Raw genomic sequence first — 117576 nt, forward strand, 5'->3', positions numbered from 1 at the left:
CCTGCCAGCACCCCGTCAAGCCCACCCTCTGGCGCGCGCGCGCACACGCACACACACACACACACACACACACACACACACACACACACGCGCGCCTTAAACTTACCTTATCCACTGACCCAAAATTACTTTTGTCCTAATTGGACACAGCCTTTGTTCCAAATTGACTGACAGACTTTTTTGTCCCTAAAAGGTGGCCTATGACCATAATACACATTCCACAGAACCTCTTTGCCCAACTTCTTCCTCCATCATATCTCCCTCCCTCACCTGCGGGAAAGTTCAACACGAATCGTAATGTCGGCAACCTGGTTGGTATCCATTTGCCCAGCGATGGTGTCATTCAAGGACCAACAGTCACATTGCATCAGTGTAGACATCCTGACCTATTCGAAACTTGATTTCATGCATGCATTACATTTAAGGTTATCGGCTCTCACTTATCTGATGTGACACACTCGTTGCTTAATGTAATGCTTTAATGCCTTTAAGTAATACGTCACGCTAATTGGAAATGACACAAGTTATCAGTCATTTTAATGGTTATCCTCCAAACAGCCGCTGCAATTTATGTGTTGCATATTACCAGTTTAGCCAGTAGAACGTAGGTGGCAATTGGAATGTCATGGATCACATGTTTATGTACTGATAAAATAATTTCATATTTGGTACATAATATTTTAGAAAAAAACAATATTTTACTATTATACATTCTTGGCAGATTTCTAGGTCCAGCAAATAAATAAATTGTGCAATGGAATAGCTACACAGCTTAAATTGTATACATTTCCTTCAAAGCTTCTATATACTATTCTATATTGACTCCAGGTCGTTCTGGTCATTTTAACACTGATGTCTTGACTTTGCGCGTCTCGTACAATCTCGTGTTGTGTAACAGGTTTAAACATGTGTCTCCTAATCTCTGGAGAATCAAACAAACACCATCTAAATTTCAGCCATGTATGGGTCCTAATAACTTGTGATCATTAATGTTGTTTACTGTTATTGTGAATTGAGTGCAGGTCAGAGGGGGGGTGAGGAGGAAGCAGACTCCAACAGAGACTCTGACACAGGACGACTGGACCTTTAATGAGCGTCTGCTCTGATCCTAAAGCAGCGGTGGTTAGAATGAATCAGTGGTGGAAACCCCCTAAAGCTATGAATGTAGCGGAAAACATGAATCCATGCAGAGTCGTCGTCCTCTCCTCTCTACGTGTGCGGCTGCTCCTCCGCTCTGTGCGAGTCAACCTAACCTGATGTGGCTTTCAGCTCGGTGCTATTCTCATTGACTGTTCGTGTGGTCTGTCAAAACGTGGAAGTTCGAACAAACATGTCTTAAATTCTTATCGGCGAAAAGTTATATCGTGATAATTATCGCTATGGTTTTATCCCCCAGCCCTAATTTTAAAAAACTGACATTGTGCACTGCTTAACATAGAAAAAACAAAACCTCTGTTATTAATATTGATAGATATCAATATAATGTAATAAACCATCTAGACCAGGGGTTTTCAAATTTGGTGAATGTGAGCCTCCCCTTAGAGTAGGTAAGGACAGCCGAGCCTCCCCTCAAAAAAAATGAATCCCGTCCGCCTGACCTAACCCACACACGCCTCTTCAGTAAATGCCATCTTTTGTGTGTTCCAGGCAATGATGATTTTCAATAACTAATCAAATGTAATGTTGAAGACATTTTATTTCCACAACTTTTTTAAAAGTGCATTCATAAACGATTCTTTGCAACAGCAAATCATTTCCAACTTCATGCAGGCCTAATTGAGGCTACTTTTAAAATTAGGCCTATCCACAAGTCAACAAAACATGCTTAACATGTGTAATCGGCGCCAAAGCTACAACCAACGACATCCGACGGCTGAAATCGGTGCTGTGTGACCGGGCTTTAAGCGCACATTTGAAGGAGATGCACATCGTCTCGAAAAGAATCTGCACAATGGACAACTCTCTGATCAATGAACGACAACGGCATATTATCAGATCGAACAGATTCACATATTTTCATGAAATTTGTTAACGATTTCAGCCACGTACAACCTCAAATTTAAACAACAAACAAAATGCGTCAAATTCACATCATTTGCGCTACGAGCGGCATCAACCCTATGGCCCACCCAATTCATGGATTCAAGACAACACAACATTGACTTTCAATTGAATCGTCCATATCAGTGGGAACAATGAGGCCTCGCTTTTGATGCATAGAGGTGTTCGATGCGGGGCTGCAGTGCAGAGAGAAATATACACAAGTCGTCCTCCACCTGCAGCCTTGATCTGTATTTGTTTTTAATCACGGTCAGTGTGGAAAACCCACACACACACAAGTACGTGGAGGTAAAGGGGATTAAGACTTCCATAGCCCTATTGGAGATCTGGGGGAACTCGCTCTCCACAGACAACCAGAAACGCATTCAAGATCATTTTTCCTACGTTTTTTGCTGGGTCCTGTCTCCTCCCTTAATGCTGACTCCTGTTGACTTGGGACAGGGAAACGATGCATTTTAAAACTAATACACGCACGCACAATTATCGATATCACTAGAGCTGCATACAGATGTGTATTTTGTTTTTGCGAGTGTCTCGTGTCGCGCCTCCCCTTTGGCTCTTTGGCGCCCCCCAGGGGAGGCGCGCCTCACCTATTGAAAACCACTGATCTAGACTGAAGAATTTGGACAGTTACACATTTTTCTTTAAAAGACTTATGGATACTAGACATGAGTCTACAAACCAAGTCACTTACCCGGTTACTTTCTGCTGCTTCAACAAACAATGTAAAATCAATGCACCTGAACACATCTCATTTAGAGACCGACAAGCCCATGGGCACTCTTGATTCGATGATTTAAATCCAGTGTTAAAAAGATCTACTACTGAATTCCGTCTATATCGATGATGAAAAAAAATTTAAGCTGATACTTGTCATTTTACTGTTGTATCAATTACTTTATATAATTCAAAAGGCTGAGGCTCAGACCCTGAAGAATGTGCAATTGTCCAAATACTTGAACAGTGGACCCCGTATGGCCAAATATTTTTTTTAGCAAAGTAAAAACAGATAAAAACTCTTCGGAATGTGATGTAACATCAAAACCTTCACACAACTGCACAGCATGGAAAAGACTCAAGTCAATGAGCTGAGTCTCTTCTCCACCCATCACAAGGATTTAATATTAAACACATCAGTGAATATGCAGTATTACCTGATCTTGGCATCAGGCTTGGTGCCTCAAACTACAATGACCGGGTGCTTCTCTATCTTTAAGAGCACACTTAGCTTATAACATTTCTTTACAGAAAATTACTTTAACCACACAGGCATGAAATTGAGAATGCTGTACTCTGAGCTTGGCAGCCTGTATATCCATATTTAGTAATAACGTTGATTAAAATCATCATTTGGCCATTCGTGGCCATTGACATGGACATTTCCTTCCTTTTGGAATAATGACTCAGGGCAGAAAATACCTAATGAACTTAATTTATTTCTGCAATAGAAATCAATGATCGGAATATGAGTAGATTAACCTAGTCTCAGTCCCTGCATGCTGCTCATGATCCCTCTTCCTCATGTGAACATGTTTCCCCGTCCACTGGGCTTCCAACACTCGAGTTTTTATGTCCGTTTCTCACTTGTTTGCAGGAGTGGTGGAGGGGAAGGCCTCAAGTAAGAGTTAAGCCAACTCTGAGCCCGACATTAATAATTGAGGAGGGCAGGAGGGGAGAGAATGGCTCCTGCAATATTCATATGTCATATTGACTTGACTGCCAGCCACTCGTCCATGCACCCAGTACTTATGAAGTCTCACAGATGACTGAGGATGCAATGCCTCGTCCCCCCCCAGCCTCGCTTACATCTCCCTTTCCCTCCCTCTGTACATTTTCTCATCTTCCATCCATATGCCACCCACCCCTCTTTCTTCACTTCCTCCCTGCTCTGCCATCTCTCCTCTTGTCCCCTCGCCAACACACTGCCACCTCTTTTCATCCTCCTCTCATACTGCCATTTCTCAGAAGAGTATGGCATACCCATGGGCCAAATTCCATTATAGACCAAATTAAAGAGTGCTTCTCAACTCCCTCAGCAGACAAAAGGAACACATGGGTGCACCAGACACTCCAACAACCCCCCCCACACACACACACACACACACAAGCCTTACCATTGCACCAACCACAGATTACATGCAAAAGGCAGAAATATATTCATATTATATTTTATAGGTAAACGGACAAACTGCAACTTCAGATTGGGTCCTTGAGTTCCGTCATCACTGTGGGAACCTTCCCACTGTTGCTCTCTAAACTCTGCATTTCCTGCCTCTCCATTTCTCTAGGCCCCAGATGAAGCCTTTAATTAGCCATGGTAATGTTAACATGGCTATGAATAAGAAGCCAGTTGCCTGACAGGTCCAAATCTGGGAGGCCAAATTAACGAATTAGACAGTAAAGCGGAGGGAACCATAGTTAGTACCAGCCGTCTGCATTTTAGCATCAGCCGTAAAATATCAAATCCTCAGAAATAGTTGGAGTGTTTCTGAGGTCAACCAATTATTGAGCGCTGCAGGCTACACTGGCTGCCTTTCAACGTGATTAGATCTGAACTCACCAGAGGACATCCGGTCTACTTGTTCTCTTGCACAGAGAGCTGAGATTAAAAAGCTGAAAAGGACATAGAAAAATATATATTTTTGTATGCTGTAAATTCAACATCTGCTGCCCTTAACAGGAGTAAAGGAAGAGCTGGACTAAAGGGAAATGGGATTTGATGCGAAGAGAGTCCCCTGCATCTTCCAAAACAGCCTCAAGCTGAAGGCAAGATCCTAGAGCAGGGAGATGTAAAACAATACGAATACAGCTGTTAAAACTATAATATACATTTTGGTGATTTACATTTGTCATGACCCCAGGGCCAATAAAAATCAAAAACAAAAGCCGTAAAAACATTTTTTAAATTCATGCCAAACTGAAAATGAGGCCGCTGTATAACATTCCTTAAAACCGGACTTTTTAATAATGCAACCATTAGAGAGAAGAAAGTAGAGTCAAAATGATGAACTCATTTGATTGCGTGTGAACGTGTTGTTCCCTGATCATGTGCAGGAGACGTATGATTTAAAGTCCAGGGGGACTACTCCATGACCCTGGTGTTAACACATATATATAGGGGATGGTGCATCAATAGTTGTGTGTTTTGGAGCTTGGCGGGGAGTAGTGGTGGATAGTGGGTGTTGCAGTATGTCACACCTCTGCTCTCCCTGGGGAAGAAGTAATAATAATTCTCCACAAAGCTGAAAAGACACAGCCTGAGGACTCAGACAATACATGAAAACAAACAAGCCACACACACACCAATTGGAAAGAGCCATAAACCACCAGCCGCCCACACAGTCCTCACTGAACCGGGCCTCTAACGTTACTCTGCACCAACACCCATTTAATCACAAGCACACACACCATCAATTTGTGGAGCAGAAGAACAGCACAGTAATAAATATGGAAATAACCCAACAGTTTGCACACGTGTGTGAGGGTGTGTGTGTCGGAGGAAACAAATGGCCCCCGCAAGGAAAGAGGTGTAAGCTTTTATGTCATCCTGTGTTAAGATGACACACCCAACAAAAGCACAAAAGTTCACACCACACACACACACTGACCTATCCATGACAGCAACTGTGTACAGATGGATCAACAAACACAAATGGATCAATTGGAAAGCAGCGCACCCCCCTTCCCCACACACTATCCATGACGGTGACAGTGGGAAGGGAGAGGGGGGTGTCTGTCATTGTCCTGTAAGGGGATATCTGAACTGATGTTGGCGACTTATCCGCACTCTTCATAATCCGGTGTGTGTGTGTGTGTGTGTGTGTGTGTGTGTGTGTGTTTGTGTGTGTGTGACAGAGTAGCCAACCAAGCCTGGTGTTGTTGATAAGAGCTGAAGGCTTAGTCCTCAGTCACAGGGACACACTCAGAGCATTAATGAGCCCACAGCACAGAGAAGGGCCTTTGCCAAAAAGGTCTTTATCAGCCACTAGGGGCCTCTGTGTGTGTGTGTGTGTGTGTGTGTGTGTGTGTGTGTGTGTGTGTGTGTGTGTGTGAGAGAGAGAGATAACAGTCAAAGGGGGAGGGTCCTTGTGTCTTCATTTTTGTTTGTTTGTTTAAATTGTAGAGTATTCATGATCAAACACACTCATCCTCCACACACACACACTCACACAATTGGCTCGTTAATGGGTATAGCCTCAAAATAATGCTAAATCTGGAGAGTAACATAACTATATCAAATTAAATATGGTTCATGCTGCCTTGTGGTCTACTGAACCTGGTTAGAAAGTAACCGCTGGTGAGGGACGCCAGAAGAAGTAGGGGTTTCAAACATTACTCGACCACTTGACAGAACTGGTGGTCGACACTGTGCATCATTGTAGATTTGTCGTTCATCTGCAGTTTAAGCATGGTGCAGTAATACATAAGAGGCAATGCCTTTACAGCAGATACGCAGTCAACCAGGAGAAAACAACTCAAATGCATCAGTCATGATGCCCTCGTAAGAAGAAAAGTGAAAGCATACGAGATGAAGTGGTGATGGTTTCATTGATCAACATCATACATGGAAAACTATTGGTTGGGGAATTCTAGGTTTCAATGCCAAAACGTCTGCAGCAAACTTAGTAACACAAGGAGAATTTCTATTGCCACACATCTTATATACACACATACACACACACACAGTACAAGAGCAAGTCACTTCAAAGGGAACACAAAGCAAGCTGAAAGAACAGACTTACCTGAACACAACACAAGAAGAAAACCGTTGTCAACTCCAACTTTTTGATGAATGGCTTTTCTCCCCACTCGCTCCGATTTGTCATGTTTCAGTCACCGGGAGATGTTGCTTTCATCTGTAAAAGGTACAAAGCAGATGGAGAAAGAACAGTAGCATCAGAAGGTGTGATATAAGTGTCTGTTGAGCGCCCAAAGTTTCTTATCATTTACGTTTGAATTAAATAGAATCCACAAATCAAACAAGCAGGCAGTCAGTCACTCATCCAAAAGGGGAGAGGGATAGATGAAAGGGGACAAGAGAGAGGGAAAGTAGACAGTGAATTTGAAGTATTTCAGGTTAAGGACTGTGCATTAAGAATTTATGGGATCCAAGTGATACTAGTTTGAGATTAGAGCAGGGGAAGGGTTCATTCAACTGTAGAGTGATACTTGTGGTTGGAGGGGGGGGGACTGCTGAGTTGTGTAACTTCTGACAGTGGGGAGTATTTCCCAGATACACACATGTGGAGGAAGCAGAACATTGGGGTAGACAAAATATTATTTAGAGGAATATCATACAAGAATCTCCAAAGTTGCTATTAGACAAACTGAACCCAGGACATTTTACTTTAATTATCAGGAAGGCTGCATGTGAGAACACAAACGTCTGCTCGGGACAATCTTTCTACCCTATAAGAGTCTGGAGAATATGAGCACATGTGAGTATACAGCAGGAAATGATCTGGAGAATTCACAGTGAGTGGGCGTGTTCATGACATTTCTGACAAGCAACCATATTTAATAAAGCATTTAAAGGGCTACATTGGCATATGTGGCTGAAATTTAGATTCAGCTAATTGTCCTTTAACACATGTTCCACCTTTGCAGTTGTGAACTTGCATGCAAACCCATGTGCACGTGAACACACAGCAGAGTAGTGATGTTTTTGTACATAATTCAGTGCTTTATCAACAAACAAAATGGCTGGATGAAATAGTTGAAATAATAAATTACTTTTGTATGAATACAAATCATAAATCTTCATAGGAATTGTGAATATTAATATACAGCTTATGAAATAAAAAAGGCCCTGCATATTTGATATACTTTAAGTCACAAGCAGCATGAGAAAGTGATGAAGGACACTTGTTCTTTAACTTCAAATCAATGGCTGATGATCTCTACGATACGATACATTTATTGATCCCAAACACATGCACAATCACACAACATGCAGAGTAGGGAAATTCGTCTTCTGCTTTTGTCCCATCTGGTGAACGTCACAGGACACACAGAGCAGTGGGCAGCCATGCACAGCGCCCGGGGAGCAGATGTTGAGGAAGTAAGGTGCCTTGCTCAGGGGTACTTAGACAGTGGGGGTAGGGAGAGTGCTCTTTGGACTTTGGAACAGATCCGGGTGTTGTCCTGCGAGGAATCGAACCAGCAACCTTCCAGTCCGATGTCCGTAACTTTCTGCCAATATTTCTCTGTGAACACACTCATGCGAGACACAGTTTACACAACAGATTGGGTGTCTGTATTAAGACATAACAAAAACACACATGCTCACATAACATGTCTGGCTCCTTTAATATATCCGTCTGCTTCCAAAGCCCTGGAGTAACACCAGGGTTGGAAATTAACTTTTTCGTCCACCTGCCACTGTGGAAGGTGGATTTCAAAATCCATCAGCCATTCAATTTTCATTTATTTTTTTTAATCAGCCGTATCTATATAATCTAATAAGGGCTCTACAATATTCAAGCATGATTATATAGGCAAATAAGCTATTTCTTCCAAGTAAATATTTAAACTTGCCAGAGCTGAACGGCAGGGATGTGGGTCATAATCGTCTACAGATGGAGTGGAGTGCTGGACGGTCTCCATCAGCAGGTCACATATGCTTCTTGATGTGAGACGAGACCTCCACTCACTCTCCACCAACTTCGTTTGATTGAAACCTCACAGGTTGCTGTAGAGGCCGGTACAGAGAGAGGATTCAATCAGGCGGAGGATGTCAAGGCTCTGCTGTCAATCTCTGTAAAGGTCGTCATGTAAACATTCACTTCTCAGACTGCCAGGTCTTGAAGATGGTCAACTGTGGCATTAATTTGTTTAACTAAGGCGATGACAAATATAGTTGTAAAACACTGTTTTCCACATCTAAGAGATGGCTCCAACATCATTAAAACGATAAATGCAACATATCAACGTATAATATTGTTGACAAAAAAATGTAGTTCTATAAACTTTAGTTGAAGAAAGCAGAACAGTTATTTTTCCCTAAAATGTGTAATTTTCTAAATGTCTCTTTTTGAATGACCTCACATTTCTCCTCCTACGCTCTCAGATCATCTCTCTGGACTCTGGTGAAAAGCAGCACAACAATAACGCACCAACAATAAAGTAAAAAAGTGGGCTTAAATAAAGTCGGTTGGTTAGTTCATAGATTGCTTTCTTTGCATAATGATGATTTATAACTGAACAATTACTGTATAACACGATGAAGAACAACACTACCATTAAGGTTTACAACATTACAGAGTAAAATCAACATCAGTTCTGAAAAGACTGAAACTACAGTTTGGGATTCATGGGCTGTTCTACAGGGTTCTTTTGGTCAAGAGTTTTTTCTAGTCATGTTCTGATCGACTCATGTTGCAAAATTGTTGCATCTCTCCAGACTGAACTTAAAATCAGTTGGATGAAATAATGAACGTGTTCTGACTAATTTAACACTGGTTCGAGATTTCATTCAATAGTGCCCCCCCCACCCGGATGTTTCAATGCTTTGAAAGTTCCTCCCTGTCATTCTTGAAAATCAGATTCACAGAATTCTTAAAAGATACTAAATGATTAAATGCTCAGCTAATAGCTTTCAGAAATGTATTAATTGGAAAATATTAATATATTCTATTAAATCCTCCAGGCTAGCCTGACGTGATTCGTTTGAACCGTAGTGTGTAGTTCACGTTCTATACTCAGGTTGACCTGGAAACTCCTTGTGTCTCATTGTTAGTGTCAGAGGGAGACAAGCAGAATTGAGATTCAATCTCAATTGAGAAATGTCACAAAATCCTGCTGAAACATCATGGTTTATTTCCATGAGATTCTTATTTTACCTGTCACCATGGCTGGTCAGTGAAGCAAATTCTCCAACTAGTACATAAAATCAACCACATTTGGCAGGTGCTAATTTGTAACCATGAGTAATAGCAGTCATTACGGCACTGGAGCACACACACACACATTCGCACACAGGTTGACCAGCAGGTTATTACAGCAGCAGTGTAGCTTATTACCCTGCCTCAGCACCACTCAATTATTCAGCCTGAGTCCACGGGGAAAGTAGACGCAGCTCAGTGTGCTACTTACAACAAGCCTAAGTAGGCCAAAGAGACTGAAACTAAAGTATGACACACAGATGCACCGCAGCGTCACCATGCACACCACGGAAACGGGGAAATCCAAGGACAGGTAACACAATTTAGGCAAAGCTTTATGTGGAAGGGTTGAGTCTTTTTTTGGTGAATTGATCGCAGAAGGCAAAACATTTTCAATAACAGACCCAGAATTTCAACATGGCCCAACAGCTATTTTCCGTATAAGTTCCTAGATCCAAACATATATCTTCACGATTGCCAATTTTGCCTTTTCTGTGAAAGTCAAGGTATTTCCTCTCAAAAACATTCCTCGAGAGCCTTCTTAATAGAAACGAAGCTTGTACATCCCCAGTCATATATACCTGAGGGCCTGTGTACACCAACCACGGAGGATGATAGAACCTTGCTTGATCCCCCAGAAGTTTATTAAGTACTTTTGCCATCTTGTGGATAAATACAGAGCGAAGGCAGAGGGGCTGAGCGTAAGAGAGGAAAGGGAGCAAATCTATTTTAGAGTGAGATTAAGCAGAGCTGTGTTGAAATAGAAGCCCTGACTGACCGAGCCATGATCTGGGGACTTATTAAAGAGTCTTATTAAAAGTTAAGGAAGGCCCTAAGAAGCGTACAATAAGAGTGGGGGATGGTGGGGATCACAGTGGAGGGGGTGATGTGTGTGGCGGAGAAAGGATGAGTTTAAGCTCCCTTTTCTTTTCCCTCCCTCACTGAATTCTCTCTTCCCTGTTCTGCTTACACACACACACACACACCCACACACACACACACACACACACACACACACTCCCCACTCTCCAAACAGGTCAGCTAAATAAAGTCCACATTTCCAGCCTGATTTCTGACAGCCTGAACACAAGCACAAGGCACGCACATGCATGCATACATACACAGGCACTATTGCATGCACTTACAGTCATCAAGTGCTTTTCAGAGCAAATCCCCTCTTTCCCTGTGCTGCTGGCCCGTGTGCAGCACAGTCACTGAGCGTAACAAAGGCTGGTGCAGGCTGATCTGGTTCGGTGCAGTCCTGCGTAGCTGCAGCCTGTCCCGTAGAGAGAGGGAGTGCTGTACCAGCTGCTTATCGATCAGTTAAAAGATAAGACTTGCTAGAGCTAAATATCTGACGCCAAGGGGGAGTACTGCCACAGAGCTGCTTTCCAACCTCACCAAGAACCCAGGGGATGTGAATCGAAGACCACAATTATGTGTGTGTGTGTGCCTGTGTGTTCATGTGTACGTGTGTGTGTGTGCGCGTGCAAGAGTGAGATGACAATAAACAAGCAGTGACAAAAAGTACAGAATATCCTTCACCATTTTGCCTCTTTGTTTCTCCCCCTTCTCTAGATACTCACCATCATCAGCTCTTTATCCTTCAAACCAGAGCAGGCAGGAAGCATAATTGAAACCATGGCGACGAGACAGCGAATAGACAGCACTGATTGAGCCGTGTGAGGATGGATGGATGGTATGGATGGATGGGATTTTCTGAGAGGACAAGTGAAGGGGAGCTGAGCTGAGAAGATATGTGGGAGAACAAAAATAAGATTCTCAACACTAGTTTTCAACACCCTCCCCTTTTACATGCATGTTTGAATTAGACAGTCACACACACACACACACACACCCACACACACACTCCAGCACAGTGGAACTTTTTTGGCAGATCTGTGGGACTTTGAGGGATAATGCGAGTCGGTGCTTTGGTTTAATAAGGGCTCTGTGGCTTTTTCTTTACAATTTCCAAGCTGCAGCTATCAAGGTTACTCACAGAATTCTGCTGGACTCAAACCAGCAGAAAGCATGCAGTTATTCCCAGTCACTAAGGTTCTGGCACTAATTCTATTTAGTGCACCTCAACTACCAGCATGTAGTGTCTGGCATTAAGGTTTCCTCAGATGTTATGCTGGTTTCCTCCTGGCAGTAAGCTGGAATTATAATGTCAACTTTAAAACAAACATCATAGAAACAAAACGTATGAGGATTAATTTGAAATTATTCTAATTTATTCCAGGCTTAATCCCTCATCCCTGGTAAGTAGCTGTAAGCAGGCAGACACACATACGCTCCGTCTTCTATACCCACACATACAGTAATGCCTACAGCAGCTCCCAACTACCTGAGTAACCAGTACCAGGAAGAAGACAAACCATTACTGCCTTGAGGTTGCATGTCTCCGCCAACCAGTCAAATAGCAGATGTCTGTCCCGACGTATGAAGTGAGGACTTTGGAGAGATTTACTAAAAGGCATATTCTCATAACTAGCATAAAAATGCTTGGGATATGTCCAGAAACAGATGTCACCGTGACCTTTGACAAACAAAATATAAATTCATCCTCAAGTCCAATTGAATATTTCAGCCAAAATTTCCCTCAAGGTGTTCCTGAGATATCCCTCGTGAAAATGAGTGATATCACAAACATAATGCCTCTGGCTGAGGCTGGCAAAGGAGACATAACACAGCAACCAAGTAACGTTGTGTGGACAATAAAGAAAGAAATGGATGATCATTTCTTAACAACAGCTTGTGTAATAGTTGGCTCAATGACTCACAGTATGTTAAAGGATAATAAAAAAAAACTTGTAAGCATGTATTATACCTTAAACAAGAACTGATAAACAATGACTTATTTTAGCTTGATAAGGTTAACTTTTTATTTATTAGGTAATAAACAGCAACATCAATTTGAACTTAAATCAGCCTCATGAAAGTAAACTTATAGCATGTTTTAGCTTAATACTATTACACTTATAACATGTATTATCTTAAATAACCACTTCTGCAATGTTTGACCTAGCAAACAATGACTTATAGCATGTTTGGGCTTAACAACATTAAAAGTTATAGCATTTATAAGCAGCCAAGTTTAACTTAACAGGGTGTTTTAGACCAATACATTTAAAATGAGAGCATGCACCATAATGAATAACTTACAGCATGTTTTGCCTAATATTATTTATAGCAGTTATTACCTTAAACAACAACGTAACCAATACAAGTTATAGTATTTATGAAGTTAATAAAGAGCAACTTTTAACTGAAGCTGTTGGAAGCTAATACATTTATACTTATAGAATGCATTATATATATTCTGTAAACGTGCTCCAAAATAAAGCAGAACTCTTACTTCTTTTTTTTATCCGTTTTCAAACGTCGTCTCTGCCTCCTGCTGGTCTCACTGTTGCTCCCATGTGTTCACAGTGTTTAAATGAAACACATCTGCGGTGTATACAGTCATATTCAGAGAGAACGGGGTCATGTTGTCCCACGTGTTGTCTTCGTGTTGTCCCACGTGTTCGTGTTGAAGACGTGACGCAGTCAGGTGAAGCCACACAGGTGTTTTCACTTCTTTACTGACGAGGCTTCTTCTCTGGACCACGTGGCCAGTCTCTCACACACACACACACACGCACACACACACGCACACACACAGTTGGTACTTCTATCTTAGTGAGGACACTCATTGACATAATACACATCCTAGCCCCTTACCCCAACCCTTAAAGGTATAGTTCATGAAAATTCCCCCCATTATCTACTCACCCCCCTCCGATGGAGGGCTGTGTGAAGTGTTTGAGTCCAGTAAACCCATTTGGAGTTTCAGGGGTAAACAGCGTTGCAGCCAAATCCAGTACAATTGAAGTAACTGGGAACCACTTCTTCAAACAGAAGAAAACAACAGAAAACATAAAATGCCTCCATCAAGAAATTCCGACTTGAAACAGCATCATTTGCACCGTGTTGCCTCGTGATGAATGCTGATCAGGATCATTTAGTTTACAGACCAAGAAGTAGGTAAATGAGAGGACTTAATCCATTACTTATTATTTTTTCTCTCAGTGCCAGTTGAAACTACAACAGCTCATAATTCCACCGAGGACCAGCAGTCGCCTGAAATTGAATCCGTCTGAAGCAAATTACACACACTAATAGATATCCATCCTTTAAATATGCCAGATTTGAATCTCTACAATATTTATTAAGAAATTCATAAAAACGCCCCCGTTAAAGACAGTGAAAAAAAAGATCTTGGATCGATCCCCTTCATCAAATCCAATTCACAAGTTAAGAGGTCCTCTTTGGACAATACCCTGCCCTTCCACTAAGTATAAGAAAAAAAAAGTTTTTGTGTAATCCTGCTAACCTGCTAACCCCCTTAGTGAAGGTAACAAGGGCGAGCTGACCTAAGCTCTTTGAACACAGCTATCCTAGGATGAGAAACATTTTTGGCTAGGTCAAGATATATAGCTACAGCAGAAAAGCTACCTGTTTACACAACACAGGCAAAAGCACAAACCATGGTATAACTCCTCAGCAACTGAGAGGCTCCAAAATCGGACTTATCAGGCCTCTCTGTGTCTGTGCTGCTTCCTTTTCACTGACAAGCCAATAATATTGTGTTCAAATCCAGTAAAACAAATTCTGATAGTGTAAAAATGATACTTTATAGAAAGTATCATGTAAATGACTGTCACAGAGAAGAAGTGGGGATAGCTGCAGGTGTTGCCTCTTGTGCAGTCCTGTAGGTGTAAATGGCCAATCAGGTCCGTCACAGTTTGATGAATTTGCCTGACAGTGACTGACAGCCTGAACTCCTCTCTCCCAGGTTGTGTTAATGGACTCACAGGGATCATAGAGCTGGTGAGAGAAGACTACAACGCACTGAGAGAAACAGAAATGAAGAAAATAAACTAAAGGTTTGTACTGATATTGGGGCCACCCAAACGCTCTGCAGGGGCTTTAAAGGGGACATATTATGCCCATTTTACCACAGCTGATATGGTTCCTTGTGGTCTTAATGAAATGTCTGTAACATATTTTGGGCAAAATACCACAAGGATCATTTAAAACAGCACCTTTTTACCCTGTCTAAAACAGCCCTCCTCAGATTGACCTGTTTTGAGTGCCCCGCCCTCCTCACCCCCGGTGAGCCTGGCTGCGAGAGCCCCAGCTCCCCAGCGCAGCCCCACAGTGGGAGCAGTGGGAGCTTGAGCTGGCACAGCAGCAGCATCCTTCCACACTGTTGAGTCAACGTTTAGAGGTGTCCCGGGGGCTCCTTGTTTATGTGGCCACTTAAATGTCTGACGGGTAGCAGCAGCGAGCTAACGCTAGCCGGGCTCCACCGGCCCGGTTAGCTCGCGAGCTAACTCCCTACATGGGCATGGTGTGACTATGACGTTTATTTTGGTCGTAATCCCATTTGACCCACTCTAGCGTATCGTTTCTGACATAGAGGAACCACAACAAATCTCGGGAGTTGTTTTTTTCCAGAGTTTTTGTAACGGTAGACAGCCAAATTAACGTGTAGAAGCACTACAAAAGTGGAATTTTCATAATATGTGTTTTTTAAATTAAATTTCTGTGTCAATTCAGATTTAATTTAGTCGTCATCAACAAGCTTTTAATGGCACTTTATTGCTACCTCACCTGCTAAACTGCTGCGAGGCTGTCCGCTCTTCTCCCACGCCCATAAAAAGAACTTGTTCGCCCTCTGAATACACTTACTCCGAGTTGTAACTTGATGTATGCACTCAAACACTGAGCGCTACCGGTGTCGCAGCACCTGAGGAGGACTGATTTAAACCATTTCATCTCATCTCATTTCCACATCCTCCAGTCCCCCTCTGCTTCAGCAATCTGCCTTCCCTCGCTCCCTTCATTAGATCGCACCTTCTCCTTGTTGAAAGAGCGGGAAGACGGCTGGTGATTCAGATTTAAATCAACACTGACAGTGGAGCAGATGTAAAGAGAGAGAGAGACAGAGAGAGAGAGGAGGGTAAAGAGAGCTACAAAGTCTGCATCTGACGTTGTTAGTATTAATGGGAAACCGACGCGAGGGCTGGGATTGATGCAGTCAGATGAGGGCCGTGTTCACATCCTAATCTCTAATAGCATCAGAGCAGCCAGACTATAAAGACCTCTACCAGTTCAACCGAGAACACACGCTCACGCACAAGCACAGATCAAGACGATAAGGCAAACAGAGAGGACACGAGGAGCCATTAGAGGGAGACCTGCTCTGTGTGTTGAGAGAGAATACCTAGATGGCCTCGATGACCCTGTGCCAGACGGTTCCTCGCTGTGGTTCACACCGCGGCAGCTCACAGGAAAACAGCATCACACAAGCAATGCAGTAAACAGAGCAAAGGACATAAATGATCATCACTTTTATTTACTTAGTATTAATTCATTTCTATGTTTTCCTCTGTACAAAATACACAAGAAAATACTTAAGTGAAAAATAATTAAACCATAAAAGAAAATATGCATATATAAATATATACATATGCATACATTCAACACGACCCACACAGGGTGGCTCAGAAGATAAAGCAGGTCAGCACTTGCTGAAGTGTCCATGGGCAAGGCACTGAACCCCTAATTGCCCCTGACCGCTGAGCCGGTGTGTGTAAGTGATGTGTGATAGAGAAAGTGCTGCATATAGATGCACTGTATGAATATGCAAAAGGTAGTGAGTGAATCATTTTTACCATGTCCAGGCACTGCTCTGACCTTATAGAGGATCACATTCCAACTAGCTTCTTGTGATGGCCTATTTATGAGTTTTATATATAATATGTAAAATATATATTTAAATATATAATATAATATTCATTTATATAAGTGTCAAAACGTTGAAGCGATGGACGTCCTTCGTATGAGGGTATGTTTGAGTTGATTCCTCTTTATGATAAAAACCTGAAGGTTGACAGAGTGCAGGTTCTTCTGGCACGGTACAGTATGTACAGAATGTTCTGTGTGACTGAGACATCAGCAACAACATTAGCTCACATTAAAGCTGCACTCCACTGGGTGTTTGTGTGGGTAAGAAGCCCTGTGTTATCAACCCAGTTAGATCACACACTAAACTGCACCAGACAAGAACAACCTGAGCAGCACAGCTTTGCCCTATTTGCTAAAAATAAACTCTGGTGCCAGCCAGGTATGTTGAGGGGGTGGGGTGGATGCACGACAAATTGGGACTGCAGAGTGAAATGCAAAAAACTGCTCCCAGACAGCTGTGGTCAAATCGACTCGGATGTAGGAGTAACTGCTGGATCGCCGGTAAAATGAGTTTTGTAACATCTAATAAGGGCCTCTGTGACTTGTGACACCAAACTGTCCATGCTGAGAAGATGTTAAAGGTGGTGAGGAAATGAATGGTTTATCAGATATTATGATGTTTTACACGTGTAGAGTCTGGATCCTGGTCTCAAAAGTATCTTCATCTATCCAACGACCAGGAGCTTTTCAAATGACTTTGGGGGCCCCAGGCAAAATTTACTTAAATCGAACCAAAGTGAACCTAATCAAAAAGAAACACATCACACCAGCCACATGATTCCAACCTTCACAAAAATTGTTTTAGTATTAAACGCCCCTGCAATTGACCCCCTGGACACCAAGCAGACTGTATTGATTTGTATTCATCGACAGCTAAAGATTGACCTTTAATATTGTAGCTAAACAAAATCTTTTTCCATTTTGCATTTCCATTCCATACAATAAGAATATTCTGTCTACAGCAGCATTTTGAAATAACTGACTCTCTGCCCAACACTCAGGCCAGATGACCTGAAGGAGCATTTCCATTGTCCCTGGCCTATTTAAAAAGCTTTCTGCTGATCAAAGTCAGATAAAAGCAACAAAAAAAAGAATGCATTTCTTGTTTCTTTTTCTATGGGCCCCTTTGCTTTAAAACATTTCAAATCTAATTGTGACTCATTGGGAAGCCTCTGGAGTACCTCTGTCTCATACTGCAGACACAACCTCTGAGACTCGCGTGTGTGCGTGTGTGAGACAGCATCTTTAATTACCCAGGTAACACAGCCAGATGCTCCATCACTCTGGCAATGGCAGTGATTAAAAGCAGTAAAATATTCATTTCAATCAGACACCCACATGCCACATGTATAATTAATGCACAGCGGAAGGACACAGGAACTTTTACCACAACCACACACATATACACACATTTCCATCAGCATATTCCCTCTGCACACTGCAGCCAGCTGCCGGGTGTGTATGTGTGGATCCAAGAAATCAAACTGTGGACGAGCCACTTCGAGCAACACTCCAGAGGGAGGGCAGAGGGCAGCCAGACTGCATTCTGGGACATCATTCAGACACCTACACAGCAGATGTGTTGGTTTGCTCCCTCTCTGCCCTGACTCTCTCTGGGAGTGTTTTTGTTGGAGAAACAGCATCGAGAGTTCCCCGTCTCCCTCGCACCGTCTCCTCGGCTGTCTCTGCTGTGGGTGTGCTGCGTTCGCTTGTCGATACCTTGAAATACCTGCAAGCAGTTTGTCGGAGGTCTCAGAAGCGGACTGATGTCTCTAGTGGGCGGAGGAATATACAAACACAAAACAATAAGAGACTTGAGGTGAAGTTACAGACATTAAGCAGACATCTGATTCCCGAACCCTCAGTGCGTGAGACAGATCCTATCTGCCCAAGGCTTCCTATGTGAACAGAGAAACCAAGCAGAATCGGTCTTTCCCCTTTCAGCATTTGAGCTCAAATGCTATTTTAAAAGAAAATATAATATTTTATTTGTATGTAAATCACACCAAAAGAATGCTCTTTCACCCACTTGAAATGAAATCTTCTTCTTTTCTCCTGTCGATCCCCGCGGTTCCACTTTGTCTATTTTCTATTTCTGTCCTTTCCATCCATCTGACTGCTGTCTCTTTGTTTTCCGTGATTAAGCCCTCTGTTGCAGTATTGTTTAGACTCCGGCAGTAGGCTACAATTACGCAGTGCAGTGTGTGTGTGTGTTGTATCACGCTCATTACAATTACCTCTGGGTGTGAGTGTGTCATCTGTTTCCTGCTCAAGTTCCAATTTCTCTGTGAGTGGTGAGGGAGCTGCATCCAGATGGTTCAGCGTTGCACATAACAATGTGGCCGAGAAATGGGAAGTCTCCAGTCGAGTGAATGGAGGTTGTGTGTCTAAGCTCTGAGCGAGGTCAGATCTGTGTCAGGAGGAAGAGGAGGAACACCTCAACACATCGCAGTTCTGGTTTGTCTTTCTTCTTCTGGGGCAGAAAGGGAGGAAGTCCCTGCACAAAATAGGCTCTAAAGCTTTTATAACCCAGAGATAACACAACATTGATCTCGTACTCAACAACTTAGAAGACATAACAGTTTGGGGACATTACAGAAGCACTTTGGTGAGGTCTCTTTGTAATTGTCGTAGCTTTTATTAGATCTCGAGTGGCTTGTTGTAATCGTGTCTGAGATTTGAAGACTTTACATCTGTCTGATCATCTGTCAGAGGCCAGCCAGGTATTTTTTTATTTTCTGCTAATCAATGAGTTTCTACAAACACACACACATGCAAAAAGGCACACTCGTCTTTCACCCAGTCTTAATTGGTTGGTGTGACGATTGAAGTGTTTTGATGTTGTTGTGCGATGTCACAGAAGCTTGATAGTTTCCTCACACACTCTCACACACACAGAAACACACATGCTACATAACACACTGTATTTCCATAATCCTGGTTTCTCTCGTTGATAGATGTGGATCTTTCCAGCATTTGAATTAAAAGTGGAATGTGCAACGGAAAATAGCCAAAATTATACTTTTGTCTCGCTTCACAAATTAATTTTATTCCCTGCCAATAGCAAATGGAGCACATTTCTGCTGAGATATTGATATGCAAAAACCGATATTGCCTCGGCTTTTCATTGCACTGTTTTGCACAAAACCAATCACTTGGCAACTTCCTCTAATGTAGACACGGACTCTAATATAGACCTTCCCTGTTTGCAGTCAAACAAAGCTTCCACAGCAGCTGTAAGACTTCAGGCTGGTGTTTTGCAAGCTGATACAGATCCAGCACCGAAATGAGACACAAATAAAATAATTTATCCCAAATGAAAACGCAGACATGCCCTATTGATTTCTCAATTGAACCAAGTGTGCGGTTTGTTTCAGCGCAGACACAAAGGACTACCAAGATTTGAACCGCAACTGCCCTCCCCTTCCTCATTGTGCGACTGCTCCTGCAGGCTGCTGCTGTTAATAAAGACAGTTTTCTCAGTCAACTTGCCTTGTTAAATAAGATTTTACAAAATCCCACGAAAGATTTCTCAAAGCTTAACGGCGGAAGTTGGGATTCCAGAGCGGAGGGCTATGTTCGAAAAACCTGCAAACAACCTGGCATAAATTGACTCCATCAAATCCCTCAGGATGGAGTATGCATAAATTGCTGTGTGTGTAGCATGAGAATGTAGCAGTCATAATGAGAATGTAGATGTCCTCCGCCTCCCATGGACACACCCTCCTACATGCACACGGAAAGTGCTTACCTTCGTCTGTTGCTGTGTGTCCATGAATAATGCACATATTAATGTATGGAAGCTGTACTAATTAATTCAGCATTTCCCTGTTCGAGGTTATCTAATTAATGTGGCTCCTTTGTCGTCACTCGCATGGATAACATTCCCTGAAAGTTCACTCAGCAGCGTGTTGCACTGGAGAGAAAAGATTAGAAGAGCCACTGATTTTTCAATCTTTTTATTTGTGGCAACGTTTTCCAAAGTTTTTCTCTTAAACTAGAAAGACCCCTGTCTACTTCTTTTCACATTATCAACCCCAGCTCTACCCTCTATTGCACTGGTACCCTGACCTACCAGTAGGAGTCTCACCAGAAACCCCTTAAATTGAAATTAAGGATATATCAATTAGCAGCAGCAAATAGTCCAGTCCAGTCAGTGAAAAACCAGAGTGAAGATTTAACTTCCCCGTCAGCTGATCTGCAACCCGTCCTGTGGTCTGTCCTGAGCAGGGACAGGGACTGCTAATATCTCTGAAGCTACAACTGGGACAGGACCTTTGCTCTGTTGATCCACACTTGGGGAAGGGAGAGGTGCAGTTTGGGGAAGCAGAGCAGAAGGCAGTGCAGGGGGGAGCGAGGCGTGGCTGTGAGGCAGGTGGGTCTTGCTTGCCCCCTCTGGTCCTCTTTCTCGATCCTTGGCGTTTTTCAGCAGCACCTGGACGCTCTGGGAGAAGACGACACGGGGATCCGATTCAGGAAGAGCGGGGCAGACGCAACTTTCCCTCAACTCCAGAGCCTGGACACAGACACAACGCAGAACAGTCAAAGAGGTGATTTCACAACATTAATGCAGCAACAAACTGTCCCGCCCTTGTTGAGGGTGAGGTAGCTTTACTTCCCCTACAGAGGTTACTTTAACTGAGTTGCCAACATCTGAATTTCTATTGGTTGGGGGAATTTTGACAGACTTTTTGCAAAAAATAAGCGCAAAAGAAAAGAGAGAGGACAAATCCGAGGGAAGATGTTTTATGATAGCAGTGTGTTTGTGGGCAGAGCTGAAGCAACAGAAAAAAATATAGGGTAACTAAAAAGTTTGAGCGAAGCAGAGCACGTCTGTTTTATTGCTGAAGTGTTCTTATTGATCTCTTATTTCATGTCTTTGATTTTATTGAAAGCACCTTCAGCTGCATTTTATGTCTGAAAGGTGCTATGTATAAATAAAATGAATTATTATTATCTACTTAAAAGTGGAACGATTTGAGCGCGAGCACAGAATCTTGAGTGAAAGAATTACAAAATCTGAAATCAATAAGTCCTACTCTCAAACCTAGAGCCTAAAATCTTGAATAAAGTAAGGAAAAAATTCCCATATTAAACTATACTTCAAATGAATTATAATAACTTTAAATCTGATCGAACAAATGAGTAAACAGCTCAAATAGTTACAGGTTAATATGCACTGACTTATAACTGCAAACAATATGTATTTAACCCTTTAGTTGTGGCTCATTTGTTGCTTTTGTTCACAGTGTAGTGGAATAAGAAATCATCAAAATGCAGCAGTGAACTGAAATGAATGTGATGACGGATAAAGAGGAGAATGTGAAGGACCAGAGACAAAGACGACAGAGATTGAAGTACAGAGATAAACAGATGCATGAGGCTGAAGACGCCATTAGTTTTTCTAGTTATTTGGTAAGATAATCTGAATATTGGTGAAATGTAAAAAGTCAGTTATAGAAATGAAATGACTTAGTCTTGACCGTGTTGGTGCAGCCAGTGAACACCAGACTGCTGGTTATGGATATCCATCCCTGAAGGGTTGGATAGGCTGAGCTGCCAAGAACAAACCACAAGCCCTTCCCCCACAATTAGGCACATCCTCTCTGTCTGTCTCTCACACACAACTCATTAATCTCACACTTAGTGTCACCTGCAAGACTCACGAGCGCACACACATGCACTTTGTTTCACCACTCAACAGGCTCCCCTCTCATGCTACCAGTGGACTTAATGCGCTTTGCTGAAGGATGATGAGTGCACTAGTGGAGGCAGAGTGCCCTCACAGGAGTCGGGTTAACTAGCCTGATGCTGTCACCCCTCGCAAGGTTAAAAACATCACATTATGCATCATTTTCACCCGGCTGAGCTCAGCTGTTAAGTGGCTCATATGTGCCGCTATGCTGGATTGAATGAATTGGTGAGGAGGAGGGTGCAGCGGATAGCGGCGCCAGAGAGTTCTCTCTGCACAAACACAATGCAGGCCAACAATTCCCCCAAACAGCGATTCTTCATCACTTCGCTGCCTGTGGCTACAGCCGGGCCTCTGCAACGACTGCTGCTAAAGGTCAGCTACCACACAGGGATATGAAATGATGCATGGTCACAAACATATAACACACATCAACACACACAAGCACGTGAAACATGCCCCCACTCAACGACACAGGCACCTGATGGACAATTAGTGGTTTACCCATCTGTCCGTCAGTAGTGGTTGGAGCATGTGACGGTGTACAAACAGTCCAACTCACAGTCAAGGTTAAATTCATCGCTGCCTGAAACACTGTTAATCTCTCTCTGCCTCAGACACAAACACAAACACACATACACACATGTGCAACATGAAGTTGCTTTTAGTGACTGCTTGTTTATTTCCCCTATAGCCCGGAGATACCATTGACCACCACAGTATGTGCACAGTGAGTGCGCATATGAGATTGAGCTGCTAATGTTCCCTTTAGAGCCTCCATGAAATGCAGTTAAGCAGATATTTGGGCCCCTGTGTTGAAAATGTTTTTTTCCACTGTTCTTTTTCTCTCTGGCCTCTCTCTCTCCACATGTCAGCACACGTCTCTCCTGATGCTTAATTAGCTAAATGAAGACTCCTTAACAGCTCCTACAGTTACACTCTGTCTCCTTCACAACAGACAGGGGTAGGGCTCTGTGTGTCCGTACCTCTGGTATGAGGCTGTCCATCAGAGTGAATCTGTTCCTGTGCGACGGGTGTGTGGACAGCCACTCCGGGAAGGTGGGCTCTCCTGTCAGCTGGTCTCTGATTTCCATTTGCTGCCAGAAAACAGGTCCTGCCCGCACATCTGCACATGCCTGGGAAGGACACACACAAAAGCACACCATGGAGTCAGAAACACACAATGTGGCGTCCCTCTGTCCTGTGCTGAGATGAAAATCCTTAGTGAACTAGCACACTAAGTTTAGTTTCATTTGACAACAGTGCCCCCTAGTGCTTTATAAATGTTCTACAGGAATTGAGAGTAAGGGACTGCATGAATCCATAAGAAAATACTGATTCAAGAGTAAAATTAATTAGCAGACAAACACATATATTATATCAATAAAACTTGATCATATGAAACACTTTCAAGAGATTTTGTCAGGGTTTTAAACTCGCTAAACGTTATAAGGTTTGGAAGCATAAAATCAATCTGTAAATGATTCCAAACATTAGGTGCCAAACGCCTTAAAGCTTTCTGTTCCCAGTAGGTATGGACTTTGGTAAGAATAAATCCTAAACTCCCATAGTTCCAGTTTAAAGGGGAATTTTGCCCAGAAAGGTTTTGTATATGAACACGTACAAGTGACACATAAGGGAGACAAATTTGCTTTTGGGTAAAGGACACAAGGGGGAGTAAGAGAATGATAATTTGTGAAGAGTCTCTGTGTCCCATGATAGACACTTTCCAAAATGTGAAGACAATGATCCGTGGAAATGATATCCAACACATCTCCATAGTCAAGAACAGGTAAAAGGGTAGATTCCAACAAGTTTTAGTTTCACTCAGAAAGAAAAGCAGGATTTGTTCCAGCTTTTTCAGGTGAAGGCTTATCTCTCAGTAAAAACTAGTGATTTCTCTCAGTTTAACTTGTTCAGTCAAGCTTTTGTTCAATGTCCCCGTTGAATAAAGAATAAATGTAAGATCCTCCAGAGCCACAGAAGAGATTATATAAATATCATAGATTTCATAGGCTGAGTAAAACTAAACTTAATGTATAAAAGCAGTGGAGAGCCCCTCACACTGGAGATGATGAGGATGAAGATGATGATACCTTAGCAGCCAACTGTAATCCCACTTTGTCGGCCTCGGCCTCCAGCTTGCGACTGTAGGGACGACTGAACATCAGCTGAGGGGAGAGACACATGATGTTTGCATCAGATTTGCACAAACCTTAAGTCAAACATGTTCCTCTTAGAAAGTGTTTGAGTGTTTTAAGTTTGAACAATTATAGAACAATGTATAAAATTACATAATAAAATTGTGCTGTTGCCTTGGCAGTACAAATAAATGCATGTGTGTAAAGCTAATTTTCTATTGAGTGGCAGGGAAAATAGTGATATACAGTTGAACATAGGTAACGTTGTGTAATGTGTCAAACCTGAGTAAGCTTGTCCTGCACCCACTGTCCCAGCAGTGCCAGGCTGTCTCGAGGACAAACAGCCCATATGGCTGTCAGCAGAATAAGAGACAGGAGGTCCACGACATGAGACAGACTGGCCTGTTCAGCCTGCGGAGGACAGCAAAGGGACGCGGGATGACAAGGAGAAGATGACAGAGGAGAAAAGGTACGAAGGAGAGAGGAGAGTAAAGGTTTGGTACACAGATTAAAAGATAAAAGGAAAAGGGAGAGAAAAATAGAGGGGAAAAGTTAGTGGGATGTGAAGGCAGCTGGAACATATTGATTGTTCCCATCTATTTTAGTGGAACTTAACTCTGTAACAGACTTAGAGGTTTTAACAGCCAATCCAATAGCGCACACCTACTGGGTAATACCAAGCCCATCAATGCTCATTCCTTTCATCTAATTAAAATCTCCTTCAAGCATTTCCTCCGAGGACGTTTAAAGTTTCGAAATACCCACTTCATTAGACACTTTTTTAGAACAAGAGAAATGGGCTTTTATTGCCGGAATAAAAAAGAGCCATCGGAGGAAAATTAATAAAGCATGACAGTGGCCTAGGTCGACAGGTCTGCGGTCGTCACAGCACACGCAGGATTAGTGAGTGTCTGGAGGTGATTGTCAGTGAGCCTTTATCCCCGGCTGATGCAATCGCAGCAACTGATGCCCCCTCAGCCAATGCTATACATTGAGACAGAGCGGGGGGGCTGATGATGAATAGTCAGGTCTCTCAGTGTATAATGCGCATAACTATAGGAGGTCTGCATACATATTTTATGACCTTATATGGGAGAGACCTGGCCGTCTTCCAGCTGTAACTTCTCTGTGTGCCAAGGGCTTCTACATGACTTCACTTTGTTCTTGAAATAATTTGCACTCTAAGTGTTTTCAATGAGTCATCCTTCTGCACCACGAGCAAGGTCTGCTATCAACGAAGCACCTCATGTGTTTACTATCAGGAAGTGAACGGTTACCTGTTAACCAGTAGTCACATTCCAGACGGTTAGTTGTACCATTTCAATTATGTATATTGTAATTACTCTGATGATTTGTGAGTATTTCTGGCACAATGAGTTCATAGTGTCGAGCATCAACCAAAGTTGGCCTGTCTGCAAAGTGCATTTACTGTGAGTTGTAGAAACATGGTAGAATGAGTGGCAGGCTGTGTCAGAGCGACAGATTTATTTAGTTGTCTAAGCTGCCAAAGTCACAGTGTGCTTTAGTGCTCTGGCCAAAGCTAGATGCTGTTAGCATCCACCACTGTCAACTTGCATGCCTTTGGTCCTGACTCAAGTGCAGACAGTGGTAGAGAAAACACTGCTGCTAAAACCAGTATATTTGCTTCCTCTGTTGGATTTGTCTGAAGTTGAGTAAATCGTTGAACTCACGAATTCTAGGGTCAGTTAGTCTAATTTGTCCACATTGGAAATCACTGCTTTTTAATAAGCTGACATCAGCATTATCATGATTTTGGGCAAACTAATGCCTTCCTTCCTCAATATTTGTGCTGATATGGTGTTACATGGCTCTATATTATATAAATAATAATAGTTTCAGACATTTTCAGCACATCCATGAACATTTTTGGTCATGAAAATTGTGATACAAAATATGCAAAGGGTTTATTATCTACATTACTAATCCCAAGTCTTTACACAGACTAAGATCGGTTCATTCTACACAGAGATTCTTCAGTGTTTCTACAAAAAAACTGTTGAAATTGCTCAGAGTGCTTAAAGGTCACTGAGTCATGACAGACTGCCAATATCAGGCCAAACACGACAGTAAATGTGATATGGTAACGTATAAACACAAAGCAACAATCACAAACATAGTGGGAAGAGGCTAACACACTTACGGAGTGTCCCAGCAATGCATGAGCCATCTCGTGTCCCAGGACAATGGTGAGCTGGTGAACATCCACCACAGTGTCCAGCATCCCCGTAAACATAAACACCTTCCCGTTCTACACACAAGGAGAATAAAATGCAAATTTGAGCCATATGGTGTAAATATAGTCTTTACAGGTGTATAAAAATGTTGGGGCAATTACCATCAACTTTAAAATAAGTCTCCCCAACATAAAATAGAAGTGATGTATCCCAGTACTATAAGTCCCATATACTAAGTAATCGGAAAAAATGTTAAGTAAATATGCAAAAAAATTTATTTTACTACATGTATTCCTCAGGTTATGTTTTCCTGAGTGTTTGCTCGTTAGATAGCAGGATTACGCAAAAGCTACAGAACCTATTTCCATGAAATTTTGCAGAGGGGTGTGTCATGACCCCAGGGTAAACCCATTCAATTTTGGATTGGATCTGGATAAACTGGTAGAATCCAGGAGTTATTATTCAGTTTCGAGATGGCGAGTTAGAACGTCAGCCTTGACAGAGGTTTGCAATATCTGTGCACTCATCTTCTTTACTGTCACTTGGTCTTTTTTACGTAGAAAGGATGTAAAAACCAGCAAAAAGTGGTGTGAAAACTAACTTGCTCTGTCACAAGGAAAATAATACATCCTCAAAAGGTGAGATTCAGAATGCACTGGTTCAAGGTATGATAATATGATTCAACATAAAAAGAATATATCTCTTTACTTACTGGAAGGACAAAGGCGTTGACATTTGGACTTTGCACTATGTGGACGGTCCAGGTGACATCAGACACTTCAGGGATGTCCTTGTTCCTTTGTGCCAGATGCTGCACCACCCGCTCCACCACCTTGTGACGGGGGTCAGTGACTGGAAGGAGCAACTCTGCAAACTCCTCCATGTACTGAAACACACACAAACACAGGGTGAATAAATACATTTTAAGGAAGATCTTTTTGGCTACACCACATTTCCCCCCCAACATGAACCTTACTACAGTATGTGTGGTCTAGACTCTCTTATTGGCATTACTGTTTTCATTACTGATTCAATAAATGATTTAAACATAATTTTCTATCTCTAGTCTTCCTGTAAAACACACACACATCCTGTTTGTCCCCTCTCCCTCTCTCACAGCCTCTGAAGTCAGGGCAGCCAGCTCCATGTAGTTCTCTCTGCTGAACACCAGGAGGCGGGTCCGTCCCGTCACAGGAGACTCATCCAGGTGAGTCAGTAGGAGTAGAGCCGCAATCACCATGGCAACACCCGCCCCTGCTGCCAGATGCCAGCGACGCCTCCGGACCCATTCGTGCACGAGCTGCCGACGGTTGGAGGGTAGAGAAACCCACCACTTCCTTAGGCTCCTGCACACAGAGAGAGGCCACACGCTCTGTGAGACCTGGTTGTGTAGCTCACACATCCTCATGGGGTCAATTCAAAAATCATTCTGGTAAAAAATGTAAATTAAAGAATAAGTCGAGCTCTTGTCATATCTATAAAATTTGCAGACTTTAGTAGGAAAGTTAGAATCCAGGCAGATGCATGGAGATCAATAATCTCTTTTTAAAAATAATACATGCACTAAATTATTTCTAAGACTATACCTGCTGATTGCACTTTAATAAAATCAACTGATGTAAGTTTTCAGAATAAATATATTGAATGTTATCAATTGGTTTCCAAAATAATACCAATGTCTTCTTTCAAAGTGTGTGTGCTCATTGAGTCAGTCCCAGCTGATATTGTGCAAGAGGCGTGGTACATCCTGGACAGATCCACAGTCGATCTCACAAACAAACAACCATGTAAGCTTACATTCATACCTACTGGTAATGAACCTAAGCTGCATGTCTTTGGACTTTTGGAAGAAGCCTACTGCACACAGAGGGAACCTGTACAGGCAGATTCAAACCCACAGCTTTGAGGTAACAGTGGCCACTGAAACACCCCTTCATCCCCTGCTCAATCATTATCCAATTGAATTGTTCTCATCACAATGGGGGAAAATGCAATTCTGTTCATATTTGTTTTTATAGAAAAACCAAATTTGTTTGGGGGGGATATGTAAGCACCAAACTGGTTGGAGCTTACATATAGAGAGTGTATAGAGAGATTATGACTCTTTACAACTGTGGTGGTGATCTTGAGGCCGATGGACTACAGCAGAAGAGCCCATGGGTTTCAATTTAATGGTCTATCACAGATTACATTGTGAGGGTTTATGATATCAAATGTGCAACATTATGAATGCAGGAAAAGATGTGATGGGTAATTACATAAATAGAATAAATAAATATGCTTAGTACTAAATTTAACTGCAAGCTATTTAACATTTGTGGTCCCCTGCAAAAGGGACCCGAAACAACAGAGCAAAACAAAAACTAGCTTCACTACAAAAAGACCAACAACCTACAATGTATATGTAAAGAATATCAGCCATTTTGATTGGTTTGATCAATGCGATGAAGAACTGATGAGGTTTTGAGAGCAAATTAACTACCCAGCATTAGTGTGGTGTTTCTAATACAGTCTGTATGCTCAGTGTTGAACTGCAGAGTCCCCTACCTGCCCAGTATTATAGCCAGGAGCTTCTGCAGAGGTTTGAGCACCAGCCACAGGAGAGGAGCAGGCAGGGCCCTGCGGGGAGATGAGGTGTGGAGCTGGAGTCCCCCCCGGCTGTGGACAGGACCCGGCTGCAGGAGGGAGGGGGTTCTGGGGCTAAACTGGAGACACAGGGTCGGTCCATTGCTGCGGAACCGCAGAGGTGATGGAGAGGGGGCAGGTCTGAGGTAGAGAGAGCTCCCTGCTCGGTGACAGCTGATCTGAGAGCAGCCGGAGCTCACAGGGCGTGAAGCCTGTTTACCTACCAAGCCGAGTCGACTCAGGTGAGCGGGGAGAGGGAGGAGGCGATGGCACCGTGACAGAAAAACAGCGAGAGAGCCCATGACGTCCTTCAGTCTCTCATAGAGCTCCTCATGGAACAGCTCGTGTTGGTGATGCGAGGCAGCCTCTCACCGGAGGGAGCGGAGACACTTCATCTCACTGTAGAAATGTCTCAGGTTTCCTTCAGGCTGTTATCGGACAAGAGTCAATGTCATCGCTCCGGAGGACGTTAGCTGCAGCTGTCCTCGTTGACCTCACACCGAGCCGCCGCCGTCATGTTGTGTTTCTGTTTTAAAATATTCTAACACGAACACTTTATCATTTAATTTCCGTGTGACGCCGAACACACGAACTGAACTGAACTGAACTTTGTTGTGGTAGTTTGACGTTCCTGCTTCAAAAATGTTTCCGTCTAGAAACATGACGCGCCCCAAAGGTTCCGGCTGGAACTACACTATATCACGGAAACTCATCCATACAATTGTTGATAAAAAAAACAGACAACTGACTTGTTTGCTTGTATTTGTAAATTTAAAATGAATAACCAAACATTTTAATTCACCAGATCCACATTCATAATTATCAGTCTCCTCGAAATGAATGATTTGTTTCTTTATCAAGATCAATGAACATTTTTCTAGAAATCGCTAAATAACTTTCACAAATTATAAAGTAATTGGTATGTGATATAATTTATCTCCATGTGATGTCTTGTGCAATGTGTGCGACGTATGTCTTCTTTATCTAAATCTATGCTGTGTTATGTGTGGGTCTGGACTGCTGAAAACTCACAAAGTTCCTTGCTTTGGCATAATTCTTTGCCTAATAAAGTTTGCAAATATATTTCATTTTTGTGTAAAAGAATCCAACACACACACACACACACACACACACACACACACACACACACACACACACACACACACACACACACACACACACACACACACACACACACACACACACACACACACACACACACACACACACACACACACACACACACACACACACACACAATCAAGGGTGAGTCACAGGGTTTTTGGTTAAATGAATTTAATATGAATTCTGTTCACACAATCTGATTCTAACAGAATAAGATGTTATTTAAAAAAATAAATCAGATAGTTTGTACTACTGATAACAAGTCATAGTATTTACATAAAACTTTATACTCGTTACATGTTACAGGACGAATGAGATATAACTGGTCCATCACAGTAAATAGTCATGTTCGCTGGATAACACTGAGCCCATGTGTAACACTACGTTGCTGTTTGTCTCTGAGGATGTTTCCGTGGTGATCTGTTCATTGCTGTCTGAAGCTTTGCCACAATCCGGATCCGAGTCTCCTTCCTGGAACCTGTTCTGGCTGAGCAGCTGATCAGCTGCCAAGTTGTCCACTGGTCTGGGTGAGGTATTTAAAGACCCTTCCCCTTCCCATGGCTGCTTAGTAATAAAGTCTGACTGGAGTAGGGCTTGGACCTGGGTGAGGAAGGACTCTCCCTCCTCATCTGGCAGGGGCTCTAGGTACCTGGCAAGAGACGACAGCATCTAAAGGGAGAAGGTTGAGTCAAATGAAAGAGAGACAATTAAATCATAAAAGATGAGGTCAATCTGTCAATCAAAACAGGTTATACATTAGGATTAACCAGAGACTATAAATACAGAATAAAGATTGGATGACATGACTGCTTCCCAAAAGTGAAGCAAAAGCATCTCGATTGCCACCTGGTGGCTGGCTGCAGTATAGCACATAGACCAGACTGCCTCCTCCATGTAAGTGGATGGGACATGGACCATACTGGAAAGTCACATAAAATCATTCTTTCTTAAAAATGGTTTCTGTCGAATGAGCTAGTTCTTATCATGCCAAAATGTTCAGTTTCTGCTAAGTTTGGTTTCAATTAGTTATTCATTGCTATAAATACTTGGTGAAACATCATGATTTGACAGCTGAGACAGTTTCCTGATTGGTCAAGTGTGTGTATTGACGGGACCTCGCTACTATGGCTCCTTTCCTCAATCACTTCTGTGCAGACTCTGGCTACAACTGTGCCAGATGGCAGCATTCATATCTGGGATATTTTTCGCTTAATTTCTAGATAATAGAAGGAAGTGGAGACACATCATCCATCTCAGTTTATGGAATGTACATGTAAGTGGTAATGACCGGTTAGACTGACCTTCTCCAAACACGTGAGACGAGAGTCTTTCCGGAAAAATCTATCCAACTTCACAGTCCTGACCAACCACAACAGGAAACAACTGTTACAACACTCAACAAAAACATGTTCAACATCACAAAAAGAAGGGATCAACATTTGATGACACGTGTCAGAATATCCACTACAGTCTTGTGTCTGACTCACCCGGGTGTTTGAGAGTATTTGTGGATGATCCACTGAGCTCTCTTCATTGTCTGCTCCCAGTTTGGGATGTCTTGGGATGAAAGGAAGTCAAATCTGTAGGGCAGCTCTGTGTAGTAACAGAGACACACTGAGCCGGAGGATAAACTGCACAAGTCTCTGACCTACATAGTCTGTTTGATTTCAACAACTTAACTTTCCTGATCTTAACTATAAAAGTACGTGCACCTGTGTGTGTGTGTGTGTGTGTGTGTTAGACATACTCTGGGGACCTGAGGGCTCCGGGCTCTCTTGCACCAGCAGACAGGTGGTTTGGGAGTGGGGGGATGGATTTGCTGGATCATACGGGCTCACAATCATACCAATGAAGGGGGCTCCGCCTCGTGAGAAATAACTCTAGAACAATCAGGACACAGGAGATCAGACCTACGGACGCACACAGACAAACGTGTACGTGGTCTCTCTCGGTGATTCATGTTACCTGGAACTGGTCCTGGGTGTTTATGTCCCGTACTGAAGGGTTGGGGTGGAAGGAGGGGTGTGAGTGGTACCAGCCCACAACACTGAAGCCCAGGGACGACAGCACCTCACAGGCCTGCGTCTGAGACACAGGGTCCATCTCACACTGCAAACCTGTGCTCACACTGTTGCATGGCTCTGCCACACATATCTAAATACAAGCACACGGAGCAGTTTGTCACTAAATACCAATTTAGAAATACATAGTCAATAAAGGATCTATTCAGAAAGTATAAAAAAAGCATGCACATCCAAACTTGATAAACACTAGGTGCTGGACAGAAGAGACAAAAATTGGCAAACAACAATGTGGTGAATCATAAGAATGGTGTGCAGACATTCTCGTCTTCTAATAAATTATCTATTCTCATCAACTCCTCCTCCTACCTTCAACACTTTGTCTTTCTCATTAAATGTCCCGCCGAGCAGACCGATGACTTCCCCGTGTGACACGTGCGCATGCTGAGGATCACAGCACATTTAATCAATTCAGGAACAAGTTAAAAGAGACAATTATTCTATAATTAAATATAACAAAGAGAACTGGTGGTTTTGTAGCAAAAAAAAGAAAAGTTAAGGTTGAGTTAGTTAGCTCATGGTGCAAACAGCACTCTGAAAAGACCATCTTCAAGCTTCTAAACAGTGAGACTATTCAAAATATTACATTGTTTTAGACACGATACAAGATAATTATAGAAAACCGTACAGAGAACGAAGGAAAATAAATTCCGGTGGAAGAAAGATTAAGTGAAACCTCTGAGATCATCTCTACATCTACCTTATGTATATAATAATCTGTTTTAAAATATGTTCAGATCTTCAATTAAATCACAAATTAACAAACATCATCTATTGCAACTAATAAATTACAAATTATTAGCACCATTCAAATACTCAGTGTAGTTGTAAACATTATGAGATTCCTTCAACCAATGACGCCCAAAGATAATTACTGGATTCAGGATTTAGTAAATCTCGGGATTTTAGTTCAGCTCAGCTGGACACTTTTTTTTTTTGGTAAAAAAAAAAGAGTCCCGTAAATGAAACCAGATGAGAGATGTAGTTTTAAGTTAGTTTGACTTGAAAAACACAAAGATATATTTTGAGTTTCTTGTTCACAAGAGGCCTAAGCTGATTTGGGGCTTGTCTCAGATCTCAGATCTAGAAAAATATTGATTTTTAATAAGCTGAAGAGGTTTAAAAATCATCTCATATACTATACATAATCATCAGTCAACAGTTTGACAAATTGTCTTTGTAGATGATTTTGTTCTGTGGCTGCTCTCCCCAGTAACAGATAACCAGCTGAAGGATTAAATGAATAATTGCAGCTGCTGAACATCTGTTCCTCATCCTCATCGGGGGGGAAATTAACTCCGCTGCCTGAGAAGCTTACTTGAGTTTAATGCTGCCAAAGGAGCGTTTGACCACTTATTTAATCCACAGAATCACTTACTTGTCCTCCCTGCAGATTGATCTTTCATGGATAAATTTAATAAATACATAAACACAATGATAAGAATATATTGTGATTTATTTGCTTTTCTATGTCATTATGTTCTAATACTGAAGCCGTTCTGTAAATCAAGCCATATTTTTCAAGATGATTCCACACAGAGCACCCTCAGCATGCGTGGTGGTGTGTGTAGCGTACCATGTCCATGATGAGAAGAGTCTCTGCACACACAATGACTTGGAATGGTTCCTGAGAGAACAGAAAAAAGCCTATGATTATACAGACTGGGGTGAGAACTGTTCATATATAACATGAGTCTATGCACGACACAAATACAAGAAGGATCAGTGAATGAAGATCTCATATAAAATAAGCCATTTTTAAAACTGGCTGTCTGATTTCAAAGACTGGTTTTGGGAGGAAATTGACTCTGCTCTTATTATAAACCTGTATGAAGTTTAGAGAGTCATAATGCTGGTTAAATGAAAGGTTAGATTTACATCCTGCATGATCGAATACATGACTGGTGAGTGAACGGTGGAAGAAATGGACACTGACCTGTACATCCTCCCCAAAAGCTCTGCAGGGAATCAGCTGGAAGGGATCGAAAGACCTAGCAGAGAGAGTGAGATCCTATGTATTATAAAAGAACATAAGGAAGAAAGGAATGCAGAATACAGGAAAACACCCTCACCCTCTGTATCTGGACATCTTGCAGGGCCTCGGTCTCCTCTTCATCTCCTCTCTCCGCAGAGCAAGTTCCTCAGCACTGAGATGCTGAAGGAAACCCCAACCACACAGGATCAGTGAATATACCAATGTGAATCTGTCAGTTATCAATACTGCTTTGTGTGTGTGTGTGTGTGTGTGTGTGTGTGTGTGTGTGTGTGTGTGTGTGTGTGTGGGAGACAGTGTCCAAACCTCATATGTCTGTCCCTCCAGGTTTTTAGCATCACACCAATTTCCCAATAGGTCCCTAACACGGCGCTTCCTGGTCCGCTGTAACCAAACAGAAGTGAGGTTAAGGTCCAGCAGTGTCATAAGCTGATTTCAGTTTGCCTTTCACATATGGACATTTACTGGGTCAGTTGTGTTCACAATAACAGGAAAACAAAACAGGAACCAGGTGGTGTCTGGGTAGAGGATGTAGGAGACAAGACATAACATTTTCATTTGGCTGGGGCACCAGTGTTAGATCTTATTACTAAAGGATCTCGAATGTCGTTGTCTTGAAGTCTTGTCCACTGTGAAGGCCCCACATCTTGCTGTAATCTCACAAGGGCTCACAGACAATATCCACAGTTTTTACTAGGGAGCTGGAAGGAGAAACTACAGAGAATGTGCACAGCCCCTGACTCTGAGATTTGCATTCTCACTTATAGCCCTTCAAGGGATTTCAGGAGAATATCTGGAGTTCAGTTCATGTCTGAAAGCAGCTTTAGTTTAGCTGCTTGACATTCTGTGTGTCAAGAGTACCTACCATGCTCTGGAGCCTCTGGGCGAGCTGATAGGCCTCGAGCGCGTCTTTGCCCACCTTGTGCTTGGAGCGGTCCACCACTTTAGGGCGATTGTACACGGCTTGTTCTGTGGGAGAAGAGACGGAGCTCTCAGTGAATATGGGGAAAAAAATAGAACACGAGTAAATGCTGCTTCAAACTCAGCAAAAGTTACCACAGTTGAAGTTGATGGCTCCTATAAGTTCCAGGTAGGTGTGTATTCTCCCGATGCAGTTGACGTCGCCGCAGTTCTTCAGGCCTGGGCGGACGGAGGTCTTGTTCAGGTACTTGGGCTTGCTCCTCAACCTGGAGAACAAAGACATTAAAACCCTGCACAGGTGTGGTGAGATTGAGGAACTGAATAACCACTGGGTCTCATACCACTGATCCAGGATGTAGTTTCTGATCTTCAGATATCGTTCAGGGGTCTTGGATGGCCGTCCCTCAAAGAATTCTGGAATAGCTTGTTTCTCATCCTCAGTGACGGAGTCCCTTTCCATCGTAATTTCCTCCTCAGGTACCTTGAGCTCCTCTTCATCCTCATCCTCCTCCTCCTCTAGGTCATCATCTGATCCCTGACTAAACATCCTTGAGTCTTGAAGGAAAAGCATTAGAACATTTTCAACAGTATTAAAAATACAGTAAATTCACAGGCACAGAAACATGGATGGGATCATAGACAGCATGGATTACCTGTCTCATCACCGAAGGCTTCCTCTAGTAGACCAGTATGTGCTGAGCTCTCAGACTGGGAACACTGGGCCTCATGCTCATCATTCATCTGCTTTGAGTCTGTCTGAGTTTCTGTCTGAGGGCTCTTCAGAGGAAGCGTCTCGTCTGGCTCGGTGACAACAGACTCCTCAGTGAAACGGAACGACGAGGAAGATTGAAGGCTTTGTGGAAAAGGAGAGATGTGGCTGTGCTGGTCCTTCATCTCCTGGGTGCTCTCCACCTCATCCTCATCTGTCTCCTCCTGCTCTCCTTCTGAACTGTCTATCTGGATCTCTGTCCCTGTTTGTTGCTCTGGCTCAGTTTCGATCCCAGTATGCGGTTTATCATCTTCATCATCACTCAGGTCATCTGTGATGTCTACATCCTCGTCCTCGCCGTCAGACAGCTTCTCTATGCGGACGGTGTTTACCAGCGAGGATGCATGACTGGATGTGGTCTGGGGAGGGTGCAGGTCTGGTCCAGCCGACTGAGCTGAAGATGTGGGCTCTGATTCAGCCTGAGAAAATAAAGGGATGATGAAAGAGTTTGTTTGTCTCTCATTATTTCTAAAGCTGTCACAAGGTGTCTCCTCTGGTTGTGAAAGAATTATTAGGAAATCACATTCAAATATTTGGATAGGCCTTTGAATCAAGTCACACTATGTGACTTTAACTGAACAACAGTGCCCTCTGCAGCCGAGCAAGTGATTTTCAACAAACGAAAGACACCCATCAATGTGTTGACCGGAGCTTTGACTGTGATGTCTCTGATCTGAAGCGCAACTCAACGGTGGACATTCCTCATGATTCCCAGCTTCCTGAATTAGAAGAGCTGCCTCTGTAACAAATTGACCAAACTCAACTTCTTCCTGTTTTAAAATAAATAATGATAATAAATGTAATTTCAAAATATAAACATGTTAATGAAAGAAAATTGATAAAATAAAGCAAAAACAAACATATATAATATAAAAACCATAAAGTGTAATGCAAGAAACAAGTAAAAACACTCAAAAGCCATTTTATAAAATTGACATTTTTAAAAGGTTTTAAAAGAAAATACTGAGGTAGCTTGGTTAAAAGTATATCCTCACTGAATATTGGAGATAAACGCTTGTTAATGTATTTTCCTCTGATCTACAGTTTGGCATTACTCTCTGCAACTATCAGACTATTACACACTTTTCCCAGGAGATGGTTCACCCTCCCCAATGTTACATAGAGCAACAACAGGCATTCACAGTGAGGAGACGAAAATTAAAGCTGCAGCATTCTCCCTATTCCAAGTCTGTGAAACATCAAACTCAATTTGGAGCTGCTGTTTTAAGGTTAAAATAAAGTTGGGTAGTTTTGCTTTAAGTAGCAGCGTCACTCGGGGATAATGTACAGCTTAATCTCACCTTGTGTTTAAAATACTGTCGGGCGTAGCTCTTGACCTGGAGGACAGAACGGCTCTCCACCAGTTTGGCAATCTTGGTCCATCTTCGACCAAACTGAGCCTGCAGAACAGCACACCCACGTTATAATTATTCATATTCACACAGAAATTACCACTTCCACACACAAAGACTCAAATTGAGCATTAAGACATGCTGAATATAATATGTAGGCAATGGATGTTGGAGAAGTAGGGGGAGCTCACCAGTCCTTCTTCAAACAGCTCTTTCTCCTGTTTGGACCAATGAGAAGAGGTTCCAGAGGCTGCGGGCGAGGGTTTGGCTGGAGAACTGACCACCAGACAGAAAGGAGCATGACATCACTGCCAACAACACCAGTAAGTGAGTGATGAAAGAAGAACAGACTTACGTCTTCACTTTGTGCTTGTTGTTCAGATCACTTTCCCAAATATGATCAGGAATCTCTTTACCTGTCAGGTAGTATCTGTGATTATAGTTCAGGACCAACTGATAGTGAATGGGATCCTAACTATGTTTCAGAATAATAAACTCTCCAACACAGTTCAACCAACAGAGACATGGAACTGATAAATACAATAAAAACAATAGAATGGCACCCAGTAGAATGGATACCTCCGCCAAAGGCCTCAATTCGCAATTATAACAAAAGTGATAATACAAATTCAAGAAGCTTAGATGGAAAACATTCTGTGGATTTTACTTGATAAATTGCTTAAATTAAATTTTTTTTTTTGGGAAGCTTTATGCCTTTATTTTCTAGTTATGCTAGACTTCAGCTCCACCAGCCATAATTGTCAAGACAATTGACATGCTGTCATCTCAGTTTCTCATAAGCCTCCTCACTCTGAAAAACTTTATGTACTGTATGTAAATTCAGTAGACGTTACAGAATCTGTCTGGTCGAGCCGAATTAAATAAAAATAATGACCTCTGCCTAGGGGGTTTTGTTTTATGACATGTCAGCAGATTTATACAAAAACTACTGAACTGCTTTCAACAGAATTATGTGGAACTATAGGGCAAGGCCCACAGACGGCTGCATTACATTTTGGGATCTTTTTTCGTTTGCTTTATCCTGGTGAAACAGAGCTTTCACTTTGGTATAAGTGTGAACTTATGTCCATCTCTTCCCTGGACTTGCCCTGTATATTTGTGCCTCATTCATAAGAAAGCAATCTGAGATTTGGAGCAAAAAGACAAAGGGTTTTGCGAGCACGTTAATCAATGGTTTAAGAGATGTTATGTTCCATGCGAACCAAAACAATTTCATTTGGGCAAACAAATATCCATTCTGTGCTCAATAAATACATTTGCATGTTTACTATTATCCATATTAATGTGAAATAATAACACAATTCCCTCTCCATTCCTTTCCACTCCCTGCATGTTCAACTTTGCCTTATGGCCACAGAATAAACCAAGGTTAATTTTGATTAGCTGTTTGGTCACTTCCACAAGAGGATGCATGATTTTCCTTCATCAAGATCCATGAATTATTCTTTGAGAAATCAGTGTAAATATCTGACGGTGACATGTTTGATCTGTTTCCGTCAGTGTGATGCGTTCAAGGTCAGTGAAAGGATACTGTTCCTCCAGCAGCATCCTCTGTATGACCTCTCTGTTCTCTGGGCTGATGGAGCTGTCCAGCTCCCAAGGCTGCACAACACAGACACAGAGAGGCGGTTAGACAGAGACAGACAGGGAGACAGTCACAGAGACACAAACAGAGTCGCTGGATGACTTTGCTTGATGAACTCATTCTTACCAGTGTCCCCGCGCTGCTGGTCCACGCAGACTGAATGAAGTGCTCCTGAACTAAACCGCCTGAGTCCAGCTCACTGTAACGGAGAGAGAGAGAGAGAGAGAGAGAGAGAAGCTGGTCGTGAACTCACATCTTTTGTTAGTTAGTCTGCAGTGAGGAGGTACACAAGACATGTTTACTGCTGAGTTAACCAGCAGTTAACACGTCTTACTAACAGGTCACATGTTTATTCACCACCACTGATCGGTGTTAACCAGCAGTAAAAACATCTTACTAACTGGTCACATGTTTATTCACCACAGCTCAGAGTTAACCTGCAGTAAACACGTCTTACCAACAGTTCACATGTTTATTCACCACAGCTCAGAGTTAACCTGCAGTAAACACATCTTACTAACAGGTCACATGTTTATTCACCACAGCTCAGTGTTAACCAGCAGTAAACACGTCTTACCAACAGTTCACATGTTTATTCACCACAGCTCAGAGTTAACCAGCAGTAAACACGTCTTACTAACAGGTCACATGTTTATTCACCACAGCTCAGTGTTAACCAGCAGTAAACACGTCTTACTAACAGGTCACATGTTTATTCACCACAGCTCAGTGTTAACCAGCAGTAAACACGTCTTACTAACTGGTCACATGTTTATTCACCACAGCTCAGAGTTATCCAGCAGTAAACACGTCTTACTAACAGGTCACATGTTAATTCACCACAGCTCAGAGTTATCCAGCAGTAAACACGTCTTACTAACAGGTCACATGTTAATTCACCACAGCTCAGAGTTAACCAGCAGTAAACACGTCTTACTAACAGTTCACATGTTTATTCACCAGCACAGATCCCAGTCTTACTTCAGTCTAATCTCGGTCTCATCTCCCTCGATGTCAACATCCACCTCGTCCTCCATGTTGCTGCATAAACGTAAACAAAGGAGTGCAGCGAGACGGAGGGAAACCACGGACTGGACGCTGTGCTCAGTTTTACCCACAGCGACACCTTGCGGTTGGCTGTATGCATTTTACTCACGATTCTGTTCTTTGACAGTTTTTTAAATAAAATTTTACAATCGAAAACCTAAAAAATAAAAAAGACAGGGAGCAAGGAAACAACAATGATCATTGTCCACAATGGTGGATATGACACTACAGTATATATACAGGAAATATTTATCGATTAAACTTGAACTTCTTGAAAAGTACTTCTACCAAAAAGCCTTTCCTGATTTGATCTTAGTTATTTAATAAAAATATTTTATTATTTCAATTACTAAATCTAAATTGGTATAAGTACATTAGACCATTTGTCTCTTAGAAAGCTTTCATGAGTGGTTTGAATATATATATTAATCATTTTTATTTACACAGACACTGAGAAAAGACCCTCAAAACAGACGGCTACCACAAAGTACTGACCGTTTTATGATTTTATTTTTGTACTTTTGTTAGTTTTGCTGTCTTGCTCCATGGATGATTAACTGCAGTTAACCTAGGGCTGGTGGTTCAATCCCCGGCTCCTCCAGGCCGCACTCTGAAGAGTCCTTGGGCAAGATAGTGCCAACATTGTGTGATAGAACAAGTGCTGTGTATAGAAGCACTGGATGAATGTGTGAATAGGTGAATGCAACTTGTACTGTCAAACTGTGAGTGGTCCAAAAGACTGGAAGAGCTCTGGAGAAATATAGTTCATTACCATTTAATGTTAAATATGCAGCCAAAGTTTGGTCATTCAAAAGTAGCTGTTTAGCAGCAATTTATTAATTTCTCAAACATACATCTAAGAAGCTAAAGCATCGTATATGAAATGTATAAATGCAAAGACTGTTATTTTTTTATATATATATATCTGAAAAACATATGAGGGCAGACACACAAACTGGCCTTGGACCTTTACTTCATACCTCTTTATTCTCTTGGTCTTTTATAAGGTCAGTTTATTGATAATTACAACATTCCCCCTTCTTACAGATTATACATCACCTCAGACAAGAAGCCATTCAGCTTTCATCACAGATATAAAAGGCTTACCAGGAAAAACGTCATCATATAGAAAAATAACTGCCTAGTCTGCATTTGAGAGGTGTACTAGATTATCAATTATTTAGCTCCTCTTTTTGTCTGGTTTGATCAGCTTTAGATCTACTACAAATAGAACCACCAGATGTACCGCCAGGGGGCGCTGCACAATCCCATTCAGGGAAACCGCAGGCATTTTGTCCACAATCTGTTATAGTTCCTCATTGTATCACTTGTTTAAATGTAGAGTTAAGAAGCAACAATATCACTTGTGATCGAAATCTGGAAATACCAGTGGCTGGAACTCTATATTTGTTTACGTGTATTTTAATAGGAGCTTTCTGCAGAAGGGATCAACACAGAGAGTCACAGGGATCTCAGAGTGAAGATGCAGGACAGCCACATGCAAGGATCTTATATAGGAAGACTAAGGGGCCAGTTCAGACTGGTTCTATAGGCGCAGGTTGAGAGAGGAATCTAAACACAAACAACTGATTTACATGTGTTTTCTAAGGAGATAAGAAGACACACAGTCCGTTCTTTGGAGGGTAAATAAGTGGCAAAAGGGTCTGATAGTATTCAGGTCATAAACAGTTCAGACCATAAAACAGCTCAGGTCATAAACCATTTGGACAGATTGTATATTTGTAGATACAGGTCATAAAATTCTTTAGGCAAAAACGTACTTTAACTACTAAATAGTTTTCAACCACACTTAGTTTATTTTTCCAATACAAACTCTGATAAGTTCACCAGGACTCTATTTAGCTGCTGTCTACTCAGTGGTATATGCTTTTCAGTTAATGCTCAAATTGTTTTATTATTGCACGATATATTTTATCACTGCAGGATGCCCATCAACATCTGGTAAAAAGACTGCGAATGAAAAATAGCAATTCAGCTAACTCATGTGCATTTACATTTGTGTCAATGTTTAATAATGCATTGTCCCTTTTCAAATAAAGAATACACTAATGAATGAATTTAATTTTGTGTCAGTTTCCTACTTGAGTTTATGCTTTCAACTTTTTTCTTGCTGGACTAATATTAAAAATGTCAAAGATACTTTTACATAATAAAAGTCAAGGCGAGGCGAAAGACGACGAAAGTTTTATTTAGAAATTCACAGTTTCTAATGGCACTACATTTTTTTTGCAGTAACTCACTTCTGCTCAAAAATACTGTGCAGCTCTTCAGAGTAATCACAAAGAGAGAGAGAGAGAGAGAGAGAGAGAGAGAGAGAAAAGAAAAGATAGAACTTTTACATGTCAGGTAGAAAAAGAAAAAGAGAAATAAAAGGCATGAGGAGTCATACAAAGTGCACACTGAGCTCCAAGAATCTCTCCCCCTGGGCTTTCTCCCAAGTCGCTGTGTTATGGGTTCAGGTAGATTCATTAAAGTAGTTTCTCATAACACAGACTTGCACACACATACATGAGATCAACACCAAAACAAGATTCTCACATGCATACAGGTTTACACACACAAACATAAGATCATACACATTCAAAGAGGGTAAAAAAAAAAACACACCTCATGTTTAGCTTGGCTTATGGAACAAATTAATAGTGTTCCTAATCATATACCGTGTTCCCTTTATTTAACAACAATGTCCTTATCTTCGCAGAGCACGTTATCATTCATGGTGGGGTGAACACAAAAAGCCAAAGGGCAGTGATGAGTGACTAAAAGACCGGTCGGGGCGGGTGCATGGTGAGGGCGGGGCTGCGGAGACGGATGAGCGAGTGAGAGAAGCAGGTGTTTCAGAGGGATGAAGCATTTCAAGTCCCTAGTGGGAAAATGTTAGAGTGGTTGATAAAAGCAAGCATTTTGGAAAAAAAAACAAAATTCTTCACAGTCACGGAAAACGTCGTGCAAAGGATTCAGAGGCGACCCCGGCAGAGGACGATATGTAAAGAGGAGCTGGTCGGGAGGTGTCATGAGAGTAAAGTGAGAAGAGAGTTCTCCATCGCTGTCAAAGCCTACACAAGTCCAACCGCACAGAGCCAATCAGAAACTGCATTCATACAGATAATGATTGCTTAAATTGTATTATTTAAAAACAAACAAAAAGTTAATCTCTTTTTTCAACATCGGCTCCCCCTGCATCGCGTTTAAATATTAAACTCAATGCTGAGGGCGAGTTATGAAATCACGAGTTAAAATCAGTTAGAGGATCCTAACGAAGACAGAGTAACAAGCACGCAGGAGACACACACTCAGTGGAGCTGGTTCCACTCCTTCCAACCTCCCAGCAGCTCTGAACCAATACAAGAGCAGCAGCGGGACTATCTCCAGGAACATGTAAATCAATACTCCCGTTATCTTGTTGGGAACATAGGGTGCTGTAGGTACATGTGACTGCTGATATACGTCGGACATATCAGGCAAACAGAGCTCGGGGCTGTTACGTCAGAGCCCAAGGTAAAAGAAAAAAAAAAATGTAAAAAAAAAGAAGAGAGAAGGTCCTCGTGGTTGAGCCGTTCACCGTGACCGTATGTCAGTACCGCTGAGTATATTCACCGCTATATTTTCTTTATAATATACTCACGTGGTAAACTACTGCGACACTGCAGGGAAGGGAAACTGTCGGACCAGTGCTTGCTTTAGAGAAATCTGAAGTCATTTAAATAAATAAATAGATAAATAAAACTGGTCTGTCAGTCTTGACTACAGGGTCCCAGCAGTGCGTGTGCGTGTGTGTGTGCGTGTGTGTGTGTGTCTGTGTGTGAGAGAGTGAGTCAATAGTGTAAACATTCAGCTCTGCTACCCAGTGTCCTCAGTGAGTACACTGCAGGAGGAAAAAAAAGAACTTTACATACTACATGGGACAATAATTCAAACAAAGCACATCTGTAACATGAGGAGCATGGCTCAGTTTTCGGAATATGAAAGAAAAAGAATAAAGTTCAGCTTCGCTCTAGCCTGTCGACACTCACTGTAAATATCCAGCATTCTCAGTCACAATGTCCACTGATAAAAAGCACAACTTCTCTCAACTTGCTGTGTGATCAAAGGTTTTCGGGCCCAGCCCAAACTAATCGAGGAGGACTCGTTAAGATCGACAAGCTGCTGCTGTTGTATTTGTAGGTTTGAGATTTAGTGGAACACATGAGTGAAAGGACTAACACATTCAAACACTTCACTCCATGCAAAGACATTTTCTTCATTCAGCTCTGACGGTTGTTTCGGGGCAGACCGACGGAGACAAACAGAGAGTGAGAAGTTTAACACTGGTCCCGTATGAACACCTGCAGTCATGTAAGGATGCAATGCCAAGACAGAATGGATAAGATCAAAAATGATAGAGAGAATGAAAGAAGGCTAAAAGAAGAGGTCTGTGGTACTCTACAGTTCTCTCATTATGACACATCCCATCCCAGAGGAGCAGCCTCATACTTCTTGGTGTGTGAAGAAACGTAGAGTTGAGGCCCATGTGCTTATCCATTCGAAAAAACAACAAATATCTTGAACGCACTTCAATGGATTTGACTTGTATCAATGAGTCACTCCCACCACAGTCTCCCTCTCTCTGCCACTCCAGCTATTCTTTACATTTCAGGTTTTCGTTTAGCAATAAAAAGGTCTGGAACAGATATAAAGGCACGTAACCGTAAACAGGTCTTTGACAGGAGTGGATAAGGACTGGATGATGTCGAACTACAGTCGCCAGAGCCATGTCAGTTCCACGGTGCGCCCGGGTGCACGCGGGAAAAGTGGTTCTTTGGGATGCAGTCAGACCTTCTCTCCTTGTAAGTCCGCTACCATATAGCCTTGCTGTGTTTGAGTAGAAAGTTGTGTAGAAGTGAAGTGTGAGTATTTCAGACATGTCCGGTGACGGCTGTCACTCCGATGGTCCCCACGCTGATCTCCTTGTTTCCCTTCATGAGCTGCTGCAGGCTGGGCAGAGAGGCGACGCCGTCCCCGGTCATAACGTGCGGGAACTGCAGTTCTGTCTGTCGCGACTTCCGCCGCTTCACAGAGCGTTTCTCCTGACGGGACTGGGTAGGGGGTGGCTGGAGGGGGATGCTTAGGCCGTGGCCGTTGCACAAGCGGTCGGAGGGGGGGGGTGGGGGAGGGAGGGGGGAGGCAGCTCGTGAAGGACTCCTCGGAGTGGGTGGACGAGCAGCAGCTGCTGGTCTCGGAGAGAAGCTCCTTGGAGGCGCACGTGGGCAACGACGACACGTTCTTCGTGAAGAGAGGGGGAGGAACTGGTGGTTGGGGGGGAGGAATAAGAGGAGGAAGCGGGGGAGGAGGGGGGAGGAGGGCCGGGATTGGCCCAGGGGGGCAGGGGTGGAAGCCGTTACTCATGATACCCCCGTTTGTGAGGGAGGCAGAGGAATTAGATTCAACCTTTTCCAACGACTTTGTCTTGCAACGCTTTTTCTACAGAAGAAAACATAACAGAGAGGAAGAAAATGACAAAAGAAGAACGTTAAACTTTTAAAGCAAGACAAGATTCATGTAATAATACAACGCCATGTTAATCACTTATGTGCTCGACACTGAGGTCACACCAACGGGTCAGAGAATGGTGGGAAGGTTTGAAAGGGAATGTTGGATTCTAGGATTTAAAATACAGAAAACTTCTACAAAGTATTTACAGCGGATCTCAGGGCTTGGCTGCGATATTAATCTGGATTTATTCAAACATGCCCACAGTGTCAGCAGAGAAGTGGTTAACAGACATATCAGCTTTGTGGAGGGGGGCTGAACATATGTTAAACACTGGACTGACACTAGAAAAACAACACAGCACTTAAAAAGTAAGGTGGCCATCACGGCCAACAGCAGCAGTCGGAAACAGACACTGTACCTTTTTCTCTGGAGAAAACCTTAGAGGTTCTACAATGTACAAGTCATCTGGACCTACTGGGGAGGGGAGAGAGGGGCCAGGTTAATGATGGAATGGCAAACAGGAATACATACATGTAACAAGCGTGACGTGACCTTGCAAGTAGTTTTAATAAATAAATTGTAGCACAAATCATTTTACTTCAAATATAGAATTAGGCCTAAATCACAGTAATCATCATGTTTTCACTTATTGTTAATTACTACTTGCAAACGTCTACAATGAGCCAGCGAAGCATCGTGCTCTTTGATCACACTCTTAGGCCTGCATGTGGAGACAAGCTGGCAATGACAGCCTCAAGGGCAAACACACACACACTCTCACACACACACATGCAGAGACACATGCACACACACACACACACACACACACACACACACTCAAGTCTCCATGACTTCAGAGAATTACTCTTACCTTAACTACAGTTACTACTTGCCTTACCTTAACCTAACCTAATGTAATGAATTAAGTTATGGATCTGTGTCAAATGACTTAGGTCCCCACAACATCAGAAATACCTGGACCTCACTAGCACACACTTACACACACTTGAGGGATAATGAACAGCAGAGGGAGTTTTAAGTTTCATGAGTCAAAGACTTGATTCTTGCATTGCCTGCACCAGCCTCTCCCTGAGGAGTTATCTTGCTCGAGGCAGCAGGAACAACCAGGGATATCAGCCACTGAGCATGGCAACATGAGTGAGAGGAGACAGTGGAGCGATAGAGACAGAGGGACAGCGGGGAAGAAAAAGAAAGAATGAAGAAAGAGTGGGCAGTGCTTGGATGTGGACAGTTATATAGTGAGATCCACAGTGAAAAAGGTCCACGGTAGCGACAATGCAATCTTTGCCATGATCTACGACTGAAATATCCAGTCTCAGTGCTGCTTACGTTCTAATGGCAAATACAGAGGGAGAATCACAGCTGCAAGGGCAGATTGAAGGAGAAATTGTTTTGCAGTATGTGTGTTTGTGTGTGTGTGTTTTGGGGAGGGGGTCTCTTACCTTCTGTAGAGGGCAGATGAAAGGACTTAGAACGAACCAGCGGACAGGTAACCCTGCGCCTTAGGCTCATGTCGTCGTAAGAGGAAAAGCATCTAACAAGGAAATATCAATATTATCAGGAATGACAACTTTAGGTTGAGAAGTCTGGTAGTGATCCAATAAGTTTTACTGTGTGGGGGAGCTCAGTGACAGATCTGACAATGGTGGAATCCCTTAAAAATGACTTGAATCAAAAGCCAAACACACTGAGTTAAAATGCCCGGTCTACACCAGAGGGAGTGTGTGTGAGTGGCAAACCTTTTAGGGCTGGGGTAGTGGTTGCTCTTGGGCAGCGCAACAGCAGTGGAGCTGGGACTGGGAGAGGAGCTGCGGCAGCACTGCAGACACAGCAGGAGGCCCAGAGACAGACACAGAACCAGAGAGACCACCAAGTAGCTCTGGCGATCAGATACCTGCGGAGGAAAACGTCAACAGGCTAAATCAAATGCTGAGAAAATCCCACATCTGAAATGTTAGCATTTCGTGAGCAATAGCTAGCATACAGTTTTAAAACCATCTCTTTTTTAAGATAAGGCACGACACGAGTGCCACATTAGTCAATAGCACGTTGTACATTATATGTGCTAATATGCACTTAGTGCAAAGTTCCCACCCCCAAATGGGCTAAAATTGTATCCTGGGAAACAAGTCAGTAAAAATGGCCGATTCTAAACCTGCATAATCTCAATAAACAGATTCTGCATGTGAATATGAAGAAATTTGATCGTGATTCTGCAGTGAAAAAAAAGCTTATTCTGGGAATAAATCACAAATATTTCCAATATACTGGAACTCATGTTTGCTTGGTCACTTTATTTCTTTCCTTGTAGTAAAATGAACCACAATGTTGTTGTATGTGAATGTCATCATGTACTTTCTATATGTACACAGCCTAGTGATTTCTCTCTCTCTCTCAGTAGTATCCCCAACCTCCACGATTGCTAATGATAAGAAAACATCGGATAAAGTCCGAACCCTATTCTCTGGACTTTATCTGCAGGTCATGTCTGAAAAGCTTAAGTGGAAGTTACCTCTCTCTGCAACAGGCTGACGGCAGCAGTGAGATTTAACATCAGTTTAGTGACATTCTCCAGCTGGTTCTGCAGGAGCTGGATGGAATCTGTCTGCTTCTGGTCCTGGAACAGAGGAGACAACAGATACTGGGCTGTAAGACAATCTCACCATTTACTCCCAGGTATTCACTGTGCATAGGTCAACTGTTATTGTTCTGACTTAGTTAATACAAACTGACCTGCTCCTCTGCGATGCGGGAGGTGTTCTGCAGTTTGATGATGGTTTTGTTGAACGCTCTCTGCATCTCTTCCATCTGTTTACGGTACCTGAACGAGACAAATCCAAAACCCACAACGTGTCAGCAATCTGCCCAAGGTAAACTAGGGCTGTAGTCGATTGCTTGGTCATTATGTCCTGGTCCGTGACGGCTCAGTCTCACTTATGATGTTCACTTATTTAACAATTATTGAACATTTACCCTGAGTCTGCTCCAAACTGACAGACACATACAAACAGTTTTAACTTGATAAAAGTAAATTATATACGTTTTCCAGCAATTTCAATCAAACAAGTTTTTCTTTGGTTGACTACCGCTCTAGTGTACCTCTGGCTCAGCTCCTCCAGGTATCTGCTAGACAGACTCATGTTCATCTCCAGAGCTTTGATCCTGTTGTTCAGCCTCATGAACACGCTCTCCTTCTGGCTGGAGCCATGCACCGCTCCCCCGTTCAACAACATGCCATTTCCGTTCACCCCCCCGCCATTGTAGTCTCCCCCATTCTGCAACTCTGCATAGAAGTCTGTGGCGGCCCGGTGGACATTGCTGTTCCCATTAGTGCTCAACAGGTCCTCGTCCACTGTTTCGTCCACCCGATAGGGTTCTCCGGTCTGAATGATGTAGTCCCCCTGCTCCCCGTGAGTCTGAGATGCCTGAACACTGCGTCTCTGTGAGTCCCCGCTGTTTGTGCCTGAATTTACTGCATCTGTGTGAGTATCAGTGAGTGGAACCGCTGGTGGCAGTTCAGTGGGAGGGGGGATCAGGTCTTCAGGCCTTGATGCAGTCGGGAGAGGCTGAGCGGGCTGCTCCTTGACAGGAGGAATCACAACACCAGGAGAGGCCGTCTCAGGGGACACATGCTGGGAGGGAGAGCTGACAGTGAGGGAGGGACTGGCACTACTGGCCTGCTGCGTCTCTGAGATAGAGGCAACATGGAGGGGTGGTGTAGGGACAGGGTTCAGGGCTGCGTCTTTGATGGGTGGTAGCAGCTTCTCCTCCTGCGTGGGGGTCGGTCGCGTCTGAGAACTGTGGACGTCTGAGAAACTGTGAGGGGGGATGGTGGAGGTTCTACTCGGCTCCAGGAGGATGCTGATCTCTGGAGTAAGTGCATCAGGCATGCGAGTGTGGGGATGTGTGTAGGTGTTGTGCACCTCACCAAGAGATTTGTCCTCATTTTGCCCCTTAGGCAGTTCAGTCTCTGGAGCTTTTTCTGTGAGAGGAAGGACGTCTTGTGGAGGTGTTGGGGAAGGGACAGGGATTACTGGTGGCGAGTGTGTGAGGATAGGGGTGTTTGCAGCAGCATGAATCTGGGTTTGAGCGCTCAGCTGCCTCCGCCGAAGGCTGCGGAGCCTCCCCTTCGCCAGCCTGGCCGAGCACCAGCGGTGAAGCAGCTCCGGCAGAGTGGCCATACAAGACAGAGACAGAGAGGAGAGCGACGCGAAAGGACAGTATTTCTGGCTCTCCCACATGTTCCTGTCGGCCTCCCTCCTCGTGTCCTCCTCCCTCTTCTCTTCTTCCTCCTCGCCCTCCTCTTCCATAAGGGTAACAGTTGACTGTCTGGGCTCTTCGTCCTCCTCCTCCTCTACCAGAGTGACAATCTGTCTGTCCTCGGGGGAGTCGGACGTGGAGGGAGAGGGTGTGCAGCTGTCCTTGGAGATGTTCGAGTCCTCCTGGGTTATAGGGTCTTCAGGTTCTGTAGGCTCCGGTCTGAAAGAAAGAATGGGAAACAACAAATAACTTTATTGTTTTGTGGGAATAAAATAGAGGAAATGTATGCATCTGCTCCACCTTGTCTGATCAATAAATCATTTGTCCTTACTCTGCAGGGTCGGGAAGTGTTTCAGCTGGTGAACTTTTGACTTCAGTAGCTCCCTTCTTTTCATTCTTCTCCGTTGTTGTGTTACCTGGTACTTTGACAAAAAAACAAAACATATAACAATTAACAAACTGGGAGGACGGATTAAACTTCACAGCTGCCTCAGACCCACAGCTCTTGGCATTGGCAAACTTCTCCCCAGGTCCTATGTGGCTGTAGTTGAGAACAGAGACCTCATTCCTGAGACTGTGTGGCTGGCAGGCTCATGTTTGGGTAAGTCAGAAATACAGGGAACCAGTCTAGTCCAGTTAGAATCATGCTCTCTCGTACACCCTCTCCTTTGCTCTTGTGGGTGTAAAGGGGAAGATAACTTTACCACAGAAAGGGAGCAGGAAGTTAGACATAGTTTCTCCTTTGAACACAACTGTACAGCATGTAAACTTCACATATGACAGTTCATGGTTTCAATTTTCATCTTTGAATCCGCGTTTTTTAAGTGTTTTTTAAGAGCTTTTACAAAGATTCTTACACTTGTTTTGAAGAGAAGCACAGCGCGTGTGAAAAAATAAATAAGATGTAGGTTAAATATGGCTGTCACTGAGGAAAAGCGGAGTGAGAGAGCGTAACAGGCCCAATTCATCCGAGCTCTTTTCCTAGAAGTAAAACACAGCAAGCCAAAGTTCTGCTGAAACGCTGCTGCAGACCTCCTGCCAACAGCCAAATAAACATCTGGCTCTCTCAGCACTTATACACATTCAGGCCATACATATGCTCATACCTTACAGAAGGAAGGTACAGTGACCCAGTTTTAGAAGCAGTTAATCTATACAATATGTGGGAGGGCCAGTGGTGGGAGACGAGGGGAGGAGGAAAAAAAGCAGTTGTAAAGTGAGTACAACCAGCGCACTGGAAGAAAGGAAAAGTGGAGTTCCTCCGTGAGTGTGGAATGATTCCTGAGGAATTAACAATAAGATCTGTGAAACTAGTGTTCTGTAAAATTTTTCAAGAAAAGACTTAATCCTTGTAATTAATCTGTTCTATTCATAAACACTGTGTGGAACGGTTGTCGGCCATGATTTTGCCTTTTCAGTTTTTGAGAGATATGGACACAACGTTCTCACTCCTCTCTTTCTGCTTGTTTTTATCAGAAGGATTTACACCAAAACTAGAGATTTCCATGAAATTTGGACCAACATGACCCAAGAAAGAATTCATCAAATGGTGTGGATCTGAACAAAGGTCCGGATCAAGGATATTTTTCATCACTTTCTTTAACAATGCATTTTAGGACATTTTCACAGATTTTCTCAGAGAATAATTCATAGATCTCGATGAAAAGATATCAGGTATATTTAGGGGACTGATATCAATGAGTGTTGATAATAATGTAAAAAAACACACATTTAAATGAGGATTAATAATGGGATAGGCTTCTTTAAACTCCTGTATGGTAACAAATAGGGAACTTATATCTCCAACTGATGTGTAGCTGAGATAATGTGGATTCAGTTGGGAATCAAGAGTTTATCTTAAATAGTTTTAGAACTATGTCCAAACAATCATGATGGATTTGGTTAAAAATGTAAGGGGACAGTTTGGCATTGGCTGAGATATGCGAGTGGCATTCTAGTTTGCGTTTTTTTTCTCATTTTCTCATTTTGTTCAACTGGTGAACCCTCCCTCCAGCAAAACACTGGTCCTATTGTTTCCATTCATGTTTTCATGCTCAAAAGTGAAATGTGTAAAAGTAGATTTATAGAAATATACAAAACCAGGACTGAACCAATCAAATGCTCTGCAGGAATGAGAACGTTATGGGGTCAAACTGGATTTGTGACTCATGATTAGAGAACTGAGAGTTACTTTGTGTGATGTCCTGACCTAGAAATTATTAATTGTAGCCTAAGGGTAAACCAGTTGTTCCTCATATTGCCCAGTGACCAGGGGGGGCTGCTTGAAAAGAAATATAAAATATCAGTATAAAACAGAGGCAAAACTCTTTCAAGAAACCACTTATGTTTGTGTCAGTGACATAAACCTAACAACTGAACAGAATTAGGAAATTCAATTTTAAATACTATACTGATAATTGTTTTAAATGCGGCCTCCAACAAAGATAACTTTAAATGCACACACAGTCAAAAGGTTTGTCAGACTTTAGACTTCTTAGGTCAGAATGATGAGACAAGATTCAGGTGAAAAACAGCAGTAAGGACATTTATAATATGGATGTAAAGGTGATTTAGGACAGAAAACAAGGAGTAGATGTTACCTCCTTTTACTGCACCCTCCAGCTCCGACTTTCCGCCCAGCACGTTAGCAGCAATGTTATTCACCATGTTTAGGATGGCGTCTAAGGGAAAAAGAAACGAGAAATATTTCAACTGAGCCACAAGCTTTAACATTTATTTTCCATTTTGCTTTTCACTGACATTGCATTTGTGAACAGCATTGTACCTCTCTATCTTTAAGTTTGAGATTCAGACCTATAGAGTGAGGACATCTTGGGACACTTCTAGGCACTTATCATTGAGGCAAAATGCCTAGAAATGTCTCACTCTTGTGGTTAGGGATGTACAATACGTGGCACACTTGTAGGCACTTTACATTAAAGCAAAATGCCTAGAAATGTGAGGACATTTTCAAGTAGAGTACAAGTTTGTGCAGGTGATGTTAATTATCAAGATAGATCTCAGTTTCGGCACAATTAAATCTTATATTCTCAGGATTTCAGCTGCATTGTTATGATACATTTTACACCATTTAGTCCTTATTAGTGTAGCTAGATATACATGTACATACTGGTCGCCGAGCCAAGCAGGTTTTTAGAGCCCTTGTCCTCTGACGGTTGGTAACCAGGAGGATAATCTGAAGACAAGGAAAAAAATAAAAACACAATAAATAAAACACAATTAAAGTACCTCAGCCTGAACATGATACGAGTTATACTTTCATAGATTTTTGCCATAAAATTATCAAACAATGTGCCCAGAAGTGAAAGACTGAAAATGGTTACTCCGCACTAAAAGACAGCTGATGTTAATGGTTAACTCTCGTTCAAGGTGTTTGGTGACTAAGTTACAGGACAACTCCTCTCAGGGTCCAAGGATTTTCAGCACATGTGTTTTTCCTGCCAAGTGATGCAGCTTAACTATACGTTTGTGCTTGTTCTTCTCCAATTTGTTGTAAAGTAAAGAGATGATATGCAACCAGTGTTGAAAAGGAAGTTGAGCAACTTGTCAGCAACTCACCATAGTCTTCATCCAAGTACTCCAGTCTCTCTGAAGGGTACTGGGAATCTGCTATCTCCTCATACTCCTCCACCATGCTGGTACCAAACACCCTACACAAAACACACAACCACACAATGTTACAAAAACAGATCAACCTACAGAAAAGGTTATGGGTCGTTGATACCACACAGTAAGAAGAGAAGTTGGTGTGTGTGTGTGTGTGTGTGTGTTTGTGTTCACGAGGGTGTATGTTCGGCAAAGAACAGAGACATGTATAAAGAACCTAGACAATTCTCCTGGGTGAGTTCTTATCTGAAAGATAAAACAGTGTCTTTCTTTACCTGAAACATCATTCTAATATGTTGTATAATGTATAATATAGTGTGGATACCAAACCCGTTAGACCCCCTAGTCCAGACATGATAAGTCGAGCTGGGTTTGCAGAAAAACCTTGAAATGATATTCAAGTTCAGGTCAGTCATGTAGACTGGGCTGATTTGCGGAAAGGGAAAAACAAACTCAATGCAGCATATATTTACTGCCTCAGGCTCCGGTCGGGTTCAGACCCCCAAAAAACAACAATGCCTGTCGGGTTGGGCTCAGTTAGTTTTCTCTCAGGGTTCAGAACGGTTCAGACAAAATAAAAAGCCGCTCTCTTGTTCGAAACTTACAAGGAAATCTTTCACTTTGTTTTATTTCATTTCAAATTAGATTAAAAAAAACAAGAGGCCGGCCTGTTAAGAGAAACTGGATGGGGAAGAGCTATTTTCTATCCTACCTGATGAGACTGAGGGGACAGAAGTGTTCTGATCCAAAGTGTGAGAGGAGTTCAACCTGCGGCGAAAAGGGACAAAGGTTTTAATTGAAAACATCGACACATTCACAACCCAATCCATATACCCATAATCTACCAAACATGTGAAGATTAATACTAATAGTACCAAGCTTTCACAAAATATTTTGAGTGCACGTTTAAATTTCTTTATATCTATCACATGCATTAAAAGATGCTGAGCCAAAGCTCAGAGAAAAGAGTGCTAACCTTTATGTACTTGATGAACATCTGATGCGAGAGGAAGACAGGAGAAGGACAGAAGGAGAGAGAAATAAAAACAAGAAAAAGAAATGAGTAAAGACTGATTCAAGCTACAAGCAAGTCAGGCATCTGATTACAGTTTGGCTCTTTCCTAAGACAAACACACTTCTGACATGTTGTTCTCAATGTTCCGTTACACGTCCACAGGCAAGACACAAAGCAGTTGATCAAGAAAAAGAGCAAGCAAGACAGAGGGACAGACGTAGACCAACTGAGGACAGATGCAAGACATAAGACAACAGTTAGAAGCTGCTTAACTCAGAGAGATAGCTGAAGCAGATAATCCTGAATCATTCAAGACGAAACCAGTTTATGTAATAAAAACCATTTTTTCACAATAGAACACATGACCCAGAGGAAGCACCCACACATGACACCCACAGTCACCACATAAAAAGGATGATCATCGGAGCACAGACGAACAGAAGAACAAGTGAAGACACAGCGACGACTTAGGAGGCAGGAGTGTGGGGAGAGGGACAGCTCACAGAAACACAGATACCCTTTGATTACAATGCATCAACACTGAAACTCAGATTCTTCAACAGTAGCTGACACCAAAAAATGAAAAGAAACCCAACACATGCACATTATTTGAACTGACACACAGAGTATTTCAGTCAGAATGGAACATACACACCAGAAGACTGAATAAATACAGTGAACAAAACATTCAACAAGGAGACTGTACTGTACGTCACTAAACAAAATGGAATGGATGTCCATCTTGTATATTTATGCTGCATTATAAAATTAAATTTATTAATTTGGGATAAATTGTGGATGAAGAGCTGTGGACAGTAATGACTGTAAACCCTGCAGTCAAGAGTAGGTGGTAGAGCAACTGAAAACTGAAAACTGGGTGAACTGGGTTTTAAAATGATCTAGCTTAGAGTTTTAATTCAAATGCTTGAAAATCTAGTTTGAATTAATCTTTGTGAGCAGAGGACAAACAATTGCAATCCTTTCTTTTCAAAAGATTGTGAAGCAGCGTGGAATCGTGGGAGTTGTTTTCTTCACCACCATTGTCGAAGAAAACCAATGCGATGAGACTCTGCAGCGAATCCTGTTCACAGATGAGGTCATGTATAAAGCTTATTCACATTACATAGGAAAGGAATAATTGCGATGCATTACGAGTGACGGATACAAACAGTGGAAGAAAAAAAAAGGCTATTGGCTAACTGTCACTTTCTACTTTCTTAAGCCAACTGCCCCAGAAGTTATAGCAGAGACGGGTAAAGAAGAAGAAATTAAAAAGGCGATCAAAATAAAGTCCAGCTATCTTGATTAAAATCATGCGTTTCTCTGGGTTTGATCATTGCTGGAAACATTTTGGAAAATGTAAGTAGACAAGTTAACAATAAATATAACATAGGTTAAGGACATTTTAAAGAAGAATTGTAACATGTTATATCTTTAGGTGTATCCACCCTTAAAGTTCTTACAAGGACAACTCAGTCATGAGCAGAAACCCTGACAGTCATTCGCACATTCTTCGTCCAGTTGAGGGAGGGGGCAACTGGCAGCAATGAGAGCAAGGCTGATTTACCATGAAGTCATAGGAAGGTCCCCTGAGCTTTAAGCCATGTGTATCAATGCATCTCTGTGGATATTTATCTACGGAGGAAGAACTAATTCATTGCAAATCATTCGCTCTCCTTCAGACATACATTTTCTGTTGTAGCAGTGGGGAGAAAAGGGCGTACCTTCACATATTTAGCATAAAGCTGCTCATCCAGTGGGAAGCTCTGGACGATGCGCTCATCGCGGCCATGGAAAGTACCCAGCTTCACCCACTTGTTGGTAGGATATCTGCAAACGGAGCAAATGCAAAAAGTAAGAGGTGTGTGTCTGAGAGCTACACTGCACTTACAGGGAAATCTAGCATGTTATCGTAGGGTTGATGCAAATGTCAAATGTATGACTAGAGGTCTGTTCTCCCACGATAAACAGTTTATGACTTGTGGTGCGAGAGGACGCTGAAAATACCAAAGTTTGAGGCGATACTACAGAAGAGAAAAGACGTCTAACTAGTGATACTGCTGTTTGAGGAGGTGATTTGCAAAAATGGCTGACTCACAACTAGACAACATTAAACATTAAACTTGATGGCAATAAATTCTGCATCAAGGGTACATGTTGGTGAATTTTACATTTAATATAGATGTTTTAATTTTGACTCCATCCGTGTTAGAAAATGCAGTGCCAATTCACTTGCAGCTATTATTAAGGTCAATATAATAATAAAAGATTTCATCTATCCATGCTCCCTGATAATATCCAGTTGCCTTTTATTTTACTGCCAGCTTCGTATAGTGTGACGTGTATTCATCGACCATGGGGCACTGGGAATGACACTGTGACCGATTAGCATATTGTCACACAAAGACCCTGTTGAGGACTGGTATTAACATCCGTCCTGAGAGATCTGATCACATGTGGACAGCTCTAAGTTCATGTGTTAACCCCTGGCATTAAAATATGTCCTGAATGTGTCTTCTGAGAGTGAGAGTGAGAGTGAGAGTGAGAGCGAGATAATGAGTTTCGTGCAGCTGTGCAGTGAATAAAGATTTGACAAAATTTAAGAGAAGTATCAATCATTATGTGGGGGTCAGTGTTGATATGGCAGCCATAAACACATCAACATATGGTCACTGAGAAGCATAAAAATGTATTGATTATGAAAGTGTAGCAGGTCAGTGGACGTCTGCTGAGTAAGCAGCACTTCATATGTGGCCCTGGACAGATTTGCGTTCGCACTGTGGCAATAAATGGGGTCTGATCTCAGGACGCATTTCGGTGAGTTCAGACTTGAATTTGTTGCTGACAACATGGGATTGGACCACTCAGGACAGACACCAGGTCAGAATGGGGTCACAAAGTGTGATCGGGGCTTTTTATTTGTCGCAAACCAACCACAGTCCCTATGAGAAAATGCTGATTCAGTCTGAAATGTATTGCCAGTGTATGAGGGATTGTGTGCACATGTAAAAAGACAAAGGGAGTATACCTGTCACTGATGGACACTTGAAAGTCTTTTGGTGTTGATGAGAAGAGTTCAAAGTTAGCGATATCCAGCTGCTTGACTTGAATAGGCTCACAGAGCTCTATCACAAACCTGAAAAGTGTTTCAAACACAAGGTTCATTCAAAGGTGTACTGAAATATAGCTATGTTATGTATGAACTGTCTACTTTGGCTGTGTTTCATTGTACTCACCAGATTTTGTTGCTGCAAGGATTCAGCATGTAAAGGTCCATATTTTCCATGAGAATTGCGGAAGTGCTCTGTATAGGAAACCGAAGCAAAATGAACGAGTGAGTGAATTAGCATCCACAATCACTTATTATATTTAGTTATATAACAGCTTTTTATGTTAACATCACCAAACTAACTAAATTTAATAGTATACGTAACCAAATAAACTAAATGTTTAACTTAAATGTAAAATTGTTCTCATCCATCTGCTGACACAACATGACAGAATGATCTCTGTATCCTTTGCTGTGTGAGAATGTGTGTGCCTGTGTGTTGGCGACAGAAGTAACGTGTGTTTAACCTTGGCCTCATTGTTGGCAGACAGTATCTTGGCTCCACACTCCACAGATGCGTAGTTATTCTTAAAGTTCTTCTGGACCTTCTTCACTGGATGGAGGCTGCCGCTGGCTGAGGTGTGGAGAGACTGACCTGAGTAGATTGGAGGGTTCCATTAGAGAGACTGGAAAACGAACATTGCCTGTGAGCATTGAGTTGTGAGGTTACGCAACACACATAAAACACACGCTCTGCTGACCAATGCACATTGCGTGCACAGGGAAAAAGAGATGTGAGAGAGAGAGTGAGAGCACGAGAGAGACATGAATAGAACATGAGGAAGGAAGCAAATGAGACAGATAGAGGTAGACAATGTTAAAAAAAACTCACAGTCTTAAGGACACAAACAACAAGAGGAGTTGCAGCTTATAAAAGGACCCTTTGACTTCAAAAGCAATGATGATATCACTGCATCACCAAGTGAGATTAATATCATCAAGGATAATATTGGAGTTACAGAGCTTTGCGAGACTAAAAACGATGAAGCATCATGTGGACCTAAAAATAAAAATAGAACTGGATGGGTGCTCAATAGATTATACCTCCACCAAGGCCCAACAGTCCCCTTATGAATAATCAAAAATGCACAGCACCATTTCTCGCAAGGTTAAAGAAAGTGAGAAACAATGACAGCATCCACCCCCTGATATTGAGCGGCAACCAAATGTTCTGGGTTTTTCCTTGAGTCATGCCCCCCCCCCCTAGCTGTTCTAATGTAATCCTGCTCAATAAACAAACAAGCACACGCAGATGAAAACATACGTTCCTTGGTGGAGGTAATTATTCGGACACTAATTATTCGGACACATTAATTTGTTGATACTGTGCCTTTCTTTCCATTCGTGCATGGATACGTACCAAAATGGGCATGTTAATGAGGGAGGACTGCACTTACTTTTCTCCTTCTCGACCTCCATGACTTGTTTCTTCCACTCGTCAAAGGTGGGGATATCTTCTTTGCTGGGCACGGAGGGATCAGTCTCTCTGGCAACGCTGGGGTCCCCTGCCTGGAAACCACAGACAGGTTTAACGGTCACACAGGTGCAGAATGACAGGGGAACTGCAAACCAACCATTAGTATCCTGATCCCAGTAACAATCAGCAGGGTTAAGTAAATTCAATTCAAATATCACAAAGAATGCAATCCAATATCTTTTACATTCTTCTCTGCAGTGTACTTAAGTTAATCTAAGTTTCGGAAAAAATTTGCTATTTAGTCATTTGTTCTACAGCTAACATTGCTGTCCATGACTTGCATGCTAGAACCACTGGAAATTAGTTGGTTGTAGTCAGCTAGCCTGTGGCCCCTAAAGCATTGAGCTGTGAATAATATTTTGATGCATTATATAAGCGCCCTTTTGGACCTCACAAAAGCGTCTGAGCCTTAAAAATCCCCCGACTCAGACGATCTCTTATGTAAACATCTCACCAGTTACTGCCAGCCACTATGCAGATTAGTCAACAGATCGTAGCGCCACAACAGCAAAATAATGCAGAAATGAGAAATGGACACAATCCCCTCCCAAGGTCTGGTACAGCCCCCTGGAAACAATCATCTTTAATCATGCTTCATCCAGAAAAACAAGCTGACTCAGTATTTCCCAATTGAAAGATTCAAAGCTGCCCTTTGCTGGAGCAGCTGTGCACACACTGAATATTAAGATTTTTCATGGCAACCTGGCCATGAGTTTATGCAACACAATTACAGACTACAGCCGTTTTGACACCTGAAAGTCCAGATCGTGGTCCGAACCAAGGTTTGTGTCACTTGACTTGTTTTCATTTGATCCTGATAGTTTTGGTTTTAAATTGCAATTTAGGGAGCACAGTAAAGACCTTTGTATGACATATGTGTTCTTTCATCATCACCCATGTAAGCTGCCTCTACCCATAGTTGACATAGATTGGTTTGTAGACAGACATCTGCCTGTTGTCTGACTTTGGCATGAGGTCAATTTTTTTTTTTTTTACTTTTATTAAAAAAGGGGAAAAAAAAAATATTTGTATTGTTTGTATTTAGAAAATGAATGGCTCTGTTCACTTCGTTAATTCCGTGTTATCACTATGCTATTTATACCAAACAATTAACGTCTTCGTTGGTTGGTCGAAACTTCGATGCATCCCCCCCAAAAAATGTCACACTTTGATCCGGAACGAGACCATGTAATTCAGTTGGACTCAATTTTGGTCCATTCGTCTGGTCCTTGGTCCGAGGCTGCTTTCACACTTGTTATCTGGGTTTGGACTAAACTGAATCGTGTGAAGGCCTGGAGCAGACAGGGTAGGTGTCGAAGCACCCCAATAAGTCACCTGAGCCATGTATGTTGACCCTGCTGTGTTCAATAAAAAGACAGCTTCCACCTCTGTCCAATGATTATGTGGATTAAGTTCTATGAGTCACATTTTTCATCATGACACCTTCAGCACTGTGATGTGTCTGCCTGTGGCATTCTGCTCAAAACACTTCTTGTACACTTGGGAACAAGCTGCTGACCTGCTCTTCTTGCAGATGCTGGGAGGTGTTGCCCTCCTGGTCCAAATCCAACAGCCCATCATCCAGCTCCTGCTTCTGCTGCTGCTGTTGTTCCTGATCCACAAGGCCTGGTGTAGACTGGACCTCTGCTTCTGGACCAGAACTGGATCCCTGTTCTGACCGCTGGTGTTCTAGGACAGCCTCGTCCTTTCTACAGTACAGACATGGGGCAAAGAGGTGGGGAGAGAACGAATTGGAGGGATGAGAGATAGTGGAGAGGGGAAGAATAAGGATAGAGAAGAAGACAAATAAGTGGATTGCAATGTTGGACACATGGTGCCTACAAAAAAAAGATATACAGTTTATTTGACAGCAATGACAATCCTTGTTGTGAGCAGGCAAAACGATGGAAAAAGGAAATGAAAAAACAAAACAAAATAGAAGTAAGTGGAGAGCAAGGCCAGCGGTCGACGGTTGCGCACAGCAGAGAGGTTCAACTTGTACCTTGATTACCTGTCTCTGCGCTCTGATTGGCTTCTGGACTTTAGATACTCACCTGAAGAGAGGGATGCCAAAAGGGGAGTTTTCACAGGTTGCCAGTTCGGGGGGGATGACCCCGCACTGTGAATCAGAGTGCTCAGCAAAGACAAAGATGTCTACTGGGAGCTCATCTCCTGCATTGGCAGCTCGCGCTGCACTGAGGGAAAGAAAGGACATGGTGTTTACCACACCTCCTTACACTGGGGGAAGGCAGAGAGAGGAAGGTGGGTGGGAGAGAGGAAATGAGGGGCACAGAGCAGGAGACAGAGTGGGCAAAAGAAAGATGGACAAAAGGGATGGAGAGTCTCTCTCTGGCGGGGTAGGTGTTGTGTACATCTTCAAATGTCCTGACGTTGACAGTCAATTGGGGAAGGAATTCAGATGTCCATCCGGTCAACCAAGATGGTCAACTGGGCCATTTTCACTTCTTAAGTATCCATCCAGCCATTATCTATGCTGCTTATCCTTTGAGGGTAGTAGAGCAGCTGGAGCTGATCCCAGCAGCGACTCAGTGAGAGGCGAAACCACCTGAACGAGTGGCCACTCCATCACAGGTCTGACGGGAATCCTCTGAAGTCATCTTGGTCACAGTTCCATGTCCGTGCAGTTGTTTTTTTACATCCCACAAACTTGAATGGCAAAGTCCATTGGAATTTTTTTTAGAGCGGTTCCATGTAAGTTCACAGCGCTGGCCATTAGTTCCATGAGCTGCTCTCCAGTTTTTCTTTCAGTTTGTAAACACTCAAAACATAGTAATTGAAATAAAACAAAAAATGGAAGTAACAAAAGTTACCAAACAAAAAGATGAAAGAGAACAATGATGTGTTGAACAAAAGATTTGGTTTGAAATTGGCTTTAACCACCATAAGAGGAACAGATTGTTTTCTATGATTTCAATTCCACTTCAGCAGTGTGACTGTTCGGTGGTTATAGCCAACTTCTAACGCCAGAGACCAGGTCCCTGCAGTGAAGAAGTGGATGTGGGCTTACCCTGTGTGGGCTGGGCCGGCACTCTCTGAGGTAGGTGTGTGTTCAGCTTCATCTGGGGGTGTGACTGGGTTCGAGTCCAGACTGGGGTGAGCAGCAGGAGGGCCACTGTGGATTTCTGCTTGGGCTGGGATATCTGTGGAAACTTGGCCCTGTGCTGGAACAGGTTCTGGAGTGGAGGACAATGAGGTCTCCTGGTCATGGGCGTCAGTTTTCAGGTCCAAATCCCTCTTGGGGTCGGGCTCAGCAGCAACAGGGACAGTGTCAGACTCTGGGTCTGGCTTTGCTTCCTCCACCTCAGCTTCCTGAGGATTCACAGTCTTGGGAGAGAAAACCAAAAAAATATTAACATATCATCGACACCTCAGAAGTTCCCAAACTCTTCGCTGGAGTGGGTGGAGGCAAAAATTATATTTATTTGAGCTAATTTGCAAAAAATAAAAGAACAAACTTTCATGTGTCTAACTCTTTTGATTTCTGTGAAACATCTTGCGACCACCCAGGAGGCCCATGACCCCTAGTTTGGGATTCCCTATCAATACTTTTCTTTTTCATCATAACCTTTCTCGGTTCTTTATATATTTTAATTCTGTCATAATCATTTATAATAATGGACATACATATTGTATTACCTGTTCATGATGTTCGTTGTTTTGTATTGCAGGCTGCTCTAGTGCTGCTCTCTCCGTCTCTAGTCCTATATCATATGATGTGTGTGTTGTCCATTCTTCCGCCACCTAGGGGAAAAAAAGAAATTAAAATAAATATACATCAAATCTTCCACAGTCTTCAATAGGAACTTCAATTTGTCTGAACCATTGCACCACAACAATCCAATCTGTTAGCAATTGATTATAAATGGATTGTGTTCAAAGTTACAAACATACATTTTCATTTCTGAAATTTTCTGATGTAAAAGGTCATTGCATCTCAGGCTGTGACATTTTTTTTCTTGACAGACAAGGCCAGTGTTATAAGGCCAGTGACAGACTGCCAGGTCTGGTCAACTGCCCTGACAGGCCTGTTTGCTGGTGACCCACAAACAATGATTCCCCTTCTTCTATCCCCACACAGCCAAACTAAAACAACACCCACTTTCCTAAATAGTTATTCATTCTGACCCTAAAGCACACATAAAACCAAAAACAACTCTGAGGGTGAATTCATCAAAGCAGAGGAAACTTCCTGTGAGCCAACGTCAGCCTTCCACTGGCAAACTACAGCTCCACTCTAAATGGAGGGAATGATATCCACTGGCAGACTTCAAATGGATTAGGGAGCGTTCAGACTTCACTATTGTAGTCCCGACCTTCCACTCATCTACGGTGACTGGAGATCGCCACGAAAAACATCAGATCAGGGACTAATTAGCATTTGCTAAGTGCCAGCACGAAATCACTATTTGTAAACTTTTCAAAGTTGATATTAGACTAAGTGGTGCATCGCAGAAGCCTGAAAAATATCTAACCGACTAAATAGCACAAAGGCAGTTAAAATGCAGTACTTTGACATTTTTTGTTGTGACGGGCAAAGAGTGTGCTTACAAGCTATTAGCCAATGAGGGCACAAGACACAGGGAAATGGGAAAACCTGGGGGAATGCAAAACCTTGGGGAATGCATCGCTCAGAAAGTATATGAAATATACCCTCTATACCAGAAGACAAGAAATGTCTGCACACCAGTTGATGCTGCCAAAAAGTAGGCCTGTATCTAAAAAGTTACTATGAAGAAATTATAAGTTTGTCGGAGCAATAACTGGTGTGCAGAAATGTATTGTCTTCGGGGAATTTAATCCCTGCCATTCTCTCTCCCTTTTACTTTTCTACCATGATTTACTGGATGTTTTTGGGACAAAATGTCTTTTGGAAAAGAGGACAGTTTTGAAGAGCAGACAGATTTGTTGGAGAGTTTTACCTGTGGAAGATAATATCAAGATTCCCAGCAGCAAGCAAACACATGCTGTATAATCGGTACAGTTATCTGACAACTTTGAAAGTCATGTGGTGTGAACATGACATAAGTCACCAGCATGATTCATCCACTAAGGCTGCAGTAAAAAAGTCTGAGAATTGGAAGAGCTTAGTCTGAACTCTAACCCCACAGGGTGGTTCTCTACCTGTATCACCTCCGTTTCTATGATTTATTAGACCAGTGTTCCTGACAACATGTACAGTAACTAGGCTGCTTTCTAAGAAACCATCTCACTGGAAGTGGCTCTTATCTTCATGTACTGAACTTCTTGCCGACCCTAATTACGACAGGTTTGACAACCATATGTAGGCCACTCTCAGGACTAATTTAATGTTTGCCAACCAACAGTAAACCTTAAAAGCAGACAAAGGATGTTACAACGTGGAAATTGGTGTAGTTTCCATTGAAAAAAAGTTTCATGGCTGAGAGAAACGCAACCTCTTTGCTTTATTTTAAATAAATGTACTTTTAAAGACTTGGAGTGGAAGGCATCTTGTTCATACTTTTTCTCAGGATTTTGTAGTGGGCCCTGTCATATAACCACCCACACCAGTGGTTTCTTTTGGACGAGTTTCGTGGAGTCGTACCTGACTTTGTTCAGTGGAAATGCATGGAAGAGCCATACCCCAAGTCAGTGGGAAATTGTTAAAAGCGAGTGTTCCTGACTCAGTTCCTTCCATACGTTAATATTAAACGAAAGTTGTCAGTTGAAAAGTAAAAGAGATGAGGTGAGGCAATCGGAAAATGTTCACCCGTCTTGGTGGAATTATGCAATACCCTCATCCCCCCATCTAACACAGAGTGGCCTCCAGAATCATGGATCATTCACACCAAGTCTCTATAACTTCCCCTCCTCCTTCCATGGCTCCTACACCAGGGGTTAGTGGGTCATTTAAGTGCATGACCCGAATCCCTCCACTCTACTCTCTGGGTGGTCTGCTAACTCATACATTTCATGGTGAGCAGTGAGTCTAATAATACTGCACAACATTGAACAGCTGGCCAAAAGATGAGCCAGCAATTCTAACCACTCTAAAATAGTTCCATTGTTCTTATTAAGAAGATTGTTTCCAGCTGCAGTGGTTAAAATGGTTGAAAATTGAGAAATCAGATTTTTATTTGACACACATTTTTTGAAACAATGTGTATTTAAGCTGTTTTGCACAAACCTTGTGTTGCCTGGAGTCCTGCTCCTGCGTGTGGCCGTCAGGGTTTTTGTCCCTGGCAGACTGACCTGGGCCAGAAGAGCTCTGCTCCGAGCAAGACACATGTTGACTGGGGTACCTGAAACACACAAAGAGAACAACGTGTCAGTCACTTTGTCCCCATTTCAACATCATGTTGAGGTTATAAAACAGACGAAGATAATGATGCACGGACAGGCACTTGTTGGGCGTAGCCAATAAAAGCCCTCAAGTAAAAGATAGTATAATAATGGTTACATAAGCAGTTAAAAAAAAAAGTATACTTTTTTTGTATTCTTCTGAATCACTCAAGACAAACTTCATTCACTGAATCTGTCTTTTCTATCCTTTCGTCCATGTTTCTCTCCTTTGTTCTACTATGGTATTGCGGTGACTCTTGAGCTTCACTTAAGCCTAATTTTAGGTGATTTCAGTCTGATTTCAGTCTCTCTATATTTTTGCATACTCCGTGCCTGTTTCCCTGTTCCCCACGGCTTTATATTAGGTACGCCATAGAATTGCACCAATATATAGCTGCTTGTGCCTGCAGTGAATTCAAGGCAAACTGGGCCTGGAGCATAAAAACATGACTGCTGCTTCTGTATTCAGGTTAATAATGACCATGCCATCCTTGAAAAAAAAAAAAAAAAAAATCAAATAAATGTCAGAGCTCTGCAATACTAGAGACTGAATAATGTATTACAGGAAATGCGAAAATTGAGATGGCTAAAAACCATCAAGTGAAATAACACAGACGAGGTAAGTGAATGATAACAAATCAGGACAGACAAAGATAGGTGTAAAGGAAAGAAACAGCATGTTCTCAGTTGGTTTCTTTATCAGCAGGGGTGGAAATGGAGTGAAGAATTACCCAAGTAGAGAGCAAAGCTCAACTGCAAACATTTGTCTAAACATGTTTCCTTTACTATGATGCGGAGTCAACCCCTAATACATGAGGGCTTCCCTGAGCTACGAGTCTGCTTTTAAGCTATTAGCATAACCAAGACTTAGGGCAATATGGAAGAATTTTGGGGGGGGAGATTTTAAAGATAATGTTGGAATATTTAAAGACTTGACGTGATTCTTTCCTCTCAATAGACAGTTTCCTGCACAATCTTCTCATGATTCAAAGGCTGAGTTAAACTATGTCCTCTTCACCAACTGACCCTCAGTTTGGAAAGGCCCAAACTGGACGTTCACACAGATTCAATTACTAAACCAGTGTAGCTCAAAGACCAAAGACAACAGCTTGCTGCAGCTCCTGGTAAAGAGAACCACAAGCACTAACACCTGTGTTGGTCAACCTGAGGGCCGGTACACATTATGGAAATAAAAAATTCAAAGCTGCACGGAGCACTTGACAATGCCTTGCATCACTGACTGTAATGTCAAAAGACACAAAGACAGGGCTCGGAAAGAAACACCATGTGATTCTGTAACTGGAGCCCCCCCCAGCACTCCAATATCAATGACAGGGGAGAGCGGGACACATGGACAGTCGTGTTAGCACCCTGTCAACCCTGCAACCATCTGTGCAAGTCAGTGTCCTGTCACTCAGAACGCCTCCCCATCAGGACACTGTTTATTCACATCTGAGGTGATGGAAAGATGAGATAACATCCTGTTGAGTACCAGGAACTGTTGTGCAGTCTGTTCCATTGGATTTATGGATATTGGAACTGCTTCAATATGCCCTTTACCAAATAACCAGAAATTTACTTACTACAACATGTCTGTTGGCTGTGTAACAGCAGCAATGAAAGAGGCTCTGTAGCCTAATTATTTCTGCTCCGGTAGGACTGATGGAGGACAGACACCATCATCTCTTGCCAATGGCCGACAGAAACACAAAACAAAGGACCTGCGGTCAAGTGCTCGAATGATACAATAAAAATATTGCAAAAGTGTGGTTTATCTCCATTTTACAAGTTAATGTCAATGATTTATTGTCTGAATATTGAACACAAGTGCCAAAACCATTATTTAATGTCTATCACCAAGGCATGACATGCACTGTTGTTGTTTTGGTCCCCTGCTGAAAATGGTATGTCCTATATGTCCTAACATTTCACCTTAAGCCAGGGAGGGAAACCTAAGAGTCCGGGAGTGTACAGATACTAAGCTGTAAATATGAACCATGAGCTTATATAGGCTCCTGGCTAAACTTAGATCCATAGCTTGAAACTATGTTGCAATACGTTTCAAATGTCTCAGGTATCCTCTCCTACCCTCAACCCCTCAAACATGTACACTGATGTGCGTGTTTTTCTGATGATGCTACAAAGAGTCTGCTGTTAAATGTCCACAGATATAAAAAGGACAACGTGACATCCCTGCAGGGCAAACATTCTCACTAATGCATTCACCTAATTTGAAAAAAAATTAAAACCGCAAAGTGAAAATGTTTTATAATATATTTAGTAATCATTTGTACCGTGGGCCATGAGGACCTGAGTAAACAAAAGAAAGTGACATTAAATTAAGTTCTGTTCAGTCAAGCCAGTTGCACTCACCTCAACAAACAAACAACAGATAAAACATGCAAAGGTTATTATCATATATTATTATATTCTGTTTACAATAATGTGGAAGAACTCAAAGTAGAAATCATTAAAGTAAGGCTACTTGGAGAGAGTATTCCTCCACCAAAGTTGATGCCCTATGTCGTTAAAAGAAATCAGTGATGTTGACAACATAACCTTGGTCGAGGTAAAAAAAATATCCTAATTCCTTGACACAACACCTCTCAGATTTCTCACAACCTTATATATGTTACAGCACTTAATCTCTGTCTAGTATTTGAAAGCATTGAGTTACCTAACATCTATGCATAACTTAGTACACTGTATATCCACCAGCATGAGATGATACAAGAAACTAAAAACAAGAAAACAAAGTCAATGCTCAAAAAGGAGAGTTATGAGAGGATGATTATCATGGTTATGTGTCAGAATACAATCATTATACAGAAAAACATTTGATTGTATCCCAAATAAGTAACATGTAATAATTAGCTAAACATTTTTAGTGCCAGATTTTCCCACAGACGATCCTATATGCTAGAATTTATCCTTCTTTGGTCAAAGGAACTTTGCGGTTGTAAAGAGAGCAGTATTTGTATGGACCTTGAATTTCTGTTAAATATTTGCATGTTGAGAGACTCACATTCTGGCGTCTTTGCGCAGAATACCACAAAGCCATTAAATTGCTCAACACATTTTTCTAAGGTCGCGCATGGTCTGAATGATTCGCTAGGTGTCAATGAGCTTATTTTAAATCAAGGTCTTCAAAGTTCTAACATTTTCTGAGAAACCTTTGATTTCCCACCCTCTAATTTCACACTCTACTTTCACATAATGACTAGTTTTCCTTTGTATGCCATTTAACTACACAACAAATACAATACATTCTTAAAGACCCAAATAGTAAAAGTCCATACCACAAAAAAACAACAACCATTCATTGATTGAGTTTTGGGAACTTTGATGAAAGTCAGGCTCATGTTAGTCACCCCCTGAGATGACAAGCAAAACGTCTAAAACCTAACCTTTCAAAATTGTATTTGCAGTTGTATTTACATTTAGATGGAAAAGTCATAACTTACATAGAGTATTGTTAATCAACAAATCTGTTTAAACCCTCAAATTTTACATATAATTTGCGGTTCAGAAACCAAGACCGAATGCATTATAGGACCTAAAACATACCAATACCCAAAACCACTACCACCAATGCAGGTGCAGCCCGATGACTTCTCATTATTTACTTAGGTAAGAAACTTGTTTTTCATTTCATAATTAAGGCTTAAACAAATCAAGAGCATTACATAGTTATTTTTTTTATTTTTTTTAAAGGTCAAGCTGTACATTTTGTAAATATTTTGCATTATGATTATTTTGTTGTTTGTCCCATGACAATTTTGATCCAACCATTGATTGAGAGATCATGCCAGTAGTAATAGTTACTCCACCCCAGGCACAAATCATAGCTCAAAGATCAAAGTCTCAACGGAAACGCAGATTTGGAGAATCAATACACCCCAATGTAAAAACCTTTTAATCACTCTGATAAGAGGACGCTTGTGTAAACACATACAGGTGACTAATGGACAACAAAACACAGTACGCTTTTAAGTGAACACGTCACAGAGTTAACAATCCTGTATAAACTTCCGTGATGGATCAAATTTGACTGATTTGCCTAAATGTTTGAATGGTAAACAGCCAAGTCACAGATCGCTATTGAAATAATATTCAATTGCAGAGATTAGACTATGTGGAACAAATCAAGACCGGAAATGATTTTTACAAAATGAGCTACTTGTTAATTGTTAATTGAATGATAACCCCCTCCGCTGCACTGTGTCAGCTAAATGAATGAACTGAAAGAAGCGAGTGTTGACATCTCTCCTCGGAAGTAAAAAAAGCAGCTGGAAATTGGGGGAGGGGGATAGGTGAAGGTGCTGCTTTTCAGGATCTGCGATGGGGGTGTACTCTGACCTACTTTTGAATGTGAATGGTTACGAAACATAAAAGGGGAGAACATATGACCCACATATGGAGAGAAATGCATAGATCACAAAAGGAATGGATGTTTAAGTGTGCCGTGTACTGTACGTTAGTGGGTCATGTCTAAGCTAAGGAAGGAAGAGCTTGTGAAGAGATTAATGAGTCAGCAGCCGGCAGGTGCATTCTTCCTCATTATCTCCTTACACCGTTTCCTGTCCGAGTTCAGAGGCCCCGGTCTCTCTTTCCTATAGGTTCCCCTCTGACGTCTAAAACACAGTTAAAGAACTAGAATGACACTCAGCAGACCATACCTCCACCACAATCATGCTCAAGATGGTCTGTTTCTTATAGTAGAAATATAAAAGAAAAAGGGAGTGGACTGATAACCTTAATTATAAACTTATCATATATCTATGATATATCCGTCAAAAAATTGTATAGAAAGTGAAAAGAAAATCTTGGATTCAACACTTAAGACGCATTAACACAAAATGCCAAATACCTCCACCAAGGCCAATCAATCCCCTTAAAGTCAATCAATTCCCTACATGAACTATTCCATGAGAAATTGGTTAACATTTCAACAAACAAATACACCCTAAATTGAAGAAAGTAAAACAAAAAATCCTTTGCCTGCATTCACCTCAAGATTTGACGGCTTCTTCCCTGACCTATACTGCATTCCTCACCAAGTTACGTTTTTATCTGCTCAGTATATTTCTGTGTAATTCTGCCAACTTACAGACAAACACTGATAAAAACCTCCTTGGCCAATGCAACACACCAACATACAGACACGGGTGACAACATGCATCTGTCCAAATCAGCTTTGGACAGATGCACCCAGACATACTGACTACATATCCTGATACTCTGTCTGTGCTGGTTCCGAGCAGCCAAATCCCCTGATATTTCCTGTTGGCTTTAGGACCATTCAGACTCGGGCCATAACTGGATCAAATCAACTGTACTGGACTGTACCATCTGACTGGGTCAACAAAAACCTGCAGAGACAACAGGCCGAGTCAGAAACGCTCACAAGCTACATGGCACTGAGCTCTGATCTCTTCTCAGGCAGGATGTTTACCTGGTCTCAGAGTTTGATTTCCATACATCAGTTGTAATTTTTGATTCACAGCAGCTTGCCTTTGTCCATCTGCTCCCTCATACACATTGTTACTTATCATTTAGCTGACGCTTTTATCCAAAGCGACTTACAATAATACACCCATCTTGGTCATGGCATGACAGTGCAACACACGTACTATAAACAAGCTGAGCCAGGACAGATTAGTGGCTGCATGTCCAGCCCCTGGCCTAAATCTCAGAGCTGCTTGTTGCGTTTCATTAAATAGACTCTCTCTGTCTCACACACACACACACACACACACACACTGACTTTAACTAACCAATAGCACATGATGTACACCAAGTCTTTACTTCCATAATGGTCTTAAATAAAGAAACTTGAACTGCGTCACTGGGTCAAATGTGACGCCAAAACAAAGAGATGGATAAATAAGAGATGTGTCATAACCGACTGTGCTAACAAAGTGCTTAACAACATGCCAAAGGCACTCGACTAGATGTTAAGGCGATTGTGAGTTTAACAGGAAAGTGAATTGTGCATCCGTATGATCTTCCCTGAAGCAAAGTCTTGTGATAGTTTTCAGAGACGTTCAGAGTATTCTTGATATATGACATGTGGTGCTGGGACTGGATCTGGGTAAATGATGCAACAGGCTATGGAGACACATGTAATTATGTAGTGACTAGATTTGGGCAATAAAACAGCTTAGAATAATTTAGTTTAAAAGTTAAACTTTTTTCTCCTTAGTGAAAGTTCTGATTTAACTCATCTTTAAGAGCAGAGAGACAGTCATTAATCTTTATAAAAAATAATAATGTTATTTATCATGGTAATACATTTTTGACCCTATCGTCACCAGCCTAATCATATGATCACAGAGAGGGAGCGAACGAACCAACGCACGTTTTTCCCCACAGTGCTACATCTCCAATCCTTCATACAGGCAGACAACCTATATGTAACTAACACACTCTGCTAAACACCCAAGAAGAAAAACAATCTCGAAGAGGAACGTATAGAGAAAGAGCAGTGAGTATAGAGAGAGATAGGGAGAGAGAGAGAGAGAGAGATAGAGAGAGAGAACAGGATCCACGTGGGCAGAGGTGGATTGTGGGGCAGGGGGATGTACCAGGGCTTGCCAGTAGAAGCAGGCCAGCGCATCTGCCATGCAGAGAAAAACATGTCGTCACTGGTTGGACGAGAAGGAGGAGGGGGAAGCGGAGCCTAAAAATCCAGCCTTAGAGGACTGACTGTATTTATGTGTTGAAGTTTGCATGTGCGTCTTAATTTTCCTCCACATTAAAGCATAGAATAATGTCAGGCAGCAGCTCGGTCTAAAGCCTGCTGATCCTCCATTATCCTCTCCACTGGTGCATCCTCCGCGTAGCCAGGACAACGTGGCTGAACTGGTGAATAGCTCTATCACACACAAAGTCCTGCACAATAGGCCCCTATTTGTTACCATGTCACTGAGGTTATAACTGCCTTACGAAGATAGGCAACCGAGGTCCATATTAATGACTGAAACAGAAACACTGTGCTCTTTTCCCCTTTACATCTTCTCCTGAAGTCTTGCACACACAGAAAAACTGGCTCTGTGCTTGCCCTGAACTCCTCCTCCTATGTAAACCCACAAACTCAGCTTGGGGCCTGACAAGATTTGGTTTGGAACAAGAAACCCTCTGACTTCTAAAATGTAATTTGTTCTTATCCACACTGTTGAATTCAAAACAGAGATTAAGGAATGAACCGCCAGGGCCAGATGTCCCACAGACCCCTCTAAATTTGAATCATGCCAGTCAACTATTATCAGAAATTAAGTTGTCAGTGCACCTTTATATAAACGAGGTTATGATAACCGTGCCAATGTATCTTTACTCAAATTGCTGAAAATTCTAAGCAGCGCAGCATTTGACAGAACCTCGGTTTTTCTTAGAGTTTAAACCTTTGTCCTGAAAACACATTTCTTTATTCGCTACTCTTCTTTTCATGGAGTGACATAAGGCCTATAAGATGGGGATGGAGTAGCTGCAGGCTAATTTCTCTTAGTGCTTTTATGTTGTGTGCTGACTTGCTGTATAGAAGAATAAGATATACAACATAAACTGCCTCCCAGCAGAAACATTAAAGACTTCGCTTGCTCCTGGTAACAGGATCTGGGTCTCAATCTATCGAATTTCTCAGAGAAGGAAATCTGTTCTAACTGAACCAAAGATCTGCATCAGAAAAGATTTGGGGTCTATCCCTTTTATACACCTTAAGAAAGATGTGGAACTTGTTAATAGTTCACAGCAAGAAAATAACTTGGCAAGCTTGAGAAGATGTAGAGTTGTTACATCAATGTGTGTTAAATCAAATCTTTAACATTTAAACTTCTTCAAATTAATTCCAGGAAGTGATTTTTTTTTTTTTTTTAAATACTGACACCTCAGTGTTTTCCTTCCAGTGAGGGTTTCTGCATGACAAGAAAAACAGAGCAACTTTTAACACAAGCAGTTAAGTGATAAATGTGTTAATAGTCAGGCAGCACAGGTAGGTTAATCACTAAACCAGCAGACTATAAAATGATCTGCACTGAGATGTCTTTGGAGGGAAATAGTCAAATCAAAAAGTTTCAAGTTGCAGGTATTGGTAAGATTTGCTGTGGCCTCTTGCTATGGATCGATTCCATATTTAATCCTTATTGCCATGACTTACTATGTTTATTTCAAACAGGGAGCTGAAATAACTGCAGGGAAACGAGTAAAAACGTAATACATGACAAAGTTGGATGATATTTTGTCATCTTAAAGCCCTGTTCAGGAACAAAGTGCCTACACACTCATGCCATAATTATGAACAGGCAGAACTTGATTGGCGGAGTATAATTCTTACGAAAATGTCAGGGTAATAAAAACACACTTACTCATGCTGAGTAGTTCCCGGCAGAATGACACCACTTCATCCGGATTCTCATCAGAGCCAGGTGATCATAATCTTAAAGTCAATCCGTACAATGGAAATAAACTGACAATCCACATTAGTTTAAGTTATTTGTGAACCTTGTTTGTCTTTCTGATCGACTTTTTTGACGCACATAAGTACTTCCATGTACACAGGAGCCTTTGCAGTGCGGATGAACAGACACACCTCTATTTGGAAATAAGCTTGTAGTGCCAAGTAGGCCTGGTCATGAGGGTGGAGAGCGAGTGCTGATCCTGTAAGATAATATTCACCTAACAAGTCCCCGATAGAGAGTGTCATTTTCGTGTAAATGTATAGACAGAAGCTGTCTCCTCCTTGTTGTGTTTTGTGCTGGATCTTACAACTGTCTTCATCATCAATTAATTGATTTATTATTCCCTTGATTAATGGTTTGGCCTATTAAAGCAGTTCAAATTGCAAGAACACTATTCTCAGTGGGGATTAAAATAAAAAAAAGTCAAGGTTCTACTTTACATTTATTTAAGTTCCTGGCAAATAGCTACAAAATACATTTAGGATATAATCTGGGTTTGACAACGGAAACTATACCAACAATTGGACTTAACATCCGTTTCTACTGGATTCAGAATCATATCATGTATCAGTCTGTAAAATGCCTGAACAACATTGCATTCATCAGCAGTGAAATTAATTAAGACCAAGTCAAATATGATGACAAAACTCTGAGGGACTCTGTGTGTTGGCAACAGTCGAGCTGTGACGGTGTCGAGCATCACAGCAGTGCAAGTCAGACGGGGATCAAAGAGGTTTGGGAACGTGACAGCAGGAACATTGACTCAGAACAAAAGGACTGAAGGACGCAGTCATGTGATATAATGTAATTTGATAGGAAAAGCCATTTTTCCCAGTGTAGGTTGGCGTGGGTGTGGACTCAACAATGCATGTGCGCTCTTTATCAGTATGCATGCATCAGCAAGCACAGTGGGAGCACAGAAACTCATCAAACATTCACCCCGGTACACAATGTCCTAACGTGCAGCGTGATGAAACACTAATGTCCCATAGGCGCTACAATGTAAACATTGCACAACTTCCTAAAAATGTAAGAAAAAAATGACATGAATACTATGGACTCTTTCACACATATTCACAGCAACATATTCAGCAAAACAAAAACTAATGTGTAGGACATATATAATTATTTCAGCATGTGATATACGATAATGGGATCTTACACTTAGCAGGCAGGTTTGGAAAGAAGATTTTAAGGCACTGGTATTATGGTGGGTACTTGAGAGCTGGTGGGTCTGTCTATATGTGCCGGCTTTAGGAAAACATGCCCTCATTAGCTTTAGTACATAATGTTCTGTAGTAGCACTATGTGTCAGACTTGAACAGGACCTGCCCTCTGTATATTGCCCTCACTCACACACAGACTTACAAAGGTACATGCACGCAAAGACAGTTACACACATGCTGCCTACAAGACTAAGACGCGAACAAAGAAAAAGAGAAATAGACCAACACGCACACTGAAGAAGATTGAGAACCACTCAGTTGCTCTTAAAGGTAAACAAAAAGAGCAGCAAGCAAGAATGGGGGAGGGGAGGGAAAGAAAACCAGAGCATTTTCAGGAGGAGAAAAATAGTCCCTTTCTCTAGCAGGGCAGGAAAAAGCAAATGGTTTTAGTGCAGTCACCTATCCACAAGTAATTTAAACACACGGCTGTACTAAGATGCATGAAAAGTGAAACAACTTAAGACTGAAAATTGTGTACGATATTTACCATACAAATACAAAAAGTGCAACAAAACAAATTTTAACTGAAAGATCATTAATCAAACAGTTAATCAATGAACTGTCTTCTCTTTGCCATACCCAAACAACATTAGTATTCTGACGCAGGTCTCCACCTTTAAGACTCAACAGTCTCCACCCTCAGAGTGCTATTCACTGACACGGTAAACAGAGGCATTTGCTCTGTAACCACTGAAAGAGCCTCAGGCCATTGGCCCTCATTCAACTCACAGCAGGTCTAACTTTTACTGAAAAACTATGTGACCAACAAGAACCAGCAAAGATGTTCCTGCTTCCAGGAATTAAAGAGAAAGGAATATCGTGATTCTTTTTGAAAAGTTGGACTGTTATAGGCATCAACTCAGCCACCCATAACATTTTGTCTTGCTTCTTTGATGACAAGCCTAGAAGTTAAGGTCACAAAATTCACCAAAAAAAAATGTTGTGCAGAACAAATAATATTGACAAATACAGCTGCAGGGTCCTGGCTACCGTCACAAACAGAATCTTGTTCGCCATACCACTGAGCACATGCTTTAGATTCCGCTGCAGATTTCACCTCATTTCGCCTCACATTAGATCTACCCAAGGCATTAGCTCACTTAGACTACCTCACATTGCTCATGTTATAAAAAAAGACACAAGCCTAAAGCATCGACATACAGTGTCGTGCAGCTGGGAAGCAGAAAAGCCAGCAGGCAAAAGAGCTCAGAGTGCTCATCAGTTTCCATGGCCAGTGGGCAGGAACAATAGTGTGGTCTGGAGTGCCAGTCCAGCTCTGTCCCCTCACATTAAACTAGGGCTGTCAGCCTTCTGTACTAAACTGTGGCATGCTACAACAACAACAGAAAGATGGACTCTCAGTTACTGAGACTCTGGTCTCTCAGCCAACAGTCCAGGAAGTAAGACGTTTTCATTCCAGAAGGTAGGTCATGCATTTCAAGTTATAAAACATTCAGTGACAGCTGCTCAGGCCCAGACTCAGTCAAAGTATTTAATTAAAACCCATATGTACATTGAACATGTGCAACCAGCCAACCATTGTCAAAAAAAACTGATGTAAGCAGTTATTTTTTGGGATCATTATTTTGGATTTAACAAAGGATAGTTAGCTAATAAAAATCCTAGTCCTTAAAACTCAATATGGTGTGTTCAAATTGTAGGAGCTTTTTAATAATGAATCTGTTGGCACCAGAAGCTCAAGTTGATACAGTACATTTGTCTAGCTTACAGAGGGGATTTAGGAAAAAACACTTTTCTTTTACTAACACTAGTTACTAACAATAATTGACATTCATGGAAAAGTATAGTGGTTAGCGTGCTGCCATTGCTTTTTTTAATTATTCATTGTTAACTATAGCTTTGCATCAAGATGGGTCCAGCAAATGTTCAATCTGTTCTTGCATATTCCTTTACAATGAGAGTTTGCTGTAACATTACAGTGAAATACTGACATGAAGTTGCAGAACTGGTTCAGGACTTCAGCGAATGATAATCCTGAAGTAGAAGTTGACGTTCTTTGTAAATTAATTGATGTAAGTTAATCAAACAGAGCCCTTATTTGACAAAAAGCACCTTATATATATATATATAAGAGGTACCTTAGCTCAGAAAGTTAGGCTGGTTAAGAAAGAATAAGAAAACAAGCATGCTACATGGATACACTCCAAGCTCCTCACAATATATAGGACTGGCCAATTAACCGAATATGTATTGATATTTATAACCTCCTACCTACTTAATTTTTCTAATGTCGGTTAATACTTTCCCCGATGCATTGTATTCACAAACTGCCGGTTTACCACTATGCTCATTATGGGGTAGTCGATTAAATTCATTACAGGAATCGAGGTAAATGTTTGAAAAAATGTGATGTTGATTTGAAGTCCTTTCGCCCAGCCCTAACAATATGCGCTAATTTATTTTACTCGATAATATGATCACTTTATACTGTGAGATAAAAAAAATGTGTTTCTGGTATGCAGCACTTGGTCTTGTACACAACTCAAAATGCTTTAAATGGCATGCAGATGGGGAAGACTGGAATTGAGCTGCCGACCTTCTGGTTGGCGGACGAATGCTCTACCCCCTTAACCACAGCCGCCCTGCTCCTTGAAAGGTGGTATAACATAATACATGACTAGGTAGTGTTGCTCAAGTCCTTTAGCCTATCCATAACTCAACGGGAAGTGAGAATGTGGCAACATCCTGTAACTATAAATACAATTGGGAATATGTAAGGTACCAGAGAACTAAATCCATACATTGTAATTCTTCCTGCAATCGGTCACATTATTCACAAAGCCCAGGTTTCCAGCAGTACAATATCAGAACAACAAAGGGCCATCTAATGAATGCTGAGCTAAAGATGAGAGATAACAAAGCACATGTAGAGACACACATGCTGTAAATCACAGCAACCACATGGTATTGCAGGGCCACAAACGTTACAGCATGACTGCAGGATTAAATTAATAGCTGGGAGGTGATGAGCATCAAGGAAAGGCTAAAGTAAGCAACATCATCGTGACCAAAGGCAGGCTTTGTTACCTCCCTTTCACCTTCATGTTCCGACACCACTCCCTTTCCAAGGATGGAATAACCCAAAACACACACAGAGCTGTCTTTGTTTCTTTGACATTTGCTCTCGGTGCCCAGTACAGATGGCCGTGAGTATCTACCAGTCAGAAACACAAGCCTTATGAGAGGCTCCATGGCTACAAGTGCACAGTGACCAGGAGGATCTACTTATGCAATAACTGCCTCAAAAAGGGGAACTTTTACAATGTGGCCTGAACACACGAGAGGCTCCTCTAGCTATAATGTGACTTGCTTCTTTGTACTGCGTAGTGTGTACTAAATGCAGCCTGTTCTTCTGTGCACAGACACGGGAAATAAAGAGACATGAAGGGCTAGTCAAAAACGTTCACAGGCCCATCTTAACTGATGTGGCCAATTAGGATTTGTTTAAATATGCAGAGAGACGATCTTGTCCTTCCTGGGACACTTGCAAGATTTCTGCGAAGCTTCCTATACGGGGGGCACCCTGATAGCCAAGTGGTAAGGACATACACCACATGGGTGCATCCATCTTGCGCAGACCGTACCCTGTTTGGCTCCAACTGAGTGTAGTGATGACTTTAATCCCTGCATTCAGAAAGCACATACTCATTTTGTGATCTTCCTTTTGAGTGTCTCTAGTGACAAAATGTTTGTTTTGCAGAGCAGAAGGTAACATTTGCCGAAGAACTGGAAATGTGAGTTGCGAAACCCTTATCTACAGCACAGGGCAAGTACAAGTCCATATAGACCATGAAATCCTATAGATGGTTGTGGAAAAAGGACAGGTTAAACAAGCAATACCTTGTGGTCTTCTCATGGTTTGGTGCCAAAACATAAAGGACAAAGATCGGAACACAAGCAGTAAAGGCAAACACATTCCACAACACTCTAAAGACATTTTAACTCAAAGTCCTTAAACCCTGTCCTCATGACAACATCTTTGTCCAGATGAGAACACAAATTGACTAAAAACACTCAAACAAGCAGCCAGTAGGTGACAATAAAGTCTCCATCAACAATCCACCAAATACCAGAGAATAGCGTTGTGGTCCAACACATATGGAGTGTAGCAGACCCTGTGAATGATAAATTTAGCAACGAACTTGTAACATGTAATAGCCACACACTGGTAAATAACCTCTATTATTGTTGTTTCTGGCACATGCCAAAAAAATCATGACACAAAGCATCAGTGTACTTGCACGAAGTAAACTGTGACATTACAGTTTCCTAAATACTCCATTTTAAATGTACACACAGAAACACAGTAACCAGAATTCTGAAATCTGCATTTTGAAAGACGTTTGTAAAAATATGATTTAAAACGCAGTTTGCGTTTAGACGCGAGGTCCAAAATCAGAGGAAAAGTTTATTTGACTAAATATCCTGATTAGTATGGAACCAACATAAGATTAATTAACAGCACTAGGTTGACAACTTTATTGCACCTGCACATATTGAGAGAATTGCAAAGATTTGTTATGCTAGTCTAAGGGGAATATATTAGAAAATCCCAGCTGGATATTTTGCTACAGAGTTATCTCATGAGTGCTAATCACATTACATAATAATAATCTCCGAATGAGAGAATGACAAGACATGCAGCTATTTCTGTTGAGCATACTACTGAGCAAATGCAATGATTGCAGTCCAGTTGTTTACGTTGCCTCGTTGGTAGTTGGACAGAATATACAATTAGATGTCAACTGTTGAGGTTAAACAACATTGAGTTCGATCAGTGTGTAAACAGCAATAAGGGTTGTGTTAGCTGAATGTGTTGCTGACACAACACATTCAGCCTACATCTCGGCACTGGACTTAAAATCTATAGGGGAGAGAAAGTGCATGTCTGTCGGGAGCTATTATTACTGACAACTAAGCTGGCTGTAAATGTGCACCCTCACACAAACACACCTGAAGTGCACATTCACACACTTCTGACACACTAGTGATGCTGAAGGCATCAGCCTGCCACAGCAGTGCACAGTAACACCCCTGTTGCCGACTATGCGAGTGCAGGGGCAGCATTTAACACAGAACACATTCTGCTATGCCTATGGCATTTCAGTAATGAAGCCTACTGAGGGCAAGACTTCACATAGCTAAAAGATGTTGAAATGTCCATATTAGCCATTGTCATTTCATAAAGTACAGGTTAATTAAAAACTAGAGTTAAAGCACAATGACAGAATGTCCCCCCCAAAGTAACTTTTCACCAGTCCCCCACTAAAGAGCCTCTTTCTATGCCTCAAATCGCGGCTGCCTTGGAAACCTTCGGATTACTGAAACGATTTCCTTCACTGATTTGCTGTTCCCGCTGGGACGTGTGAGAGTTGGCACGGAGGAGTGAGAAGCCATCAGCAACACACTAAACAGGGTTTGCATTAGTAATGTAGTATATGCATGTGGCTGCATAGACAATAATTAATCTGTAGGAAAGTGAGAGAGTGCACCAGCGTTTTAAAGCAACCAAACGCTGGAGATGCACAGCTGTAATCAAATCCACCCGTTATTGAAGATTGAGACCAGTCTGATTTGTAGATTTAGTCTTTGGACATTTCTTGAATTAAAATGACTAACAACATCTTTCTTGATTCCTGTGGTAGTTGTTCAGCAGGCAGAAAGTAAAACCCTGCTTAAATGTTGGGTTTTCATTCCGTCCTTCTTTGTTTGTCCTCTACAATGACAACCAGCCCGGATAAATCCTATCTGAGAACCACCTGAAACCTTTCAAAATGATCTAATCTATGTGAAGGTGATGATTCTTCATAAAAAGGTACAACGGTTACAAACTAAGAGGTGGATGCTTCATCTGATTCTGTTTGCAATCCATCAAGTCCCCTCGTGTTCTTCTTTTCAGGCTGACCAAACATTTAGACTTATTCATGCCAGTTTGCCTATTTTTAGTAAAGCATGAATACCGTGAATAAAATACAGCAGAGTTGCACAAGAGCAAGTTTGACTTATTGATGAAGACATTATGTTACGCTCATAGTGTCTATGATAATAAATCAAATATGAGGACTAAGATCTGCTTCTTAAGCTACGAGGAAGCAGGGAGGAGGGGAGACTCTATTGGATATAAAGATGGGCACTCAAGCCTGAATGAAATCCATTATGACCAAAGTTATGTCTGCAGAATCATTGTTAACTCTTTACTGGCAGTGCGGGTATTAGGTTTATAATTTTCTGGAAACAAAACGGTCTACACATAAAACATGGTGTCTGCAAGAGCTTAGTTATTGGAGTCTCAAAAAGTATTATTTTATGATATTAATAACTTATTTGTCAACTAACTATAATGACTAAGGTTATATACTCTACCAAAGAAAACAGTCACTCAGTTTCTATATTGTCAAGAAAAGAGAATTCTTCGTGTCACTCCAAGAGAAGCTCCCGAGCCCCTGAGTCACCTTTCATGACAAAGGAGGATTGTGAGCTGCTCTGATAATCCCATTTCACAAACCCTGTTAGTTTCACCTGCTCCGTGCCTGTGAGATTAAACAAATTCATTAGTTAGGTTCATCTAGCTGATGTCAACCCTCATTTTGGATTTGGTCAGTTTATTTGCACAGAAACCGATCAGTGACATCTGTAAGTATAATGGTTGATTACTTTTTACCATGGGTTATTACCTTTACAATGACTTTAACCTATAGCCGGTCAGTGTTTAGCTGAGCACCAGATTTTGATCAACCATAATTACTTACTTGACACTATGGCTAGAAGATACGGCCAGAAAAAAATATCAAGATCAAAATGATTATATCAGTCAATATGGATAATTATCATGATAAACTGATCTCCTTCTCCAGAGTGAGGGTTTGAGGTTTTAAACTCTTCTTTGGGAGCAGAGAATGAAAAACCCATGATAAAATCTGAGGTAGATCAATTATGTTATACCTCTTTGCTTTGCCTGGTTGCACAATGCAGAAGCAATGTATTGATATGTATTGAATGTATTGCTATTATTTGAATAAGATTGCAACAATTACTGATATTGTTGTATTGCCTGGCCCTTGTTGACCTAAGGTTAATCTATTTGTCCTTCACCAACTATTGAAGAAGTTATTTATTAATAAGGTAAACAATCGCAACATGTTTACGTATTATTTGCTTAAAAACAGAAAACTGTATTGCTTTCCCAAGCTTGTTGGATACATATACTCATTCTAAAATGAGAACCATTGCAAGTACTATAACTAGTTGATGGTGTAGCTGTGGCACAAACTCTTTAGGTGGACAATTATTTTAATTGAAAAATAATACATGACGCAATAATTGTTAGTCGAAGCATCAAGTGACAGGTAGAGGAAGTTATATATGCAGAAATATAATTCTAGAGAAAGTAGCCTGTCACTATTAACATACAGAAATACTGCATGCTCAGCCTAATTTCAACGGTTTAGATTAGTTAGCTGTGTTGATATTCAACAACAACATATAACTGATCTACTAACACATAGTTGGTCAGCCAGTTACGACACCAAACAAACATATCCAGGCTCTTTTCTCCAGTTGGAGGTCAACTACACATCCCACAGCGCGGCTGGCCATGTTAGCTGAGCAGCTGCGGGGGATGGTTTCACTGGTGAGCGGCGGATATTTAACAATAGATAACAACACAGGGGGAGAACAACGACGTGACAGACGGTGCGGTCACCACCGACCGTGTGTCTCCTGGCTGGCATGTGTGTGGTTACATGTCGTCGGTGAGGTGGGTGGAGGAGCTAGGCTTACCAGCACAGGAGAGCTACAACGAGGCACACCAACAAAACGCGCAGCCTCTTCATTATCTTCCCGCGGGGACCAACATCCTCGCTCTTTGGGCTCTTGTCTGATCCCTCACGGCTTCACAAACCCCCCGAAGAACCAGCGCACAGTCTCTGCTAATCACAAGTTAGCAGGGCAACGTTTCCTGTGACTAAGCCCCGCACTTTAAAGCTCTGCTAGTTGTCATTGTGCGGCGCTTGTCCGCCTCTTCTCTTGCTTTAGCAGCTACTGCTGTTGACAGGCAACTGCGCTCTAGGTAGGTTCAACCCACGCCCCGCGTCAGGCCAATCAAGAAGCCTTTGAGGAATGGTCGGCCCAATTGCGTGAGAGGTTGCAGCGCCGTGTCTGGAACAGAGCCCGCCCCCTCCCGCTGCACTGAGGATGTGGAGCAGAACGCGTCACCTTTCTGATATAAAACCAACAAAGCAATAAACACACAGATGTGATCACAACCCACTCATGTTTCACTCAAACTGGAGTTTGTGGTTACATGGGGTTTGTAAATGCAAATACAGTTGTGTTCATGTGTGCATTACTTCATTAAGTGTGTGTGGGGGGTGAGAGGGCTGTGGGGAATGTGAACATTGTGTACTTTTTCCTCAACATCACGAAACACCTTCAAATCATATACAAGAAATGTAGGATTCAAACCAGAATGGAAGGATATTTCAAATACAATCATTGATTGTAAAGTTCAAGACTAAATACAGCTAAATTGTATTATTCCATCTACTCCCTAATATTTTTTAAACCTTGTTTCATTTTATTTACTTTTCTCCTTATTTTAATTTGATAAACTACTTGCATTGGTCAATTGCAGTGTTGGAATAAAAAAAATGTTTTAACACATCTATGTTTACACCAAATAGAGCAATAGAACCACGTATCCCAGGATGCAATTTAATAAGGACCCTAAAAATGTGCCTGTACCAATTATTGAATATGTATAATATGTGATGGTAAAATAAATAACGTGAATTATTACAATGAATTAAAACAAACTAGCAGTGCATTGATCCTGTGTTGTTTTAGGTAATGAAAAAACGTGTATGGGATTTGAACAGGCGGGGTCCTGAAGTATGGACAGTCAGAAGTACTGAGAACATTTCAACTCCAGTGAAGTTTGTGTGGACGTCGTCAGCTGCTCTTCCTCTCAGCAACACAGTGGCGGCCACAAACTAACACCGAGCCGGCTCTCTTGGATTTCACTATGGAGGCACACAGGGCGTTCCTGTGTGTTCTGCCCGTGTTTGTGGCTCTGCTCTCGGAGAGGTTTGTGGCGCTGGCTGCCTTCTCCCAGTCCCTGGACAGCGACTTCACGTTCACTCTGCCTCCCGGTCGGAAGGAGTGTTTCTACCAGACCATGAGGAAAGATGCCTCCCTGGAGATTGAATATCAGGTCCTAAATACTCATACACCTCAGCAGACTGTTGACATTTGCCGAGTAAACAGAACAACTATCTCTCTGTGGTTGCATTCTGCTGAACCAGTGACAGCATTCAACTGTTAAGTCAACGTTGACATAACATTATTCTTGTTAAACCTGTTGTTTAGCCTGTTTTTTTTGTCTACGTTTGCTGTGTGGTGTGTTTCTCAGTCACACACATTCATGCATGGTTCGTTACAAGGTTGGTTTGGATGAAAACCACATTTGAAATCAAATCACGTGTTGTGCAAGTGTAGAAGCATGTTCAGTTGTTCACACCTCGATTTCTATATTGTTAGGAACCTGTTAAGCTGGTCAGCTCAGAGCACTGAATATAGCTGTGACTGTGTGTGTACATGTTAAGTGACGTAAGTGCCTGTGTGAAACATTCCGAGAAATGTCATGTATCTGTGGTAGTGTCTGCTGTGAAGGAATATGTTTCCAAGTCTAGTGGAGAATGGGGGAGACTTTGAGAGAACAACAGATTAGCATTCCTCAAAGGGTGATGTCTGAAATGAATATTACAGAAACTGCTACTGTTCTTTTAATATCTCTCAATTTTCTTCGTTTTTCTCTACCATTTACCTTGTGTGTGTGTCCACCTTCCACAGGTATTAGATGGTGCCGGTCTCGATGTCGATTTTGATATCTCGTCTCCCACTGGCCAAGTGCTGTATAGTGACTACCGCAAATCGGATGGAGTACACACGTAAGTACACACTTCTCTCGAAAGGTACTGGAGTGTCATGGCCAGTTCCTTTTGTTTTTGTTGAACATTGAAGACATTTGGAATTGAGTTAAAAAGATGAGTATGAGATATTTCAGATTTGAGCGACTCTGCCAAGGTGGTTATATTTTCATCCGCATCTGTTTAGTCATTAGCTCTTAATTCATTAGAGTTCGCCCCCACAATGAATTAATACAATTTTGTTGTGGATCCAAATCAGGGGGATATCCAAAACCTTTTTTTTTACTTTTTTTATTGCTTTTAAATGTTTAAACAATAAAGCGGAAAGTTGCTATGTCGTGTGTTCTTCAACACATCTAGATGTAAAATACCAGGGAATAACAGCTACAATTCTGAACTCTTGTCTCACACAATCTTTTGATTTTGAACCCGAATGTTTTTAGTTTTTAATAAATACAAATGAATAGGACTTGACATCCCAATACTTTTCTATGGGACTGTAGTTTCAGATTCAAGTCCCAAGCATTTTAAATAGATCATCTGAGAAACATGAATGGAAGAGATCAATGTGTAAGCTCTACCTTCCTGTGCTTTCCTGCAGTGTTGAAACTGAGGATGGAGACTACATGTTCTGCTTTGACAACACATTCAGCTCCGTCTCTGAGAAGATTATCTTCTTTGAGTTGATCCTGGACAATATGGATGCAGACAAAGATCCAGATGAATGGAAGGAGTATGTTCAGGGAACAGACACGCTTGACATGAGGCTGGAGGACATTATGGTGAGGCTTCAGAAACTCTGACATAGAGAAGATGACAGGCATCGCTTTTCCAGGGTTAGGTCTTGACAAGTTTGATTGTGATTTCTTCACAATGAATATTTTAGACCAAGCCCCTCTCTTGTCTGCCGTTGAGACATTTGTCACCGTTCCATCTATGTTGACACAGGTCGTACAAAGTGACCAGGCAAGCAGGCTGGCCACAAAATAGCTTGCAATACACCACATACAGCCAAAGGCACAGAGAGTGAGTTACAACAATAGACAATGTCCTGAACTCTCACCTATTGGGAAGCGAAATGTTTCAGCTTGCATTCCCCCTCCCTCATACTAATTTGTGTCAGAAGTCACATCAGGCCAACAGGAAGTGTAACTTCGAGCTGTGGAGGAAGTTGTTTTGTCATGGTAGAACAAACAGACCTGAGGGAGCTGCTTTGTTTATAACCTCAAAACTAATTCAACGCTCTTAATTTCTATCCATCCATCCATTTTCTTAACTGTTCAGCCTTAGTGGTTGGGAGGTGGCAGGAGCCAAACCCAGCGGAGATTGGGCAAGATGTGGGGGGACACCCTAGACAGGTCGCGACCATATCGCAGGGCTGTCATACAACCATTCCTCTCTTATTTTGTACTAATTAAAGCTTTTTATTAGCCAAGTTTCAGGTACATAAAACGAATTTGAGGTTTCTTGTTGTACCTTCCTGTTTTTTTTATACTTTATACTTTTTACACTCAGTCTGACTTGTCTCTTCTTCTTCAGGAGAGCATCAACAGTGTCAAGGCTCGACTTGGCAAAAGTGTACAGATCCAGACGCTGCTGCGGGCATTCGAGGCTCGGGACAGAAACATTCAGGAGAGTAACTATGACAGGGTGAACATTTGGTCGGTGATAAATCTCCTTGTCATGATGATGGTGTCGGCGGTTCAGGTCTACCTGGTTCGCTCGCTCTTTGAAGATAAAAGGAAAGTCCGTACATAACACCACTCCCAACGGAGGGACAGACAGAGAGAGAGAAACTAACGGCCACAGATATCTTCTATTTGCAGCTGATCCCCCAGGCTTGTGACTCCTATCAAAAGATATTTTGAATACACATACATGTCCATGCATACACACAGACATACTGATATTCTTGATAAGAAAATGTGACAGGACGGCATGAGCCCCTGTTTTCAAGCAGGAACTTGTAATCTCAGTGTCTTTACAAGAGGAATCTCCTTGTCTCTCTCTTTTTATTGATGTTGTTTGGTGTTCATTTATAGTCCTTCCTTGTTCTGGTAAGTCTTCAAAGGAAGTGACACCGCTGTCATGATCATGACGAGACTCTTTTTCTAAAGGAGCCTAAAATGACAAAGAGCTAATGGCAAAAATGTCTTCCTTTTTTTTCTTCTGAGGTTTTTATTTGGGTGTTGAGTTAAATTATATGAAGAGGGCATGGTGTCTGAAGTATTAGATTTTTATTTTATCTTCCCATACATTAGCTTCTCCTTAAAATGTACCTGTATGTCACTGAGATGCCTTAGATGTTTGTATATAGCTGCCTGTTGTCAGTCTGTGAGGCCTTTAAATATATTTCCCATTGTTACAAACATTTATGTTGTTAACAGAAGTTAAGTCACACTTTCGTCTTTTATACCAATACTGAAACGCCAGGTTTTCAGATGGGGAAACTTTGCTTTTGCTGCTCTCTGGCACCCAAGGGACAAGGGAGTAAGAGGAACACAACTGAGCCAAAATCTCTGCCCACCCTGGGACTTCTCTCCTCTGCTCTGACCTGTAGCCTAGTGGCCTAAAGGGCTGCCAACTCCAGGACCCTCTGCTGTGACATGGCAGGTATCTGATTACAGCCGCCTACTGTGAGAAGACGTTCAGTCTGCCTTGTCGTTCTGGTGACAGAAGTCTATTTCTATCTTAGCGACACCTGCAAGGTCATTACCACTGCTACATGGATGCACTGTTCAGTTTGATATACACAAACAATTCACTGCTTTGGCCACACTCTTTCTCTTTTTAAATGCTTGTGTCTTTAATCTGATACTCACATTTTATTAGCCAAAGTAGCAATTTAACATTATGAGTCCTGGAGTATTATTGAATTATCGGGGCCCCCCGGAAATGGGTGTGTAACTTTCCCTGATGTGTCGGTGGAGGAGCACTTTTGAGGCTTTTCTCTCATTGGTCGTGTGTATACTATTCGGATACTCTGGTAACTTGTGAATGTGTTTGCTCAGAGTATTTCTGTCATTGGTATTTACTGATATCACAGTTGAAACATGGTTAGAAGCTCCATGCTGCCATCATTTCTATTTTCCCCGGCTCTGCTGTTGGGCAGAGATCATACATGGAGTCATTGCCAGCCATATGGTGAAAGTGCTTAAAAAATATACTTATTTTTGTTTTCACAATGTTTTTGCCATACAGTCTGGGTATATCAAACAGAGTATTTGGCATACTTGCAGAAACACAGGATGTGTGGTTGTAAGAAATGTTCATCCTCTGTTCGCTGCTTATTACCATCCTTTATTCCTCTGTCGGCTAATCTTAACCATGGTTTCTAGTGCTTCATTTAACTAGTGTGTTTTGAGATTAAGTGATGGAGATTATAGTAGAAACCAGTTTCTATTACATTCTTAAGTACTTCAGAGTTCTACAAAAATAAAATATACAATATTTTTTAAAGCATTTCTATGTTACTGAGAAGGAGTATGTTAAATTGTCTTATTCAACAGCCACACTGTTTTTTGAAAAAAATATTTTTACTACCCTGATGGAACAGTGGGGAGAAGTGAATGTGATCTGCTATGGTATTTATTCCACTAATGCTCTGTAGTTTTAAATGTGTGTGTAAATTAATAAAAACAATCATAATTTTTTTTGACCTCTTTGTCCTAAACAAAACCCTGTTTGTGTTTATTTGTACTGTATGTTAAGACATAAGATAAAACTTCATCGATGATAATAACCAAAAATACATATCTGTCTATTTTATAACATCTAGTATAGATTTCAGTCCATTAAATACTTGTACTTTTCCATCTAGATTCATGAATTATTTCCCAGGAAATTTATGAAAAGTTAAAACGCCATATCTCGCAATGTTCAAAAGAGAAGCTGGATATGTGGGCTTCTTTGAGTATGCAGCGGCTTAGATGACCTAGCAGTTACTAAATCATGCAGCTACTGTGCCATCTGGGCTCATTCGGTGGCACAGGGATCTGATAATTAGGCACTGCTATTGTACAGAACCAGAGAGCCCTGCTAAGCACAGGTGATTCTGCCCAAACATAACCATCCCTCTTTGGCAACGCTCTAATAGCATCGCCCTTTTATACAACTAGCCTATCAGATGCTGATTGAATGATCCAGTCCTTCTGAAAACACTGTCATCATGAAGATATGATCATCTCTGCAACTACAGTCTATGATAGTCTACATGTAACAGAGGCCTAATCATCAGAAAACTAAAAAATACAACTAGTGTGACAAGTTCAAATTAAATCCCAAATAAGGTTTCCTTGTTGTTCTATGAATCTATGTGTTGGTAGATATAATCATGGTGGTCAGTGTCTGCGGCTGCGTTGATCCGACTGGATGACTGGCTGTATGAGCTGTATGTAACATGGGATATTGGCTGCTGAGGTCCACACACTGACAAACTGCTGCTTGACAGAATTTAGATAAGGTTATCGATGAGTCCCACGGTTGCCATGAAAAATATCTGTAAACTGACACAAACAGTGAGAACATTTTCAGTTTGAAATGTTGTCACAGGTATGTTGGCTTGTCTCTGTCCGCAGAGCAGTGGCCACGTATGTTTAACACACAAACACACACATTGAAAATAAAAAGATGTAATCAGTATTGTTCTGACAAGCTGGCAGCGTGCTTTTACAAGACTTCCAGCAACAGGGGGCGCTGTGAGCTCAGGTCATGCGCTTCACTTCCGGGATAATGACTTGATGAGGAAGTACATTCACAACAATCACATCCCAGGTAGGTGGGAAACGTTTTTTCCATTCATTTATAGAGACAGTTCCGCTCTCCAGTGTTTATTTACACACTTTTACATGTGGTGTGGGTGGTTTGACTATCGCGTTAAAACCGGAAGTAGCTATAGTTTCTCTTAAAAAGGCGCAACCGTCAAAATGCAGTGAACTCAGTTAAGATTAATATCAGCCCAAATCGTGTCAGCGGAAGTTCGTAAAGCTGTTTGTTTGTGATTAATTCAATGAGATATTGTTTAATGAAAGTTTATTAGAGAGATTGTTAGCTCTCGGGTTGGAGTCAGTATGAATCAAGAAAAGCTCCACATCTATCAGATCCATATGTATGATGTTGGTGTCTATAGATAGGTAAGAACTCAAAGACTGTATTCCAGTATCAGTTACAGTGTGACTGATACGGTGTCTGAGTAAACTGTGATAAACTTAAGAAGAAATACATTTTTTTATCCTTACCTTCAATTCTACATAAGACGATGAATAACATGAGATGCCACTGCTCATGTAGCAATTTATTAACAACAACTGTATCAAAGAACAGGAAATACCACAAAGGAACAACGTTTGTAGTAGCGGTAGGACCAGGCACACCCTCCATTTATATTTATTCTCTCTAGGCAGAATAAATGCATTCAGTTTTCTGTGTTGCAAGAGAACAAAGAGAGACTCTTAACATTTTACTTTCCAATTGCATATAAGCCATTTACAGTTTCATTAACTATCATAAGTTGACTTTGTTTTCCTTATGACAAGATCTCATAGGCATCCTCCAAGGACCCTTGGTTAAATACACTAACATCCATAAGCAAACACAACACTACACACAAGACTGCACAGCTACCTGGACGCACTCATTATATGGGATTGTCAGATATGTTTACACTGTGGTAAATTAGTGCCGATGTTGATAAGACACTTTCTGTTAGCTATGATGTGTGTTTAATCATTCAGAATGCTTTATTGTGAAAACCTAGAGCCACACTGTGTGGTGTCACTCTGGGGGGATTTGCCAAGTGACAGCAGTAAATTGTATGGTACAAATGGACAGGTAAAAAACTAAGAAAAATAACAATGCAATAAAAAAGTTAATATTAAGATGTGAAAATTAAAAAAATAGCAATACGATTGAATCTGAATATACGCAGGAAGGTATATAAATTTCACAAAGACAGAAAAAGAGTATTGCACAGTTTAATGAAGTTACCTCTGTGTAGGTGTGTAGTGCAGGAGCTTATGGCCCTCGTTAGTTGATACTTGATATTTTAAACTAAGTCAAATGAATGAACTTTTACTAGGTAACACACAGTAAGTCTGGGGGTGTTGGAAGCGTCTCCTGGGAGTCTGGAGGTGTTCAGCCTTAAACTTCACCTTTTACATGTTAGCTCAAACATGCTTTCTCACAAATCCGTCTGTGTGTGTGTGGTCAGGGTGATGGGGCCAGACAGTGCCCCAGGTCCAGCTGTGCCCTGGCGAAAGGTGTTGTGGGAGCGCCAGCCCTTCCCTGATAACTATGTGGACCAGAGGTTCCTGGAGGAACTGCGCAGGAACGAGGGCCTTCGTCACTACCATTACTGGGCCGTGGTGAAAGAAGCAGGCTGTGTGGGACAGCAGCTGTCCTGTGTGGCCATTTTCATCACCCTCTGGCTCTACATGGAGAAGGTGAAGCTTTAGAAGATCTATCCTCCTCATAGAGCACACCATGCCTTGACTGGATTGATGATGTACCTGAGTATTATAATTAATCCACTTCTTTGTTTTTCTCTTAAGGGTCTGTTGTCCCCTGACACGCTGCTGTTGACCAGCCTCATCTGTGGCCTGCTGGGCTATGGACTGCACCAAGCCTTGACATGTCGTGTTGAATCGGGCTGCGGGCCCCGCACACATCTGGCCAACTTGCAGAGTGCCACTATTTTTCTTTCCTTCACCTTTGGCTTCTCGCCAGTTCTAAAAACACTAACAGAGTCTGTGAGTACGGACACAGTGTATGCCATGTCTGCTGTGATGATGCTGGCCCACCTAGTATTCTTCCCTTACGCCCAGCCGTCACCCCCGGGCAGCCTCTCTTTAAATGCGGCCCTGTTTGCCTCTGTTTGTTTAGCCTCTAGGTTACCCGGGGCCCTGCACACCTTCGCCATGCTCAGCTGTGCCCTGCTGGTGTTTGCCCTTTGGCCCTGTCTGCTACAGAGGCTGAGAGAGAATGCCCCTTGCCACTTTATTGGGGTGTGTGTGGGAATTTGTATTGGAGGGGTAGGAGGCCTGGGTTCCCAGTGGCTTGGCGGGGCGGTGCTGTTGGCCCTGGCCCTCGGAAGTGTTACATTACTCTGTCCCTTAGTACTTGTCAGACTGCAGAGGCACAAGGACAACATCCATGGACCCTGGGATGAGGCGGAGATTCATGAGGACCTCAGCCGCTTTCATCACTAAAAGACGAAGCAGTGCTCCTGATTCATAGTGACATTTAGGGTGGAGGAATTTTATATGATATATATATTTAATTTACCATCAGTCCAAGTATTATGCTTGTACTATACATATAAACTGACTAAAACAGTAACTCTTTTATCACTTAGCCACCTCTGTTTGGAGAGCCATGACAACACTATTCTATTGTAGATTATGAAAATATTTTAACATTAAACCTGCTACTGTCTTAATGTAATTGTTGACCACAGACTTTGCATGGATAATATTATTTAATTTGATCATTTTATTATAATTATCTGAATTACTAGACACATACTAATGCTATGTACCTATTTTACATGTTTTTAGTAATCAGGGAGATTTTGGTTTATGCTTGTGTAAATATTTGTTAATGCTGGGTTTGAATGGATGTGTGTGTGTGTGTCTGTGTGGTGTTTATGTGGTTTTATTACGAACGAGGGCTCAAATTTCTATTGAAAACTGTTTAAATTAAATCTGAATTTAAGAATTTAAAGATTTGCTTGTCACTTTTTATTAAAAGGTACTGTGTCTTTTCTTTTCTTCTGTAAGAGCGAATGTCAATGGAACATATCGCTACTGGGAGGGTTGTCCCAAAATTGGTCAACCGGATTTTAAGGCCTTTAAATCTTTTAAATGTCTTAAAATATCCAACAGATGTTTTGGGGACATGCTTAGTTTGTATTGTCTCCATGTGTTGTAGTTTTTTCTCGACATTATAAATAGCACTGTGTAATAAAACTACAAAAACACCAATGTGTAACTGATAACCGAGTCTACAGACACCCCATTCAAGCTATATCTCATTACGCTCAGCTTGGTTGTTGACAAGATCATTTGGGGTTTCCAGTGTAATTCTTTACCAAACTACTTCACCTTATCTTCAATTATCGAGTTCGTAAGTAATTCTGGATATTCCTTCATATCTGTGGAACTTCACAGGTCTTAAATTTCATTCATTGTTGTCTTTAAATAGGTCCTGAAAGGTCTTACATTTAGTAAGGAACATTATAAGGAAGGGACTGAGGAACTATGATATTGTACTTCTAAACAACTAAAATAGCTTTTTAGGATTTTTGCCTGGGTGAACCTCACTCCTGCTGTGTAATTATAATGTAGTAGTACAAACAAAAGTCCCCTGTGATGAGCTTGTGTTAAACAAATAACTGCAACCATGTTACATACAGTATAGCAGTAGGTGTTGTGGCTTTGTGAACTGAAAAAAATGTTTTGTGCCACTCAGTTACCAGTAAACTTTAAAACAGCAGAGAGTAGCTGAGCAGTTGTTTAAACCTATTCACATACCTGGAGTACCTCGCTTAAGCTGTATACCACTGAAACGCCTTTAGTTATGCACTCAGTGTGGAGCAAACAGATTGTAATTTTATCTACACATATATTAAGGACTGCTTGTCTTCTGCCATACTGGCTTTCAATTCAAGATAAGAGAAGAAAGTATGTGTCGCTAAGAACACACCAGGACTACTACTACTGTTTTAACACTGACTGTTTGAGCAGATTTCCTGCAGATGCTGTCAAACTGATTTGCCAGTGTGTTCACAGCAGAGAGGAGCCATACAAGTCAAACCCACAGCAGCTGTGTGTTATGAACACTAGGTGTCAGACCTGCACCTCTCCTCTTCATAGGAAATGAGGAGGCATGTTCTGCTGCTGGATTTCACTGTTCCTGCAGAAGAATCTAGATTTAAAAACTAAATCCAGATGAGCTGTCTGTATCAGTGTCGACCTCCTCAGACAACCACACTTTCACAGCCAGGGACATTGAGACGGATGTAGTAGATGTAGGACATTACAGAGTGGGTGAGTAGTAAGCTTTTTATGTCTCTGCGTCATTCACAACAGTCACTTGGACTCAAAGATTAATTTATTCGATTTTGGGGGTCAAAGGTCAAAAGGTCAAGTTCACATTCCCTTGTGTTGTTTTGAACTCAATATATCAGGAATGCCTGAAGGGAATTTAATCACATTTGGCACAAACATTCACTTGGACCCAAGGATGGCATGAACAGAATTTGTTGGCCAAAGGTCAAAGTTCAAGGTCACTGTGACGACACAAAGCACTTTTGTTTCACCTCCAAAATACCTTGAAGGAAATTCTCTCACATAAGGCACAATCATTCACTTGAGCTTGGATCTCAGTAGCATGAGGTCAAAGGTCAAGGTCACAGTGGCATCACAGGGTATATTTGTTCTTTTCTCAAACATGAAATCTTAAGATTATCTAGATGGATATATTCGCACTTTCTACAAACTTTCACATGAACTCAAAGATGAACTGATTTGAATTTTGGTGCCTTGGATTCAAAGGTCAAGGGCACAGTGACCTTCATGTTACCATGCCGTAGGGAACTTCATTACATCTGGCATAATTCACTTGGAATCATGATAAATTGATTTGATTTCAGTGGTCAAAGGGTTTTGGTCTCTTGAAGTTGTTAACTGGATACTGCTTGAGGGAATTTCTTGACAACGTGTTTCAGTTCCCTAGGGCAAAGGTTACAGTGACCTTTATATGAATCTGGGGGTGAAGGAATTTAGAAATATATATACAGAAACTGCGTTGGTTGGCGGAGGCCAACAACCGCAGTGCAATTATTCTAGTTTTCTTACTTGGGGCCCCCCCTCTCTAAGTCAACACGTCTTTATTTCCAAGCTCAGAAATGTACACAACATTTCCTCAGTGTGAAAGACAGTGCCCTTGCTGTTCTTCATGTATATATAGGAGTAAAGGGTTTCCCTCACCCTGAATGTAACGAGTGTAGCTTCATTCATGTGCTTGTGCTGTCTGTTATGTAATAAGAGCTCGAGACATACAGGATTCTGTCTCCTAAAGCAAACCTGGCTGGACTGGGAGGTTTTGGTGAGAACCAGCTGTGAGTGTTACGGATAATACAATTAAATTAAATATCTAAGCAGATGAATCAGGCCACATGACAATGTCAGCAGTGCTGATGTAGTGTCTGCATCTCTCATCTCTCCCAGAGGATCTGAACACTTTTTATGCACGCTTTGAGAGTAACTCCCCGGCTGCAGAGATCGAAGAGGCCCAGGAGGACTGCTGCCCCCCGTCATATCCAGGGCAGACGTGTGGAAATCTCTCAACCGGATCAACACACGCAAGGCACCTGGACCTAATGGGATCCCCGGCCAAGCTCTCAAGGTGTGTGCAGATCAGCTGGCAGATGTCTTCACAGACATCTTCAACCTGTCACTGCTCCAGTCTGTAGTCCCCGCATATTTCAAGAAGACCATCATTGTCCCTGTTCCCAAAAAAACAAAAATCCTCTGCCTGAACGACTACCGCCCAGTAGCACTCACTTCAATCATCATGAAGTGCTTTGAGCGGCTGGTCCAACCATTCATCACCTCCTCCCTCCTTGACTCTCTGGACCCTCTTCAGTTTGCCTACAGGTCAAATAGGTAGACTGCAGATGCCATCTCCCTAACCCTCCACACTGCCCTCTCCCACCTGGACCAGAGGGACACATATGTGAGAATGCTGTTCATCGACTACAGTTCAGCATTCAACACCATCGTGCCCCTGAAGCTCGTCACCAAGCTCAGAGACCTTGGGCTCAACATCGCCCTCCCTGAGTGGATCCTGAACTTCCTGACGGGCAGACCACAGGCGGTGCGGATCGGCAGCACCACATCCTCCACCCTGACTCTCAACACCGGTGCCCCCCAGGGCTGCGTGCTCAGTCCTCTTCTGTACTCTCTGTTCACGCATGACTGCGTGGCCACCCACAGCTCCAACACCATCGTTATGTTTGCTGTTGACACCACTGTCATAGGCCTGATCACCGGCAACGATGAGAAGGCCTACAGAGAGGAGGTCAGAGCCCTGACATCTTGGTGCCAGGACAACAACCTCCATCTCAACGTCAGCAAAAGGCCTTTCTCATTATGCTAATGAGAAAGGCGGGCCTAACCTCAGTCTCGAGCAGGATTGGTCAACTGAGCTACACACACACACAGCCCCTGCGCTCCGTCACACACTCGCTCAGAGACACGGGCAGTGACTGAGACTTGAGCTCTTCACCATGAAACAGCCAGTTAGTGACTCTGTGGAACAGTGGAAACACAGAGCTTCTCTGGTCACATCTGATCAGAGATCAGCGGCTTCATGATCAGAGCAGAAGCTGCAGGTGGTTTGTAACGAGCTGGAGTTTCTGTTTCCTCCTTCTCCTCTCGGCTCGCTCCTTGTGCTCAGTACAACACGAGACGTGACGCTCACAGTCAGGACTACTGACAGCTAAATCATCCCAATAAAAAATAACCTTAACTAACCCTCTGAACTTGAACTAGTTCATTTTAAGTGTGAACTGGCTCAACGCTGCAAACAGCTACTGGACACCAGCATTGAGAGGCAGAAGTAGTAGGGCTGGATCATTACACTCTTGTGACCAATCCTGCTCGAGACCACGGTTAGGCCCGCCTTTCTCATTAGCATAAGGACACTGCAAATGAAAAGGAAATGTATCAGGAAATAAATAAATGTGCAAATATATTTAAGACATTTATTTTGACATTTCTTTTGGTATTAACATATTTATTTATTTATTTCTGTATTAATTTATTTATTTCCTTTTTTATTTATTTCTGTATTTATTTATACATTTATTTATTTATTTATTTTTACTTATGTCATGTATGGTCCTCCATAGTCCCAGACAGGAGGAGCAACAGGACGCCTCAGTGCATAGCTAATATCTGCATCTGCGAGTGTAAGTTCTGCCTTCGGTCACGTCAGCGAGACGGATTTTAATATCAGTGATGTCATTTGCAGTAACACTTAAATTTGTGTGTGTTTTATGCTTGTGCGTGCGCGCGCTGTGCGTGCATGTGTGCGTGTGTGTGTGTGTAGGATGTCGAAGAAACGAAAACTGGACATAAGAGACTTCTTTAGAAGTCAACGTGTAAGTTAATTAAAAGGTTATATATTTTAGAGCCATAACAATACTGATATTGATTATTAGTCAGCATAGGCTATAATGCCAAAGAGATCCGCATTTTAAGGTATAGGCCTACCATTATTTTCATGTTTTATTTGTGTGGAAAGGGAGCAATGGTTTAAAAAAAATTTTTGGGATAAATAAACATTAATTAAATTTAATAACCTTTATTTTCCTTCAAGGTTTCCCTCTCATTTACAGTAACAACAAGCACATTGCAGATGCTCATGTGATTTTATACATATATATTTTGGGGGAATAAAACATAATAATTGTGTGAACATTTTGTCTACCCATGTATGTACCCTAATATATCTGTTCATATGTCATGCATCAACATACTTCTGTCAGGTGACAGACAGTGGAGAGACTGGAGGAGATAGAGGAGGAGAGACTGGAGGAGATAGAGGAGGAGAGGATAGAGAAGGAGAGACTGGAGGAGAGGATAGAGAAGGAGAGACTGGAGGAGAGGAGAGAGAAGGAGAGACTGGAGGAGAGGATAGAGAAGGAGACAGAGGAGGAGATGCTGTAGAAGATGAAGGAGAGGCTAGAGAAGGAGAGGCTGGATGAGATGGAAGAGAGGCTGGAAAATCACAGGTGAGGTTCAATAATGATTAATATGTTAGTCATGAGATTCAGCATTGTGTCAAATATTAGTCTGATTATGACCTGAATAACAATAGGCCTATATTAATAGTGTGTTTGCAGTAGTTGCTACAGCGTGGTCAAATGTATACTGTGATTTCTTAGGAAACTGATCCAAATGGAGAGAGCAGCAGGGAGAGTGCCAAGGATAGGGTCAGGGAGAGTGTCAGTATTCAAGAAGATATTCTGGACAAACCAAACCAACCTCACCCAAATTACATTCCAGTTCAACAGCTGCCACACAAGCTCCTCCATTTTCAAGAGAGTTAGTTCAAGCAGTATCCATGACTGCACTATAGCCCCTCCATCAAAGGGGTTCTCTGTTTTCACTGTGTGAAAACATACACTATAAAGAAAAGCACACTATATAAAATGGTAGACCCTGCCTTTTCGTCAAAGGGATTTAATAGTTGGAAGAATGCACTTGCCAGTTTTCAGCGGCATCAAAATACCAAATCCCACCATCATGCCATGACAGTTAGTGCTCAAGAGGGAAGCCCAATAGATTCGCAGCTCTCAAGTGCATGGGCACAGCAACAAGAGGATGCTAGGTACTGCCTACAAAATATTGTAGGATCAATACAGTACCTTGCCAGGCAGGGCATAGCACTGCAAGGCCATGAGACAAAAGATGGCAATCTATTTCAACTTCTGAAATTTAAAGCCAGGGATGATGTACGTCTCAGTACTTGGTTAGCTCGCTGTCATGACTATACCTCTCCTCAAGTGCAAAACGAGGTTTTGCAGATGCTAGGAAACTGTATTGTCAGGAGTATTGCACAATCCATCCAGATGCTACCAGTTTTGCAGTATTCACTCATCATTGATGGCACACAAGATGTCACAGGAACAGAACAAGAGGCTATTTGTTTTAGATATGTGGACCATGACCTGGTACCATGGGAGGTTTTCATTGGTTTGTATGAGGTCCCTGGTACTACTGGAGTGGAGATTGCAAGAATGGCTGAGGATGTCCTCTTGAGGCTCAATATTCCCATTTCTGGGTTAAGAGGCCAGACATATAATGGTGCTGCTAATATGTCAGGCAAATATTCTGGAGCACAAGCAGAACTGAAGAGACAGCAACCGTTAGCGTTGTATGTGCATTGTGGGGCACACTGTCTTAACCTGATTACGCAGTCTGCATGCAGAGCCTGTCCCTTGATCAATGATTCCTTACAGTGGGTGCATGAGCTTGGCACATTAAACAAGCAATCAGGAAAATTCAAGAACATATTTTCCAAAGCCATAAGTTCAGAGGTACCATTAAAATCACTCAGACCACTTTGTCCAACCAGGTGGACAGTGCGGGGCAAAGCTATCAGAGCGGTGCTGTCTCAGTATGAACGTGTTTTGTCTAGCTTGGAGGAGATGGCATCAAGTGGGTCAAACACAGGCATGAGAGCAAATGGTCTGCGTGAGAGGTTTGAGAAAGGGAAAACGGTACTTGGTCTTTGTCTGGCATTAGAAGTGATAGAGGAGCTGGAGTGTCTGAACACATCCCTTCAAAAAAGGACTGAAACTGTTGCAGGTATGAGAAGTGCCATACAGTGTGTGAAATCTACTGTACATGCCAAAAGAAATAAGGAGAGCTTTCATGAGGTTTTTGAGAAAGCAGTGGCTATGGTTGACTCCCTTGGGATTGAGCCCATTCAGATTCCTCACCAAAGAAAGCCACCAAAACGATTCACGAGTGAAGCAAGCCAGCACATCCCCAAGTCAGCAGAGGAGCATTATAGAACAGAGTTCTATAAAATGCTTGATAGTGTGCACATTCAGTTTGAGGAGAGGTTCAACCAACCAGATCTAAATGTCTTGCAAAAGCTGGAGGAAACTCTCCTTACTGGAGAAGTGAATAACATTGTAGATCAGTACCCAGAGCTGAACAGGGACATACTAAAGGTCCAACTAGCCATGTTTAGGTCCAAATACACTGTCAAATCTAGTGTTGAAGTGGCAGAAATAATGAGAGGATTGACAGTTGAAGTGAGAGGTCTGTTTGATCAGGTTGAGTATCTTATCAGGCTGCTTTTAGTCATACCAGTTGCATCAGCTGAGGCTGAAAGAAGTTTCAGTGCTCTCAGGAGGCTTAAAACATGGCTGAGAACCACCATGACTCAAGTCAGATTGAACAATCTTGCAGTGTGCCATGTCCATCAGGAGACACTGGACAAGATTGACCTTAAAGAAATCTATCAGCAGTTCATTTCTGTTACAGAAAGACGTAGGCATGTGTTTGGTTCTTTCAAATAGGAAGAGCACAATGGACACTAATCTGTGTATATGTTAGTATTAGTGATTCCTGGCTGATGACCCTGCAGCTGGCTCATGGGCACTGGAGGAAGAAATGCCCAGCAGGAAATTATACTGACCTGTACATTTAGTGATACACCTGTTGTTGTATTATTTCAAAAATATTTATTTACAATGTTGTCAACTTTAGGAAGCACTTTCATATCCCACGGACCCCACCAATGTCCAAATCAAACCTACTCCCTTGCATCACACAGACTCCATCAGGAAGACGGCCAGACAGCGGCTCTTCTTCCTCCGCAGGCTGCGGAAGCTCCACATGGACTCCAGGATTCTCTGCAACTTCTACAGGTGCACCATAGAGAGCATCCTGACTGGCTGCATCACCGCCTGGTATGGCAGCTGCACCGCCCTTAACCGTAAGGCTTTACAGAGGGTGGTGAAGTCTGCCCAGCACATCACCAGGACGGCGCTACCATCCATAGAGGACCTCTACACCCAGCGGTGCAGGAAGAAGAGCAGCCGGATTATTAAAGACCCCTTTCACCCCAGCCATAAACATTTTTGCCTGCTGCCATCTGGCACACGGTACCGCAGCATCCGGGCCCGCACCACCAGGCTCAGAGACAGTTTCATCCCCCAGGCCATAAGACTTTTAAACTCCTCTCTGTGACATATTTGCATATTTGCACTATTGTTGTTTTGTTTTCTCCTCAGCTGTTTATATATATATATATTTAGATATATATACTTTATTTTCTATTTTAAATTTTGATATTCTATTTTATTCTATTTTATACCATTTCTATTTTATTTTATTTTATAGGTTGTAATTACTTGAGCATTGCTAGAAGAGAGCCTGAGACTCAAGCATTTCACTGCCAGCGACTGCTTAGTGTTATTGTTGTGCATTTGACATAACAAATCTTGAATCTTGAATCTTGAATCTTGAAGGTGATAGCAAATAGGTAACTATAATATCCTTCAGTAGAGCTCATACCTCTCCCAAGACCCAACAGTCCCCTGATTGAACAGTCCCAATTACATTCTCTAGATACAGATTTTTGGGGGGATTTTACACCAAATTGCACACACTCATAAATATCAGTCCTCTAAACATCAATAATTTATTAAACAAAAATCAGGTAGGGGTAACTTGAGAGGCCTGGACACTTCAGGTACTCACTGAATGGCCCCATGTGTTGGACTGCCATCTAGTGGCCTTGAAAGCTATTACATATATATTTTCTGCCACCTCTAACTGAAAAAAAGTGTTTTAATTCAAATGAAGGAAAAAGGATAAATATAAATATTTATGTACAACATTACCCATGATTAAGTCACGCCAACATTTCATTTGTGAAGTCTTTAATTACAGTTACAAGAACATGTAATAAAGAATGACAGAGATAATACAGTTAAGTTAAATCTTAGAAACAAACTTTAATTTTGTGAATAATTAAATCAATACCGATGTTGAAAAGAACAACGACATCAGAGTGACCAATCATTTCAAATCAAAAAAATGCTTGAAAATAGGAAACTTTGATGTCACTCAGTAGAGCGCATACCTCCGCCCAACAGGCCCATTATAAAACCACATTTAAATTCAGAACATTTTTATTAGGATCTGCACCAAATTGTACACACTAATGAATATCAGTTCACTAAACATGTAGATTTTTTAATGCTGGATCCCCCCTTCCCCGAACCAGATCTGCAACAAGGTGATAGGTTCATCCCTGACCCATAACACAGCCTTCAACCAAGTTTCGTGGAAATACGTTTAGTTGTTTTTGCATAATCCATCAAACGCATACAAAAACATAGCCTCCTGGTGTAGGTAATCATTCCCTGGATTCTCAGAGCTGTATTCCTGCTTCTGTCTTTGCAGCAGTTTTGTGTGCACCAGGTTTGGTCTTTACTGGTGCAGGTTTCGCTGTGGGGAATACAGTGTGGTCAGACATTGCATTAAAGGGATGGTTCACAGAAAAATTTAAATTCACTAATTATCTACTCAAAACAGCGTTGCAGCCGAATGCAATACAATTGAAGTAACTGGTGATAAATATGTCAATCTTTGATTGTATTTGATTTGGCTGCAACACTGTCTACCCTTGAAACACTTCAAACACCCCTACATCTGCATAGTGGTGAGTAGATAATGAGCGGATTTTCACTTTTCGTGAACTATTGCTTTAACACTAGCAGCTCAAGGTTGACCTTTGACCCCCAAAAGCTAATCAGTAAATCGCTGAGTCCAACTGAACATTTGTACCAAATTCCCCCAAGGCCAATTATATAATGAGATGTCATGGATATGCCATATGGATGTGGGGTTCTTATGTAGAAATAACTGTTAAAAAAACAAACATTTGGGATGGCTAGGGGTTGTCTCCTGTAGAAAATTCAGGTAAATAATATAACTGTATGGTTTACATCCCTAAAAATGACCATGTACCACCATCTAATATTATCCCTGACAAGGGAGAAAGATAATCCACTTTTCCTTGGCATGTTTTTACAAACTATTACAGATCAGGACTTAAGCTTCAAATTAGCTTTAAATACTATAGTTGCATCCTGAAACTATATTTAAAGCACAGGCCTGTCTCTGTGACTGCAGCCTGACCCCAGAACAGAGGCTCTATGACATGATGTGTTACAAGGGTTTGGTAGTATGTTAATAAACGGACATGAAAGCAGTGAAACAGTGACACAAGACTAAAGAGATGTACAACCAGTGTGCAATGTGTGCAAACTGAACAGAACGTTTTAACACAGATTCACAGCTGATCGCTGTTAACAAATTTCAATGAATGTTTATATATTCTACATTTCATTTCATCACAGGTTTGGGGTTAAAATTGATTACTACTTGATATTCTGACTGTAACACATGTCGTGGTCTGTATTTGTTTCCAACAAACGTTAAAGTGATAAAGGGAGAAATATGAAGACGAGAAATATTCCTATGAAAGTATGATCATGCACTTTATGATGTACATATACAGTATGGGAGGGGGTAAAATAAGAGAGGCATAAGGTTGGATGGAGATAGACAGGAAAGGAAAGAAGGAGTTTGTGCGGGAAAGAACCTAAAGAACCGTTGGAGAGCACAGAGGAAATGAGGCAGAGAGAAAAAGGAGAGACAGGCCAAAAGCAGGGGAGGAACCAGTGAAAGGGGAGAAGTGAAGAAATGGACAAGAAAAAGAAGTCGGGGGGAGAAAAGGAAAAATAGCAGTTATTGCATGAAGGAAACTGAGGGAGGCAATAAAACAAAATGCATACTAGGAGAAGGAGGGAATGGGGGGGAGGTGAAGGACAGAGAGACAGACGAAAACTTGACAGAGCGCTCGGCCTGTTGTCTCTGGCTCCAGCAGAAAGCTGCAGAGAGAGAACTCCTGTCTACTGAGGCTGATGGGAACGAGAATATGAGAAACACATTTTCCAGCAGACCCCCACCCAGCTCAAATAACAATTCCCTCTGCCTCTATGGTGTAAAACCTTTGATTGTGTGTGCATGCGAGTGTGTGGGTGCATAAATGCCAGTGTGTGTATGTGCTGGAGGCCATTGCAACGTAAGGACTCCGATTTCAGGGCATAAATGTGTGGTTCCAGTGGGAGCGGGCACTCGAGGAACAGGTGGAGCTGAGTGGAGACAAGAACCATAAGTGACAGCCATGGGAAGCACGCTTCACTTCCCTGCATGCATCTGTGATCTTTGCACCTGGAGGGCTGTCTCCAGGAGGAGAGCTGCAGGTAGAGGTGGAGATCTCTTCAGTGGTGGAGAGCGCCTCCCTTAGGGCAGCGTGTGCTTTGCAGAGCACTTCCTCCCAGGGCTGCTGCTGCTGCTGCTGCTGCTGCTCTGGTGACTCATGCATCAGTACTGAGCTTTGCCCCAGAGCGCAGAGCTGGACCAGGAGCTAATGAACTCTTTCACCTACGGAGAGAGGGATCATACACAGCTGTGACAAGTCAAAACGTTGGGCTTTTGTAAAGTGATATTTGACTCTGAATTGGGATTATGACAGCAAATTCTTAAAGGGTGTTAAAAATCCATTTTTTTTACCCTTTGGTGTCTTTTATTTCAGTGGAAAATCCTTGAATGAAGAATAATGGTACACTGGAATATAGATTCTTATAGTGAAGATTAATGCTAAACAGTAATACAGATGGAGGAACAGCCGTTTTGCAGACAGTTCAAAGAAAGGGAGGATGATTTAACATTTCATATTGTGGTGAATAGTTTACGCTGTTGGTCATGAGACGCATAATGGTCTTTGGCTGATGACCTGATGCTGCAACTAGGGCAAATGATAAAGGGGATTTATTTACAAAGTGCTTTTCTAGTCTTATCCACCACTCAACGTGCTTTAAGCCACAAACTCATACAAATATACATTATGCTGTGCATTTTCTATCACACACCATTCACACACTGCCGTCAGAGTTCAGTATCTTGCCAAAAGACACTTCAGAATGCAGACTAGAGGAGCCGGGGATCAAACCAACGACCTTCTGGTTAGTGGACGACCCGCTCTACCCGCCTGGATGACCAAAAAATAGTTTGAGGCAATTGCATCATAGACTGCTGAGATTGTCCATTTGATTTTTGACCTGGGATGTAGAGTAGTGAGAGGTAACAATGCTGGTCACTTCATGCCAATCCAGATGTGTGCTGTGACGCGTATTATAAGTTGTCATCTGTTCTGTACTATTGTTGAAGTGTAGAGCCACTTTGATAGGAACACAGAGAGCAGAATAGAGGGAATACAAAAGAGGGAGGTAAGGAGGAGTGGGTAGAAGAAAGAAAAGGAGGAGTGGGTGACGGGGAGCTGCTGATTAGAAACAGACTAGAACACACACACGTACACACACACACACACATTGTAGTGACATCATGGGCCAAGTATGCTGCGCTGAAGAGCCAACGACAGAGCAAGATGGAAGGGGTGGGGGACTTGCTTTTTCACTTTGGCAGGGGGAAAAGAAAGGGGGAATATGGAGAGAGAAGGGGGGGTGAAGGGTTGTGGCCAGACTTTAAGGTTAAAATCCCCCACAAAGGTGCAATGACACATCGATAAGGTGCAGACAGGTGTCGCTCCAAACAGCTGGGGTCAGGGTTGGATTTAATTCGGTTTAATTCGGGGTCAGAGGACTCGTGGTGACTCTCTCAGGGGGAGAATCCTCCGGCCCGCAGCAGAGAAGCCTCACAGCTGTCCAACTCATCCGGAGAGTTACAGGCTTACTCCAGACATTTGTAGTCCTTGTACGCGTTCCTGCAATTCATGGCAGTATTGTCAGACGCCCCCCAAAAAACGACACATCCTCGCCAGGAATAAAAGTCTTTCCACAGCACAGGGTAAAAAACACATAACCTCCTCACAGACCTTTAATAAATTCACCAAGTTGTGCAAACAGCACGTACTATAATCATTCTCCAGTTGTAACGCTAACATACACAGCACTGAACTAGAATGGCACTCAGTCGAGCACATACCTCCACCCAGGCCCAACAGTCGCCCTAAATTCAATCAAGCTGCACCCAGTTTCACACACCCAGAGATATCAGCTGCCTTGATGTTCCCATCAAGACCCTTGAATGTATTCCCAGCGAAGATGGGATGAAATATCAGAGTTAAAAAAAAGATTCCTTTATCTGCCCTTCGATCTGAAGCTGCACCAAATTTTTCAAAACTTCTCAGAACCAGTTTTTCCCTGTCTCAAACCACATCCTCCCAGCGTGTTTGGTGGAAATCCGCTCTCTTGTTTTGGTGTAATTATTGCACACAAACCAACAAAAAGCTAACAGACAGGGTTAAAAACATATGATGATCGTATATGGCCGTCTGACCTTTTAGTGATGCTATTATGATGTATCTTATTAACTCAGTGTCAGTGATGGTGCTTGAGTTATCATGTGATCATTTCAGCCGACCGACAGTGTTTTCAGTCATTTTCAGCTGCTCCTCTTTCTCACCATGTTCACAAAACACATCTTGCTGCACATCTTGTGGGAGGAGAGCAACACGGTCCCTCGTCGTACCAAACAGAGTCTCCTGCAGAACACGCAGACTCCGCCACAGGATGCATCATTTCATTTAATGTCACTTTAGAGCTGTAATTTTTTCCACAGTCTATTATGAGTTAGTGTGTGGTGTGTTGAAAAGAGGATATCAGAGCAAAGAAATGTAGCAGCAACATATGGATGATGTCAGGATTCAGGTTTTAATTTCGCAACACGACTAGTGAACGCAGCTCTTGATCCACTTTGTAATGGAACAAGATTGCCTTGATTTGTAACATGTGAAAACGTTGCTCATCATTAAATTGACAATGTGAAAAAAACTCAGTCGATTGGTATAAATATCCTATAAACTACGACAGCCCTCAGTAAAGTGCATTCCACTGCTGAGGCCCGACAGTCCAATCAAGCTGCACCAAATTTCACACACTAATAGATATCACTTCCCTATAGATGTTTTTTTTAATTATTCGAGTAGTGCACTCCACAAGGTTGAAACGGATCATTGGCCTTTTAATAAAGTCCAGTCGGTCTGTTTGGTGTTTGTAACTGAAAGCAGCTCTTTGGTGGTTTTGGTCAGTCTCCACTAAATCTAGCATGTTATCATGTATGATCCAGAATAATGTAAAGAATTGCATTCAGTCGAGCTAATACCTCTACCAAGGCTCAACAGTCACAAATTAAAACAAAGGCTACATTAACTACATTGGTGGTAGTCTCAGGTTAACAGGATCTGCATGAATTACATTCATTTAATGATGTCTGAATCTTTACATCAAGAATCACACGTGATTCTCTGAGAACTTAATAAAATTCACTTGGATCCATTTCTTGAATTGGATTCACACCTAAATGTCCTTCCACATCCTTCCACCAGGTTCTGTGGTAACCCGCCTGGTAGTTTTTGCATAATCCTGCTAAAACATAAAAACAAATGAAGATTCTAACAAGCACTAGGCACTTTTCAAACACAGACACACTCACACACATGCTCACTTAAAAAATGTAAGTATTTTCTCCTAAACTTTTATGATTGAAATTCCCTCCGTCTCTGCGACTAATCCCCTTATCTACTCTCTCACAGTTTCCCCAGCTTCTTTTGTTCTTTCTATCTTTTCTCTCACTTTCCTCCTCACACCATCTCTGCGTGTGCTTTCGGCTGTGGAGCAGAGTAGGAGACCAAACGAGGGATCTGGAGCAGGCTGTGGCCCATCTGTTAAACATTTTTCTTTAATCACTCCGTTGTTTCTTTCCTCCTTTTGTTGTTGCCTTCTCACATTCAGAACACATAGCAATTAACCTCAAAAATGTGAAACCTTTGTGTGTGTCTGTGTGTGAGAGAGAGAAAAGAAGAGAGAAAACAGACGGACAGCAACAGCAGAGAGCTCTGCAGGAAGATCAAGAAACCGGCTCAAATTCAGTTTGTAAGCTTATGGCCGGGCTAGAATGGGTGAGGCTAATAAGTCAGGGCGTGGTGGCCAACAGAAAGGGAGCCAGGCCAAAGATGACAATACTGGAGGGCTCTTACACCAAGATCAGGACACCAACGTTTGTGAGCACACGTTCAAATTGTTCTCGTTGCTGATTATTCACTAAACATCAACATGTTTTTTCTCTGGTGCCCTTTTGTCATTCTCTCACCATCTCACGGCCACTGTGACTTTAATCTTTCACTCATATTGAGGAATTTCAGCAGAGGCCTGACGGCTTTAGATTTGAATGTCCTGAGGTTTTTGATTACTGTCAGACAGGGACAAAAACCACTGCAATGTCTGCCCCACACACACACACACACTCACACACACACACACACACACACACACACACACACACACACACATACTCACACACATGCACACAAGCACGCACATAAATACAGAAAGAGAAACAGAGAGTTAGCATGCAGGAAAGGGGGGGTGGGTTGGGGTTGGGGGTGGGGGGGCGCCATAGGACAGACTTTGACACATTCCTGGCCGATGGCTCTGATACTCTCTCTCTCTCTCTCTCGCTTTCTTTCTCCCGCTTTCTCCCCCCCTCTACCCTTCCAGTCCTTCTTTCTCCCTCCTTCTTGTGGTGAGTCGAGCAATTCTTTCCAAACAAGAGCAGCCTCATCTCTGATCCAAACTCTCTGGCTTTGATTAGCTGCTTAATGAGCCTGCCGACGGTATGCTGTGGTCAACACACACACACACACACACACACACGTTGGTGAAAGCACACACACACACACACAAGTACACACACGTACACACACACACAAAGCCAGTTTGTGCATCTGAATGCAGCGTTGCACAGAATTATAAACAAAGCCCACATGCTCTGGTACAATCAGCCAGGCTCTGGGCCTGCTCCAGCACCTAGACACTCTCTCTCTCTCTTTCTCTCCTTCGCTCATGCTCTCTCTTTGTCTCTCTGTCTTACTCAATCGGCTTCACACACAACCAGCTAACTCAAACCCTGGCTTGCCTTTATTGGCCTGGCATATACTCTGAACACACACACAAAAAAGCACTACACCCACTTCAGTACCCACTGGATATCCTCTCAGTCCTGGTGGCGAAGTTGAATGGGAGAGGTCAAGGGAAGTGCAAAATCTCTTTCCTCTCCTCCTCCAAAGTGTCCACCCTTGTAAAATATCACTGCGAGCAGGTGACAAGAGCACTACTCCCTTTTCTGTCTCGCGCACGTACGTACACAGACACACACAAACCTTAACTCGGCGCAAAGAGAAATTTGCTGGACATGAAGCCCTTCTCCACATCCCTGAGCTGTGATTTGTCCAGAGGAAGCAGACACATCTTCTCCTTCTCCTGGAAGAGGCAGAATAGAGAAAGATAAAGCTTGACAGAGGAATGCAGAGTAAAATATGAAATCACAGAGAGGTGTTGATACCAAGGAAACCAGCAACAGAGACTGAAGACGGTTCACTAGGGGGCTGTAGCTGAAATAGTTGTATGTCTGGTAGTACATTTCTTTTCAGCCTACATCTACAGAGGAACGAGGGGTGTGGGACAGTGAGGCGAACAGGAGATGTGGAGCGCAGAGCGAGCAGAGCATCCCAGTTCAGATGATGCCTGCAGACTGACTCATGCTAACAACCCACTAACCAGTGACAGAAAGACAATGAAAGAGAGAGAGAGATAGAGAGAGAGACAGAGAAAGGGACAGAGATACTGTAAGTCTGTAGTCTGTCACCTCCACGGGGACTTATGAATGACTGAGGACAGTTGGAGGAGTGGAGCGGCCGGAGTGAGGAGAACCAGACAGTATGGAGGCAGGGTACAGAGAAATGAACCAGGGCGGGAGGGAAGGAGCGAAGGAGTATGAAAGAAGAAAAAGGAGGGAGAGAGTCCGGGCCCACATGTGAAAGTCATTACTCAGACTCAAGCTCTAACACAACATTTCTGCTAAAGTGAAGCCCCCCCCCCCCAATCTCTCTTCCCTGGCCTGCTCCCTCGCTCTAACCTCTGAGAAGGGGGCTTCCAAACGGTTGGTTATGGGAAAGGCCATGGATGAGGAATAGAGAAGGAAGAGATGAAGAAGAAAGGTGTTTTCCGGAAAAACTAAAACTAGAGTGTGCCCGCTGAAGGGAGCATCCCCAAAGCCTAAAGCCCTGGATGCTGCCCGTGTTGTGCGCCTGCGTTAGAGCACGTGCACACATGTGGTACTAGATGTGAGCGTGCCGCTGGTAGTACATTTCCCTCTCCCTGTGCTCCCCTGAACCCTACGACTCTCGTCCTTCGTTCCTCTTCCCTTTTTTTCCTGAAGGGGCCCACTTCCTGTAACAGAGGATGAAAAAAAAATGACAGAACGCGATTGGCGCCCATGGAGCAACATCTGGGATCGCTTTAGACGGAGGGGGAGGAGACTGGAGAGAGTACAGGGTGCTCTGATGGGGTAGAAATAGAAAGTTTAGATGAGGAAGAGAGGAAGAGGAGGGATGGAGGTGGACAGAGGGAGGTGATTTTTGCTCGAGCAGATGAGGAAGGGCTGAGGAACATGGAGAGCGGGAGAGAGTGTGTGCAGGAGAAGCGGGGAGAAACTGCAGACCACTCCAAAGTTGATTCCCAAGGGTCCCATCAACCCATATATGGCTGCTAAGTTCCTCCCTAAATCGCTTTCCTTCTCTCACTCCCCTTATTTCCTGATGCCTTCCCCAAGTGAACAGGCAGATCCCTAGCTGAATGAGTGAGTGTGCCACGTCAAGACTGGATACTACGCCGCAAGCCCTGCGGACGGCCGACCCGAGGCCAAAGAACGTCTCCACAAGGAGGGACGCCGGTTGGAGTGGATGTCTGATGCACGTGTGAGAGCCCTCGCCCTGCGACCCATGGCTGACACAGGATAAGGGAGAAGAGAACGACGGAGGAAACCTTTCGCTGGCTCGGCCGCCGCCACTGGCAGGACTGCTAGCAACCAGAGGTGGAAAATGTGAGGAATGGTCCTGCTCCGTCATCCCAGTGTTCAGACTACCTGTTCAGGATCTTACTGGTGTACAGTAGTCTGCACATTGGTTAGACTGTGCAAGGAAGAGCTGCCGCAGCGTGACTCAGGTCAAGATTCAAACCTGCATGTGCATTCTACTCTGAGGCAATAACGGTCTAACATAGGGTTCTTGTATTTTCTGTTGATTCTCATTTGCAGATGTGCAAACGTCATTAAATATGCAACCAGCTTTAGTGTTTTCAAACATTTATACCTCTACCTTAAGTCACACTTTGTGCCATTCATTGTGTAGCATTTGTCAGCTTTAATTAAATGATTGGAAGGTGATATATACATTCAAGGCAAATGTATATATAAGCTTTAACTTGTAACTGACGGGAGGCTCTACACTTTCCGTATTCTGAATCTCTGCATGTGTAATTGTGTTGATAACTCTTGTGTTCACAGGCATCGCCGCATCGTGTGTGTGTTTGTGTGTGTAGGTCATATTCCCACTGGTGTCAGGGTGGTCGTGAAGCATCATACATCAGAGCTGTGGTGTCTGAGGCTCCGTCTCCTATAGACTAATGGATTAGAGATATGGAACAGGCCTCACACGCACGTGCACGCACACGCACACACACACACACACACACACACACACGCACACACACACACACACACACACACACAGGGGAGTGTAGATAAAGTGTATGGGCGAGAACTGTCTGTTTTTCTTCAGGCTGCCTGGCGGAGCTCTGGCAGTTGAGGGGGTAAAGGAATGTATGTCTGTTGAGTGTGCTCTGGAGATTTAACTCCAATACGAGGTCAGTGCAGGGTAAATGTTGTAGCACACAGAAAGTGTATGGATTTGAAGATGATAAAAAATACCGGAGTGTATAGAAGCGAACCACACAAGGATGGAGAGAGGAGTTGGGAAGGGGATTTGATGGGGGAGAGGGGCATTTGGTGCGGAGGAGTTGAGAGGGTGGAGAGGAGGGGTGGTGGTGGGGGGGAGTCAAAGGGGGAGGTCTGCAGTGTAGAAACAGCCATGTGGGATTTCTCTGGGCAGATCTTGGAAGCTGGTGTTTGGACAAAGCTTCAGATTTTCCAGCCAGGAATGTGCACAGTCCCAGGGAGACTGCCAACCACAGAAAAGGGGGAGAGAAATGAAGGGAGGAGGGGGCTAAGACAGAGAGAGGGAGAGAGAGAGAAAGAAAGAAAGAAAGAAAGAAAGAAAGAAAGAAAGAAAGAAAGAAAAAGACAGAGGGAAGAAGAGAAGGAAGGAGGAGAAGCAGCAGAGGTAAAGAAGGAGAAAATAAAGGGGAGGAGGGCAGCAGTCGAAAGAAAAAAGGAACGTCTGTAGAGGTATAGCGCGGGAGAGAGAGAGAGAGAGAGCGGGAACTGTGAGAGAGAAGAAGCAGGCGCTCAGTGTTTGACTGCGTGTGTGTGTGTGTGTGTGTGTATGTGTGTGTGTGTTTGCACAAACACAGATGCATGTGGAAAAGCAGCCTATCTGATCTCCTGTGATAGTGCGGGTGACTGACGATGCACTCAGGCCTCACAAACACACACACTGCTGATAAATCTACCAACACACCATAGATAATGATGATTAGTACCAATGAACCACAATCAAGATTTGCACTTTCATCCTCGTCGTGAAACATACAGCGTCCCAACCGCAGACCGCCAAACTCTGATGTGGTCCCCAGATGTTTACTTGCCTGTCTTTGCGTTATTTGTCACAGATGTTGCCGAGTCTGTGTGAGTCGATTTGTAAACGCTTAGTAAGTGGATGACACAAGAGGAAACCTACAACACCATGAGTGTACAATCTGCATGCCTGGGGGCTGTGTCTGGGAACACTGTGTTCAAGCGATGCACTGTTTGTCTGAAAAAGTCCCCATTTGTCCGTTTGAGTGCGTGTATATTTATTCTCTACTTTTTTTCGTGCCAGTTTGTTTACATCAGAGTGTTAGTGTGTACTGCCTGATGTATATACAAGTCCGTCCACGGTGTGTGTGTGTGTGTGTGTGTGTGTGTGTTTGCTGCGTGCATGTGTGCGTTTTTTCGTTTGGCTTGGGACAGCTCCAGCTGTGTCAGAGTGAGCCGCTCCAAATGCCTGAACTCCCAGAAGAGGAAAGAAAGGGGGGGAGTGAGGGGGAGAGCGAGCAGAGAGCTGGACGGATTGGGGAGGGGGATCGACGGAGGGATGAATAGGGGAAGTGGAGGGGTTCGGTTACAGGTCCAGGTGGCGGGAGAGAATTACAAAGAAAACAGAGGACCGGGGTTAAAGATGCTCTCTTGAATACGCATTGACTCGTGTCACATGACACACAGCTTCCACGAAGACTGTTTATCTTTAGCCACAACATGGCCCTCGAGTCATTTATTTACATGCTACAGCTGCATGTCTACAGGGTTGGGATCCAAGTACAGGTGCTTGTTGGGATCCATGTGCCCCCCCCTTTCGCAGTGACACAAGTTGTGACGGGATGAGACTGTTGTGGTGTGTCTGCCTGTCTACACTTGCTGTGCAGACCTTCTGCTCCTGTACAGCAGGCACAGACAGGCAGACACATGGCAGCCCCACTGACGTCAGAACAGAGGGACACATCTGCAGACTCCCCCCAAAAACTGCCGAAGCCATCACCAGATTCTCTGTTCTTCCTGATTTTCAGACCACTTCGTAATCACGATGCTGAATTATGTGTTAATAAACTTTTGACCATCCACGTACTGCTGTGTTTCAATTTTGCTATATTCTTATAGGAGATGACATTAAAACTCATCTTGGCTTTAAAGCATGATAAAAAAATAAGGAGACTAGAATGACACTCAGAAGAGCTCATTCCTCCATCAAGACACAACAGTTCCTTTAATTTAATCAGGCTCCAGTAAATGACACACAACCATAAAGTAGCCATCTAAATATGCCAGAATATTTAAGTAAGTGAAAAATTGAAGGGATCTGCACCAAAATGTGATGAGTTCTTGTGATGAGGAAATCCGTTCAGTTGTTTTACTGTATCTTGCTTACAACAAACAAATAGAAGAGGTGACAACAATTTATCTAGCATGTAGTCCGCACCTTTCCACAGGCTCTATTCCCATTAGGCCTATTCAGCAACCGGCCATTCGCAACGGCCAAGGGTGAGGAGCTGAGAAAACATGACTGACAGCATCAGTACAGTGGCATTAATAAGACAGGTTTAGGGGAAATTAGATTCCAAGTACAACTCCGATCAAGGTGTGCAAAGCAGGTTACACTATGACGGACATTGCGGATGAGAGAAATTAAGAGCAAACGTCAGAAATGGTTGAGGCCAAAAAGACGATTTTTACCGTTATAAACAGATATTTGTGAAATATATAACATAGATTACACTGGCATGGGCAATAACCACAACTTAATACCAGATGGCATCATTGATCATAAAGAAGAAGGATAGATATGTCCAATGGTAATAAAAGTGACCGGATACATTTGGAGACATGGCACTTGGCAGAGTGCATACCTCGATCAAAGCAGTAACAACAGTCTTCTTATGAAACCAGATGTTTCATAAACATGTCAGATTTTTTCACAGCGAACCATTAATTATTCTCTGAAGAATGAATTAAAAAATGCACAATGTTAAAAAAAGTAAAAAGAAGAAATTCCTTGATCCGCCCCTTGATCGGGATCCAAACAAAAATTCGGTCATGTCTCACCTCTCCACAAAAGTTCATGGAAATTTGTTGAGTAGTTTTTGTGGAATCCTGCAAACTAATGCCAACCCACAACCGGCTTTGTTCCTGCCCAGTGCCCACGCATATTCCCATTGGCACTGAGGCAGTAGTGAGTGAACAGAGATTGGTCGCCCACTAGACTTGAACGAGGGGCCACACCACACAAAATTAAGATGGTGTTTTTTTGTTCATCATATTTACAATAATAATAATAATAATAATAATAACTTTATTTGTATAGCACTTATCTAAACGAAGTTAAAAAGTGCTTCACACATAAATCCATGGGAAAATGAGGAATCAATTGCAATAAAATATATTCTGATCAGTCTAATTTAAGAGCCAAATCATAACATAATAAGGTCGAGACCTGACGTTTATAGAGAAAACCCAACAGTTCCCACAATGAGAAGCACTTTGGCAACTGTGGAGAAAAAAACCTCCCTCACTAACTGGGAGAAAACCTCTAGCAGAACCAGACTCAGTAAGGGGTTGATCTTATGTATTTTGTGGATGACATTGATATTGATGATTGAGCTACTATCGAAGCAACCTGTGAATTGAGAAAATAATATACAGCACTTTTGCTGGAGCTGTAATTATTTTTCCGCAGTACTTTTATATTAATCATATCGGACTGAGACAATAAAGAAAAAAACTAATTGTTTGACTACCTTCCTGTTAAAATCAACACTCCAGTTTATCTGCGGCCATGAATGCTGATTAATAATGAATAATGTATAATACATGGGGCAGTGACGTCACTGAATATGAAACACAACTTCAAGACGGATGGGAAAAGTTTAATTGAGACTCATGCTCACATTTTGCAAAACAATTATCCACTGGAATCTCAAGTGTTTTTCTTAGTTTATCCTCGGGAACATTGGATTTTTAGAGCAGAGACTGGAAAGGATTTTAGGGAATAAAGAAAATTAAAATATCGATATATTGGACAATGTTCTTTATAAGTGCTTGCTTCTCCATTTATAGTGGCAGTGATTGGTTTTACTGTTTTATTGTTTCTGTTCAACTGGACAGGAGACTTCCGATGGAAATTCTTAGTTTTCTGCAAAGCACTTTCTCCGTGTTTTTAGATTAATCTAAAATTACTCCAAGCAGTGACTGCATTATGTTCTGTACATAGTGAAAGCGAGTGTGCAGACATGTGTGGAACAAGTAGTGTACATGTGTTGTGCACCCATCTATGTAGGTTCTTGATAATGCACCTTTACAATGCTGGTGAAAATATTGATCTCCAACCAGGTTTTATTGAAAAAGCACAGTTGCTTTCTACTGATTCAATATATTATTCTGACAACTATGAACACAACTATTGGCACTCAGGCCAGAGCATTTGTCATTAACACAATGTGGGCATTGAACACAAAAAAATCACCTATGTATCGCTTGGTGCCACTTTGCATCAGGTGTGGTGCCTAAAGTGCCTGGATGCATCCTCTGGGGATCATGAATGTGATGTTTTTGCTCAACTTTTTGTAAAATTAGAGCATAGTTGTTGAGATCTTTAATTCTGCCAAGTGTTGGAGTGATGGACCAATGGGTGGACTGATCTGCCCATGTTGAAAGACACATTAAAAAAAGATGTTGCTTGCTCCTGTCTAAACCTCTGATGTCTGTTTTAATGAACTGGTGCCCAGCCTGTCCTTGTCACACAGTTCTACAACACATCTATATCTGTGTACTGTATATTCATATATCTATCTATCTATCTATCTATCTATCTATCTATCTATCTATCTATCTATCTATCTATCTGTCTATCTATCTATCTATCTATCTATCTATCTCTCTAGAGAGAGAGATAGATAGCGTTATCCTAAACAGTGTTATAACTTGTTGATACACTGGTACTGGGCTTATTTCTCAACTGACCAAGTCAATAAGTTTCATACTCTTTAGCCTTGATATTTGTTTCTTCACTATGGCTTCAAAGGCCATGTTGTCCAGATGGAGGAAAGGAAGAAATAAAAACAAAAAAAAATTCCATCGTTAGCAATGAAGTTCCTCTCTGTCCTCATATCCTTTTGCTCGTCAATTTCCCTCTAACTTTGATTAGTTCCTTTGAGTCGACAGCCAATGAGTGACTGACTGACTGACTGCAGCAGTACCTTGGTCTTGTGTGCAGGATCATCAGAACTATTTAAATTATCAATAGTAATACATACACTTCAAATCAATGACACTGATGTAAAGCAGATACAATGCATTTTCTGATGTGTCCTTGGGAGCTCTTGCCAGAGTTTGTTCCATTACGACTATACAATGCAAGCAGGAAACAAGTGTGTCTGTGCAACAGCAGAGAGCATGTGGTAGACAGCGGGACCAAATCCCCTATTTAGTACAGTAATAGATGTAATAACACCAGGCCCCATAGCTAATGTTTCAGCTCTTTGCTGCACAAGGGCAGTTCTTTCAGTGGGCTTCCATAGCTAATGCATTAGCACTGTAAGAGAAGCATGAAGGAGCAGGCACCTGGTGCTGCTTTACGGTGCTTTCACCAGTCTGGTTCTCCCTCTTTCTTTCTCTGTCTCTCTTACTTACACTTACACTTACTTACTTACTTTCATATACGTGGCCTAGGGGATAGAGCGGGTGTTCTGCAACAAGGAGGTTGCTGGTTCGAATCCCACTCTTTCCCATCTGCATGCCTAAGTGTCTTTGGCAAGATACTGAACCCCTAAAATTGCCCCTCAGAAATGTTGAGTGTACTAAAAATGTAAGTCGCTTTGGACAAAAGCGTCAGCTAAATGACATGTAGTATACTGACCTTAAAACCAGCCCACTGAATATGTGTGGGCCAGCCAAAATGTCCTTGCAACGCCATCACAATGATGGTATTAACCAAAATTGGCCCTCATAACTAAAGATAGACATGTGCACACACACACAGGTCTTATTCACACCTGGTATCAACATCCGTCTCAGGTGATCTGAACAAAGACTGTGCTCAAGTTCAACACTAGTGGTCAATGTTGATATTACAATGTGGCCAAAACTCAACTCTAAAAAGAATGTGGCCGCATGAT

At 42.2% G+C, this 117576-nt stretch overlaps 5 protein-coding genes across 5 annotated transcripts; 2 read left to right on the forward strand and 3 right to left on the reverse strand.

Moving 5' to 3' along the window:
* Positions 1-20685: 20685 nt before the first annotated feature.
* Positions 20686-30035, reverse strand: oma1 (OMA1 zinc metallopeptidase). Its single transcript, XM_053431420.1, has 8 exons — positions 29318-30035; positions 27888-28116; positions 27483-27656; positions 26737-26844; positions 24858-24986; positions 24531-24605; positions 23421-23570; positions 20686-21258 (listed from the first exon to the last, which is right to left on the reverse strand). The coding sequence occupies exons 1-8, from the start codon at positions 29695-29697 to the stop codon at positions 20932-20934; spliced, it is 1572 nt and encodes a 523-aa protein (XP_053287395.1). The 5' UTR covers positions 29698-30035; the 3' UTR covers positions 20686-20931.
* Positions 30036-30674: 639 nt separating this feature from the next.
* mysm1 (Myb-like, SWIRM and MPN domains 1) lies at positions 30675-40350 on the reverse strand. Its single transcript, XM_053431199.1, has 20 exons — positions 40224-40350; positions 39369-39441; positions 39189-39259; positions 37992-38066; positions 37828-37912; positions 37586-37684; positions 36169-36703; positions 35857-36070; positions 35651-35781; positions 35460-35563; positions 34901-34978; positions 34674-34756; positions 34538-34592; positions 34178-34228; positions 32911-32985; positions 32486-32674; positions 32268-32400; positions 32008-32113; positions 31822-31879; positions 30675-31189 (listed from the first exon to the last, which is right to left on the reverse strand). Exons 1-20 carry the CDS (start codon positions 40277-40279, stop codon positions 30851-30853), a joined length of 2610 nt encoding a protein of 869 aa, XP_053287174.1. The 5' UTR covers positions 40280-40350; the 3' UTR covers positions 30675-30850.
* A 2132-nt stretch (positions 40351-42482) lies between these two features.
* On the reverse strand, positions 42483-83394 carry suco (SUN domain containing ossification factor). Its single transcript, XM_053430286.1, is given in 25 exon segments — positions 42483-45452; positions 45454-45770; positions 46201-46256; positions 47246-47337; positions 47543-47697; positions 48316-48420; positions 48537-48624; positions 48903-50282; positions 50395-50485; positions 52664-52744; positions 53194-53259; positions 53643-53734; positions 54403-54458; positions 54667-54687; positions 56430-56535; positions 57734-57841; positions 57942-58009; positions 58282-58409; positions 59212-59323; positions 60811-61000; positions 61346-61486; positions 62320-62636; positions 62949-63053; positions 65458-65572; positions 83095-83394. Coding segments are annotated over 25 exon segments (4290 nt in total). The 5' UTR covers positions 83148-83394; the 3' UTR covers positions 42483-45205.
* Positions 83395-84204: 810 nt separating this feature from the next.
* Positions 84205-88919, forward strand: tmed5 (transmembrane p24 trafficking protein 5). Its single transcript, XM_053430916.1, has 4 exons — positions 84205-84526; positions 85165-85262; positions 85843-86023; positions 86781-88919. The coding sequence occupies exons 1-4, from the start codon at positions 84338-84340 to the stop codon at positions 86997-86999; spliced, it is 687 nt and encodes a 228-aa protein (XP_053286891.1). The 5' UTR covers positions 84205-84337; the 3' UTR covers positions 87000-88919.
* A 1045-nt stretch (positions 88920-89964) lies between these two features.
* Positions 89965-92960, forward strand: pigc (phosphatidylinositol glycan anchor biosynthesis, class C). Its single transcript, XM_053430392.1, has 3 exons — positions 89965-90014; positions 91450-91681; positions 91790-92960. Exons 2-3 carry the CDS (start codon positions 91454-91456, stop codon positions 92444-92446), a joined length of 885 nt encoding a protein of 294 aa, XP_053286367.1. The 5' UTR covers positions 89965-90014; positions 91450-91453; the 3' UTR covers positions 92447-92960.
* Positions 92961-117576: the final 24616 nt, after the last annotated feature.

This window comes from Pleuronectes platessa, chromosome 9 (assembly GCF_947347685.1).
Source record: "Pleuronectes platessa chromosome 9, fPlePla1.1, whole genome shotgun sequence".
In the NCBI taxonomy this organism is placed as follows: domain Eukaryota; kingdom Metazoa; phylum Chordata; class Actinopteri; order Pleuronectiformes; family Pleuronectidae; genus Pleuronectes; species Pleuronectes platessa.

Excerpts from the sequence above, each read along its gene's own strand:
- oma1 (XM_053431420.1), bottom strand. The coding sequence starts at position 29,697 with ATGGGCTCTCTCGCTGTTTTTCTGTCACGGTGCCATCGCCTCCTCCCT. Across the intron at positions 27,657-27,887 it reads CTGCCCTGACTTCAGAGGCT|TACATGGAGGAGTTTGCAGA; the intron begins GTGAGAGAGGGA and ends TGTGTGTTTCAG. Across the intron at positions 23,571-24,530 it reads GATTACAGTTGGCTGCTAAG|GCATGTGCAGATGTGCGGGC; the intron begins GTATCATCATCT and ends TGTCCTTCCCAG.
- mysm1 (XM_053431199.1), bottom strand. The coding sequence starts at position 40,279 with ATGGAGGACGAGGTGGATGTTGACATCGAGGGAGATGAGACCGAGATT. Across the intron at positions 39,260-39,368 it reads CCAGCAGCGCGGGGACACTG|CCTTGGGAGCTGGACAGCTC; the intron begins GTAAGAATGAGT and ends TGTGTTGTGCAG. Across the intron at positions 38,067-39,188 it reads AGGATGCTGCTGGAGGAACA|ATACTACCTGACAGGTAAAG; the intron begins GTATCCTTTCAC and ends CTATAATCACAG.
- tmed5 (XM_053430916.1), top strand. The coding sequence starts at position 84,338 with ATGGAGGCACACAGGGCGTTCCTGTGTGTTCTGCCCGTGTTTGTGGCT. Across the intron at positions 84,527-85,164 it reads CCCTGGAGATTGAATATCAG|GTATTAGATGGTGCCGGTCT; the intron begins GTCCTAAATACT and ends CACCTTCCACAG. Across the intron at positions 85,263-85,842 it reads AAATCGGATGGAGTACACAC|TGTTGAAACTGAGGATGGAG; the intron begins GTAAGTACACAC and ends GCTTTCCTGCAG.
- pigc (XM_053430392.1), top strand. The coding sequence starts at position 91,454 with ATGGGGCCAGACAGTGCCCCAGGTCCAGCTGTGCCCTGGCGAAAGGTG. Across the intron at positions 91,682-91,789 it reads TCTGGCTCTACATGGAGAAG|GGTCTGTTGTCCCCTGACAC; the intron begins GTGAAGCTTTAG and ends TTTTCTCTTAAG.